The sequence below is a fragment of the Amblyraja radiata genome, chromosome 10 (genome assembly GCF_010909765.2).
Source record: "Amblyraja radiata isolate CabotCenter1 chromosome 10, sAmbRad1.1.pri, whole genome shotgun sequence".
In the NCBI taxonomy this organism is placed as follows: Eukaryota; Metazoa; Chordata; class Chondrichthyes; order Rajiformes; family Rajidae; genus Amblyraja; species Amblyraja radiata.
The window spans coordinates 14,381,762-14,525,203 of NC_045965.1; the positions used below are offsets into that span (position 1 = coordinate 14,381,762).

Here is a 143,442-nt window from a genome sequence, read left to right on the forward strand (position 1 = left end):
GGGTTTGTAATAGACGTGAGATTAAGAAAGGGGAGGGATACAAAACTGGACCCAGACACAAAATTAATAATACTTGGAATATCAGAACAAAGCTTAACACTCACAACAAACCAAAGAAATTTCCTCAATTACAGTATAATAACCGGAAAAAAATTAATATTAAAATTTTGGAAAGGCCCTACAACCCCCACAATTAAAATGTGGATTACAGAAATGTCGGAGACCCTATACTTAGAAAGAATTAGACTTGTCTTAATGGGCAAACAAGATCTCTTCCATAAAATTTGGGCTCCATTCATTAACTATCTGAAGGGATAGATTGGCACAGCACGAGGACCCAGCTGAAACTTGAACTCAGGAATAGATGAAAAACTATACTTTATAACCTACGAACCTATCTCCATTGATGTATTACAGGTAACCCATTCCACCTCCCTTGTTTTTCTGTTGTGTTTTTTTTTGCTTTCTTTTTTATTTGTAACTTTCTACCCTCTCTTTTTCCCTTTCTATAAAAAATAAAAACACTAGAAGCAGAAGTAATTGATAATGGAAAATTTTAATAATGTATGACTGATGTATATGAAAAGTTTTTTTACTATAATATGTAACTACATTTTATAATATGTCTACTTCTAATTAATAAATTTAAAAAAAAAATAAATAAAAAAAGAAAAAAAAAGAAAGGGGAGGGAGATGTTGGAGATGGTCCAAGTAAATTTGAGTGCAGTCGAAAATTGGTGGTGAAGTGGATGAAGTCCATGAGTTCTGCATGGGTGCAGGAGGTAGCAGGAGGTAGGGATTGTTCAACGTACCCTACAAAGAGGCAAGCATAGCTGGAGCACATGCTGGTGCCCATAGCTACGCCTTGGACTTCGGGGAAGTGGGAGCAGTCAAAGGAGAAGTTGTTGAGGGTGAGGACCAGCTCTGCTAGGTGGAGTAGAGTGTTAGTAGAGGGAAATTGGATGGTTCTGCGGTCAAGGAAGAAACGGGGGGCGTTAAGGTCTTCCTGGTGGGGGATGGAGGTGTAGAATGACTGAACGTCCATAGTAACGAAGAGGGAGTGGGGGCGAGGGAAGCGCAAGTCAAGTCAAGTCAAGTCAAGTCAAGTCAAGTCACTTTTATTTCTATAGAACATTTAAAAAACAACTCTCATTGACCAAAGTGGGTGGAGGTACTTACATTATACAACAGCGGGCCAGGCAACATCTCTGGAGAACAGGGTCAAGCGACATTTCCGGGTTGGGACCCTTCTTCAGACTCAGCGAGTTATTTTGGGCAGGAGATGCGGATGGTGATTCTGACTTACGTAAAATCTAACTTAAGTAAGGTTCACGAAAAATAACACTTACGCCAGTTGGGGCGGTGCCTGTATACCGACCAATCACTAAAACTGCATTTAGTTCAGCAAGTCCATGAAAAGAAGCAAGCCTAGCATTAGGATTTAAATTTGGAGGAATAGAACCAAAAGTTGGGAGGTGAGGCTGACGTTGTAACAACTCAGTTAGAAAAGGCATTGGTGCACAGTGTGCAGTGCAGGTCACCATATTATGCTGGCAGCACACTACAGAGGATGCTGAGAAGATTTACAAGGATGACAACAGAAATGGGAGTAACATATTTTAGGATAGAATTAGGATGGGGTCTATTTTCTCTTGGGGGGGGGAAACTGAGATGACCAATTTGCGGTCCTTGAGATTCAGATGGAGTGGATGGAGAGAACCCATTCATTTGTTGAGAAGGTCATTACCGGACACCAACAACATAAAATTGCTACCAGGAAAACTAATCCAAGACCATTCCCACAAGGAATGCCTGAAGAGATAATATGAATGAGCCGCAGGGAAAAGCTGACCGCATCGTGTCTTTCAGTCTTTTTCCCAGGACAGGGAAATCAAGAACTAAAGGGAATAGGTTTAAGGTGAGAGAGAAAAGATTTTATAGGATCTTGAGGGGTAACATTTTTCACATAGAGGGTGGTTTCCATGTTAAACATAAGTTAAACTAATCTTCTCTGCCTACATGTGGTCCGTATCTCTCCATTATTTCAAGGAGTGGTATAAGGAATGAGCTGCCAGAGGAAGTACTTGAGGCATGTACAATAACAACATATAAAAGACATTTGAACTGGCAATGGATAGAAAAGATATAAAAGGATATGGGATAAATGAGGGCAAATGGGACTAGTTTAGAATGGACACCTTGATCGGCATTGACGAGTTAGGCTGAAGGGCCTGTTTCCATGCTGTATGACTACATAAGTATCATGGGGAAACATAAGCTGTGACGAAAAGATCACAGTCGATAGGAAACGATGCATCTACAGATAAAATATTACGCAACCAAATGACCAAGTCAAAATACAGTTTCTCTTTCATTAATTTCATTAATTAAGAATTAAGGGACAGAAGTTTAGGGGTAACATGAGGGGAGAACTTCTTTACTCAGAGAGTGGTAGCTGTGTGGAATGAGCTTCCAGTGAAGGTGGTGGAGGCAGGTTCGATTTTACCATTTAAAAATAAATTGGATAGTTATATGGACGGGAAAGGAATGGAGGGTTATGGTCTGAGTGCAGGTAGATGGGACTAGGGGAGAATACGTGTTCGGCACGGACTAGAAGGGCCGAGATGGCCTGTTTCCGTGCTGTAATTGTTATATGGTTATATGGTTATATGGTTAATTCATTTTTAAGGATATGGTTATCACTGTCAAGGGAGCAGCCAGCATTTGTTATCCATCCAAACTGCTACATAAGGTCATAAGGTCATAAGTGATAGGAACAGAATGAGGCCAAGTTTACTCTGCCAATCAATCATGGCTGATCCATATCTCCCTCCTTATCCCATTCTCCTGCCTTCTCCTCGCACCCCCTTACACCATTGTCTATCAATGTTATTGTGGACGGCGTTCCAGGATTTAAACACAGCAATAATGGAGGAATGGCAAGCTATTTCTTCCTCAGGACAATGTGTGACACTGAGGGGAACCTGCAGGAGGTGGCGTTTCCACATCTACCGCTCTTAAAAACAAAACTGGTCGAAATAAGTCAGACAGTATTGTGGAAAGAGAATGTTTGTTAGGATGATTCTGACAACGGAAATTGAATCTGAAACATTAACTGTGTTTCTCTTTCTACAGATGCAGACTGACATGTTGACTATTTGCAGTTTTTTTCTGTTTTATTTAATATTTTCAACATCTGTAATTGTTTTGATTTTCACAACTGCTGCACATGTATTCCCTATCTTCCAACCTGCCTCGTTGCAGACATTGGTCTTTTTCTCTGGAACTGGAACGCTACAATGCTTATATTCTGCACTCTGGTGTTCTTCTCTTTGTGTTACCTGTTATATTTGTGTAAGACTTGATTGAAATCATTCAATATGATACGATACAACTTTATTTATCCCAGAGATAAATTGGTCTGCCAACAGTCAAAAGCTACAGTTACAAGGCATTGAAAATATCATCACTATAATAATAATACAATTTAAGAGACCAGTTATTGCACAGCCCATATGTAACAAACATGGAATTAAATTATTGAGGAAAATTCCAGGATGAGGGATGTGCAAAGATGGGGTGCGGGGGGTGTAGGGGGGTGGGAGAGGGGGGGTGAGTCTTCCCATGACAGAAGGGACAGGAGTTGTACAGTTTGACAGCCACAGGGAAGAAGGATCTCCTGTGGCGTTCTGTTTTACATTTTGGTGGGACCTGTCTGTTGCTGAAGGTGCTCCTCAGGTTGACCACTGTGTCATGGAGGGAGTGAGCTGTATTGTCCAAGATGCTCTGCAGTTTGAGGAGCATCCTCCCCTCCAAGACCACCTCCCATGAATCCAACTCTGCCCCCAGGATGAAGCCAGCCTTCCTGACGAGCTTGTTGATTCTGTTGCCGTCCAGGGCCTTCGCCCTGCTGCCCCAGCACACAACAGTGTAGAAGATGGCATTGGCCACCACTGATTGATAGAACATCTGCTTAAGAAAGAATTGCAGATGCTGGAAAAATCAAAGGTAGACAAAAATGCTGGAGAAACTCAGCGGATGTGGCAGCATCTATGGAGCGAAGGAATAGGTGACATTTTGGGTCGAGACCCTTCTTCAGACTGAAATGTCTGATAGAACATCTGCAGCATCTTACTGCAGATGTTGAAAGAGCAGAGACTCCTTAGAAAGAACAGATGGCTCTGTCCTTTCTTGTACAATGCCTCAGCGTGTTATATGTGTAGTATGATCTGATTTAGATAGTACACAAACAAAGCTTTCCACTGTACCTTGGTTCTTGTGACAATGACAGACTAATATCAGTGTAGTTGTTCCAGTTGAATTTACAGTCAGTGCTGACACCATCCATGAATGTGATGGTGACGTCTGGCTGACAGTAATGACATTGACCATTACGACTATTCCGGGCACCACCAGCACTGGCTGGTGTTGGCTAGGTGTTGGCTCCGTCTTTTTCTGAATTTCAGATTATTAACAGATTTTAAATTCCACAGGCACCATGATGTGATGGAACTCATCACTTTGATAGGTCAATTTTCTGGCACACTAGGCAGTGTCTCCCAAACCTGTGACTTCCATCATCAAAGAGGACAAAATGAAGGATGCACACTGCAGATCCATGCCTTGGAAAGATGTATCATCCCTCTGTTGTCAATATCCTCAGACTCACAAGCGAGTTGTGGTATCGGAGGAACTTCATCACCTTGTAAGTTGGTCGCTCCTCACCACTGTAATGACAATAATTACTAACAGCCATTTGATGTGCCAGCCACATTTCTTTCTGAACACGAATAAAACGAGTACAAGTGAACACACTGATGGGAGGATAAATGTCAAAGGTCAAGGACATCTGTCATTCAAACATTTTGCACTAACCTGACGTCTTTTATCGTTTGTTGGTAAAACAGTTGTAACCCTATTTGCGGTACGAACAAAAACATGCTCAGCACTATACCACTCTCAGCATGCTAGTTAATCAGTAAACTACTCACGGTCAAAAACCTATTCAAAATTCTCCGGAGTAAAATAAAGTCTTGCGAGTTGCTGGGAACATACATTACATTTACATTACATTAAAGTGACTTTCAATCCAACCGAGGTTGCGTGGTGACATCTGCATTTTGCAGTGTTGCTCAAGGGTAAGCTGGGCAGATGAGCAGATCTCTCCCAGCAAGAAAGAAAGAACACAATACACAACAGAAATTAAACATAAAATATAAAACATCCACCATGGTGGGACCAGCACTTCCCGCTGAGATGGAAGGCACCAAAGTTCAGTCAGTCTTCCTCGTTCTGTGGATCTAATTAATTTGTAAAACTAGTGTGGTTTAGTGCTGACACTTGATATTGTTAATCCTCCCTCTGGAATGCATATGATCTTCAGGAATTGTCCACTCCCTGCTTTTGTGCTTGACTTGGGCACGTTGACTTTGAAGCCAGTACATATCCCATCATATTCAGCTAACGTATAAACCGTGGATCTCAAAAGCTTGAAACACTGATATCTGAATTGAAGAATGATGCTTTGGAGATGATTTTTAAAACTTTTATTCAAATCGCACTGACTTTAGAAAATATATCTATTACAATCACCAAGAGTTCACCACACCAGCTACTTCCCCTAAGAAAAGTGAGTGGATAAGGACACTTACAGTTCAAGGAGACAGGTCTTTACTTCATTCAGGGTGGGGTTTTCTTTCCACAGCTGCTGCCTGACCTTTTGAGTGGATTTTCAATATTTTTAGCTCTCAGTTAATTAGTCATAGTCACAGTCATACATCATGAAAAGAGACCATTCAGCCCAACTCAGCCCAACTTGCCCATGCAAACCAAAATGCCCCATGTACACTTAGCCTATCTGCCTGCGTTTGGCGCATATCCCTCTAAACTTCTCTTATCTATGTACCTGTGCAACTGTCTTTTAAATGTTTTTTAATGCCTCATTTAATGTCTTTAAATGTCTTTTTAAATGCCTCATTTGGCAGTTATACCCACTACCCTTTATGTAAAAAGGTTACCCCTCAGGTTCCTATTAAATCTTTCCTCTTTCATGTTAAACCTGTGTCCTCTGATTCTTGAGTTCCCTACTCTGGGTAAAACACTGTGCATTTATCCTATATATTCCCCATGATCATACACCTCTGTAAGATTACCTCTCAGTCACTTGTATTCCAAGTAAAAAAGTCCAAGTCTGCCCAACCTCTCCCTATAGCTCAGGCCCTCAAGACCAGGCAACATCTTTGTAAATTTTCTCTGTACTCTTTGTAGCAACATCCACTCTATAGCAGGGTGACCGGAACTGAATACAATACTACAAATCTGGCCTCACTAGCGTCTTGTACGACTATAACATGACAAAGATGCGGCAAAGTAGATTTGATTATTGAGAACATTTTTGTGGGTCGGATTTTATGCAGTGTTGAAGCTAATATAATTAAAGATGATAAATGGTAATTGGCCAGGTATTTGACTCAGGGAAAAAAAGTGCCCCACTTCTTCCAGGATCTAATGAGATAAACTTAATTTGATTTAATGACATGACCTTACTTCAATCTTGTCTTCATCTGAACATTTTCCTGACACAGTGTGTTGGGAATTGCAGTAACCGCCACAGACTTTCAATGTGTGTGGGTGCATTTTGTTGTATGTTCAAAGAAAAGCAAACCTTTGTTTTATTTGCTCCTTAAGTGACAAAGCTTGTTATACAGATGATGCAGATATCACTGTAAACTTACAATCAGCTTTTACACGTGTGCAAATTCAGCATCACCTGCATGGAAAATAGTTTAACAGATTATTATTTATGATCATGATTACATTACACTGAGAAATGTTATTACAGGTCCACAACCGATTTAGAGATAATTAGAGATGTTTACTAGAGTGAGCCTTTTCACCATGACTTGATGCAGTCATCATTGTGGTAAAATCAGCACCATAGCAATATTCAATATAATGAATTATTTTAATGCGTACATAAGAAACCAGCTGCATTGTCATAATTGCGGGGTTGTGGAGAAGAGAGAAGGAAACTAGAGGACATGACTCTCAGTCTGAAGAAGGGTGTCAACCTGAAATGCCACCCATTCCTTCTCTCCAGAGATGCTGCCTGTCCCGCTGAGTTACTCCAGCATTTTGTGTCTATCTTAGAGGACATAAAGTTCTGTTTGTTTTTTAAATTCATTTTCTGGGATCATGGCATTGTTGGCAAGGCCAGCATTCATTAGCCATCCCCAAAGCCCTTGGTGATGCGATGCTTTCTCGAACTGTTGCGGTCCTTCTGATAAAAGTGCTCCATCAGCAATGGTGGGCAGAGTGTTTCACGATTGTATAACCCAGCAACTTTGACTGGCCAACAATCTATTTCCAAGTCGTGATGGAGGGGAACCTGCAAGTGGTGACATTACCAGATGCCTTCTGTCATTGTTGATGTGGTAGAGCCCCTGGGTTTGGGGGGTGCTGTTCAAAGGGCCTTATTAAGTAACTGCAGCGCATTTCACAAAACGTGACACAATGCGGCCAGTTGTTGAGGGATGAATGTTTGGAGTGGTGGATGGAGGGCTTATCAAGCCGGCTGGTTTGACCCAGGTGGTGATGAGTTTCTTTAAAGTTGCCGCTAGGTGGAGAGGAATTTATTACGTTCTTACATGTGTCTTGTAAATGGCTTTGAGAAGCCAGGAGGTGAGTAAGTCACCACAGGATACCCAGCTTCTGACCTGCTTTTGTAGCTACAGTTTATATAGATATATATTACTATTCTGGTTGAGATTCCGATCAATTGCATCCCCATGGAAGTTAATGGAGAAGGAATCTGTGATTGTACTGCCATTGAATGTCAATGAGCGATGGTTAGACTCCCATGTTTGGGGTGATCATTTCCAGGCACTTTTACGGCACTATTTTATTTTCCACTTATTCGTCCACCCTTGGACTTTGATGAAGTCTAGTTGCCCACAGGCACGGATTGCTTAATCTCCTGCATAATTGTAAATGGATAGAACAGTATGTAACCATCTTACCTCCTTTTGATGAAAGAAGGGTCATTGATTAATGATCTGAAGGTCGGGCCTAGGATATGCAATGATGTCAAGGAACTATAGTGGTGGTCCTCCAATAACCAGAGCGATCTGCCTTTGTGTAAGTTATCTAACCAATGGTGTTTCCCCATAGTGCCTATTGACCAGCGAACTCAGATGCCACACTTGGTCAGATGCTATTCCCCATAGTGCCTATTGACCAGCGAACTCAGATGCCACACTTGGTCAGATGCCATCTTGATGCCAATGGAAGTCACTCTTTCCTTATCTCCCAAATTCATTTGTTGGTCCAGGTTTGCACCACGGCTGTGAAGAAGTCTACAGTCAAGTAATGATTCACTTAGGCATTCCCTGCTTCAGTGAGCAGGTTACTGGCAACACTGCTGACGATAGTCTCCATCATTTTGCTGGCTGGTGGCAAATATATTGATTAGCTAGATTTGTTCTGCTTTTTGTAAACTGTACAAACCGGTCATTTGTCGCATGGCCGGAATCGTGTGTATGTATTGGAACAGCTTGTTCTGGGACACAGGATTTAATCACCATGTTGCGTGGACCCGTGTCCAATGCTGTATCCATTGCTTTCAGCTGTTTCATAACATCATTTGGAGTGAATCCAATTGGCTGCAGATAGTGGATTGCAGAGGGAAGTCGAGGTGCACCATCTATTTGGCATTTCTGACTGCACATGGTTGCAAATGCTTTACCCATTTCTTTAGCACTTCCAAACAGGTTCCTATCGTGTCCGAGGTTGGGGATATTTTTGGAGCCATCTCCTCTCGTCACTATGTAGGAAGGAAGCGCAGATGCTGGCTTACACCGAAGATAGACACAAAATGCTGGAGTAACTCAGTGGGCCAGGCAGCATCTCTGGAGAGAAGGAATGGGTGTAGTTTTAGTTTTAGAGATACAGTGCGGAAACAGGCCCTTCAGCCCACCGGGTCCGCGCCGACCAGTGATTCCCGCACACTAACACTATCCGACACCCACTAGGGACAATATATATTTTTTACATTTACACCAAGCCAATTAACCTACAAACCTGTATGTCTTTGGAGTGTGGCAGGAAACCAAAGATCTTGGAGAAAACCCACACAGGTCACGGGGAGATCGTACGAACTCCGTACAGACAGCACCCGTAGTCGGGATCGAACCCGGGTCTCCGGCGTTGCATTTGCTGTAAGGCAGCAACTCTACAGTTGCACCACCATGCCGCCCGTCTTTAGTCTGGAGAAGGGTCTCAACCTGAAATGTCACTCATTCCTTCTCTCCAGAGAAGCTGCCCGTCCCGCTGAGTTACACGAGAATTATATGTCTATCTTCGGTGTAAAGCAGCATCTGCGGTTCCTTGCTCCACACCGACAAACATACTTGCTCCACCTCCTCAGATGCCTGAAAAGCCTTTGTGGTCTTTGTGCTTTGTTTCACCAGCAGCGAGCTCCTTTCACCGGGCAGCATCTGGAAACACAGTTAATTTCTCTACACCATGTTGAAACTGCTGTAGTGATGAAAGGACCGGTAAAACCAATTACCTGCAGGGGTTGGAAACCTGAAATAAGAAAGGAAATGCTCAGCCGATCCGGCAGCATTTATGGGATGTGAACAAAAGTTGGGAGGTCATATAATTGTTGTATAAGGCGTTGGTGAGGCAACATTTAGAAAATTATGTTCAGTTTTGGTCATCATGTCATCGCAAGAATGTTGTCAAGCTGAAAAGGGTGGAGAGAGGATTTATGAGGGTGTTGCCAGGAATCGGGGGCATGAGCAATAGGCCAGTTTAGACCAGCATCTGCTGTTCCTTCCTACACATTTCATCTGAGAAGGAGTGTGAAATCTGATAAGGAGAGTGTTAGCCAAAGATCCTATAGCGGAGAGATCTTTGGTGTTAGCTGCAGTGTGAAACCTGACATTCAGGAGGGACATGAAACATTCCTGCAATAACAATGCTGTCATGGCTACCACAGCTGTTTTGTTTTTGTTCAAATGAAACGCTTGAGGCAACCCAAGTTCTCCTCGTCTCCTCGATGAGTTCTGCCACACCCTCTCTTGTCGTTCCCCCTCTGTAATTCCTCCTGCCGTCCAACCCAACAATCAGCCAACAATGAATCATTCCACGTTTTCCTAGATCATCGTCTGCTTTGATCGGTCCTTTTCACATCTTAAATTCACGTACCCTTTCATATCTCTAGTTTCCCTCTCCCCTGACTCTCAGTCTGAAGAAGGGTCTCGATACAAAATGTCACCCATTCCTTCTCTCCACAGATGCTGCCTGTTCCGCTGAGTTACTCCAGCATTTTGTGTCTATCCACAATTTACTGGAAAGGTTTGAAGTGGTCACTCTGCTGGCACCACTTGGATTTTTGAGCGTAATTTTATTCTGGTTGGTAGAACAAAAAAACAAAATTACATATGTCCCAGATAGAACAATGAAATTATTACTTGCAGCAGCACAACAGAATATGTAAACATAGTACTCTGTAAATAATATAATAAATGATTTAAAAAAGTTTAGTGTGTGCATATACATGAACACACACACACGCACACTCACACATAAATATATGCACACACACACACACACATATATATATGCACACACACATATACTATACAAGCACACACACATATATAAATATATATATATATTTAAAAATATATCTATATCTACACACACACACACACACACACACACACACACACACACACACATACACACACACACACACACACACACACACACACACACACACACATATAAAGATGAACAAACAATTATAGTGCAAAAGACAAAACCAATGCCCTCATGACCATAGTTTGGATCTTATTTGGAGGCTGTAGTGTTTACTAGCCTAATGTAAATGTCAGAGAGGGCATTATCTACTGAGGGGGGAGGTGAAGGGACAGGTCATGTTTGGTACAACTGGGAGATGCTCAGGATTCTAACCCAGACTAACGGACAGAGACTTCTGATTTCTGTGCAGTGATATAATATCATCTAGAGTCATAGAGGTTCAGTTAAGTTCAATTCAGTTCCTAGCAAGTATGTTAGCATGTCATTGGCGTTTACAAATGAGGCCATGACTGCAATCTTCATAATGAAAACGTCATCAACCCAGGCAAATAGGAATAAGTACCAGAAATTCCCATAGTATGCATTTCACCCAAATTTTTATTTACAAACTTTAGCTTAACAAATCTTCTCTTGTAATGCATGCATTTCATCAAGGGCAATCTATTAAAAAAATCAAGATAGCTGGCATGTGGAAAGAGAAAAACGTGTGCTTTTTATACTGTGTTTTGATTAATATTACGGATGTGATGTAGGGCATGGAAGCTCTATGCCGTCAGTGGAGCACCTTAAATGTTAATTATAATAATCTGGTTTCAATGTCCTCTTACTCCCGATGGGTAGAGTTCATTGTAAACCGATGCCCCAAGAACATCAATTCTCCAGAAACCAGCACCCAACATTTGAAAATGTATTGAAAATTCCATACAAAAACACCATTCTATCTTCCTAAGTGCTCCTTGGCAACTAATTTTGTAACATCCAGCAATTCATTTAAACATTGTCAAGAGGTAACACGGCCCACTGATATTTTTTGTGCCACCTTAGAGCGCACGAGGGGAAAACAGTCATTTGCACAAAGTAACTTGTTCTTCATTAACCAAGTCAGCCGGGAATATAAATTAGATGATGAATTCAACTAAAGCATCGCAATACATTAATTAAAATAGCAACAAACAGAGGACTGCCCATTTCCTCTGACTTCTGATTGTTGTTAATGGAAATGCGCACACAGAATCTTAACAATATCGGTGTCTCAGGGGGTACTGAACGAGCCTGTGCTGTAGTGAAATCTAAATGTTCAATAGACTATTTGTTGACAATGACCATCATGGGAAACATATACCCTTAAACTGTCATCCTCTGTCAATTAATTTTGTTTCGATAACATAGACAATGAAGAAATAAAGGTCACCTACATCTAACTTTACTACATGGCTCATAATGACACTCGACTGGGGAAATCAGTTGTTGACATCCTGTCTCCTCTGCTTCCACATTCCCTATGTCGACAGAACTTCCACTTCAAAAGTTGCCTAGTTGGATCGTTGGACAGTGATTGACAAATGAAATTGGACAAGCTCACTGACCTTCACCTCAAGTGGGCATACCAAGGACAGGGAGAGCGTTCTTTCTGTTGTCGGAGCAAGATCAGCTCGAGGCTTATTTATGTTCATAAGTGATAGGAGCACAATTAGGCCATTCGGCCCATTAAGTCTACTCCACCATTCAATCATGGCTGATCCATCTTTCCCTCTTAACCCCATTCTCCTGCCTTCTCCCCATAACCCCAAACCCTCGTACTAATCAAGAATCAATCTATCTCTGCTTTAAAAATATCCATAGCCTTCTGTGGCAATGAATTCCACAGATTTACCACCTTCTGACTAAAGAAATTCCTCCTCATTTCCTTCCTAAAGGAACGTCCTTTAATTCTGAAGCTATGACCTCTGGTCTTGGACTCTCCCTCTAGTGGAAACATCCTCTCCACATCCACTATATTAAGGTCTTTCACTATTTGGTAAGTTTCAATGAGGTCCTTCCTCATCCTTCTAAACTCCAGCGAGTACAGGCTCAGTGTCGTGAAACACTCATCATAGTAAACCCACTCATTCCTGGGAAGTATGCTGATGTTGAACCATGCAGATTGAAGGATCCAAAGTAAATATTGCCATCCCTTGGCATTAGCAACGGGTGTAGACCTCATATGCACTGACAATAATACTCTGCCAGGGTCTTGTGCAAGAGCAATGATCCTTGCTGGATGTTGGACAAGGTCTGAATCAGGCTCACCAGCCCAAACTAATAACTATACACAAGGAATGGCCATTTGAGTTGGGTACCAGAGAACACACTGTGTGTACAGTATTTAATTCTCACAATTCTGCTGGGCATTTTAAAAAGCGATTTATATGTTTGCCAATAATGGCTGTCCCATTGGCTCAATAATTGTCGACCACAATCGAACAAGATCAAATAAGGAGATATTAAGGGAGGTGCTTGGCCATAGTGAGGTTTAAAGACTCATATTTCACAAGTAAATTATAACTAAGATTTATTTGAACTGTGTAGAAAGGAACTGCAGATGCTGGTTTAAACCGAAGATAGACATCAAATTCTGGAGTAGTGGTGGACTAGTCTAGTCTGAAGAATGGGCCTTGTTCCAAAAACGTCACCTCTCCACACATGCTGCCTGTCCCGCTGAGTTACTCCAGCATTTTGTGTCTATTTGTACTGATATCCTTTTGCTGTCTTCTCAGACAATTTGAATGAAAATGAATAGTTCAGTCACGTGAAAAAAATTCCAAAGATTTTCAATGTTAAGCTAATACACTAGGTATTTCAGAAAAGTGGGGAAAAAATGCATTTGCAAGCAATCACTTTGAATTGTAATGACTTGTTCTATGAACGTTTTTTTTTTAAATCAATCATTCTTAATTACATTACAAATATTACCTATCAGTCAAATGCTTCAGTCATCTCCTGTTCGAGTGCAAATACTTCAATTACAAAGTGCCTAAGGGAGGAACAGATGCAGAACTGTGTGCTGCTTATGTGAGTGATGTGAAGTGCATCAATACACTTTACATCAAATCCATTGTATGTTTGCAACAAATGTAGAAGAGTTTGCAAATGCCTATTGGAATCACCATTATGCATTTATCAGCATTGCATTTCAAGGAACATTTATTTGATTTGACTTTAGGATTCACTGGCACTTACAGTCTATTGAAGCTGAAGACATTATTTTAATCAGTTACCTTTTCAATCTACACTCTTCATCTGGAATAGGAGAAATCCAATTTAAGACGAGGATTATAAAGCAGGGATGAAAGCTAAAATGCATAGCAATGAAGAGACGCAAATAAAGATTGAGACATTTAGAAGCACGTAATGGGAAAAGGCAACGTTTTTTTCTGCACAATGCAACATATTAATGCAACCAGGAAAGATCATTAAAGTGTGCTTTACAAATGGGCTCAGAGGGGAACTTGATGCGATTCTGTAATTATATGGACTGATTTTATGTTAATGAAGTTCCAGCAGAAGTGTGGCCAGCTGGCACTGCCTATTCAGAAACTATGGATACGTCACACATGAATCCCAGCAGACCGATGAATACCAAATGTGTGGCCAGTGTGTGCTTCAGTATAACTGGGTATTAGGGGTGATAAGTGAGGAGGCAGTTACATGCACCAGAAATCTAAAACAAATATAAATGTTAGACCAGATACTTTCCAGTCATAAAAATCCTTGTGATTTTATTCAGACTCAAAAGCAGGCAAATGTTCCCCATCAGTGATGGTGTCAACCCACTTTCAAAATGCATTTAACTGCCTGGTTACATTAGGGACACTTGCTACAAATAATGCTTGGATTTAATATTTTTAGTCACTCCCCCTTAACTTTGTTTAATAATTTCTAAGATCTGAGGCATGCCTCTATTGCCCATTATTTGATTAAGTGGTAGTATTAACCAATAGTTTTAGTTGAGCTTATAGGACTTGAAATTACAATCCCCACTATAATTGGCACCTTCTTACTATCTTGAGTGGGGGTCGGGGTAAAGGCTTCATTGGGGTCATCAGGTGGGCACCATCCTTTCTTGGTGTTTCGTTGATAGGCCCACGACACCTCCAGGTGCGCTCCCCTCCGTTATGCCCTCTTGCTGGTCATTTTGCTGCCCAGTTGGTGTCCTTCCTCTTCAGCCACAGCCAGTTTCTGGTTCGCTCGGCAGCCTCTGACAGCGACCTGACGGATTGCCGGAAGGCCTGTCCTCGAACTCCATTCCCCTCAGGAGTCTGGTTGTTTAATATAAAGCAAAGGTCAAAGTGTTTCATAACCTCAGAAGATCTCAATGAAGTGACTGGATTATCATTGCCACAAATGTGGTGCACACAGGAAGTCCCCCCCCCCCCCCCACACACACACACACATAACATATAGAAAAACCAACTTCCATGACATTAACTCAGGGCAAATATTGGCCTGATCACTGTACAAAAATCTCTGGTTTCCATATTGGACCATGCAATCTCTAATCTTCATCGGAGATAGATGACAGAAGGAATCAGATCAGCTATAAAATGAAAGTCCACTCAGAACACATCTAATCTAAACCAGACCAAGCGCTTGAACTCATGATCCATCAACATTCCGTCAGATATGGAAGAGTCTCCTTGGCATCCAGTCGGGTGGGCAAGCTCCAGTTTGATCTTTGAAACTCTAGACCCGAGTTTGATGTTTCTCCAGAAAGTTGGTATCTCAGCAATGCATGGAAGTGAAGCATAGCTGATGTGTTAAGCCCTGTGGTTGGGCGTAAATCCACAACGTACTGCGTAGACAGGAACTGCAGATGCTGGTTTACATCGAAGCTAGAGTCAAAATGCTGGATTAACTCAGCAGGACAGGCAGCATCTCTGGATAGAAGGAATGGGTGAGGTTTCGGGTCGAGATCCTTCTTCAGATAATTCGCTGAATCCGCAACGTACTGCGGATTACTGCTATTGCGGAGCGGGCGATGCCTTTCCTGGGTCGCCGCGCTGGGACTCCAGTATAGAAACATAGAAATTAGGTGCAGGAGTAGGCCATTCGGCCCTTCGAGCCTGCACCGCCATTCAATATGATCATGGCTGATCATCCAACTCAGTATCCCGTACCTGCCTTCTCTCCATACCCTCTGATCCCCTTAGCCACAAGGGCCACATCTAACTCCCTCTTAAATATAGCCAATGAACTGGCCTCGACTACCCTCTGTGGCAGGGAGTTCCAGAGATTCACCACTCTCTGTGTGAAAAAAGTTCTTCTCATCTCGGTTTTAAAGGATTTCCCCCTTATCCTTAAGCTGTGACCCCTTGTCCTGGACTTCCCCAACATCGGGAGCAATCTTCCTGCATCTAGCCTGTCCAACCCCTTAAGAATTTTGTAAGTTTCTATAAGATCCCCTCTCAATCTCCTAAATTCTAGAGAGTATAAACCAAGTCTATCCAGTCTTTCTTCATAAGACAGTCCTGACATCCCAGGAATCAGTCTGGTGAACCTTCTCTGCACTCCCTCTATGGCAATAATGTCCTTCCTCAGATTTGGAGACCAAAACTGTACGCAATACTCCAGGTGTGGTCTCACCAAGACCCTGTACAACTGCAGTAGAACCTCCCTGCTCCTATACTCAAATCCTTTTGCTATGAAAGCTAACATACCATTCGCTTTCTTCACTGCCTGCTGCACCTGCATGCCCACTTTCAATGACTGGTGTACCATGACACCCAGGTCTCGCTGCATCTCCCCTTTTCCTAGTCGGCCACCATTTAGATAATAGTCTGCTTTCATGTTTTTGCCACCAAAATGGATAACCTCACATTTATGCTTGGTACCGCTGAGGAAAACATCGTGGAGCCGCGGTTCTGCGGAGCGGCCAGCTGCGACGTTGAACTTACATCTCGCCGAGATCACCAGTGTGCGGAGCTCCGTCTGGCGCGGTCTGTTGGCTTAGAAGCCGCAGGCTCCGGTGGGAAGGCGGCCGTTCCTGGCACCCCAAGCCGCTGGGGGTTCTCCCGACGCCGGAGTACCATCACCAGGCAAGAACATCGGGCGCTGTGGCGGCGACTGTGGAGGCCTCAATAGGCCCGACTATGGGTGGACAAGAGGATGGGGACTGGACTTTGTGCCTTCCCCCACAGTGGGAATCACTGTGGGGGGATGTTTTGGTGTTGAATTTCTTTATGAATACTGTGTTGTATTTTTATTAGTGTGCTGCAAGGACATCAGAATTTCCCCTGAATAAGGGGATTAATAAAGTATTTATCTATCTATCTATTTATCTATTTACCCCGAGAGCTGAGTGTAGTGATCGTCACGGCTGTTTACATCCCTCCCGATGCTAATATCAGTATTGCTCTCGGCTACTTACTAGCCATTGTAAACAAACAGCAGCGAGCCCATCCTGACGGTGCACCCATCATAGCAGGGGATTTTAACCAAACATGTTTTAAAACAGTATTCCCCAACTTCTACCAGCATGTGAACTGTGCAACAAGGGGAAAAATACTGTGCTTTCTTACATTAAAAGCTGCACTGACAACGTCACAGTCAATAAAGGCATCCATGTGTTTCCCAACCAGAAACTCTGGATGACGAGTGAGGTCCAAACACTCCTCAAAACCGCAACACCGCCTTCAGGTCAGGTGGCCAAGCCCGGTACAGTACCACGAGAGCCGACCTGAAGAGAGGTATAAAGGAGGCCATGGTGGCCCACAAGAGGAGGCTCGAGGACCACCTGTCACCCAACGACTCACGGAGAGTGTGTCAAGGGTTACAGCACTTAACCAACTATAAAGGCAACACCAACAGCACTGTAAATGCCGACGCGGAGGAGCTTAACCATTTCTTTGCCCGGTTTGAGGTTAACAGGCCAGCTACAGACTCACTGCCTCCAGCCGCCTCTAACACCCACACACTCACACTACAGGAACAGGATGTGAGGCGTGTGCTGACCAACTCGCTGGGGTCTTCACAAAGATATTTAACGTCTCCCTGTGACAAGCGATCATACCACCCTGCTTAAAGTCAGCCACTACATTCTTATTCCCAAAAAGCCAGTCCCTGAGGACCTGAATGACTACAGACCGATTGCACTTACACCAGTGAAGTGCTTTGAGAAACTAGTCCTGCATCACATCAGAACCAGCCTACCTCCCTCCTTCGACCCACATCAGTTTACCTACAGAGATCCACTGAGGACGCCATCGCCATAGCAACTCACACCGCACTGACCCACTTGGAACACCGGGAAAACTACGTGAGGATGTTATTCATTGATTATCGCTCAGCATTCAATACTATCATTCCAGACATTTTAATCAGCAAACTGCTTGACCTAGGCTTCTCCTCCCCCATCTGCACATGGATCAAAGACTTTCCCACAAACCGCCCACAGAGAGTTAAAACCGGCCCCGCATCTCCTCCTCCATCACACTAAGCACTGGTGCACCTCAAGGCTGCGTGCCGAGTCCACTCCTTTACTCCTTATACACACATGACTGTACACCCGCCCACCATTATTAGATTTGCTGACGACACAACTGTGGTCGGTCACATCTCAGGGGGGGATGAGTCAGCGTACAGGGACGAGATACAGCCACTGTCAGAGTGGTGGTCAGTAAATAACCTGACATTGAACACCACAAAGACAAAGGAGCTGATACTGGACTTCAGGAGGAAACGGGACAGAGACCCGGCCCCGCTCTGCATAAATGGGGCATGTGTGGGAAGGATGCAGCCGTTCAAATTCCTAGGAGCCCTCATATCCAAGGACCTCACCTGGTCGGCCAACACCACTGCAACGGTCAAGAGAGCACAACAGAGACTCCACTTCCTGAGAGTGCTCAGGAGGAACAACACCAAGAAGAAGCTGCTGGTGGCCCTTCTACCGGGCGACCATTGAGAGTCTACTGTGGTATAGTGTGGTATACAGGCTGCTCTGCTGCAGACAAGAAAGCGCTCCAGAGAGTGGTAAAAACAGCAGAGAGAATCACCGGCTGCCCACTGCCCACTCTGGAGGACATTGCCACCTCACGCTACCTCAGCAGAGCCACTAACATCATCAAAGACTCCACACACCCCGGTTTGAACTGTTGCCCTCTGGCAGGCGTTACAGGTCAGCCAAAACACGCACCTCCAGACTCAGAGACAGTTTCTTCCCCAAAGCAATCTTCACACTCAATATGAAAAAACACTGAGTATTATTCATGCTGCACTCTTCCATGCTGCTACCCACCTCACACTTTACTATCACCATGTGCAATACTGATTATTTATTTATCTTGATACCTAGTTTATAACATTGTTTTTTAATTGTGTCCTGTGTTTTTATGTTTGTATATTATGCACCGATCGAATGGCAATAATAATTTTGTTGTATGCAGTGCTTACAACGACAAATAAAGGCATTCATTCATTCCTGCTCCTATTTTCCTGTGCTTCTTGGGGCAATCAATGTGGTTGATTATACACAAATAAGGTTACGTTAATTACTGAGGGCAGAATAGACAAAGGGCAGTGGTAGAGGAAGCGAGGGAGAGAAACCAACACAAAGGACAATGAAATGATTAAGAAGCAAACATTTCATTAAGGCCCATGTGTAGATAAAGTACTTTTCCTCAGTTAATTAACCAACAAAAGTTTCTGACAGAAACCAATCTATTTTGATAGCAAAAATTATTCTTTAATGATACAATAATATGCTATGTGATCACCAATGTGATTTGTAATTTATAACAAATTATGGAAGGTTACAAATCTGTCCGATGGGAATTCCATCTGATTGCCTACTCAAGACTGATCTGCTCTAAGATAGAGGCTTCTACAGAAGGTACTCAACAGCACCTTGTTCCTTAGCAATATTTTGAATGGCAATAATTTAGTTTTCATGTGAGCTGGTGTTAAATGCTACGTACGTCAGCGTCACAGGGCTTAGTGCTTTTGGTATGCAAACCAAAATTCATCTCAGGCAATGCTAATCCCACAACAAAATACCACACCAGCAGAGTTGTTCTCAAAACCATATCATTTAAGCTCAAAGGCAGTACATTTTTCACAGCACAATCTTTTATTTTAATAAAGCTTTGTAATGGCCATGAATTTGAAGATATTGCAAGTATTAGAATATTCTTAAAGCACATTAGGGTAAAGCAGCATATTGTTTGTTCTACTGTGAGAACTGTACGATTAATTTTATCAGAATTTAAATGGATGGGATTTGCATAATCTTACATGCAAATTCTCTCTTTAAGGCTCTCCGTTATAATGGCACAGAAAGGTACAGCATTCATTTGGTAATAAGCATGACTTCAAAATTAATGTCCATTCTGTTTAAAGCAATGCTGCAGAAATATTGTATAACAAGCTCAGAGACGTGTCTGCAGGAGTCAATATGCTATTTTTGACAGTGCCCTTCAAGCTAAGATATCAGTCTTTGACAATTTTTAACTTTGAGGGAAAATTGAGATACGTCTCCAAATGCAAGGATCTCTAGCTTAGTTCCAAGGGCTGAAAATCTTCTCCAATAAATGGTTTAAAGTAGCAAAGTTGAGGTGTTACAGCTGTTAATAAGTCTCATGGTTGTTTGTTTCCGATTAACGGGTAACTAAGGGAGGTAGTGGTGAATGTACATCAAGGAGTGTGAGAGATGTCACTGTTCATGTGGATTCTCAGCAGTTCCGCTATATCCTTGTGTCCAGCCTGCATAGCGATATCCAGAGCAGTGCTGTCATCCTGCAGGGCAAAGAAGAGAGAAAGATGCGGAGTATGAAACACTGAACGTGATAAGCTAATCATCAACCATGTTTTGTCAAAGGCCACTGTCCGTGCTGAACTAGTCTCTCTCTACCTATGTTGGAAAGATCTGCAGATGCTGGTTTAAATCGAAGGTAGACACAAAATGCTGGAGTAACTCAGCGGGACAGGCAGCATCTCTGGAGAGAAGGAATGGGTGACGTTTCGGGTCGAGACCCCTCTTCACCTACTATCTACCTCTCTGGTGACCCTCAGACTATCCTTGATGGTTCGGCCCGAAACGTCGCCTATTTCCTTCGCTCCATAGATGCTGCTGCACCCGCTGAGTTTCCCCAGCAATTTTGTGTACCTTGATGGAACTTTGCTGGCTTTACCTTGCACTAAACGTAATTCCCTTACCATGCCACGCAAATGGCTCGATTGTAATCATGTATTGTCTTTCTGCTGACTGGTTAGCACGCAACAAAAGCTTTTCACTGTACCTCGGGACACGTGACAATAAATTAAACTGAAACTGATGCTCCAAGGGCTTTAATGTCACAACACAGTGAACAAGTTTCAGATCCACACCGACCATTCTTCCTACATGTGATGTCCACGGCTTCAAACCACACTGCAGCAGATAATTATCAAAAGATGCCAAAGCTTACTTCCAAAGGCAAGAGAAAATACAACTGAGGGAGGGATGGTTTTGTTACCAATTCAATTCAATTTTATTAGCATCATTTTATTTTGATTCCCAAAAAACTGACATCGCTTTCCTTTCAAGACAGATTTTGTATTTCAAATAGAGAATAAAATGCCACTTTGATTACAGAATGTGCAACAAAATAGGGTCTTCCATGGGCCTCAGAGAAGGATGAGGCAGATGGTAAATAGCTCTGCCTGAATCCGGAGAAGCTAATAAGAGTCTCATTGTATGCCACCGACAGCCGTCTCAGAATTAACGGAGATGTTTGCAATAATCTCTATAATTAGTTTAGTCAGCTGCTAACAACCATAACAATCCTCCCCTGGAATAACCTTTCAGTGGCAGTTAACATGATATATTGGAGCATGCTAATTGCCAATCAATGTATTCAAAAGTCACTAGCAAATGTATTGAAAAAATGCAAATTATATTTAAAATGTGCTTATGGCAAATCTTTAAGCAAATCAAGATGAACAATGCAACAGAGCACCACTCTGTTTCGGTGACATTATCAAGTACTCTCAGGTCAATGTACCATTGTTTTCTCTGGACCATCGGAGACTGAGGGGGTGCCTGATAGAACAATATAAAATTACCAGAGCATAGATAGGACAGGCAGTCAAAACCTTGCGCCCAGAATGAGAATATCAAAGACTAGAGGGCATAGTTTTAAGGTGAGAGGGGCAAAGCTCAAAGAAGGCGTGCAGGCAGAGAAAATTACTTTAACTTGGCATCATGTTTGGCACAGACATTGTGGGCCTAAGGGCCTGTTCCTGTGCTGCATTGTTCTAGGTTGACAGCAGAGCAGAAGCTCTCTGCTTGATAATGTAATTCAGCCCAAACCTCAGGTGCACAACTCATGTCACCACTACACCATGTCCCAAGTTCCCACACCAGATGCTTGTGTGGCCTCTTTGAAACAACCAGATTGGCTCACACTGTTAAATAATCATGTACTGTGAGCCTGGACCATGACAGGCTACGGAAATAGGCAGAGTGGGGGACAGATTAATATTGTGCCTTTCAAGAACTGTGAAGTTTCAACTATAGGCACAAAATGCTGGAGTAACTCAGCGGGACAGGCAGCATCGTTCGAGAGAAGGAACGGGACAAATAAGTACTTTTAAAAAGTAGTCACCTCTGTGATGTAGGTGAGCTGGCCATGAGAAATGGATGAAGATGTGGAGAATGGACAAACCAGGAGGTCTAGAACTACGGTGTACTCACTTTATCGGTTAGTGCAGAGTTACATCCAGGCTGAGCCAAAAGGAGTTTAACTATCTCCACATGACCATTCTCACTTGCACACATCAGGGCTGTTGATCCATCAGTATCTTGAATGTTCACGTTGGCCCCGCTGGAGAGGAGAGCTGTGACCATATCTGTCCTTTCGTGACTGACTGCCAGCATTAATGCAGTCTGCCCTGCCTGCAGAAAGTAATCACGTTTGATTGTTATTACTTTTAGAAGTTAAACTTTGAGCATTAATTCAAATGGTTATATTACACCCGTGCTTGAGGCATGTACCTTGAGAAGTCTGTAGGAAGGAACTGCAGATGCCGGCTTAAACCAAAGAAGATAAACACAAAAATCTGGAGTAACTCAGCGGGTCAGGCAGCATCTCTGGAGAAAAGGAATAGGTGACATTTCTGGTCGAGACCCTTCTTCAGAACCGAAACGTCACCTATTCCTTTTCTCCAGAGATGCTGTCTGACCCGCTGAGTTACTCCAGCTTTTTGTGTCTAACCCTTGAGAAGTCTATTGAGTTTCAGCCTGGGATAACAAAGAACATGATGAAGCCAAAGCCATCTACTCTGGAGGGAAAATAATGTGAATTTCTCAGCAGTTCAACCTTTCCATAACATAGCCAATTTAATACACTTATACTGAATGCATCGGCCACTTTTTTATCAACATCATACCCACCGTAATCTCTACATCAATCTATTACAGTCATGTACAGTGAAAAGCTTTTTGATGTGTGCTATCCAGTCAAAAAAAAGACTATATGTGATGATCATCAAGCCACCCATAGTATGCAGGTAAAGGAAAAAAATATATAACATTTATAGCAAGATAAAGTCTGAAAGAGAATTTTCAATTAATTATTCTTTCACCCTTATTCTTTGTGAAACTGAATTGTCATAACTCGAACAGCAAAATCATTGCCATCTGAGAAGATTCCCTAGATGCCTTAAGACGTTATTACGTATATTATTTTGTCGGAGCTATAAAAATAAAAATAAAGGAATGGCCTTTAATGAGAGCCACTAAACACAACTTCTAAACTACGCATAAAACAGAAGGTACAGGAAATACTCAGCAGGTCAGGCAGCATCAGTGAAGATAGCAAAAATGTTAATGCTTCAACTCGGTGACCTTGCATCAGAACTGAAGAGATGAAGGGTCTCGACCTGAAACCTCACCCATTCCTTCTCTCCAGAGATGCTGCCTGTCCCGAAGAGTTACTCCAGCATTTTGTGTCTGCCTTAGATGTAATCTACTTTGTTGCCAAATTTCTACAGGTGTAATGGTTAAACTAAAACCAATAGGATTTTCTAAAAAGGTTTATATTTCTGACTCATCTGCTCAGCTTTCACTCATAACTAGCCTCCCGACTAGAATTGCAGATATTTATATCCCAGAGGGAAGTGATTGAGCCTAATTTGTTTCTGCCATGTTCTATGAAACTTCTCTTTCCAAAACTACAAAGGATTCTGAGCGCATTATTCCATCTGGTCAGACATTTCCGGCACTAACATAACAACTTTAAAAAAGTAAAGACTCCCCTTTATTTGTTTGAAAAGATTTAAAGATTTCTACAATGAATTCCAATGAATTGGCTTGGACTTGAAATGCTACATCTGTTTGTCTCAAATCCATAGATTGTTCTCATTTGCTAGTGTTTCCAACATTTTCTGTTTTTATTTCAGATTTCTAACATCTACAATTTCCGCTGTATGGGAAATGGTTTCCCACTATTTACTTGAAGGCCCAACACTTCCTATCTCCCATTGAAATCAATGTCCTCTCATGTATCATCTTTTGGGCTGAAAATAAAAAGGCCTGTCCCATTTAGGCAATTTTTTCGCCGACTTCTGGTGACCGTCACAGTCGTAGCAGGTCGCCAAAAAAGCGGTGACTGGACCCCCCCCATGACAATGTCTACGATAACCTACCACCTAGTCGACGCCAAGCTAGGGCAAGCTACCGACAAGCGGCAACCCAATTGTCGCAACTTAGGATGTCCACCTACGACTACACCTACAACAACCAACCACCACACAGGCGACAACCTACGACAACTGAAGTCAACCGACGTCCACCCGTGGCAAGCTACGACAAGCAACAACTCTGTCGGCGACAACTGAAGACAATTCAGTCGCCGATACCTGTTGCCGGTTGACGTAAGTACTCGCTAATGGAATTCACCAAAGTCAGCACCCAGCGACAAACAACGTCACCTGGCGTCAACCTGGCGACAACCTACAACAGGAGAAGACAGGCAACGTCAAGCCCACTGTCGTGGAAAAGTTTTGAACATTTCAAAATCCAGCGGCAACAAGAAAAAAGGTACGACACTTGAGGAGACAACTCACGACAATACAGGCGGCACCCGCGACCATGTGGTGACAGCCTATATTCCGGCTATCGCCGAAAAAATCGCCTAAGTGGGACAGGCCCTTAAAGGCACTTTAACAGAGATACTAATTTATTTACCCCAGTAGTGCAAGGGCCATCTGCAGGGTATGCAAGGTGATCTCACTTAAATAAATGTGTACTCTCACTGTAATTTGTCCAGTGCACCAGGAGTATATAGGGCAGGATTTCTTGGTTAGCTGCCAGAAATGTGTATTGGCTTGACTTCACTATTTCACTTTTTGTTGAATTATGTTTTGCTGAACACCTGCGCTCAGTTCGCCTGTGCTTACCTGATCTCCCGTTTGCTAAACACGTTCACTGCCCCTCCCATTCCCATACTGACCTTTCTGACTTGGGACTCCACCACTGCCAGAGTGAGGCCAAACACAAATTGAAGGAACAGCACCTCATATTTTGCAGACTGAAGGGTCTCGACGTCACCTATTCCTTTGCTCCATAGATGCTGCCTCACCCGAGTTTCTCCAGCATTTTTGTCTAGTTTCACTGTCCTAATTAATTTCACTATTTGTAACCTCGTTGTCAACTTCCTTTCATCCAACAATGACACATTCTACATTTCCTTGATCATTGTCTGCTTGATCTTCCTTTCACACCTAACACGGTCTTTGAACCCTTCCATGTCTCATTTCCACTCCCCTGACTTTCAGTCTAAAGATGCTGCCTGTCCCGCTGAGTTACTCCAACATTTTGTGTCTATCTTCACTATTTAAAGTTGGTTGAAAAATCTGAAACGGGTGAATTTTTGACATCAGGGCTGAGATGAGGCAGGGAACTGCTAACATCCAAGGCACGATGTAATCAGCCTGTGACAGCTGGAAGATCTGGAATGGAAGGGTAAGCTAGAAACCAAACCAAAGAGACCAAGTGAGAATTCAGGCTGCAAAAACTGTTGATTAATCGTATTAAAAAGTCAAATTCCCCAACCGACCTCACTGTGACCTTAGCACAACGAGATGGATCTCTTTCTTTCAACTTCACTTCCTCTGTCACTGTAAAACTATATTCTGCATGGTTTGATTGCATTCATGGATGAATGTATACCCCGGATAGAACAAAAAACAAAGTTTTTCACTGTACACGTGACAATAATAAACCAAATTTAAACAACGAGCCTGTTTCAAGGATTTATCACTTGCTCTCTGGAAAGTTATTTTTGTCGATATGCTTCTGACAATTAATTTTGACTTTTCTTCCTTTCAGGCTTCCTGGACAAGCTGAAACTGAACATCATATAGAGGTGTATAAAATCATGAGAGGAATAAACCGGGTAGATGCACAGAGTCTCTTGCCTAGAGTAGGTGAATCGAGGACCAGAGGACATAGGTTTAAGGTAAAGGGGAAAAGATTTAATTGGAATCTGAGGGGTAACTTTTTCACACAAAGGGTGGTGGGTGTATGGAACAAGCTGCCAGATGAGGTAGTTGTGGCAGGGACTATCCCAACATTTAAGAAACAGTTAGACAGGTACATGGATAGGACAGGTTTGGAGGGATATGGGCCAAATGCAGGCAGGTAGGACTAGTGTAGCTGGGACATGTTGGCCTGTGTGGGTAAATTGGGCCGAAGGGCCTGTTCCCATACTGTATCACTCTATGACTCTATAATGATCTAGGAATACCTCACTACTTTTTTTCAATGTTGGCCTTTTAAGATATCCCCAAACGTGGTTTAATTCACCCAGGACAGTTGTAATGGCTACTATAGTTTCTCCGTCACAACCTTTCATGCTAATTACCCAAACCATTATTTTTGGTTTTTGCCTTTCAGTGAAAGGAAGCAAGGGGAAACAGCCAAGGCATATGAAGTGGATGGTGTTTTGATTCATGGCACCACTTCATCCATTACCTGGCTGGCTTGAATGTTGACATTTCCCAAATGAAGCAGCTGCTTAACCACCGCCACCTCTTCATGTGCTTCAGCAGAAGCCAAGGAAGCCAGCATGGACGCAGTGTACCCCGCCTTGTTCTGATGGTCCACGTTGCACACACCTGGTCGGCAACAATAAGATCAAGATATTCACCAACAACTAAAGCACATTCCTCTTTCAAAGCTGCAATCACAATATTTCAAAGTTTCTATCCCCACCTCTAAATGATGTTAGCTTTATTTATTTTTATTATTACAAAAACGCTGGAGAAACTCAGTGGGTGAGGCAGCATCTGGAGCGAAGGAAATAGGCAACGTTTCGGGTCGAGACCCTTCTTTAGAATTGGTAGCCTTGTACCCAGTGAGAATTAAACCAACGAGCCTGTTTCAAGTTGGGATTCTACATAACATGATGCCTTTCCTCATGATTACAAGCTGAAAGTCTCAGCTGGGGCTGACTGTTGGAACTACCAATTGAACGTTATCCTTATGTGAAATCAAAATATTCCAATGTTATATACATGGCCAAGAAAGAGGTCCTTGATTGATTCAAATCACTGGATCAAGGTTCTTAAATTGCAGCACTTTAGGAATATTAGTACATTTTTTTAACTCTGCACCAAGTTGTCATTTAAGTGGACCATGGATGATCTTAGCTCCATCTATCTACCGTGGTTTCTTAAGCCTTACCTAACAAAAATCTATTAACCTCATTTCCGAATTTCTCCATGGTCCTCACCTCAACGGCACCTTTGGGGAAATGAGTGTTCAAGGTCTCCACCACTATCTCCAAGGAGCCAAATTTTTAGTCATTCTCTAAAAGGTGTTGTTATACTTCAGCCCTTCAAAACAGACGTCTCTTTTGGTACCTGTGTCCAGCAGGAGCCTCACAATGTGGAAGTTGGAGTGTGAGATGCTGTAATGGAGAGCGGTGTTCTGATTGTCATCTGCTAAGTTCACAATGAAGTGAAGTAGTTCTGGTGACACTTCGTGGAGTTTTTCGAGAAAGGCTTGAACTCTGTCAGAAGCTGCAGATTTCTGACTGGAAATCCTAAACCATTCCCACTGAACTGTGGTCAAATTATGCCTCTGCAGAAACAGAGCACAACGAAACATTTATTTAACAAAAAGTAGCTTTCTGTATTATTAAATACTGATCTCATTTTACTGAATTTTCCCCTTCTGTACTAAAGGACTTGATCCATGGCCCACTGGTGAACATTATAAACAGTGGCGGACTGGCCAGGGTGTCAGCTTGACCGATGGCAAGTGGGCCCCTGATGAAGTAGGCCCCCTATATCAAGTGGGCCCCTGACGAAGTGGCCCCTCTTTGTTTCCTGGCAACCAATATTTTTAGACTTAGTCCGCCACTGAATTATAAAGTCTTTCAGTGAGGGTCCTGAGATGGAATGTTTACCTTCATGTCCTGTTGCTGAGACAATGTTCAACATCACATCAGCCTGGTGCTGGGGAAATATTATTATTGCTGGTGATTGCCTTTTTTTTGAAGTGACACTAAATTGAGACCCTATCCCTTCTTTAGGCTTTCCAAAAATCTCCACAACTCTATTTGAAAAAGAGCAAGGTCTTGGCTCGGACTTTACCCATCAAGAATCGAGAGTGGTTTATTGTCATATGCACCGAAATAGAAATTCTTACTTGCAACAGTTTGTAAACACAATACTCGATAATTAATATAATAAACAAACATTAAAAAATATTTAAAAAAAATAAAAACAATATAGTGCACAAACAAAACCCAAAGACCCTAGTGCAACTAAGGCAGTTCTTAGTTCAGAGTTTAATTCGAATTCGTAGTGTTCGGAAGAAGTTGTATCTAAATCTGGATGTGACAGTTTACAGACTCCTTCCTAACTTCTTCCCGATGGCAGGAGTGAAATCAGAACATGGCCAGGGCAGTGATGACCTTTGATGATACTGGCTGGCTTTTTGAGATAGCGTCTCCTATAAATCATTCCCTGGGATCTATCACCTCGATCAGATCTCCTCTCAACCTCTGATGCTTCAAAACCCAATCCAAATTTGTCCAATCTCTCTTAATAGCTAATACCCTCAAATCCAGGCAATATTCTGGTAATCCTCTCTGCACCCTCTCCAAAGCCTCCACATTCTTCCTGTAATGGGGGTGACCTGAACTACCGCAAATGCGGCCTAAACCAAGTTTTATAAAGCTGCAAAACTCCACCTTGACTTCTATACGGTGCCTCAAACACCGAAGGCAAGCATACCATATACCTTCCCTGTCTACTTGCATTGCACTTTCAAGGAGCTTATGGATATAAACCCCAAGATCTTTCTGTACATCAATGGTGTTAAGGGTCTTGCCATTAACATGAATTGTCTTTCCGCTGGCTGGTTAGCACGCAACAAACACTTTTGACTGTACCTCAGTACACGTGACAACAAGCTAAAACTGAACACGAGGCTGGTGTGGGAGAAACGTATCTTGATAACCGTACGATTTACACGATTACAGAAACAGGAAGGGAAAGAAACTGGAGAGATTTATAAAACATTTAAACGCATGGCCATGCTTAAGCAGGAGTCAATATCGGTTAGCGGGCACAGGGGAAGGGGTGAATAGTGTAAGGTGGACCACAGGCCAGGAGGTTTACAGAGAACAACATTACAAGCCAGGGGGAAGAGAATAGTCAGGTTTAAAGACACAAAAGACATTAACAGCTGTAATATAGCAACTTTGCCTAATTCTGTTGGTGGAGTTACCTCCCATGTGGATCATGTGGGGCCTGCAGTAATACCAAGATACATTTGTTGGCAGCCTGGGAAAGCAGATTTACTTCATCTGACAAGTTCCCATTGGAGTTGTCACATACACATATATCAGGAAGTGACGGCTTTCAAATCTCTTCAAAATTCAGTATGAATGCAGCCCCCCCCCCCCCCCCCCCCACACACAATCAAATGATTAAATCATCGTCTTCAACAACCAAGCTCAACCATTTGTAAAACATTTACAGCATCCACCTTTGAACTCTGTGCAAGGTTTTGATTCCAGCTGCTAAAGTTAAACAGGAAAAGTACCATACCATGCCTTTGTCATTTGTGGCTTCCAGCTCACTGAGATGACCCTTCAGGTTTTGACAAGCCAAAATGAGACTAGGGTTCCATTCAAGGCTGCAAGGAACACATAAACTAAATTGTATTAATTATATTTGAATAGGCTCATGATCTGGTAATTTTACATAAAGTAGTGTGCTGGTCTGTCATTCAATGCACCTAATATAAAAGGTTTATCTCGTAACACAATGGACCGGATGAGATACACACAAGTCATTCTGTATAGAATAGAAGGGGCCATTCTGTTGCAAACTCCAGAACCAATTAGTTTAGTTTAGAGGTACAACGCAGAAACAGGCCCCTCGGCCCACCGGGTCTGCACTGACCAGCAATCCCCGCACATTAACACTACCTTACACACTAGGGACAATTTTACATTTACACCAAGCCAATTAATCTACAAACCTGTACGTCTTTGGAGTGTGTGAGGAAACCGAAGATCTTGGAGAAAACCCACGCAGTTCATGGGGAGAACATACAAACTCCATACAGACAGCACCCGTAGTCGGGATCGAACCCGGGTCTCTGGTACTGTAAGGCAATAGCTCTACCACTGTGTCACCCAGTTCAGGTCAGCTATTTCTTTAATGGATTACCATATCATAATTTCCCTAAATTTGTTCTGAACATGCTCAAATCCTCCATTTTGGGAAAATTAAATGTTTATCATTTCCAAGTAAAAGTGTGAGGGTGAGGCAATGGAAGGCATCACACCCTTCGTCAGACTGATTGTAGCAGTGGGCGAGAAAGCTGGGAGAGAGGTAGGAGTGGGTCAAAGCCTGGAAAGTGATCGGCCGATATGGGTAAGGAGGGTAAGGAGGGTGGGGAAGGGGGGGGCGGTTCACCTGATAACAAAAATATCTTGATGTTAGCCTTTAAGATGTTAGTTGAGGTGGCCCGACAGCTTTTGGGGGAGTTAATCATTGTTGCAGACTCTCTCAAACTTTTCAAGTTACCAGTGACACATTCATCACTGACCACCCTCTGGGCAGGAGTTTATGACTCCTTTAGTACTATTATTATTTTATCACTAATAATCCATCTCCCATGGTCTATAACTGGTATGATGTATCACTTCAACTTGGTTATGGCCTGGCTGATAATGTGGAATTTGCAATCAGGACCAGAATGCTGTTCTGGGAAGAGTCATATCAGCATTAAACTAGATTGATTCCAGTAGTGCAGAAACAAGAAACTGCTGACACTGGCTTACAAAAAAAAATAAAAAAGTTCTGGAGTAACTTAGCAGGTCAGGCAACATCTTTGGAGAATATGGATAGGTGATGTTTTGGGTTGGGACCCTTCAGGCAGATTGTGTGTGTGTGTGTGTGTGTAGGGGGGGTAGGTGCGGATGCAGTAGATGAGATTAGAGCAGATGCACACGAACCTCTGTCTCACCTGGATGAAAGTAAGGAACAAGGTACAGAGCCAGGCAGTATGGGAATGGAAAAAGGAGTTAAAATGATGAGCAACTGGGAGATGCAGTATGTGAATGGGAAGGGGAGTCACTATGGGAATGGGAAGAGAAGTCATGCCCTTTATTCTATTTCTTCCCACGTTTACAGGAAACTAGATGGCTTTCATTGTTGGAATGTATACTAGCTACCCACTAGTTGGGAGACTAGTACCCTCACCCTGTGATCATTCGAGTTAATGGATGAAATAAGATGTTGAGATTCAACATGCATCAGATGGACTTAACGTTGGACTAGTACCCGGATTCCAGCCCTATGTCCGTTGCATTTGTCCGTTGCATTTGATTGTTTTCCTCAAATGTTTATTGTTCACACTATCAACAGTCACTGTACCTTTTTGTGCAGTCTTGCATACTTGTGGCTGCAGCATCGCTTGCTGTTGGCTGGATCTCTTCAGGTCCTGCTCGCTCTGATTCTGGACATAGTGCTGCTTTGTTGTCAGCATGTTGCCCTTGGTCTCTTGCGTTGACACCTTCCTTCTCCGATTCGCTCTCTGAGCTTCCTTCCGAGTTGGAATTTTCACTTGATGTGGTTTCGTAACTTAAAAAAATATATATATTTGTTCAACGAACCAGTGCAAATGACATCATTCAGATACATGATCAATTCTGTGCACATCACAGGTTGTCAAAGACCAGAACCTCTTACTTAATGCTTACCCGCCATTCACACCAATGAACTGAAGATTTTTTTTGGCTGGTGAACCATCTGATTTGTTATTTCCACTGCTTTTTTTCATAATAGATTTAAGAGATGTGGATTGAAACGTAGCTATAGATAAAATAAAGAAAACGACAATCACTTGATAATGGCCGCAGTTATGTTTCTCAAACAAATGAATCATTTTACTTGGTCTTCAGGGAGTTAGACCTGCATCACTGATGCACATTTGCAGCTGGCGGTGGGTCCTGTAGTCCAGAGGTTCAGAGGATGATGGTGACGTCTCCACATAATGCACAGTTTCAGTTTCTGAAATACAATACAAACTACTTCAAGATAAATTCAATGGATCCAAAGCCTTTGAGATGCACCAGTCATATTTTTGAACTGCATGCAGACTTTATGAACTGCAGACTTAAGTCCCTGTCCCACTTTCCTGAGTTACTCACGAACTCTCCCGAGTTTTCCCCTTGATTCGAACTCGGAGAATTACGGTAATAGCCGTTCGTAGGTACTCGGGGCTATTTTTTTAAACTTGTGGACATTTTTCAACATGTTGAAAAAACGCCCCGACTTACCTGATGCCCCGAGTTCCCACGGCTGGCATTATGAGCCGCAACGAAACATCTACGGACTCGCTACCGACATTCCCCGAGTTCAAATTAAGGAGAAAACTAAGGAGAGTTCGAGAGTAACTCGGGAAAGTGGGACAGGGCCTTTACCATGTCTGCATTCTAAACTAGTCAAAGATAGAAACAAAATGCTGCAGTAACTCAGCGGGACAGGCACAATCTCTGGCGAGAAGGTGCAGGTGACGTTTTGAGTGGAGACCCTTCCTCAGAGTTCCTTCCCACACTTTCCAGACTTGTCAGCCGGGTAGGAAAATTGCTCTTAAACTACATCGGATCGACAATTTTAAAAAAACATTTTCTTCTTCCTTAGAGACAAGAAGAATGGGTGCAATGACAAGCTTGTATGTTCCTTTGTTCAGGTTCTCACTTTAACTACCCCCTTTAAAGCATTGACCGGATAACTTCATCCGCACTCCTATGTCCTGTTTATCCCTGCTCCACACTCTCTGCAATGTTTTCCTTCTTGGCAGCTCTAAAGTGCTTTTGACCCAAATGGTAACTTGTTTTCACTTTCCACCTTTCTTGCTAATTGTTTCCAGCATTTTCAACTTTTAACTCTCAAGATGAAGTCTATGTTAGTGACGGTTCATAACCAATGGTTTACTCTCACGTGAATCCAAACATTCTTCTCCCCCACGATTAGGAAATCAAGAACGGAAGATATAAGTTTAAGGTGAGAGGAGAAATATTTAATAGGAACCTGAGGGGCAACTTATTCACCCAGAGGGTGGTGGGTATGTGAAATAGGCTGTGAGAGGAGGTATTTGAGGCAGGTACAATAACAACACTTAAAAAACATTTGGGCGTGTACCTGGATAAGTAAGGTTTAGAGAGATATGGGTCAACGGGGCTAGCATAGATGGGCATTTTAGACGGCATGGACAAGTTTGACTGAAGAGCGTGTTTCCCCATGACATGGACCCTATGACATCCCCTTGGAGTATGGGTAAATCAACTGGATTGATTTCATGTTAGACAGATTCAGAATTTGTTGGGAAGGAACTACAGATGCTGGTTTAAACTGAAGTTGACACAAAATGCTGTAGTAACTCAGTGGGACAGGCAGCATCTCTGGAGAGAAGGAATGGGTGACGTTTCGGGTCGAGACCCTTCTACAGTTTGAAGAGGGGTCTTGACCCGAAACGTCACCCATTCCTTCTCTCCAGAGATGCTGCCGGTCCTGCTGAGTTACTCCAGCACTTTGTGTCTAACTTCAGTATTTGTTAGACGGAAACAGTCTGCAACCTCAGCAAATATCAAAAAACATTGGCTGTTTCCATTAGACGATACTTATGGGCCAGATATGAGTTGAATTATGAAACAATATTGCAGGATCCTGAAACATAGACTTTTTCCATTAAATGATGAATCGGGAACACAGATGGAAATTTAAAGCTGTGATATTTGGAACAGAGAGCAGGAGAAAGAAGTTACACAGCGGAATACAGAAAGGCCAGTTGGAATTACTGAAGGAAGCATTTAATAGCTTAAAATCCCTTCCCTCATCCAACTGTCTGAGGGGAAATGAGTACAGAGCACTACATCTGTTAATGTTAGTGGACCTGCCTGCCTATTGCTACTGATCATGACGAGTTTAATCCTTGAACTGATCCCGTCCCTCTGTTGCGATGTCTATATCATGTCATTTTAATCTAGCCTGGATTTAAATCATGTTTTGAGAGGTGGAGGATTATTAAGCTAATTTATCTGTTCTCCATCTGGGAGCAAGTCTGCTGCCCTTCGCATTGTTCTAGATTTGTTTCTCTGCCATAGCAAATAATTTTGCCATTTATATTGCCAGCAAGTATACCAGATAGTTAAACTTACGATAATTAAAGCAAATGTATGATAAATATACTCCTTGCTGGAAGCCTATGCAATTTTTAAGCATGGCTCTACAAAATTTTAACTATTGTTAATCTATTGCAAAGATGTTGCTTTGTTTCACTGGAAAGTCACAGGTGGAGACGCTGGAACAAGCAATAGATGTAATATGCATGATATCTCTGGTGAACAAAAAGCAAAAAAAAAAAAATCTGCAAGTGTTAGAAGTTTGAAATTAAAACAAAGTGCCGGAAACACTCAACAGGTCACTCAGCTGCATGGTGGCGCAGTGGTAGAGTTGCTGCCTTACAGCGCCAGAGACCCGGGTACGATCCTGACAATGGGTTCCATCTGCGTGTAGTTTGTACGTTCTCCCCGTGACCGTGTGGGTTTTCTACGGTTGCTACAGTTTCCTCCCACACTCCAAAGAAATACGGGTTTGTAGGTTAATTGGCTTTGGTAAAATTGTAAATTGTCCTTAGTGTGTAGGATAATGCTAGTGTACGGGGTAATTGTTGGTCGGAGTGGACTCAGTGGACCGAAGAGCTTGTTTCTGTGCTGTATCTCTAAAAGTAAAGGCTAAAGTCAGGCAGCACCTATTGGGAGCGATTCAGAGTTAACGTTTCAAGTTGGTGATATTTCATCAGAATTAGGTGATTATAAACAGTGCACGAATAGTTCTGCCAAAATCAACAACAAAAGTGATTAAAAGGATGCTATCTATCGTGATCGGGTGATGAGATATCTCCTGATAGCATCTTTTTCATCACTTTTGACACAGATTTCTGGATAAATATTCATGCATTGTGTCTTCAGGTTCATATTACACAAATGAAACAATGATTAACAAAACTATACCACGGTAATCTAATAAAGATCATCTGTATCGAACACACAGTTTTAAAATAACTATGGAAAAGGATAGGACTGGCCCAAAAGATGAACTCCTAAATTGGACCAAGGCCAATTTTGATGGCATGAGACGTGAGCTATCAAATGTTTAACGAGGAGGCAAAGAGATGTCTGGCAAGTGGGAGGCTTTTAAAAGTAAGATAAGGAGAGTTCAAGGCCAGCATGTTCCTGTTAGAATAAAGGGCAAGGCTGAGAGAAATAGGATGACAAGCAATGTTAAGTATCTGGTCAGCGAAATAAGCTGTGCCAGGTATAGGCAGCTGGGACGAAGCGATTCATTTAATGATTCCCTTAAGGAGTAGACTTAAAAGGGAAATCAGGAGGGCAAAAAGGGAACAAAAGATAGCTCTGGCACAGAGGGTAAAGCAAAATCCATAGATATTCTCCAAGTATATTCAGGATAGAGTAACTATGGCTCCTTAAAGATCAACAAGACTGTCTGTGTGTGTATGAAGCCATAGGAAGATGAATAACATGGATGGTAGGAAACTCAGGCAGGTTAAAAATGATATCTTGGAGAGAGTCCACATTACAGAAAAAGAGGCGTTGGAGGTCCTAAAACACAAAGGTGGATAAATCCACTGGGTGGGATCAAGTTTATCCTGGGGCATCATGAAAAGCTAATGAGGAATTTGCAAGACATCTTATAACCATATAACCATATAACAATTACAGCATGGAAACAGGCCATCTCGGCCCTACAAGTCCATGCCGAACAACTTTTTACCCTTAGTCCCACCTGCCTGCACTCATACCATAACCCTCCATTCCCTTCTCATCCATATGCCTATCCAATTTATTTTTAAATGATACCAACGAACCTGCCTCCACCACTTCCACTGGAAGCTCATTCCACACCGCTACCACTCTCTGAGTAAAGAAGTTCCCCCTCGTGTTACCCCTAAACTTCTGTCCCATAATTCTGAAGTCATGTCCTCTTGTTTGAATCTTCCCTATTCTCAAAGGGAAAAGCTGGTCCACATCAACTCTGTCTATCCCTCTCATCATTTTAAAGACCTCTATCAAGTCCCCCCTTAACCTTCTGCGCTCCAGAGAATAAAGACCTAACTTATTCAACCTTTCTCTGTAACTTAGTTGTTGAAACCCAGGCAACATTCTAGTAAATCTCCTCTGTACTCTCTCTATTTTGTTGACATCCTTCCTATAATTGGGCGACCAAAATTGTACACCTTGCAGAGATATTTGTTTCATTGATAGTCACAGGTGAGATGCTGACAGACTAGGAAAGACTGCAAGAAAAGTCTGGGAATACAGACCAGTGAGCCGAATATTAATGACGGGCATGTTATTGGAGGGGATTCTGGAGAGCAGATGCTGAGAAGTGTGTTCAGCTCTAGCTGGCCAATTTCTAATCTTGTGATGTGGACTCGTTAAGAAGACTACTTCAGACAATGGAACTTCCTCAAGTCCACCCTCATTCTTCCACAAACGAATGAATCCAAATACTCTTGTTATTTGACCTCTGCTAAATTTGGAGAAGGACCATCAATGCGTTTATAGTTAACTCTCTTTTGAACTAGTACATTTGCCCCAAAGCTACCAACATGTCCAAATTCTTTTTTTTAGAATTTAAGATTCTTTAGAATTCCATTTCAGAGTCAATGGAAAGCAAGTGCATTTTCCCTGTGCCCTTGCTGAAGTTAAAGCTGTTCTTTGATGAATTATTGAGTTGCTGAAATTCGCCCTGTGAAAAGAGCAGCCTCATTTCAATGAATACAACCATTGATTTAATGCACCTTTTGATGATGCTGCAAACTTCATCTTTCTCCCAATTACATATGCACACAGATATCTTGAACAAAGCCGTTCAACCTCTTGTGTACAAAGCTGAATGAACATTATCGGAAGGCAGAGATGTCTAGCATCATCTCTATTTCAAAGGAAGGTCGCGAAAGAGATTTCACAGCACAATACACATGCTGCAAAGGCCAAGCAGTTTCTTACTAAATTCAAAACTTGATTGATTTGATTGCTTTTCTGCAAGTGCAAAAACAAATCTCATTAGATTGTTGGTAATTATTATTTCAATCTTTACACCCTTATTACTGTTGCTTCAGCTCTGGGGTCATCGCATAATATAGCAAAGGACCAAGTCCTTTAATCCGAAGATAGACACAAAAAGCTGGAGTAACTCAGCGGGTCAGAAAACATCTCTGGAGAAAAGGAAGAGGTGATGTTTCGGATCGAGACCCTTCTTCAGACGTCTTGACCTGAAACGTCACCTATTCCTTTTCTCCAGAGATGCTGTCTGACCCGCTCCAACTTTTTGTGTCTATCTTCGGTTTAAACCACCATCAGCAGTTCCTTCCGACACATGTCCATTAATGCATTGAGTCTGCACCAACCATCAAGCATCCACTTCCACAAATCCAACACTAATCTTATTTTTATTTTTGCCTCATTGCCATCAACTCCCCTCAGATTCTATTATTTGTCCATACTAAGAGCAATTTCTGATTCGTTTGACCCGAAACATTAACCATCTCCCAAGCCTCCATAGGTGCTGCCTGACCCAGTGATTTCCTTAAAACATTTGTTAGTTGCTCCAGATTACAGCGTTTGCATTCACTAGTGTTAGCAAGTTACAGTGTTTGATTAATCTTCCGACCTGCACATTCTTTGGGGAGGATATTGGAGCTCCCGCGATTACAGGGTGAAGGTGCAAACTCCACACAAACAGAAGCAGGAGTCAGGACCTAACGAGGTTTGTTTGAGTTGTAAGGATGCACCTCTGCTGGTTGTGTCTTTGTGCCATCCACAGCATTACCAGCAATTACCTTTCTTACTTTATAACTTTTCTGCCCTCAGGAATCGTAATGAAGAACCTGTAAGAGCACTATACAAGATTTCCGTACCTTGCTCTTCAAATGCTCTACATATGTACATCTTGCTTTGTCATGTTATTTGATAATGTTCATGGAGTTTTTCCAAAAGTACTTTAATAATTTTTTGTGTAATATGTTTATGATAAAAAAATGGGGCACATAAAGACAAGGATAAGATATCCTGATTGATAATAAATTAACTAAGAAAAATTGGAAAGCAGGAAACAGCCATGAAAGGTACATATTGAAGGAAGGTGGAAGCTACATCCACATAAAAACTGTGCTGTGAATAACTGCACTTAAAATTTCACATGAATGATTTAAACAAGCAATAGTACTGCAGCATCAAACTGCAGGCAGTAGCTAACAATGAGGAAGAATGTTACATAATACAGGATAACATCAGACAATGTGCACGCTTGGCAACTACGCAGCAAATGAATTGTAACTTTGATAAATAAGACATGAGAGATTATGGTAGGTAAAAATGATCCATCTACACTTTAGATAGCAAACTGAATGGTTAGAAATGCAAAGGGATCTCGCCAAATAGAATTATTTAAAAAGAACAGTGCAAGATGGCCAAATCATAAAAATGCTAAAATATTAACAAGTTTATTCTGGGAATATAGAAACCAAAGGTCATGAATCTACATGGACATTACACCCAGGAGCAATGCACACAGACTTGGTGTATGTGTTTTCTAGTTGGATAAAGCATGAAGAATATTTATAAAGCTGGCACTGGAACTGTGTGAAAGATTGTACAGTCCGAACCTTTTTCCATTCGGATTCGGAAAGGGAAGATTAAGAAAATATTTCACTGATAATGGCGAGAGCAGCTGTGGAGAAAACATTACTATATGTGGGAGAAAATAAAACGAAAAGGGTTACAAATAGTAGCTAACAATTAAGGAAATAAGGAGTGATTTCTTTAGACTGATGGCAATGTCAAACTTACAATTAAACAAACAATGATTGTGACAAAAACCTTGGATGTTTTCTAAAGGAAACCAAATGAGCAATGAAGAGACTGTTAGTTGAACTAGGAAGGTTGAGGTATATGAAAGGGTAGGAGTCTCATGTTGAGTACATATACTAACAATGAAGAGCTGGACTGAATGTTACTAACAATAAAAACAGGTATCTCCACATATAGAGTTTGTGCTGTCAAACTGAAAGGTCATCAACCTGAAATGATACTTCATTTTCTACTCTCTCTACGGATGCTGCCCAACCTTATAAGTATTTACAACAATTTCCATATTTATGTCAGATATCTCGCAACTGCAGTCTTTGCCTTGCTATGGCCTGTTTGTGTTGTACATTCACTTCCCACCAATTAGAAAAGACACTTAGCAAGAGATTCATGTCGAATCTTAATTCATGCAGAAGTACTCTCGCAAACTGTGCTCTGTGTATTTGATAGAGTGACGAGTACAAAAGGTGTGAAGAATGCAAAACAGATGGCGCTTTACCGCAACTAAAAGAGCTCCAAAAATTCCATCTAATAATCTGTTATTGTAAAAATGTGGGATTATCTGCAGGTCTTTTAACTGTTGAACAATTACCCCTGCTATTGCTGATTAGATGAGATTTTACATGGATGATTTTAATTATATTTTTATTGACTCGGTTTTTGACAGTTATGCAACATTTTTCACTACTTCCTTTCCTCCCAACCTGCTTTTTTTGGATACATATTTAGCAGATGTAGGCAAGACAATTGTGATGAGACTTATTTGCAATTTATCTGGGCTGAGAATGGTAAAATCAACAATGATCTGAAGAAAGGTCTCGATCCGAAAAGTCACCCATTCCTTCTCTCCAGCGATGCTGCCAGTGCCTGTCCAGCTGAGTAACTCCAGCATTTTGTGCCTATCTTTAGTTGCTATATGATGATTCTTGCAAACAGAGGATCCATGATTCCTCATGATCAAATAACCTGGCTTCTGCATGTTGATTTTACCAATAATGATTTTACAGTACAGTCCCATCAGCAAAACAGGTCCTCATGTTCATGGGAGTGAGCAACAGCGGAAATTGGAGGAACAGCACCTCATATTCCGTCTGGGGACCTTGCGTCCTTATGGCATTAACATTGAATTCTCCCAATTTGGCTAGCCCTTGCTGTCTCCTCCCCTTCCTTAACCCTCTAGCTGTCTCCTCCCACCCTCCCATCCGCCCGCCCTCGGGCTCCTCCTCCTCCTCCCCTTTTCCTTCTTTTTTCCCCCCCCCACCCCCCATCAGTCTGAAGAAGGGTTTCGGCCCGAAACGTCGCCTATTTCCTTCGCTCCATAGATGCTGCTGCACCCGCTGAGTTTCCCCAGCAATTTTGTGTACCCTCATGTTCATGGCTGTGTTAGAATCACTCTTTCCATTACAACTAGGCTCAACATCAGGAGCGGCCAGTTGATACATATGAACAGAGTATCACAGGCTTCCATGAAACAAGAGCACCCTCAAGAAAGATGGGCATTAAGAGAGAAAAATCACTGTTACTTGAACAGTTGATTATGATGAAAATGTAAGTATTAATGATGCCTTTTTGTCAGAATCGGGTCTTACCTGGTTGGCATTCCTTTTTATCAGAGTTCTGTTCTGATGGGTGAAATGTCGGAGGTGATGAGGTTGATGGCTGAAGAGAATTTATCAGTTGAACACTGAGGGTCCCGATACTCGAACAAAGCTTTTTAAAATTCTGGGCCAACTCAGGATAGTTTTGCTCCAAAAACGATTGCTGCTTGCACAAAAGTTCCTCAACCTTTTGAATGCTTTGGGCTAATTCAGGCTTTGTTGAAATTGTCTGGGATTCAGGCTGGGGAAAGGCATGGTAGGAAAGCAGGGTATCGACATCTTTTTCACATACACGATGTGGGCTTCCAACAACTGGATATTCTTCCCCATTGTTTTTCACGGCACTGCCCCCATCAGCAGAACAGGTCTTCATGTTTCTCACTCTGTTAGAATCGCTCTCTGCATTGCTATCACACGCCACAGTGTGTTCTCTGTTCACCTTGGTAAGTTTACTGACTACGTGACACGTGCAGTGCAAGAACGATCCGTGCTCAGTCTCGACAGCCTTGCTGCACATCCTGACTGTAGCATCTGTTGCTTTGTCGCTCGTGACAACAGTTGCCAAAGCTGCTGTATCACGGACAGTGATGCGATCTGTATTGACCCCTAAACTCTGCGTCTCTATTACAATTGTGTCCCTCACGTCTGCACCACAATCCCCGCAATTCACCGACTGGGTGACAGGTCGGAGATCTGGCTTGATTTCATGTTTGCACATTGGTTTTGACTCAGTTAGTTCTAGGAGCTCACGTTCTTGTTCAGTGGCTCCCAGATGAATAATTATTGGCTGATTTCTTGTATCGTGTGCCTTTGTTTGGTCTTGAAGGTGTTTCTTTTCAAAATGCCTAGATGAGTCTTCTTCCAGTTTATTTGAGGAGGGAAAAATCCCATTATCTTTAGGGACCATACCTTCTTGTTCTACATTGGGTTCCTGAGTTCCCCCTTTAAGTTGATTCTCTGGTATAATATTTGGTTCTTTATTAGAAAGTTTGACTGCATTGGGGTGCGCTACAGGTAACAAACCTAAGTCTTCTATGTTAACTTGAGTACCGACCTCACTCACTCTGTGTTCAGTGTCTTCTATAGCACGAGGGATCTGAAATATTTCTTTATGGGTACTGAAATCAAAGTTTGTGTCACCACTTACAGTAACATTTGAAGCCAACTCACTTTGAAATTTTTCGTCTGACTCAGAGAATTCAGAGGTTTCACTTTTGCTTGGAAATAATTTTAGTCCTCCTACTGTTTCAGCCCCAAGTGGGGTGTCTGAAGAACTACATTGAATTCTTGTAGTGACATCGTTGGTGTTATCCCCATTGGCATCAAGTTTCCCCTCTAGAACAGAATTTGAAGTTGGCAACGCATTCTGCTGATTTTTCAACTGAATATGGAGTTGTTTTTTTTCTTCCTGTAACACAAGAACTTGTTGTTTAAGTTCAGAAATAGTTTTTACTTGCTCTTCCGTGTCTTTGCTTGCATCTTGAGCAATCCTGATTTGTCTCTGTAATTGATGAACCTGGGTCGATGTCACATTCAACTCTGGTGCATCATCATTGGGGGTGGAGCCGTCCTGCATTACTGCTTTGCCTGGTGTACCGAAGCCAGAATTTTCCGATAATTTTAATTTCTGCTGGGATATAGACAAGATTTGATGTTGCTCTTCTAAACTCAACTCCTTGAAATCAACTGGCATGCTGGAAGCCCGAAGAAAGGGAGGTTTCAGACAGCTTTGTGGAGATAGCCCATTCTCCTCCAAATTACTCCTGGCATCAGGTGGAGTTTTTTTCGATCTGCATTCATACATGTTGGGTTGTGACGAAGCTGGATCATAGCTACATGGAGAACTTCTCAATAGTTCCTGGCTACTGGCCCCTTTATATCTGTTCATGGGTACCTGTGAAGGAGTTGTCATCCAGTTGTCCCCATACTTCCTACAGGACCGAGACTCAGACGTGGACAACCGGGTGTCTGGGACACTGAAATTCCTTGGCAATGTGCTGTATTTTGGTTGCCTTGCTTTCTTATGTATGTGAACCTTCCTGATGGTATTTCCTTTCTCTATGTCATCGACGTACTTCAGAAAATCCAGATCCAGGCGGAATCCATACGGAGTTTCCACTGAATATGGGGATTGCGTCTTATTGTCTGCAGTGGCACACATCTCAGGCAACTTAATGTTGGCTTTAAAAAAAATGAAGAAAATTACTTTTTAAATACCATAGATTTGCACTTTATAATACAAGCCTGCCAAACCCAACTAGTTAATTTCATAATTTACAATAAAAACCAATAGATAAGCTTTCAACATAAAGTTATGCTCAATAACACACCGTCCTTTGTAACAATTGTCAATGATTCCATAAAATTAGCGAACACAAAATAAACAACATACTAAGACTGTTATTTAATTCACATGAATCCAACTACTTTAGATAATATTTCATAAACTCTACAGAGCAGATATTCAGAGAGAAATATCACACCCAATCTCAGCCTTGTAAATAAAGTTCAGTAGGAAATCATTGGAAAGCAAGTAAAAGGAGGAAAGAGGCTAAGAGATTCATTTTTCCCTTGCAAACCATGGTTTGATGCCGTTTGTTAACCAAGTGTTAGTGACGGAGGAACTCCCAAGAGCAGAATGCACAGAATTAAAAAAGGCAACGAGGATGTAAAAAAATCATTATCATCCTATCCTGTCACGTATGTAGATTGGTTATTCCCGAACTAGCCAATTGTAGTGCTTGTCAGTAGTTGCTCCACCAAATATGCGTTTTATATCAGCAAGAGTTTGCCTACGCCATTTAGCATGAGTAGCTGCTAGGAACTGTTATGTTCTGAAGACTGATTCTGTAAGTACATTTAATAAACATGTGTTGTATCCTGATATGTGTTTGACTCTATTCATTACATGGTGTCAGAAGTGGGATGCATATCGATCATTGGTCACCACCAATGAGTATCTCACCACCCCACCCCGTCGGGTCCCCGGTTACGTCTCCCGTTCCCTCCCCGGTATCTTCTCTGGCGAAAGGAGGTGAAGCGGATTCGTACCGCACACGTGCTGGACGGGTTAGCAGGCCGCCCATTAGATACGGTGATTTTGTGTAACTATATAAACTTCCCCATATGCGTTATTAGCGTTCTGCTACCTGTATTGCTTAGCCACCCTTTGTTCCTATGTCCCGATGTTTTCTTTTTGTTTCTACAAGGAAAGATGTAGATTGGTTATTCCCTACTAGCCAAATATAGTGCTTGTTAGTAGTTGCTCCACCAAATATGCGTTTTATATCAGCAAGGGTTTGCCTACGCCATTCAGTGTGAGTAGCTGCTAGGAACTGTTATGTTCTGCAGACTGATTCTGTAAGTTCATTTAATAAACATGTGTTGTATCCTGAGGTACACGAAAATACTGGAGAAACTCAGCGGGTGCAGCAGTATCTATGGAGCGAAGGAAATAGGCAAAGTTTCGGGCCTAAACCCTTCTTCAGACTGATGGGGGGCGGGGAGAAGAAAGGAAAAAGGAGGAGGAGGAGCCCGAGGGCTGAGGGAGAGATAGGAAGGGGAGGAGACAGCAAGGGCTAACAGAATTGGGAGAATTCAATGTTCATGCCCCCAGGATGCAGACTCTCCAAGCGGAATATGAGGTGCTGTTCCTTCAATTTCCGGTGGTGCTCACTCTGGTCATGGAGGAGGCCCAGGACAGAGAGGTCGGATACGGAATGGGAGGGGGAGTTGAAGTGCTGAGCCACTGGGAGGTCAGGTTGGTTAATGCGGACCGAGCGGAGGTGTTCGGCGAAACGATCGCCAAGCCTCCGCTTGGCCTCACCGATGTAGATCAGCTGACATCTAGAGCAGCGGATGCAATAGATGAGGTTGGAGGAGATGCAGGTGAACCTCTGTCGCACCTGGAACGACTGCTTGGGTCCTTGAATGGAGTCGAGGGGGGAGGTAAAGTGATATGTGTTTGACTTGACTCATTACAATGTACCTCCATTCACCACAAGATCTTAAGGGCCTGTCCCACTTGGCGATTTTTTCGGCGACTGCTGGCATCATCAAATGTCGTATCAGGTCACCGAAAAATACGCGGCTTGATGACGCGGCGGTGACGCGGCGTGATGATGTGTGACGCGGCGTGATGACGTATGACGCGCGGTGTTTTTTTAAGTGTCGCAACATTTGTTTTGTCGACGCTGAATTTGGAAATGTTCAAAATCTTTTGGCGACACTGATATGATGCCGTCAAAATCGCCAAGTGGTTCAGGCCCTTTATGCTATTCTCCCAACCGCTTTCTGATTCAGATTAGTTTTTGTCATATACGCCAGGGTGAACTGAAATTCCATGCTTCCACAAAGCTCACAGAGTAAATAGAACACATGGTAATGATGAATGCAACTAATAATACAATTAATGATGAATAAATCTGAAGTAATGAAAAAAATAACTAAAGTGCAATATCAGAATAACTGAATGAGAGAGAACACGGCAACACCTCTGGGATGATGGGTGTGAAAGAGACGGTCCGACAGCACCCAGCATTTCCGGGGGGGGGGGGGTCTCTGAAATCACTGCAGATACCATGGGAGACACATGATAATGCCATTTCTCCAAGAATTTAGCCACCTTTTATTGAACAGTGGATATCATGAAATTCAGCATAAATCTTCCCTCCATTAATTTGTAATGGAATTTACCTGCAAATTTTAATAGATTTTGCTGGTTACTTGTACTTTATATTCATCGATGTGACAATGGATTTTCTCAGATTTTCTCATGTCATAAGGAATAGGAGTAGAATTAGGCCATTCGGTCCATCAAGTCTACTTCGCCATTCAATCATGGCTGATCTATCTTTCCCCCTAACAGCATTCTCCTGCCTTCTCCCCATAACCTCTGACACCTGTACTAATGAAGAATTTATCTATCTCTGCCTTCAAGATATCCACAGCCTTCTGTGACAAAGAAATGTCTTCGCCTCAAACATCAGCTGATTTATGCTATGTGCTGCGAATCTGGCCTCATTGTCCAAATTAACCATTTACCACTTACATGATTATTTGTACTTGTGGCACTTTAAAGATCGGAGTCATGAGCTGTCCAACGGTGTAGCAGGTAAAGGCACCATCTTGTATTGTATAAAGTGACATCCCAGTTAATGTCCCAATTTCAAAGTGACTTCATTTTTGATGACTCAGAAACAATTTTTCTGGTATCGTTTGTCATCTAGACTAACTGCCAAGAAAAGGTGTAAGACAAACTGAGGTAAACAAAGAAGCTGGAGAAACTCAGCGAGTGAGGCAGCATCTAAGGAGCGAAGGAATAGGCGAAGTTTTGGGTTGAGACCCTTCTTCAGACTCTCCAAAGACAATCTGACGTAGTTTGCCTGTTAACAGAAATGTGCAGGGTGGTACCATCTGACTAAGGACTGTTGAACAAATCTCAACAGGGTTAGACAATATACAATAGACAATAGGTGCAGGAGTAGGCCATTCGGCCCTTCGAGCCAGCACCGCCATTCAATGTGATCATCATGGCTGATCATCCCCAATCAGTACCCCGTTCCTGCCTTCTCACCATATCCCTTGACTCCGCTATCTTTAAGAGCCCTATCTAGCTCTCTCTTGAAAGTATCCAGAAAACCAGCCTCCACCGCCCTCTGAGGCAGAGAATTCCACACTCACAACTCGCTGTGAGAAAAGGTTTTTCCTCTACTCCGTTTTAAACGGCTTACCCCCTATTCTTAAACTGTGGCCGCTGGTTCTGGACTCCCCCAACATCGGGAACATGTTTCCTGCCTCTAGCGTGTCCAAACCCTTAACAATCTTATATGTTTCCATAAGATCCCTCTCATCCTTCTAAACTCCAGAGTGTACAAGCCCAGCCGCTCCATTCTCTCAGCATTTGACAGTCCCGCCATCCTGGGAATTAACCTTGTAAACCTACGCTGCACTCCCTCAATAGCAAGAATGTCCTTCCTCAAATTAGGGGAGCAAGACTGCACACAATACTCCAGGTGTGGTCTCACTAGGGCTCTGTACAACTGCAGAAGGACCTCTTTGCTCCTATACTCAACTCCTCTTGTTATAAAGGCCAACATGCCATTCACTTTAACAGAAGGGTTATTCATCCACACTCTCTTTCCAATACTGACTTACCAAATCTTAGCTGGTAACATTAGTCATCAGTAACCCTGGATTAAAATGGCACTTAGCAACACCAGGGAGGAGGAGAGAATCTGAATTATCTGCAGTATCTTCCTTAATCAAAAAACTCATCAACATGTGATGCCTACTAGCTAAAAGGTTGTGCGAGTGGAGGGCTGGCATTTCAAACAACCGTACACACCAACAACATGAGGAAGTGGACGAAGAGAAATGCAGCAGAAAGTAAAGATTAAAATGATGGCCTCCCACCCCTAACCCCTCTTTCTGGTTCGTGACGTTTATGCATTTATTTACTCCTGAACTAACAGACACTCTCGAAATTGATTGTCACCAAATACTAAAAAATAATTATTCGTACCTGAATGATCTGGTGACTGAAGAACTTCCGACATTCTGTCGTAGCAAAATACAGCTCAATAAATAAATAAATGAAACTGGCTGAGCTGCAATCAAAAAGGGGGAAAATTGAGCTCTTAAATAAGGTACTTATCTACTTAAGTCAGGAGAATATTGCTTAATATTTTGAATTTCACCAATAACATATTCACATTATTCATTCATTATTGATTCAAAAAAGTGTTCACATTTAATATTCTAACTTCACATCTTAATATTAAATATTAATGGTTAACACTTACTCTTCCCAATTCGGATGAAGGATCTTTGACCTGAAACGTTAGCTGTGTGTCATTTTCCACAGAAGTTATCTGATCTGCAGAGAGTTTCCAGAAGTTCTTATTTTTATTTCAGATTTGCAGCATCTGCAGATTGTTGAACTGTAGGAGGCACAGAGTTCAATATCATTTACATCGGAGAATCATTTAGCATGGAGAAACAGAAACCTGGTAGTTATTCATTAAATAAAATGTATTTTTCAAAGAAGCAATCTTTAAAAAAGCTGAACGTTCCTTCCCCACACCGCACCCCTCGGCCAAGTGTGAATCATGGCATCGATCCCTCCATGTTCCCTCTTAACTCATTCATAAGCAGGATTTACAATAGTGTGACAAAAAAATACATTTGTCTGCTGTAAACTTTCTACTATCTGAATAACCCTGTTGAAATTTGTTCAACAATCCTTATTCATATTGTACAACCCTGCACATTTTTGTTAACAGGCAAACAATGTAAGATCATCTTATACCTTGTCTCAGCAGTTAGTCTGGATTATATATGATAGCAGAAAAAATGCTTCTGAATCATCAGAAATGAATGCAATTTGAAATTACATGTGGGACATTAACTAGGATGCTACTTACATTACTAGTCTTGCTTTGTATTTGGCGTGAGTTGCAATGACAATAGTTTTTTTTGTTTAATTAATGGACTAGCATTTTAACGGAATATGCTTTTGGCTCGGTTTATGCATGCTTAATTTCATGCAATTTCAAGTGGTACTTATATTAACCAGCAAACAATGATCAAAAACAACTTGCACTTTTCCAACACAAGGTGGTGTAATTTATGTTTCTGGTCCCACCAATAATATATCTTGTGAAGATAAGACAAAATGCTGGAGTAACTCAGTGGGACAAGCAGCATCTCTGGAGAGAAGTAACGTTTTGGGTCGAAACCCTTCAGACTGAGAGTCAGGGAATAGGGTAGGTGATACGGAAGGGTAAGTTGTGAAAACGAAAGATCAAAGGAGATGAAGTTCAAGGAAAATGTAGAAAGGATCATTGTTAGCTGAGGGGAAGTTGACAATGAGGCATACAATCAGTAAAATGTAATCAGGAGGACAGCGAAACTGGTCGGAGAACTAGATTGGGGGAAGGGACAGAGAGAGAGAGAGAGAGAGAGAATGCAAGGGTTACTTGAAGTTAGAGAAGTCAATATTCACAATATATTGTGAAACAGGGCAAATGGTAGCCAATATAAGCCAACACGATCAGCAGTGATGGCATGAGGGACTTATTGTTGGAAAGCAGGATTTTGGATGAATTTGTGCAACAAGAGAGCTTGGCTGAAAGAAAACATAAATAATTGGATCCGGAAAGATAGAAATGCCTTGTGTTTTAGAGGTAGAGCTAGCTCTTCCTTTTGTGGAACACTAACGTTGATAGCTTGGTTTGAAGCTAAATATGCAGTGGTCTGAACGGCCTTGTGCAGTATGAGACATGGTTGTATCTATTGGTATAGGCATGAAGTTTGTGCCGTGAATCATAAACTTTGTCTTTGCAGTGCACTGTTTGAAAGTGACGACTTATAAAAATTGCACATCAGACATAAGGGGCTGTCCCACTTGGGCGACCTAATTGGCGAGTTTAGAAGAGTTTAGGAGAGTTTGAAAAAATGTCATGTTGAAGACCTCCTTCGACTATGTAGAAGACCTCCTTCGACCTCCTTCGACAATGTTGAAGACTAGTTTCGACTAGCTTCGGGGAAATTGGTCACCGAATAGTGAAGAGTGAAGATGACCTCCTTCGACCTCCCTTCTACTATGTTGAAGACTATCTACGACTACTCTCGATTACCTACGACTAACATGCCGACCTACTACGACCTACTTCGACTAAACCTACGAGTAAAAAAAGTATCGATTTTTTCTATGGCAACCTTTTTTTACTCGTGGGCGTTTCTCAACATGTTGAAAAATACGCGTGACCTAGCTGAGGCCTCGAGTACGCGGGGACTACTCTCGAGCATGAAGGAGAGTTACAAAGACCTCCTAGGACCTCGTGTCGACCATGTTCCAAGTACGAGTCGAGGGCAAACTCTTCTGAACTCGCGGATTAGGTCGCCGCAGTGGGACAGCCCCTATACATTCTGACAGCACAGAGCAGAGGCAGCAAAGGCTCTGGGAAAATGGTGTGGAGATTCAGTGTCGCCAGCCTATGATGACCCCTGCAACTGAGTATTGCCTTACCAAGAAATTGCATGAAGAGGAAGATCTATTAAGGATAAATGCTAAAAGGCAAATCCCCTGATTGTTGTGGCATTTGGCATTTCCAATTTACCATTTTCAACCTCGGAACTCATCAGACAGATCAGTACAGGTCTGAAGAAGGGTCTCGACCCGAAAAATCACCCATTCCTTCTCTCCAGAGTCCCTTCTACGTGACTCTCCCACAGTGAAAAGATCTCAAGAGGGCGGCACAGTGGCGCAGAGGTAGAGTTGCTGCTTTACAGCTCTTGCAGCACCAGAGACCCGGGTTCGATCCTGACTATGGGTGGTGTGTATACGGAGTTTGTACGTTCTCCCCGTGACTGCGTCCGTTTTCTCCGAGATCTTTGGCTTCCTCTCACACTCCAAAAAGTAGGTTAATTGGCTTGGTATAAGTGTAAATTGTCCCTAGTGTGCGTAGTATAGTGTTAATGTGCTGGGATCGCTGGTCGGTGCAGACTCGGTGGGCCAAAGAGCCTGTTTCCGTCCTGTATCTCTAAACTAAATCCTACCAGTCAAGCCCCCCTTAGGATCTTATGTAACTTGTAATTCTTCTATACTCCCAGGAATACAGACCTAACTGCTTAGCCTCTCTTAATAGGATAACCCTGTCATTCCAGAAGTAAATCAAGTCAGAGGCGTTTTATTTGATCTATAGATTGAAATGCTGTTTCAGCTCAATTGTGGTTCATTTACTCTGATTTTATAGACTCACAGAGCATTAACTTCACAGTAATGGGATGTTTCTGTTGTAATTCAACCTTGTTATCAACGATAAGTTCAATTATTTCTCTGTATGAATGCTGTGGCTATGAAACTGTAAATTAATATGAACTTTGTTCACCACCGGAACAAATTGTAGAACATTATTATGAGCAGTTTTGGGCCTCATATCTGAGGAAGATATGTGCTGGCGCTGGAGAGGGTCCAGAGGAGGTTTCCGAGAATGATCCCAGGAATGGGTGGGTTCACATATGATGAGCGTTTGACGGCACTGGCCCGCAACTCGCTGGAGTTTAGAAGGAAGAGGGGGGGGGGCCCTGAAACTTACAGAATAGTGAAAGGCCCGGATAGAGTGGATGTGGAGAGGATGTTTCCACTAGTGGGAGAGCCTAGGACCAGAGACCATACCTTCTGAGCCTTTTGAATTTTGTAGTCGGCAGGGCAGTACTCTGCATATCGCCAACTTGGACAATTTTACATTTTTATCAAGCCAATTAACCTACAAACCTGTACGTCTTTGGAGTGTGGGAGGAAACCGAAGATCTTGGAGAAAACCCACGCAGGACACGGGGAGAACGTACAAACTCCATACAGACAGCACCCGTAGTCGGGGTCGAACCCGGGTCTCTGGCGCTGCATTTAGCCTCAGTATTAAAGGATGTTCCTTTAGGAGATGGGGTGGAATTTCTTTAGTCAAAGGGTGGTGAATCAGTGGAATTCATTGTCACAGAAGGCTGTGGAGGCCAAACCAATGGATATTTTTAAGGCAGAGATATATAGATTATTGATCAGTACCTGTGTCAGGGCTTATGGGGAGAAAGCAGGAGAATGGAGTGAAGAGGGAAAGATAGATCAGCCATGACTGAATGGCGGAGTAGACTTGATGGGCCGAATGGCGTATTCTGCTCATATCACTGATGAACCTATGACCTTATTGAGAAATCTGGATCATGAGGCTCAATTGTTGGGGAACGAAGAGTACTCTTAAATCCCAAATTCCATCTGTGGTACGTGTACACAGTTATGGGCCAAGTAACACCAGAAAAATATTGTTCAGAACAGTCGTTTGTGTGTACTGAACTTCTTTTGGATGAGAGTAGAGTAGGTAGATCATGATATCAATCAGCACAGCACTGATCTAATGCCAGTTCTGTTATTTTAAAGCTCAGTGCCAACTAACAATTTATTTTAGCCTCCCATCGTGAACACATGGAATATTGAATAATTTGGTTACTGATTGATTTCCTCTGGTTGTTGCTGAGAATCTAGAAGAGCACAAACTGGATGGTCCAAGACAAGGGTGTATGGTATACACTATCCATAGGGTACAGGATCTCTGGGAGAATAAGCAGAAAAAGAAGGAAGGGATGGGCAAGGGCACTAGATAATAATAATAATAATGGATGGGATTTATATAGCGCCTTTCTAATACTCAAGGCGCTTTACATCACATTATTCATTCACTCCTCAGTCACACTCGGTGGTGGTAAGCTACTTCTGTAGCCACAGCTGCCCTGGGGCAGACTGACGGAAGCGTGGCTGCCAATCTGCGCCTACGGCCCCTCCGACCACCACCAATCACTCACACACATTTACACACATTCACACACAGGCAAACGTGGGTGAAGTGTCTTGCCCAAGGACACAACGACAGTATGCACTCCAAGCGGGATTCGAACCGGCTACCTTCCGGTTGCCAGCCGAACACTTAGCCCATTGTGCCATCTGTCGTCCCAAATAGGAGGCAACATCTACGTAGGTTTTTCGTGGTGAAGTTCTCCTATCTAAAACTCAGTGGGGAACAATCGACAGGATACATTTGCAAAAAAGGACATGCTAATTGAAACGTGCCACTCGTAGTAACTGCAGCAGACAACTGAGTTTCTCCAGCAATTTTGTCTACCGTCGATTCTCCAGCATCTGCAGTTCCTTTCAGGGTGGAATTGCCTCCAATATGCCTTTTATCAATCTTTCTAAATTACCACCTTTGCAATATATCCATTTCCAACAGCTGAAGAAATTCTCACATAGAAAAATACATTGAGATGCATTATAGTTCCTAATCTTCACCTCAATCTTTCTGGTCAGCCTTGACATTCTTCAGCCCAGTACACTCTTTTCACCAGTGTCAGTATTTCCTAAGTGTCCGGTAGTTATGTGACTTAACAGAAAGCTCCACTGGGTGCAGGCAGCGTGTTTGGTATAAATCACCAAGGAAAATTCCTGTTTTAAATCTGGGTGTATCATGTACAGAATGGAAATTGCATTTTTGGAATGCTGCATCTTAATCGGGCAATAAAACCCCCCACAAAGTGCTGGAGTATCTCAGCAGGTCAGACAGCATCAGGAGAACTTGGACAGGCGATGTTTCAGGTCAGGACACATTGTTTTGCTATAGTGATTCAAGATTCAATTTAATTAAGGTACAGCGAAATTTGAGTTACCATACCAAGTAAAAAGCAAAAATATGCACAGCACATAAAATAAAATTTAACATAAACATCCACCACAGAGGAATCGACATTCCTCACTGTGATGGAAGGCAATAAAGTTCAGTCATCTTCCTCTTTTGTTCACCCGTGGTCGGGGCCTTTGAACAGGGCCGTTGCCGACGGTCCGCTGTTCAAGTCCTCTCGTCGGGATGATCGAAACTCCGGCGTCGGGACAGATCGGAACATGGAGCTCCCGAGTCGGCCGCTTCTTACCGGAGACCGCGGCTTCAGTGTTGAAGTCCACAGGCCCCGCTGTCAGAGCTCCACCACTGGCGATCCTCGGCAAAAGATCTCAGGCTCCGCGATGGTAAGTCCGCACCGCACCCGCGGCTTGAAGCTCCGGGCCAGCCTCCAGGTCTGTTTGGAAAACTCTAAACACCTCACTCTTCACCTAGTTCTGAGCGAGGGTCCTTGACCTGAAACGTTAACCGATTTATTTTTCCACAGATGCTTCGTGACTGGTTGAGTTCTACCAGCTTTTCTGTTTTGTTTCATATTCTGTAGTTTCGTTTGTTTCCTACTTCATGGTACATCGCCTCCTCTGTTTTGTGACAGTAACGTTGCCAAAACTGCCTGCAATCAACCATCAATACAATGCAAACTAACAGCAAGTTTGGGATTTCTGAACACAATGTGGAAATGTTTCAATGAGGAAGGGTTTCGGCCCGAAACGTCGCCTATTTCCTTCGCTCCATAGATGCTGCTGCACCCGCTGAGTTTCCCCAGCAATTTTGTGTACCGTGGAAATGTTAACGTTGTCTTCAGCACCTTCACTGGCTGCGTCATGTGCAAACTTCACCACTGCAATCTGGGAACAATCAGTGAATTGACTACCGGATCTGGCATTTTCAAAGTAACCTTGAAGTAAAAATCCAGGAAATTGTATTCTTTATTGTATATGATATGAGTTTAATCAAGTCAAGTCAAGTCACTTTTATTTCTATAGCACATTTAAAAAACAACTCTCGTTGACCAAAGTGCTTTACATTGGTGGAGGTACTAATGTTATACAACATTGGTTCATAGATTAAGTACATACATAAATACATATAGCCCTCCCTCAGAGGACATCAAGAAAGGCTTGAGAGTAAAGATGAGTTTTAAGTCTCGACTTAAAGGAGTCGATGGAGGGGGCAGTTCTGATGGGAAGAGGGATGCTGTTCCACAGTCTAGGAGCTGCAACCGCAAAGGAGCGGTCGCCCCTGAGCTTATGCCTAGACCGCGGGATGTTCAGTAACCCCAAGTCGGTCGATCTGAGAGACCTGGAGGTGGTGTGGTGGGTAAGCAGTCTTTTGATGTAGGTGGGGGCAAGCCCGTTAAGGGCTTTGTAAACATCAAGAAGGATCTTGAAATTTATTCAGAACTGCACAGGGAGCCAGTGGAGAGAGGCCAGGATCGGGGTGATGTGGTCTCTTTTTCGGATGCCGTTAGGAGTCTCGCTATGGCGTTTTGGACCAGTTGCAGGCGGGACAGGGAAGATTGGCTGATGCCAGTGTAAAGGGAGTTGCAGTAATCGAGACGGGAGGAGATAAATGTGTGGATGATCTTTTCGAGGTCATCAAACTGGAGGAATTGTTTTATTTTAGCTATCGTCCGAAGCTGGAAGAAGCTAGCTTTTACCACGGCATTGACTTGTTTGTCAAATTTCAATGCTGAGTCAAATATCACGCCAAGGTTTTTGATGTGAGGTTTGAGTAATGGGGTAAGGCTTCCAAGGCTGCCTGCTATCGTTTTGATCGATTCCGAGGGGCCGAGAAGGATGACCTCAGACTTACTCTCGTTTAGTTGGAGGAAGTTCTGGGCCATCCAACACTTTATATCCTCGAGGCAGCGGGTAAGGTTAAGTAGATTTGATCGGTTGTTGGGCTTCAGGGGGAGATAGAGATGTGTATCATCTGCATAGCAATGGAAGGAAATGCCTAATGATTTATTAGGTCGTATTTACTGCTCAGCCTTTTTTGTGCTGTCCCTAAAAAATAGCACGTGGACTTTAAGTCTCATGGTTAAGTATTTCAAACAATGATGAATTTTAAAAGAAGTAACATTTTAGAACAAGGGACTTAGAAACAAAATTCAATAAATTCAAGTTACTCCTGCAAAAAGTGAAGTTTTCTCTGTGTTAATCTCTACACGTTAGCAATTAATAATTAAGAGCCTTTATTTCCCAGAGTGCTCAAAAAGCTCTCCTCCCATTCTTCTAAACTCCCCAGAGAACACTTTGTTTACTTCATTTCTCATCAATTAAGAAATCCGCCATCCATTAAACTTTATTAATTATGTATTTCTTTGAAAGCTTCTGTTCATACAAATGCAAACACACATAAACACAGAGATTATATTCAATCATTCTTTCAAAAACAAATCAGTATATCTACTGACCAGGACACCAGATGGAGCTGTAGAATCAGCTCTAGTGGTACCTCTCTCCCTCACCATCCACATGGGCAATGCTGAAGAAACAGGGGAGGATGGAATCAGAAAGCATCCGAAACCAGGCCTACTGTCTGACGTCTATTGCTGGAACTTACATTGGTCAGGTGAAGTTTGTGATCCCTTCATTGTCAAATAGCCTGACATTGTACTCTAGACTTGGCTTGGACAGAGTGAATGAGGAGAGGATGTATCCACTAGTGTGAGAATCTAGGACTAGAGGTCATGGACGTTCCTTTAGGAAGGAGATGAGGAGGAATTTCTTTAATCAGAGGGTGGTGAATTTGTGGAATTCATTGCCACAGAAGGCTGTGGAGGCCGTCAATGGATATGTTTAAGGCAGAGACAGGGGAGAATGGGGTTTGGAGGGAGAGATAGATCAGCCATGATTGAATGATGGAGTAGGCTTGATGGGCCAAATGGCCCAATTCTACTCCTATCACTTATGACCATCAGGTGAATTAATTCAGTTGATGCTGTGGAAAAGTCTTCCCTTTATAGGATCAACTTCTGAATAGCTGTGAAGAAACTCCTACGGGGAGAAGATGGAATGGGGTGAAAGAGGAGCGTTACACCATGATGGAAATAGTTTCTCATCAAACTGCCATTGGAAGTAAATGAATAACTGAAATTAACTACAATCTTGTTTAACAGTTCAATAACCTTCTTTGCATCCTTGAACTCAGCCTTCAGTTAGATTGTCTCAGCACACTTTCACGGACAATTTATCGACTATGCCAATTCTCAAGGCCTCACAGATGCCAATCACAGAAAAACCATCAGAGAAACATAGAAGCATAGAAAATAGGTGCAGGAGTAGGTCATTCGGCCCTTCGAGCCAGCACCGCCATTCAATATGATCATGGCTGATCATCCAAAATTAGTACCCTGTTCCTGCTTTCTCCCCATATCCCTTGATTCCGTTAGCCCTAAGAGCTAAATCTAACTCTCTCTTGAATATATCCAGTGAATATATCCACTGCCTTCTGTGGCAGAGAATTCCACAGATTTATCTCTCCACCTTTCAAACGCATCTCCATACTCTAGGACCCAGGATTCTGCACCCTCTCTGCAACATGATCCCTGACTTCCTGAACCATAGACCGCAATCAACAAGGATAAGCACCAAAACATCCTCCATAGTAATTCTAAACACAGGCGTGTCCCACAAGGCGGTATCCTCAGCCCTTACTCTACTCCATTTACACTCGTAATTATGCGGCTAAATTCTGCTTTAACTCATTAATACATTTGTAGTTGACACCACTGCAGTGGGCCAGATCTTGAATAATGACGAGTCAGAGTACAGGAACGAGAAGGAGAGCTCAGTAGCACCATGGAAAGACGACAAGCTCTTGCTCAGTGCAGGTAAATGATGGAGCTGGTCATGAAATTCAGGAAGTGGAGTGGACTACATACCGCAGACTGTATCACTGGTGCTGGTCGACAGCTTCAAGTTCTTAGGTGTAAATATTACCAACTATTTGACCTGATTCAACCAAATTGATGATACGGTCACGAAAACATACCAACACCTTCATTTCCTCAGACGACCAAGGAAATTTGGCATGTCTCCAATGACTCTCACCAATTTCTACAGCTTTGCCAGTATTATGGCTTAGAACGGCAAGTGCTCCGCCCAAGACTGCAAGAAACTGTAGAGCTATGGATGCAGCCCAGTACATCAGGTAAACAAAGCTCTCCCCCACCCGAACAATTCTGTCTCTGCTTCACGCTGCCTGGGGAAAGCAGCCAGCATAATCACGGACCACTCACACCCCAGGAGGTGGGAACTGTATACCGTATACGGTGAGCTTCATGTCAACAATTAAACTGCATTGCGCTGCTGTACATGACAATCAAGTAATCTGAATTTTATTTAAAAAGTCCAACTCTCATCCTACATTTGATCTGCTCCCCAAACCCTTGTAACCTCCACATCAGCTAATTGCTCTGCATTGCCAGTCAGCCTCCTACCATTCTTCCAAAACTCAGCTGCCATTATCTGAACATACAGCAACCTCTACTCACTCATCACCTTTCGCTTGCTGATGTACCTTAGGTCCCGGTTGAGCAATACCCCAATCTTAAAATTCTCTCCCTGGCATCTAAATCCCTTAGTAATCTCCCTTCCCTTTCTGAGTAATCTTCCCCAATTCTCTTGAGCATCTGCACGAGACCAGTTCTGGGTGCCCGTGATTCCTTGGTTTTAATCACATCTACAATGGGAGCACGACTTTTAGATTAGAAATAAATTTGCTCTGAGTTTCCCAAACTCAAACCATCTTTAATCTAAAACTTTGAATCATCTTCCCTAATATCTCTTGATGCGGATAGTGTTAACTATTATTTGTCAACATAATAAAATTAGCAAGTTAAAACACGTGGCATTCCTTCCACCTGACCCGTAGGTCTTCAACCCACTGATGTAAACAATGACGGTAGTTTTTTGTACTGCCGCTGTAAACAAACATCCACCTTGTGAACTGACCGATGATCAACTCGATCAATTATCGCTGGCCTTGAGTTCTGAACACACATGTAGTTTGAAGGGGGGAGCTACATTTTAAACTATGGATGGCCAATGTGTGCTTTGGAAAACAAAATAAACCCTTAACAAAATAGCCTTTCGCAAGCTGAAATAGAACAAATAGAACAAGCTGTCCTACAACTTTAGGCTGTGCACGCCATACGCAAGAAGAAGAAGATTGATCGATCTGATCATCAGTCAGTTCACAAGGTAGCTGTTTGTTTACGGCTGTGGTACAAACTTGTTTACATCAGTGGGTTGAAGATCTGTGGGTCAGGTGGAAGGAATGCGACTTGTGCTTTAACTTGCTTATTTTATTATGTTTACAAATGCAGGGGAAAGTACACAACTAATGGCAAGACCCTTAATGAAAAGATGTCTGGAGAGATCGTGACGTCCTAGTCTACATCTCCCTGAATGTTGTAAAACAAGTTGGCCACTTATGGAGCACTGTGTGCAGTTGTGGTTGCCTCATTACAAGAAGGATGTGGAAGCACTGGAGAGAGTGCAGAAGAGGTTTAACAAAATGCCGCCTGATTCAGAAGGTATTAGCTATAAGGAGAGGTTGATTGTTTTCTCTGGGGCTTCAGAGGCTTAGGGAAGAACTGATTTCCCCCCCATCACAATCAGTCTGAAGAAATATCCTGATTCAAAACGCTTCCTATCCATGTTCTCCAGGGTTGCTGTCTGACCTGTTGAGTTACTCCAGCACTTTGTGTCTATCTTCATTGTAAACCAGCATCTGCTATTCAACAGTAAGGTTCATTATTCACCCATCAGTCAATGACTATTGACCTATACTGACTTTCAGTTTGATAAAGGGGTGGGAGATTGCAACCTTCACGTGGTCCACCCTGTTTCGACGAATGCAATCAACTTTAGGTTGTGCACGCCATACGCAAGAAGAGGTTTGATAAAACCTCAACTTTAAACTTATTGTCCTTGCTTATCAGTCCTTCCACGGACTCATCACCTCCTTCCCACATGTGCTGTGATGCTACAAGCCTTCAATATCTTGCTTCTCCGAACTGAATGTCCACCTCAGGTGAAGGTGCTTTCAGCTGAATTGATCCTAAACCCCGGGGATCCCTTTTCTCGGGATTTGGAGTCTGATGTCACCAACGATCCCGCAGAACAAGGTCACTACTTCCCAGAAGTGCAGAAAGCTCCCAGCACACACAGACTCAATCTGTAAGAGACCTTATTTCCAGAGGAGTTTGAAAGTAGGAAAAAAGGTAAAACTTCATATTCAACCAATTTGTTCAAATGCTGAAAAAAACATTTAAAATGTGTATACCTAAGACCCAGGTTAATACATAAACAATGCTGTCAAAATGTCTTCATATCAATGACAGTTGAGGTACTAGGAATGAATTTAAAGTATGCTCTTGAACTGATCAAATCTTTGTCTTGTCAGACTAACAGATGAAATGACTAAGTGAAAAATAACAACAGTCTGAAAAGATTTTCAACACCCCCATCAGTGAATGACAATTGTAGACAGCCACTTATCTTCTCATCTGTCCCATGCATGAGGTAATCTATTTTTACTGCTAATTTGCATCCAGTATAGCATGCTGTGAGTCACTTCCATAACAAACACTCGTTCAATGCAGACTGTTCATCAATGGGATTCTTAGTGTCTTGGCATGAGAATGAACTAAAGAGGACATGGGTGGGCTGGAAGCCTATCTATTCACATTGCACATGGCGCAGTTGAATGTCACCTCAGAGGCCCCAATAGTAAGGGTTATATGGGGTCGAAAGAGAGTGATGAATACTGTGCCTTACACTGTGCCAATGCATTGCACTGAGACCCAAACTTTCACTGGAGTACACATTCTCCAGAAAACAAAAGATATTTCAACTCACTTTTACATTGTGTTCTTAGCTAGATGGATGTTAAGAAAATTATCCTCTGCAACATGAGGATTAAAGGAAGCATTTATGGTATAAAAAGTTCAAAAACAATTTCACCGTATTTCCTGCAAAAAAGGAATTAATTGTATAAGTGCAGCTGGGCGTATCTTTTTCCCACAAGCATTTGGCCTGACTTTTTCCTGATTTATATAGAGCCAGTCTTCAAAAGCAAAGCAGATTTCAATTTCTCACTCATTGCACCACAAGCAAGCATCCAAAAAAAAATTCCATTACCACCCTTTACTGGTTTACAACTGCTATCCAAAACAACTTAATTCATCCCAGGTACACACATTCTGGCTGCACATTTGTTAGCTAAGTGATGAGAGTCACATTTAGCAAAACGTATGCTGCAAGGACTGCCCCCCCCCCCCCCCCTCATGACAAAGTTATGTCAGACTTTATCAATGGAAGCAGTTTAAAAATCTTGGTTAAGTTTCTCTCCTCTGGCGGCTGCGTATCATTGTCCACTGGGTGTGTAACTTGGAAATCTCCCTGAAAACCTGAACATTATTGACCTCAAAACAAAATCACCAACTATTTTGGTATTCTTAATCTCCAAATTCTTTTCCTAAATGGGACATCAATTTGCAACTAACATCCACTTTAAGAGGCCTCGCAAAGTGCTGTTGCACTCAGCTTTACCAATTCAAGGGCATTTCCCACGTTTTAGAATTTGACTCATTCATTGTAGAAATTATTAAGTCAACTAAACAAGTCTGCATTCAGAAGTTTGCCACCTGAGACTTGGAACTGAGGCCAGATTTGGGAAGATAGACACAAAATGATGGAGTAACTCAGCGATGCAGACAGCATCTCTGTAAAGATGGGTTGAGACCCTTCTTCAGACGAAGGAGGGTCTCGACCTGAAATGCCACCCATTCCTTCTCTCCAGAGATGCTGCCTGCCCCGCTGAGCTACTCCAGCATTTTGTGTCCATCTTCAGTGTAAACCAGCATCTGCAGTTCCTTCCTGCAGATTTGGGAAGTTGGCTGGAGTTTGGGCAGCCAACAGACTTGGGCACAATAAGAGTCTGTGCCAAACTGGGGCGGAGACTAGCGGCAGGAATGGAATTATGGTTGAGAATGGAATAAATTGGGTAGATAATGGGAAGAGGGTTGGAGGCTGGAAACATCGTCAGGCATCAGATTGTGCAGATGCAGGGCTTGGAAGGTTGTGAAGACTAGGGGTGATTGAAAGGATCATTGGGGAGATGGGATAGTGAAACGTGAGGAAAGATCGGAAGGATCTTACAGGGGCCCCTATCCAACACCGTACCAAAACCTTCTTGTATCAGGAAGGCGTGATTAAAAACAGGATAACATAATGTGATAGGAGTATAATTAGCCCATTCGGCCAAATGTCTACTCCACCATTCAATCATGGCCGATCTATCTCTCCCTCCTGACCCCATTCTCCTGCTTTATCCCCATAACCTCTGACACTTGTGCTAATCAAGAATGTATCTCTCTGCTTTAAATATATCCACTGACGTGGCCTCCACAGCCTTCTGTGGCAAAGAATTCCACAGATTCACAGCCCTCTGACTAAAGAAATGCCTCCTCATCTCCTTCCTAAAATAATGTCCTTTACTTCTGAGGCTATGGCCTCTAGTCCTAGACTTTCCCGCTAGTGGAAACAGCCGCTCCACATCCGCTCTATCCAAGCCAATGATCTAAGTTCTCTGCTCCAAATGAAGCACTGCATTGAGAATGACTTCAACCAATGCATCCCTGCTGCAGAAATCCCATCAGGGTTGCAAGGGTGACTAATTCCAATAAATGTTTGTTACATTTAAGGGATGATGCATAACAACAAGTTTTATTGTGGAGGGAAATATTGTTTTTTGATTGAAACGATGAAAAAATATAAAGAACAAAACATAGTTTTAACCTAACTCACAGCAAAGTCCAACATGAGGAAAAGTGTTCCATGCACGACACACCCAGTTTAAACCCATTGAACAGCAAAGCAGATACTTGAATGAATTTTTTGAACAATAATGTTAGAAGATCAAAGCTCGGTCATCTTCGTCGATGACCACCAGGGGCGCCGGAGGAGATGGCAGCCCTGCCAGCAGTCTGTTCGTCTTTTCACATTTTTTGTTATTTTTTAGTTTGTTAAAAGTTTTGTTTTAATGTTCTTCGGTTTGTTTCGTGTGGGGGGAGGGGGGAAGGGATCGGGGGAAACTTTTTTTCAGGTTCTTACCTTCCCCGAGATGTGATTATTTTTCGGATCACATTCTCAGGGCTCTGCGGCCCACCACCGATGGAGCTGGAAGCCTCCTCGGACTGTCGTGAGCCCCGCCGCGGGGTGTGGACTTAACATCGGAGCTGATCCCTTGCCTGGGATCGTTCCCACCACAAAATCAACACCAAGGTCTCGCAGTCTCAGGTGAGGCCGAGTCGGGAGCTCCAACGTCGCGGAAGGTTCAGCCCCGACGCAAGGTTCGATAGTCCAGCGCGGGGGAGCTGACATCCCTCCCGATGCGGGAGCTGATCGCCTCGACCCGGGAGCTGATCGCCTCGACGCGGATGGCCCGAACTCCGCCGGCTACGGGAGTCAAGATCGTCCCGTCAACGGGGGCTTGAGGCCCACGACCGAGGAAGAACTAAGGGAAGGACTTGAACTTTATTTTCGCCTTCCATCACAGTGAGGAATGTGTAGGAGTCACTGTGGTGGATGTTCATGTTAAAATGTGTTTTTGAAGTGATCTGTTACTTTTAATTGTATGACTGACCTGGCCAATGAAATTCCTCGTATGTTGCAAAACATACTTGGCGAATAAAGTGTGATTCCGATTCTGAACGTTCCAGAGAAGATCGTTGCGAAGAGGGTTTGGATTAGTTGATTAGTTGTTCAAATCAGGGCAAGCTGCACCATTCAGAGGTCAATTTTGATTCAAGAGGAAAAATAGATAAGAAACACAAGGATGGACTAGATCAAAGGACGGCTGACTAAAATAGCGATAATTACTTCAAACAAGATACAGTGAAGATAGACACAAAAAGCTGGAGTAATTCAGCGGATCAGACAGCATCTCCGGAGAAAAAGAATAGGCGATTTTTCGGGTCGAGTCAAGGGAAAGGGAAACGAGATATAGACAATGATATAGAACAAATGAAATATGCAAAAAAAGTAGCGACGATAAAGGAAACAGGCTATTGTTAGCAGCAGATTGGTATACAGAGTGACATGGTTTTCAATATTTTGGCTATAAAGACCGGTACTAAATTAAGTTGAAAGTTCACCACAAATATTACTTCCAGCTTTGTGAAATGGTGCATTTTTTTGAATAAATGGAGAAGAGTGCACATGGGTACATATACGATTAGTTACCTGGTTTATTTAATCAGTTTTAATTGCAACATAACCTTAGTTCATGCTCTTATTTGCCTGGTTATTAGAAGGAAAGGTCATTAATGGACCTCTATTAATGGAACTATTATTTTCATGCATAAGAGGCAAGAGGTTTAGACTGGAGCTGAGGGAGAATTTTTCCACCCACCTGGAACACGTTGCCTGGAATGATGGTGGAGGCTGGGCCTCTCACAACATGCACGGTACAAGCACTTGAATTACCGAAGCACAGAAGGCTTTGGTTTTGGTGTTGGAAAATCAACACTTTCATCACCAAATGTTCTCACTTTGTTAAATCATCTTCCCATTTCTGCATTCCATACACCTGGCTGAAATCTCCAGTTTCTATCCTGTCAAATTCCATTGCACTTTAGAAAATCTTGCTGACCCAGAAACCCTCCACTAATCTGTACACTGTGCTAGATCATCAGCCCTTCACAATCAGCCTGAGAATGTTTCAAAGGAGACACAAGAGGTACAAATTAGGGTTCAAATCACATCAGGAGATTACAATCGGCATGTAAGAAAGGCAATGTAACAGCGGCATGGGGGATTTTAATATGCAGGTAGACCTGGAAAATCAGGTTGGTACAGGATCCCAAGAGAGGGAATTTGTAGAGTGCCTACAAGATGGCTTCTTAGAGCAGCTTGTAATCGCACCTACTAGGAAAAAGGCGATTCTGGATTTGGTGAACCAAATTTGATTAGGGAGCTGAAGGTGAAGGAACCACCAAGGAGGTAGTGACCATAATGATAAAATTCAACCTGCAGTTTGAGAGGGAGATGAAATCAGATGTGTTGGTCTTCCTGGTGAGTAAGGGTAACTTCAGAGGCATGAGCGGGGAGCTGGATAAAGTTGATAGAAAAGGGACCCGAGCAGCAATGGCAGGAGTTTATGTGAGTAATTTGGAAGATGCAGGATTTTTTCATTCCAAAGAGGAAGATTCTACAGGGAGAATAAAGTAACTGTGGCTGACAAAGGAAGTCAAAGAGAGCATCAAAATAAAAGAGAAGGCATATAATATTACAAAGATTAGCGGGAAGCAAAAGGATCGGGAAGCTTTTAAAAACCAACGGAAGGCAACTAAAAAGGCAATAAGGGAATGAAAGATAAAAGATGAAGGTAGCAAATAATACAAAAGATGATACCAAAAGTTCAGGTATATAAAGAGTAAAAGAGAGGCAAGAGTTGACATCAGATCGTGGGAAAATGATGCTGGAGAAATCTTGAAATTTGCATTCAAGGTCTTCCTTTTGGAAAACACAATGAAAAGAAAGTGCTAAATGCTAAATAAAATTATTTAACAGTTCATTAATTGAACGGCACTGACCTACCCCCAGCTGCAGGCACAATCATAATTCTGACCACGTCCACGTTCAGGAACAGCTTCTTTCCAACAACCATCAGGCTATTGAATAGCACGAACTCCAATGAAACTCCAAACTATGAACTGCCTGCCTTGCATTCGGGACTTTGATTTGTTTTTGCACTACATTGGCTTTTTTCATTTATTGAACTTCTTTTGTTTACGAACCTGTTGCACTGCTGCTGCAAGTAAGAATGACCATTATTCTGTTGCGGGACATACGACAATAAAACACTCTTCACTCTCTTAGATTGACACAAAATGCTGAGAGAACTCAGAGGGTCAGGAAGCATCTCTGGAGAAAAGGAATAGGTGACGTTTCAGGTCGAGACCCTTCCTCAGACCTATCCTATCCCCCCCTGATCCAATCCCTCCTGACCTATATCCAAGACACCTTGCATGCCCTTCATCAATTCAATGACTTTTGTTTTCCAGGCCCCCATTCCCTCATCTTTACTATGGAGGTTCGGAGCTAGCCCGCCCCTTGACTCTCTTAACTGTTAACTACATTGCAGGCTCACACAAAAATGTCAAGTTCAGGCACAAGCTATGAAAGGCGCTGAGGTACTATCAGAAAAAGCTTCCTGAAAATACTCAAAGGTTGTAAATAACAATTCGATGAATAAATGTAAACTTGTTTTTGTGAATGTTTATAGATGTTTACATTTTATATTATAGAGTCATAGTCAGAGTCTTACAGCATGGGAAAAGGCCCTTCGGCCCAACTGGCCAACATGTCCCATCTGCACTAGTCCCATCTGCCTGCTTTTGGCCCATATCCCTCCAAACCTGTCCTATCCATGTACCTGTCAAACTGTTTCTTAAATGTTGCGATAGTCCCTGCCTCAACTACCTCCTCTGGCAGCAACTTCCATATACCCACCACCCTTTGTGTGAAAAATAACCCCTCAGATTTTTATTAAATCTTTCCCCCCTCACTTACGTCCTTTGGTTCTCGATATTCCTACTCTGAGCAAGAGACTCTATGCGTCTACCCCATCTATTCCTCAATGATTGTATACACCTCTATTGCCTGGAAGAAATTTCTGTTGCTGAGAGAAAAAAAAAATCTGTTATCATTTTTTTGTGGGGACAAGACACATACTGTATATGAATACACTGCAGGGCATTCACTCAATCAGTAGGTATATTATGGTAGTTGCTCAGTGATAGGATGAAAACTGAAAGTCCTGTCATAGCACCACCTAGGGGTGGAGGGGGGGGTTCAAACAATTGCACGAAATCTGGATTTTCTATGGAATTCTTTATAATACCATTCCCAAATGAATTTCTAATGAAACACATGCCCCACATAACAATTTCATGTAGTTTCTATTGAGCATAAATAATTCAACAAAATATGCACAACTGTATATTCCACAGAATAAAACAAGTCCTATATATAAACATAAAAACAAAATAATAAGGTCATAATTTGCAGAAGCAAACAACTGCAGATGTTGGTTAATACACAAAGTGCTGGAGTAACTCAGCAGGTCAGGCAGCATCTCTGGAGAACATCGATAGGGGACGTTTTGAGTCGAGACCCTCGATAATAATTTTATTGACAAGTCTACTACATAAATCAACTCAAATTTAAATGTTTTAAAAAAATTACATTTTTAAACTCCCCCTGATTACTTTTTCTCAAATTGCCCTGAGGGAGAATGACATCCTCATGTCACTATCTTGTTTCTTCTTTAGAGCAGTGTTTGAAGATAGTTTTCCCCCTGGCCATCCTAACCTACTCTAGTTCTACACAAGCCCATCTTTTGCATCTTCATTTCAACTCTCCCTTTACCCACGTGTTTGATTGTTACTTGTGTTCCCTCACAGCTTGTTCTAACGGTTTTGTTTAATTTGAAAATAAAATTATTTCTCTCCTGTCCTTCCCATTAATGCAAACTTCTTGCTTAGTAGAATATCTGGTTTATTCTCTCATGTTCTTAATTTGATTATTTGAATGTCGGCCTCTTCAGTTAATTGTAAACTCACACAAACTTGCCTCGAATTACCAATTCGGAAATGAATTATGTTTGTGGAGCTAACTAATCTTGACCCTCGATACTTGATAGCAAGTTATAAACCCAGACATTTCGCAATAAATGTGCACCCCACTTACGTTGCACGTTGCTAAATGGCGCCACGTGCTGATTGCTACCTTCCTTCAGGTTAACCTGTCAGAGTTGCTTTCTTTCAATTTCAACACTTCCTATTGTGGAGTTCTCCCCCAGAAATTTACCATTGCTCAGGACTGGTCTTTAGTATGCAAGACTAGTATGCGGAGATGCTGACAAACGCAAAGTGCAGCTTTGTAGGTGCCAACTTCCAGTCACTATCCTTTGCAAGTTCATAGATGCAGGAAACATCAAACAGATTAAAACCTTAAGTTACCAGCCAAAAGGAGCTAGTGATGAAAGGGAATCAATTATACTATTGCACACTTTAGTACTTGAGGATGAATTGCTCAACTTATTTTAAGAACTCAAAAGATTTTTATTTTACATTTTGGCCCATTCAATGTACTCCCTGGAGAGGGTGCTGTTTTGCCACATGCACCATTCTTTTTATAAACTGGAGCATCGGAATGTTAGAGTTTACTGAAAGTTATTTGTCAAAGTGCCCTAAACGTTACTGCAATCATTAATTCCAGTGTATCCAATTTACACAAAATTGCTTTGCAATGAAAGTCACCGTTTACTCAACCCCATCATTTTTTTACCCAGATTGCTCTCAGATCATTCGTGTTCAAGAAGGAACTGCAGATGCTGGAAGATAATGGATGCTGGACCCGCTGAGTTTCTCCAGCAATTTTGTGTACCTTTGCTCTCAGATCAGATTAGTTTATTGTCATAAATGACAAATGAGTGCAAACCAGGGAACGGCAAGCCCAAACTTAAGATCCTAGCTGGAAATATCTTTCTCACAATGTCGAAAATTAGAACTATACAATTGAGAACAGGCTTGACTTGTAGCAGACAAAACGTACATTCATATCAAGACCTCCTTGCAACCGGCAGGAAATTCAACACTGAAGCTTGGTACGTAGTTTTTACTTGAATAAAGTTTAATTTGAGTTAAATAAAAGAAAATTCAACTCCTGATTTACCATTGGGATTTTCATTATTAACATAATCAATGTTCCAGCAAATGATGTCAACAATAGTGCAGAATAGTGCATTGCCCAGTGGCCATATATAACTTGATTTTCAATTTCACTGTCCTCAAAAATGCCAGTTGCTTATAAAACAACCACGTTTTCCTAATCTAATTACCCTGAAATTATGCTAAAGTCAAATTATAATTATAATTTGATTTTGGCATTGCATCACTGCATTCTGCCACCTCAAAGCTTACCCTAACCATTGCTCAGATTCAAGACAGTCTAACTTGCATCTTCAAATACTGTTCTGAACTCGATTCTATCTGATCCCCCCTTGTTCGATGCCCTCACACTGAAGCTAGTCACAAAATGCTGGAGAAACTCAGCGGGACAGGCAGCATCTCTGGATAGAAGGAATGGGTGACGTTTCGGGTCGAGACCCTTCTTTAGACTGAGAGACAGGGGAGATGGACACAGAGATATGGAAGGGTAAGGTGTGAAAACGAGACATCAAAGGGGACGAAGTTCAAGGAAAATGTAGAATATATCATTGTTGGCTAGGGGAAGGTGACAACGAAGCGTACAAAGATAACATTTAATCAGGCAGACAGTCAGACTGGTCGGAGAACTAGGAAGGGGGAGGGATGGAAAGAAAGGGAAAGCAAAGGTTACTTGAAGTTGGAGAAGTCAATGTTCAAACCGCTGGGGTGTAAGCTGCCCAAGCGAAATATGAGGCGCTCTTCCTCCAATTTGCGTTGGGCCTCACTCTGGCAGTGGAAGAGGCCGAGGACAGAAAATTCAGTGAAGGAATGGAAGGGGGAGTTAAAGTGTTTAGCAATGTTGGTTTAGGCGGGCTGAGCGGAGATGTTCAGCGAAAGGATCGCCGAGCCTTCACTTGGTCTCGCCGATATATAGGAGTCCGCACCTGGAACAGGAGATACAGTAAATGAGGTTGGAGGAGATGCAAGTGAACATCTGCCTCGCCTGAAAGGACTGTCCGGCTCCTTGGACGGAGTTGAGGGAGGAGATATAGGGTCTGGTGTTGCATCTCCTGCAGTTGCTGGGGAAGGTATCTGGGGGGGGGGGGGGATGGTTTGGTGGGAAGGGATGAGTTACGGAGGGAACAGTCTCTGCGGAAGGCGGAAAGGGGTGGAGATGGGAAGATGAGGCTAGTGGTAGGATTCTGCTGGAGGTGGTGAAAATGTTGGAGGATTATGTGCTGTATGCGACGGCTGATGGGGTGAAAGGTGAAGACAAGGGGGACTCTGTCCCCTATGTTGCAACTGGGGGAAGAGAGAGCAACCTCAAAGCTTACCCGAAACACTGCTCAGATTCAAGACAACGTTTCTACCTCTTATGCTCAATGCCTCAAACGATAAAGGTAAGCAGACCATGTGCTTTCTTTACCACTCTATCTATTTGTGTTGCCACTCTCAGGGAGCTCTGGATTTGGACTCCAAAATCTCCCTATACAACAACAATGATGTTGACCTTGCCATTAACAGCATATTTGCCCTTTAGATTCAATCTCCAAAAGTGCAACATCTCACACGTGCTCGGATTAAACTCCACCCATCATTTCTCCACACATATCTGTAACTGGTTTAAATCCAGCAGTATCCTTTGACAGCAAGTCTCACTGCCCCCATCTACATCAATGTTGGTGTGTATCTACATATATATCACAGACCTGCAACCAGAACAACATCCTACAAGCCCAAAGAAGGGTTTCGGCCCGAAACGTCGCCTAAGAAGGGTTTCGGCCCGAAACGTCGCCTATTTCCTTCGCTCCATAGATGCTGCTGCACCCGCTGAGTTCCTCCAGCAATTTTGTGTACCATCCTACATTGACTTCCATTTGCCTTCTATGTATAAGCCAGTTCTGAATCTAAACGACTTTGTCACCGGGATCTGGCACTGTTTTGTGCATCAGAAAGCATGGATGTACAACAAGGCCAGAAGGGCATTGCTCAGCATCAAAGGACATACCAAGGCCATGATTTGGTGATGATTTGGCAGATAATACTAAAGCAAAGATGATGAACATTATACCTCTAAGTAGGAAGAACAAGAAGAAGAAATATCATGTCCAAGATTATGAAGGTTCTTGGTACAAGGATCTCAATCACTGGTGGATGAATTGAGAAACAGAGGTACCAGATTTTAAGTGGTTGGAAAATGAATAAAAATATACGCGAGGGGAGAGTTATGGATTTGGAATGCACATTTTCAACGGAAATGAAAGTAGATTCAATCCAGGCTTTAAAAAGGACTGAGGAAGTGCAGGACTGCAAACGAAAAACAACAAGGCCATAGAGAAAGAGCTGGGAAATGCAGCTAATTTCATCTACCCTTATAAAGCATGGGGTTTTATAGACTGAATAGCCTTGTTCTGTACTCTAATGGATCCAGGAACAGCTTTCCCCCCACTATTATCAGCCTATTGCACAGTCCATCCATAATCTAGGTGTGATCCTAATCTTCCAACCAACCTCACTGTGAACCTTGCCTTTTCTCTCTGCAACTCTAATGCTATAACAATATATTCTGCACGCTGGAATTTTTCTCTTTGCATGACCTGAAGTACTTTTGTATGGCTTGATTGTACTCATGTACAGCATGAATTGACTGGATAGCACGTAAACTATTTTTTCTCTCAGTAATAAACTAATACTAATACCTCTTTGATGACCAGAAGATTTGGGTTGAAAAGTGCAAAAGGATTAAGCAAGCTCAGATGTGACTGCAATACCATCATGGAAAATAGGTTGCAACCCAGATTTGCACTTGAAGAATAATGGGTGATCATGGTCTGGGAGGACTTGCTGGGCTGAAGGGCCTGTTTCCATGCTGTATCACTAAACTAAACTCCAACAGTCCTTCAGGTGAGGCAGAGATTCACTTGCATCCCCTCCAACCTCATCCACTGCATCCATTGGACTCCTGTATATCCACCTTCGCTCAGTCCACCTTAGCCTATGCGATCTCCTGGTTGCCAAACATTCTCTAACTCTCCTTCCCATTCCCATACTGACCTTTTTGTCCTGGGCCTCCTCCACTGTCCGAGTGAGGGCGCGCACAAATTGGGGGAACAGCACCTCATATTTCGCTTGGGCAGCTTATAACTCAGCAGTATGAATATTAATTTCTCTAATTTCAAGTAACTCCTGAATTCCCTCTCTCTCCGCCACTCCCCCACCCTAGACATCTTGCCAGTTCCACTGTTTGTTATCCCGTCGTTATCAGAAGTGTCGTGACTGAAACGTCATCCATTCCTTTTCTCCAGAGATGCTGCCTGACCTGCTGAGTTACTCCAGCATTTTGTGTCTCTCTTCGATCTAAACTAAACTAATGGTCTATTGGACAGGGCATCAAAAATTACAGATGTTTACACTGTTTACAGATGTTGGGCCCTTCCGACAAAAACTAAAATGTCTTCAAGCTTACATGGCGTCTTAAACTCAAGGACAAAGATTAATGGTGAGAGGGAAAAGATTTAAAAGGGGATTTGAGGGGCAAGCTTGAGGTGGTGGATACATGAGTTGAGTTGGCAGAGGAGGTGGTAGGGGTGGGGGATTGCAACCTTCACGTGGTCCGCCCTGTTTCGACGAATGCAATCAACCTGGCGTGCACAATCAAAGTAAGATGAAATAGAACAAGTTGTCCTACAACCTTAGGCTGTGCAGGACATACACAAGAAGAAGAAGGAGGTGGTAGATTCAGGTCCAATTACAATGTTTAAAAGATATTTGGACAAGTACTGGGATAGGAAAGCTTTAGAATGGTATTGCTGAACACAGGCATTTGGACTGGCTTAGAACGTCACCCTGGTCATCATGGACAAATTAGATCGAAGGACATTTCCATGCCATATAATTATGTGTAGAAAAATAGTTATAGTCACTCCTATATCACACGCATGGAGACACTGAATCTTCAGCTCAGTTAACAAATATTTGGTATATTAATAGCCAGCAATAAACCATTGTATATTTCATAGATCATCGTCTGCTTTGATCTGTCCTTTTCACACCTTACACTCTCTTTGTACTCTTCCATATCTCTAGTTTACCTCTCCCCTGACTCTCAGTTTGAAGAAGGGTCTCGACCCGAAACCATTCCTTCTCTCCAGAGAGTCTCCAGCATTTTGTGTACCTTTTGGTGTAAACCAGCATCTGTAGTTCCTTCCTACATATACACCTATTTTAACTGTCTCAGTTTACAAGTAAATCTCATTTTGTCAGTAGTTTCATGCACAGAGAATAGTCTAAGGGACAGGACAGAGCGAGGTTAGAGTCTACACTCTAATTGGCCCTTCAGGACAAGAGAGAAGCCGTGAGATTATGCTCAGTATTATGTGTGGCGGTGGACAGAGGAGGTAAAGTTATCATACCGACTTCTGGTCATGTATTTTTTATTCAAGTAAAGAAAATATGATATTCATATCGTTTCATTTCATCATTAAGAACCCAAGAGTGGAGCACAGGTGGACAAATGATGACAAATAACCACAATTCCAAAACCTAACAAGACAATTCAATGGAATTAGTCAAAGCACACACTTAACAGCCATAAATAAACATTGAACAGCAAGACACTTTACATTCCAAGCAACAGTTTAAACAACTATGGCAGAGGTTACGGGGAGAAGGTAGAATGGGGTAGAGGGGGTAAAATAGATTAGCCATGATGGTGGAGCAGACTTGCTGTGCTGGTTGGACAAATTCTGCTCCCGTGCCCAATCCTGCTCCTATCCCTTATGACACTGACATTCACATGGAGAACAAGGCTGTGATGTTGTTATTTGATGAATGCAAGCTTTTGTCATGAATATTCTTGTGCTTTCACTAACCTTGTCTTGTTCAATGCACCATATACTGAGGCGGAATCAGGCAAGTGAGCAGAGGGAAAGGGAGCAAGAGGGCAAATACTTAACCTTTATTCAACAATTACAAAACAATTCAGTTACTGTTACAATGACGTTGCTCTTGGTGGGAGTTGGCTCGACACAAAAATGGCTGCTGCTTTGTGTTCAGAACATCAGTGACTAGACTTTATAAGTACCTCTTTTGCTGAGCGCTTTTTGCAATATGCTGAAGGAAACCTGATAGAATTTATTGAAATCAAAGTGTTTTACTTTCAAACCTGGTGCCCATGAAGAGACAGGGCCACTAGCTTGGGAAATTATACTCTGGAAATATATGGCGTTGAACCCTATGGAGTTAAGGCATGTTAATGAGTTAATGCCACACTTCAGGCATGTTAACTATGCAGTAACAATGATGTAAACATGAATACACAAGTTGAATGACAATTATTAACCAAAACAGCCTTGGCTTTTAAAAAAGAACTGCACATTGTAAGAGTGAGATTGTAAAGTATGGGCATGGTAAAAATGTGAACAGATCTGAGAAAGAATGGCAATTCAGACAAAGCTGGCCCTTGGTTTCAAACAGTCTTAAGAAATAAAATCATCCCACAAAAAAAAAGGCAAAATATTGCAAATGTAAGAAATTCAAAATCAGAACAAATGCTGGTGATAACCAGCTTGCCATGCAGCATCTATGGAAGAAAAATAGAGGAGATCTTTCATTAGAACTGGGTACATTTAAGATGCAGGGAAAATAAGATGGGGGCACAGAATGCATGGAAAGATTCGTAAAAGAGTGGAAGGGAGGACAGATTAAATGATGGGGTGTTAAATCAGGATGAAAGGGAGCACTGCAGGGAAAAGTGAATAGATAAAAGGGTGGCCACACAGATTGTGATGATTTTAAACAGTGAGTTGTCTCCACGGACTGGGTGGAAACTGGACAAAATGGGGATGGATGACAGGTTAGACAAGTAATTCAGCGGGAGTTAAAATCTTTCCAGGTAGGCACAAAAATCTTTCAAACTGAGCAACTATTTCAACATTGAAAGGGATGCACAATTCTGGGGTGACTCAGTGGAAGAGGCAGCACCTCTGGAGAGAAGGAATGGGTGATGTTTTTGGTCAAGACCCTTCTGAAGAAGAGACTTTAAACAAAGGTCTCAACCAGAAACTTCACCCATTCCTTCTCTCCGGAGATGAGTTACTTCAGCATTTTGTGTCTATCTTTGGTATAAACCAGTATCTGCAGTTTCTTCCTCAACATTGAAAGTGAAATGGGATCTGGATTTAACATGCCATCAATATGAAGCTCTCAATTAAATGTGCTTTAAAGAACAGATGTTAACTCGGACTGATTTCATTTAAACCCATCTGCCAACTATTGTTCATAGATCTTCAACATTCTTGTAGTAATCTATTCTTTTGATATTGAAACCACAAATAAAGCGACTCGCTCTGCCTAATGAGCTGTAACCAGCTCTCAAATTGCAGTTAGCGTGAAATTAACTTCAAATCCAGTTTGGTCACACTTCTGAACACTTGACTTCATGTCAAATACTTCATAGATAAATGTGCCTTCTTTAATTAACCACGGCCTTGTATTTAACAACTTTGAAAGCGTAATCTCAAACCGATCATTCTCTCTGGACCTACACAGAAAAGCTTTGGCTGGCAGCAATCTACAGCAATCTACAGGTGGTTTCACTGAGAATCCAACACCTTTTGTCAAACTGCAGATACTCCCACACACTGGGTAGATTGGGAGATGGAGTAATGGGTCTGAATCACCAAAAAGTGGGGATTAATGAAAGAGGAAGAGCACTCTTGTACTTAGTATGATTGTGCCTAACCTAGGCTGTATGCAAAAAAATAATTTCACTGTACCTGGGTACTCTTGACGATAACGTACCATTGAACCATTGCAATCATGTTTTTGAAGCCTGGGCGAATGGATGAAGTAGATTTCAGAAGAGCAAAAACCAGTGGTGTTCAAGAGCTAGAGCTGAGAGAAAAAGGTTTTATTTTGCCTTAAAAAATGTAATTATAAAATAGGTCTTAACCCAGATTAAAAAATTCCAATCTATATATTAAATAGCAAAATATAATCAACCCTCAAAAATCAGAGGCAGGTAATGTCGCAAATGAAATTAGTTGGCAATCTGAAAAAATAATTAAACTGGTCTTCACAGAATGACAATTAAATGAGAATCTGCCCGATGTACCCAGAAAATGGGTAATGATTCAAACAGAATTCATTAGCTAATGTAATCAATGAAAGGTAATTGTTCTAAAGCTGACAAATCCACAAGATTTGATGGTTTCCAGCTCAAATTGTGATGAAGATGCAGATATTTGAGACATCATCTTCTAAAGGTATCTGAAGACAGGAATTGTCAATTCACAGTGGATGAGAATTTAGTATTAAGCAGATGAAAAAGTAGTTATTACTTAAGTAAGCTGACAAAGTGCCAATAGTAAATTTTAGATCTTTTAGTGAAAAGCTAGGAATAGTGTGGTTTTAACTTCTGTGTGGGAAAGATATCGGGCTCTATATTTAAAGATTGAGTAGCATTGTAAAATGTAACTCGTATCTAATTTATTTATTTTTTGATGAAGTAGGTGGTGCAGCAGTAGAGTTGCTGCCTTACAGCGCCAGAGACTTGGGTCCTGGGTTCAATCCTGACTGCGGGTGCTGTCTGTATGGAGTTTGTACGTTCTCCCCGTGACCTGCGTGGGTTTTCTCTGAGAACTTCGGTTTCCTCCCACACTCCAAAGACGTACGGGTTTGTAGGTTAATTGGCTTGGCATAAATGTAAATTGTTCCTAGTGTGTGTAGGATAATGTTAGTGTGTGGGGGTCGCTGGTCGGTGCAGACTCGGTGGGCAGAAGGGCCTGTTTCCGTGCCGTATCATTAAACTAAACTAAGTACAGGTAGTTTATATATAGTCAGTTGTCTATATATGCAGTTTAGATGTCGCTCCCCCTACAACAAGAAAAAACAAGGATAGAGTTCTTCTGGTCGTTACCAATCACCCCACCCCACCAGCCCCCACATCCAACACCTCATTCTCGAACATTAGCACCATCTTCAACCTGATCTCAGCACCAGCCACATCTTCCCATCAGCACCCCTTTCCTGTATCCACAGACTGCAACCTCGGCAAATGCTTGATTAACCCATCCCATCCCATGCAAACCACCCACTCCCCAGGTACTTCACATGTCCCTAAACCTCCTCCCTCACATCCATCCAGGGACGCCAGCAGCTCTTCCTGCTGAGACAGAGGTTCACCTCCTCTAACCTCATCTAATGCATTCAGTGCTCCTGATGTGGAATGCTTTACATTGGTGAGACCAAGCATAGACTAGGTAACTGTTTTGTCAAATGCCTGCTAATCATTTCAACTCCCCTTCCCATTCCCAGACTGACCTTTCTGTCATGGGCCTCCTCCATTCTCAGAGTGAAGCCACATGTAGACAGGAGGAACAGTATTATTATATTGGGTAGCCGACAACTCAATAGTATGAACACGGAATTCTCCAATTTTAGGTAATTGCCCGACCAATACTACCCCCCCCCCTCCCCCCCCCCCTTATTTCCCCGTCACTTCCCCACCTGGATGCACACATAATCCTCCCCTTCCGTTCCCCCCTTCCACCTGTATTCCTTCCTCAGGCTTCCCATTTCATGTCTCTTCTCTCCTTATCTCACACTTTGTCTTTTCATCTCTGGCCTTTACCCCACAACCTGCCAATCAAACTCCCCTCGCTTGTATCCACCTATCACTTGCCAGGCTTTGTCCCGCCCCCACCTCTCTTCCATCTTTCCCTCCCCTACTGCAATGTAGGGTCCCAACCTGAAATATCGGCCATCTATGTTCTCCAGAGATGCTGCCTGACCAGCTGAGTTACTCTAGCACTTTGTGTCTATTTTTGTAAACCAGTGTCTGCAGTTTCTTGTATGCAAAGGAATTAAACATGGTTTCATACAAATAATTCAAAATTATAGCTCATGGCATTGAAGAAAAACTATTGACCTGGCTTGATAAAGAAGGCCGTTTGATGGTTGATGCTGGAAGTGGAAGAAAATAACTGATGTTGCCATACAAGGTTTTATTCTAGGACATCAACCATTATCGATAACATAATAATATAATTTTGAGCTATTTCTCCAAGTTTGCCAGTTATACAAAGGTTTGTGGCACAGTAATTAATGTAGACAGGAGCATAACATTGCTTGAGATATTTACTAGTTTGACAAATAGCGAAACTGTGGTAGCTTTAATACAAAGACGGACAAATGTGAGATCATATATTTGAGGACAGGATTTTAAACATAAATGTTTAAAAACTAGAAATAGTTGTAGCCCAAAGAAATTTAAGGTCCATAAGTACAACGCTGTTGTATAATAGTTAGAGTATAAAATATAATTCTAATAGCTTGAGGGTTAGAATACAAAGGATCTTGTTTATGGACACAAAAAGCTGGAGTAACTTAGCAGGACAGGCAGCATCTCTGGACAGAAGGAATGGGTGATGTTTCGGGTCGAGACCCTTCGTCAGACTTCTTCAGAAAGGATCTTGTTCAGTTTTGCGAAAGCTAGACCAGGCCTGTTTGGAACACAAGTGGGATGACTAGGGTGGGGAAGGGACAGAGGGAGGGAATGCAAGGGCTACTTGAAATTAGAGAAATCAATATTCATTCTGCTGGGTTGTTACAAGTTGTCCTACTTGTTTCACAGTTCGTATCTCTTCGGTATCACCACCTCCACAGCCAACAATGGATCATTGTGGGCTCCTGGGTCATTGGTGTAGGCTCTGATTTGTTCTGTACATTTTTGGGAGAAGGCAGGAGAATGGGGTTAGGAGGAAGAGACAGATCAGCCATGATTGAATGACGGAGTAGACTTGATGGGCCGAATGGCCTAATTCTGGTCCTCTCACATGTATTTATCGCACCTCTAGTTCCCCTCTCCTCTGACTCTCTGAAGGAGGGTCAAAACCTTTTCTCCACAGATGCAGTCTGACCCACTGATTTATTCCAGCATATTATATCTATCTTTGGTGTAAACCAACATCTGCAGTTCCTTCCTACACTAAGAATACTTTAATGTGAGAATACACTACTTGTGTAGTGATCTAAACATTTCCTGGGTTCCAAGTATTAGATTGAGGAGAAAAGATTGCATCAATTATTTCTGACATGTTAATACAATTATTTTCACGGCTCTTAGAAATATGACGAGAATTGTTAGGTTGTCCAAAGAGAAAAACTCCTATTGGGTATGTCTAAGCCAAAGCATTGGTGCATATAAATAATTTAGGAGAGAAATTAGAAAACAATCTTCTTCACACACAAGATGTTAAAATGAGGGAACATCCGTTTAGATTACATGTATTAACAATTATGGAATTAAGATGAGTAGTTACACTGCATATATATGAGCTTTAATCTAACCAAAATGTCTAAACTGTCTAAACTGCCTCGTGGGATGGAATGATCTACCAGTAATCCCACAGTATTTTGGGTGATATCACAGCAGAGAGAACAAGCGTTCAGCAATTTTGCAACAAGCGACCAATATGAATGGATTCCATGTAGACAACAATCCATTCCATGAATTGCCATGAATAATGACTATATGCATTCACTATTTATCACACTGATAAATACCATAAAGGAACTTTTTTAAAGTACATTTTTCTTTTGTGTTTCCTTGAGGATGCCACCTTGCTGGAGACCCTATGGCCGAGGAGAAAATCAAATGAAGTCTTGACGAACATCCATCAGGAACACTGATGCATTAAACATGCCAAGGCACCAAAGACCATATGAAGCAGTTCAATTGTAATTGGTACCTTGGTTTTAATTGGCAGGGATTGGAATGAGGAAATAAGTGTAATCCTTTCAGCATATCTTTAAAATTTCATCTCTCAATCATCCTATGTCATTCACAGATCCCTGTTCTTCAAGTAAATTCATGGAAATAACTGCAGGCTCTCACCTGCAAAGTCGTGAGAAAGAAGACCTACTGCACCTGAACTCATGCGGAACCGCAAGGAGAAGTCTGACATTTACCATTCCCGCCATTGGGTTGATCTGGAGGGAATCTCTCTGTTCTCATTTGTTCAACGGCTGTCGGAATGGCATCATTAGATTCTGATGTGCTAGTGGTGGTGGGCAAGATTCTTCCGGGAAGTGAAGGATCAAGGGGATTTTAACCTGCCAACTGCCCAGCTTCAATCTGGCAGGAAGCGTTGAAATCATCCACCCAGGTAAAATTACTGAGACACAGTGATCAAGCCCAGGATATGAAATAATAATATGTGCAGGGAGGACCTACAGATGCTGGTTTACACCGAAGAGAGACACAAAATGCTGGAGTAACTCAGCAGGACAGGCAGCATCCCTGGAGAGAAGGAATGGGTGACGTTTGGGGTCGAGAACCTTCTTCAGACTGATGTCACGGGAGAGGGAGATACATAGATAAGGAAGTGTAAGGTTTGAAAATAGGACAAAGGGAATGGAGATCAAGGAAATTGGAGAATAGATCGGTTCAAAACGTTACCCATTCCTTCTGTCCCGAGATGCTGCCTGTCCCGCTGAGTTACTCCAGCATTTCGTGTCTATAAAATAATATTATTCTTCACCTTTATGGATGGGAATGCTCTTTCAAAACTCTTGGCCTCACAGCACAGAAGACAATGTTAAAAGCAATGTATAAAAGATGCATGCATTCCAGCAGTTCAAATGCACACTGGGGATAGTGTAATCTAATATATGGAAGCACAGTATAATGGTATTTGTTCAGTAAAAGCAGTGGAAAACAATCATCTGAAGACCACAAATCCATCTCCTGCATTTAGCATTACTTTTTCCAACGCTGTGGTGAAAATAACGTTCAGCGGGGTTTGCAAAGTCAGCAAGTATGTGGAAAAGTTTATTCCTTTCATACTTTTCTCTCCACACAGAACTGTTCAGCTATGAACCATTTTTGCCATTTAACTAAAATGCCACTGCACATGTTTTAAAAAAGCTGCATTCTTCTGTCAAACCATCTTTGCAGCAATCAGATGGAAAGGAAGATAAAAGAAAATGCAAAACAGAAATATTATCATCTGAATCCTGCAATCACCCTTGACAAGAGTGTTCTACTCTGCTGCCCTAGGCCTCTTCTAGCCAGTGGGGAATTCAAACCATCTGCGTCCAAAGTCAGAGATTAAGATATACCGCAGATGAAATGCCATGGATTTAGTACATTTTCTTAAAACTGTATTGGATGCCTATTCAAGATTGCATGCAATTAAAAACAAAATTATCTTTACATTGCTGTCCATAATTGAAAAATCTATTTTTGAAGAAATGAAAAAGCATTTTAAAATGCAAGTTAGTTTCAGCAGTTTTATGGTGTAATGTTTTCAGCAAAATCTCTAAAGTGCTGAACAAAGACACACCCATAGTTCCCGTTCCCAAACCATTATTCCCTTTCTGACTCTCACCCACAATGAAGTTTGCATTTATAGTTTGACAGGATCTTGCTATTGTTTATCTTAAAAATGCAACAGACAGTCAGAAATAAAAATAGTAAGAAAAATCAAAGGCTTTGCAAAGTAAAATCTCGGAGTTCACATTTTGAGTGCAGATATGATATTTTAATGTATCATTCTCTTAATATTGCATTGTCCTGCTTAGAAGCATCTTCCCCAATTAGTGCGTTAATTGAAGAATGTAATGATATGTGGGTCGTGCAGCTACCTGCTCTCATTTAAACATTATACCTACAATGTGGTTAAGCCATACGGGAAAATACACAGGAAACCTGGCACCTTTACTGGATTGAATTTGTTGAGAGGGGCCCATTTGGATTCAAAGTAATTCCGCCAGGATATAAAGAGTAATGCATGCTAGAAATGTTTAATCAGTAGAGTGCTTTTGCTTTTCTTTCCCTCCCAGCTCTACCGAAACTGTTGATTTCTCTGTCACACTTTCACAGGTGTCTCCACATGGACATTCTTCACACGCTGACTACCCAGTGAACTTCAGTAGGTCACTGCAGCTGCTGCCCATTCTGTGGCATCTACTGTGCAAATTCACAGCAGGAGTTGAGGGAAAGTGACCTTCCTGAGGCGATGTTTTCCCCTTCCTTATCTGTGCACCTGAAGAGAAAACAGTTGTTGGGCCTCCGTCACCTGTATGTTTTGACAACATCCAGATAAGAAGTTGAAAAAGCTGAAAGGAATTTCTAATTATTAATTTTATCCCACTGCAAATTTACACACGAGCTGTTAAAGGGCTTTCTCACGGTGCGACCTGACGCAAGACTTAACAAGAGTTTAACATCGTGGGAACCTCCTGCGATAACAGTACGGCATTCGTGGACCACCGAGGACCTCCGTGGCGCTAACGGCAGGTAGTCGTGTAACTTTGTAAGGTCGGGAGAAAATTCAAACATTTTTGAATTTCTCCAAGAGTGACTTGAGCACTTTTTGGTGAGCGTTGCAACATTGTATGAACGCAGATGCCAGTGCGATATTCGTGCGATATCCGTAATGACTCTTGCGGGTACCGTGGGAACTCCTGCGAACGGTAAACCTGGAAGCTTGACAGAGGGGACATAAGGTGAGTAAAAAAGGTGGTCTCAATATCGCCAATGGACCATGTGTCCATCGAGGACGTCCCACCTAATTGTCATTGTTTGAGAATCTTTTTCACAGTAAGACTTGCAGAGATGCCTCTCAGAAAAGCACAAAGAAAGGGGTCAAAGAAAGTCAGAAAGTTTTTAGCCATGCAGGTAAATGAGGAGGAGACTCAGCAAGAGAGACAGGTGGAGAGGCAAGAGGAGATGCCAGAGATACCACTGCCTGTGGGCTCCTTGGAGCAGGGAGAGGGTGATCAAGGTGGATTTGAGATAGCCTCCCCAGTAGCTGTTGCCTCCCCAATAGCCTCAGCAGACGATAACATAAAGGGAAGATGGCAGAAGGTAAGGCCATATAACTTCAACAGGGAACAAGAACTGGTGGAGTGGTACCAATGCAATGAGATTCTATATAACATGCAGTAGTGTTCCTGTGGTCGGCTACCCATCAATATAGCTGTCCTGCCACGGCACACTCCCCAATTGTGAATTGTAGTAAGCGCAGAGATGGTCTCTTTGCTCTTTCACACTGGATGTGCCCGAGTTACCTTTCAAACGCTGCAGTGAGACCATTTTCAACTTGTTCGCACCACTTCTCCAAGCACCTAGTGTTACTTCCCCTGTGTCACTGTCCACTATGTCACCGTCCTGGATGGATGTTGCTGATCCAGCAGCTGCACCTCTCATTCGGATCAGGTTGTACAGAACACATGCTGCATATACTATACTCTCCACATTCTTGGGCCTCTGCTCCATTGTCTTGAGCAAGCATCTAAATCTGTTTGCCATGATGCCAAAATAATTTTCTACTACCCTCCTGGCCCTTGACAGCCTGTAATTGAAGATCCTCTGTTCCCTAGTTAGATTCCTCTGTGGATATGGCTTCATAATCCAGGGCCGTAGTGCAAAGGCTTCATCAGCAACCATCGCATATGGGATGTCCGGGATGTCTTCTCCTGACAGAGGTTCTGGATCAGGCATGCCTGCTGTTCCACCTTCCATTTTCTTTCCAAGCCAGGTTTCTTTCCAAATCCGGCCATCACCAACACTTCCAGGTGTGCCCACATCCACATACAGGAAGTTGTAGTTATAATCAACCACCGCCATGAGTACAATTGAGTGGAATTTCTTGTAATTGAAATAATTTGAGCCACCTCCGGGTGGTTTACGAATTGCCACATGCTTGCCATCCAAAGCCCCACATGTGTGAGCAAAGTTCCACCTGTTTTCAAACCCCAGTGCAACTCTCTTCCACGCATCTGGTGTACTGGGGCATTCCATCACTTCAGCTGAATTAAATTGGATGATCGCCTCACAGGTTTCTCGGACAATACCACAGATGCTGTTGGTGGCGACAAGAAAGTTGTAAGATAGACTTTTATAAGAATCGCCTGAGGCCAAGTAGCGGAGGGTGATTACTATGCGCAACCCTGGTTCCAGTGCCTTTCTCATTACAGTGTCAGTCTTCTTCAGCAGAGGTCCCAAATTATTCTTTAACTCATTAAAGAGCTCGGGTGAAATTCTGACAAAGTTTTTGAATGCACTTTTATCCTCTTCGCACAGCACATTAAGCAGTTGCTCATATTGTCCAAATTGAGGTCTCCGTTGAAACATGGGCTTAACCCAGTGAGACTTCCTCTTAATTCTCTTTTTAATTAATCTCACCCTTCTGCCTTCACGCAAGCGTTTTCGATGCACATGTTGCGCTAATGCATACGGCGCGTCAATGAAAATAACAACCAGCCTGTACTCGAACCAACTTTGTATAGGCATGTCTGCAAATGAGCCAATTCTACGAACGGAGGATATTTATATGGTGTGTGAAAAAAAGTTACATCATTTGTGCCACGTGATTAACTACACTACAGTCCACGATGTTCATTCACGATTAACGGGAAAGATCGGGAGACGGACAAGTCACTCGCACAAATGACAGAATTGCCGAGTACCGTGGGAACTCTTTATCTACCCCCCGTTATATCGTGCGGAACTCGTGCTGGACCACGACCACTTCACTCTGGTGACATCTTGCGTCAGGTCGCACCGTGAGAACCGGCCATTAGTTTGGTGATTATTAAATTGTAATAAGGGTTAAGTTGGACTCTATTCTTGTTTGTTTTTTGCCCAAGATTCCGGCATCTGCAGTCTCTTGTGTCTCTATTCTTATATCGACTTTAATTTTCAAACCAGTTGCTAGCTCAGTTTCTGGGCTGGGTTCAACAAATCGATGGGGAAATGTAGAACTGCAGGGTAGGTTGTAATACAAATGACTGTGGGTGGCTACAGCTGAAAAAACAACCAAATGGCCTTGATGTTGTTCCCATCTGAACTTCACAAAAATTTCATCTGCTGTGTATGGGTGACACCATTTTCAATTTAGAACGATGACAAGTGATTCCATCTTTGATACTTTGATCTGCCGTGCTAAGATTTAAGAGGATCTGGAGTTAGAAAGGAGGCATTTTCTACTAATGTTAGAGGTCCCACATGAAGAGCAGCCTAACATCATCACATTGAAGTCTGCACAAGGTCAACGGCTGCAAAAAAAAACCCCAAAGAGTGGGGGGGTTTGGAAGATTAGGGAAATTGTTTTTTTTTAAAGTACAAAGCATTTTGCCACTTCCATTTATTAGAGCCTTTTTTCCTGAAGATGTCTTTTTTCACTCTTGATCTCTGGCAATTGTTGAAAGAGAACACAATCTCACTGTGTGCACGCTTGCAAGAGCGCATGAAAAATGTGAAACTAGCAACTTTTACTTCTGCTTCAGCATATTCATTTCTGAAATAAATAATGTAGATAATTATAGCAGGAATAACACTGATCCTGTTTTTCCATCATGTTTTCACTGCACAAACCACTGGAGACCCGGAACTCCCACACAAAACATTATCCAGGCTTGGCTGCCAAAACATCAAAACTGAGACTGATAGATTATTGCATAAATGCATTAAGGAATATCAATCAAAGGTGGGTAAAAAGAATCGAGACACATAAAAGATAGGAAGAGGACATCAAAGGCCCCTCGAGCCATTGAATAAGATTACAGCTGAACTCTTTGGTCTCAGCTGCGTTTTTCTGGTGATTCCCACAACCTGGATTCCAAAAATCCATCACACTTATCTTTGATTGTACTTCATGACTCAGCATGCACAATCCTCTGTGGTAGCGGATTTATTAGGTGCTGCTGTGTACTCAGAAATGCTCAGCCATTTGACTCACATTGTAAGTGGACTTTTCCCTAAATCTGTGACATTTTCTCTGCAGTCATTTCACGTTCATGGATACTGAGAGTCAAAGAGTCACAGAGCGAAACAATATGGAAACACGCCCTTCGGCCCAACTTGCCCACACAGGCCGACATGCCCCAGCTACACTAGTCCTACCTGCCAGCGTTTGGCCCATATCGATTGACAATAGATGCAGGAGTAGGCCATTCGGCCCTTCGAGACAGCACTGCCATTCACTGTGATCATGGCTGATCATCCAAATCTGTCCTCTCCATGTTCCTGTCTAACTGTTTCTTAAATGTTGCGATAGTCCCTGCCTCAACGACCTCCTCTGGCAGCTTGCTCCATGCACCCATTACCCTTTGTGTGAAAAGGTTACCCCTCAGATTCCTATTAATTTTTTTTCCCTTCACCTTAAACTTATGTCCTCTGGTCCTTGATTCACCTACTCTGGCTAAGAGACTCTGTGCATCTACCCAATCTATTCTACTCATGATTTTATACACCTCAATATGATGTTCTGTTTCAGCTTGTCCAGGAAGCAAAGTCAAATCTTTGATATTCTCTGGAATAACTGCCTGGGAGATACCGATTAAGGCGACTCTCCAGAACCCTCTTGTGAGGGAACATACAGATCCCTGATATGTTCTAAGGATTCACACCCTGAGCCTGGGCACCGATCCTTGATGTTCTCACTGGGTCGACTCCCTTAAAATCACATTGTTCGCGTCAACAGCTGCAACACTGACAACACAAAACATTGGCGCTTGATTTATCATGTTTGAGAGTTGGCAGGAAGGACATTTTGCTGCAAGAGATTTTCTGAACTCTGTAGCAAAGGTTATCCAAAATAAAGATCCAGGATTAATCCGATCCCAGTGGCGAGCCAAAGCGCGGGCTTGGCGATCGTTTTGCTGAACAAATCTTTCCTCAGTCCGCCTGGACTTACCTGATCTCCCGGCTGCTAAATACTTTAATTCCCCTCCCCATTCCCACACTAACCTTTCTGTCCTAGGCCTCCTCCAATGTTAGATTGAGGCCAGACGCAATTGGAGGAACAGCATGTCATATTTCGCTTGGGCAGCTTACAACCCAGGGGTATGAATATTGAATTTTCTAACTTCAAGTAAACCTTGCATCCCCTATTCTCTGTCCCTCCCCACCCGAGTCATCGTACTAGTTTCGCTGTTGTGCTACTGAGTTTCATTGTTTGTATCACTCGTCACCTACCCCACAGCCCACAATGGACCAACTTGGGCTCCACCTTTCCTTGGTCATCGGTACACAAAAATGCTGGAGAAACTCAGCGGGTGCAGCAGCATCTATGGAGCAAAGGAAATAGGCGACGTTTCGGGCCGAAACCCTTCTTCAGCCTCCCCTGACTCTCAGTCTGAAGAAGAATCTGCAACTGAAACGTCACCTATTCCTTTTCTCCAGAGATGCTGCCTGACCTGCTGAGTTACTCCAGCTTTTTTGTCTATCCCAAATTGGAGCCTCATTTTGCAAGAGATCTCTAGAAGGACAGGGAACTACTTCATGGATGCCACCAAAGTTTCGAGAAAAATTGGTAGCAAGCGCAAAAATTCATGAAAAACGATGTCTTGTTCAAAATGGAGGAGCTTCCAGGAAAGTATTGAGCACAGACTCTGCACAATAGGAACATATGGAGTAGATTAAAGTTTTGTGTGCCATCCAATTGAAGGTGTGAAGGGGATACAATATCCCAAACAATCCTTCCACCCAGAAGCGTGAGAGCCTGCAGAGTTATTGGTCACCACAGAACCCATAGAGCTGGGGTGGAAGAAAGCAATCCTTGACACTGAGGGACTGCATGAGATTCCAACACCTTATTTTTATCCCCGACACTAAATCTCCTTTGAAACAAAATATTCCTTCCCTAACTCGTGGAGAGAATGATGTTGCTCTTTTGAAACAAAGAGGGCCATGAAAGAGTTCTTTTCAGTTTATGAGGAGTTTTGGATTTAACTCAGAGAATAACAGGTCTGGATTGCCAGGATCCAAATTTAAAACCTTATCTTTGTATTGGTCTACATTCAAGACTCAGCAAGAAGAAACACAGAAACACTTGATTGCCAATGATGCAGATACAATACAAGATGTTGTCTGAGTTTAGCAACTCTGGAATTTATACTGAAGTACACTGTCCAAGTCCAAATTAAGCTTAATAGTCGAATGTAAATTCTCATCTAGCCACACAGCATAAAAATAAATTATTTGTACCCAGATTGACGTAATTGAGGTTTACTTTCCTTCTTCACTACATACAGTAGTGTATATATGGATTTCATCCAAAGCAGCCACGTTGTATACAAGGCTATTCACAGAAATATTCCCCATAGGTTACAACTCTCTATATTTCTTTACAAGCATCCTCTTGTAAAAGTGGACAAATCTACTTTAAGAATATTTGATTGGTAATGTATTCTACTTCTGAGCCAATGGATCCTGCTTTGAACAGGGAAACAGTGAGAATCGGGTTAAACTACTTAATCATATGTTTAAAAATTGCATAATAATTAAATGTATCCACTATTGTTCAATAATATTTGCTAATTGTTGTGGCAGTGGCCATTGCATTTTGTTTTTATGCATGAATGAAACATGTAAAAAAAAAATCAGTCCTTCCTCGACAGTTACATTAAAACACACACATTTCAAGTTTCAACAATAACCTTGACCAGACATCGTAAAATAAATCCAATGAAAAAAGTCTCCACGCCTATAAACACATGAAGCACTAACTCGCCTTACCTTCAAAACTTTCAGTGGATATTTCCTACACCGGAGACGTCAGTTATGTGAAAATACAAGAAGTAAAATGTTCTTAATCCAAACAGTATAGTTTCAATTATTCTACTGATGCAATCAGGATGTTGGATGCCACTCCATAAGGGTCTGTTCATATATGCCAAAGTCAACAGGATAAGTCTGGTTAGTTTGCAAGTATTTGTCCATGAAAAATGGTTTTAAGAACACACCCCCAGTGAACACTGACACTGCATGCCTGTTTTAACATTCATCCGAGAACATTTGCTGCTTAACTATTCAGATACCAGGCAGTGTGCAATGGTGTTGATTAACAGCACATTCTTTATTCCAGTTCTTTACAGAATAATTAGTTTACAGAATAATTATTTTTATTATTCCCCCATTGCTCAAAACAAAATCCACTAAAACAAAGCAAAGGTTGGCTTTGTTGTATACAATGGAAAGCTGCTTGCATTTTCCTTAACAGCACCTCGATGTGCATGACACATACATTATATCATTTATTATATATGTTGAAGAATATATGTTTAAGACTGCAGATGCTGGAAAAATCAAAGGTAGACAAAAATGCTGGAGAAACTCAGTGGGTGAGGCAGCATCTATGGAGTGAAGGAATAGGTGATGTTTCTGGTCGAGAACCTTCTTCAGACTGATGTGGGGGTGGGGGGGGGGGGGGGGGAGGGGGCAGGAAGAAGAAAGGAAGAGGCGGAGACAGTGGGCTGTGGGAGAGCTGGGAAGGAGATGTACAATGAACATTATCAAGTATTGATGTTTGAAGTAATATGATTACCACACACTAGTGGTATTTTGGAATCTTGCCAGCAGTATTCTGACCAGTGGTTAACTGGATAGAAAAGGAAGCTTCTGCATTTATTCAGTGTTGTTCTTGCCCCTTTCAGCATGCCCCGCGGCACTTTGGAGTCAAGTGAGTGCTTTTAAAATAAAAACCTTGAAGCATTCAGAAATGTGGTAATCAATTTGCACATAGTTAGACAACACTTCATAGAATTAAATAGTATATCTCAAATTATTGTTTTAAATTCCCACATGGCATCTGCACTTCTTGTTCATAAATTTCCCTGTTCTCACAATATCTGAGCATACTCTTTCTTTGCTAATATTAGGCTTAAACTCTACTGCAGTTACTTTTCACTTTTCTTTTACTAGCTGTCATTTTGCAGTGGCAGGTTCCGAGTGATTTTCCTGACTCTTACTAATCATTTCACTTTAGTTCAAGTCCAGGGTGTTTCATAAAAAACATCTTTGAATAGATTTCTTATTGTTTCCAAAAAGAAAATGCTAACCTGGCCAAGATATGGTTCATTTAACCCATTGCACCATTCTGGGAATATGAGGTATCATTTCACACCCCAGGAACCAGACCAAGGAGTTACCCTACTTGTGGGTCTCACACTGTCACATGGCTGTTTCTGTATTAACAAAACTTACATGGAATCATGAACCTATATTTACTTCTTGGAAGGTATCCACAGGCAGAATGTCCGCACATTGGAAGAATGGAATGGTCCAACAGTAGAATGCTGAAGGCAAGTTACAATTAGTAACAGTCTCTGCCCTGCTTTTGTTAGCACAGCATTAATATCTCCGGCCTAGTTGAGATTCTGGTCTGTAGTGACCCCTAGATATTAAAAATGGGGAAATGAGTGATGATGATGGCTCTCATTTGTTGGATTAGTCACCGTCAGGCACTTGCGTTGAAGGAATGTTATTTGTCGCTTAACAGCCCCTGTCTGTATGTGGTCTTGGTTTTGTTGCAAGCTTAATTCTACACACTGCACCATCATTGGTAAACATCCCCACTTTTTGACATTCTAACAGAATAAGATTGAAATTTACGAAAGCTTCACAACACGGCGCGGGACAAAATTAGCCGAGGATCACAAATGAATTGTGATGAAGTAGTTGTGATTGTTATTGGAGGTTTGAAGGTCAAACGTGTACCCTGACACTAAAAAGGATATGAGGTAATTGAGAATACTAGCAATAGGCTGAAGGACAGGGAATGGTGAAAGATGCAGTAGTGATGTTAACTCAACTGAATCGATTACCTGAGCTCTCGTCTTAAACTCAAAGGTAACAGAGATAGCACCCAGAAATATTATGTCTTAAATGGATAGAGCCACAGTCATACACAACAGAAACACGCCCTTCAGCCAAGGCCTACTGGATCTCCCCTTTGTTAACTATTTTAAGTCCCCTTTACATTCCCACACTGACATTTGTGTCTTAAGCCTCCTCCATTGCCACCCTCCTCCTGTCTTCAAGCACCTCCCGTGTATTTAATGACGACTCATATATCTCAGTTAGGGCACCTGCAATTTCTTCATCAGCTTCCAACATTGTTCTCGCATATACCTGATCATGCCAGGGAGATTTGTCTACCTTCGTAAGCATTGGGACTTTCAGCAGCTCCTCAACTGTAATACTGACTGCCCTCAAAACATTTCCATTGACCGCCCCAAGTTCCCCAGTCTTCATGTCTGTATCCACTGTAAAAACAGAGGAGAAATACTCATTGACCACCTTGCCCATCTCCTGTGGTTCCACGCAGAGATGACTACTTTGATTCCTGAGGGGGCTTGTTCTTTCTCTTGCTAGCCCTTTCCCTTTAATATACATATAAAATCTCTTTGGATTATCCTTCTTCCCTTTTTGCCTTATTGATTTCCTTCTGTAGCATGTTCCTCAGATCCTTTCTGAAGAAGGGTCTCGACCAGAAACGCCACCCATTCCTTCTCTCCAGAGATGCTGCCTGTCCCGCTGAGTTACTCCAACATGTTGTTTCCACTTTCTGGATGTTCCTTTCCCTACCACCAACCTACTCCAATTAATTTGAGCGAGTTCCTGTCATAATACCATCAAAGTTGGCCTTGGCCAATTTAGAATTTTAACTCGCAGTTCTGCCCTGTCTTTATCCATACCATAATTGATCATTTCTTCCTGTTACAGGAAAAAAATCAAACTGTGCTCATAAAGAAATAGAAGGCATTAATGCGAATCAGTTGTTATCTTGTAGTCCAGCAATATGGAATTTAAACTATTGGTCTGATTGACTTAAGTGAAAAACATGTTTGATAACCTGCCATGCTTTGTCCTGCCCCTACTATCTTCCAGCTTTCTTCCCCCCACTACAATCATTCTGAAGAAGGGTCCAGACCTGAAACATTACCTATCCATATTCTCCATGGATGTTGCCTGACTCGCTGAGTTTCTTCAGCACTCTGTGTCCTTCAACGTTAACGCTGTTTTTTCTCCACCACTATGGAGTATTCCCAAATTCTGCAGACTTTTGTTTTCCAGTTGCATGCGACTGCTTGTACAATGCAGCATCAACGGGGTTGACGAGGTGACAAACAGCAGCACCATTTGGAGTAGAATTTCTGCCAATTCTGCCTTACTCACCTTTGAGTGATTCATTGACTTTGAGGAAATAGCCTTGTAATAGTACCTTGTAAATAGAAGCACAGTGTGTGTATGCATTGAATGAGGATTAACAAATCATCATGCAATCTTAACTAACTAATGTAATTAAATATTAAGGAGAAAGAGGTGAACATTGTGTGTTGGCTTAGTGTCAACTCTGTGTTTACATACATCTCCTGTTCATTCATTTGAGATTAAGTTTTCCTGTGTGAATACTGGTCCCTTGTGCCTGCAACAAACATGTGGTTTGGGGGGCACCAGTGATGGAAATGGGTTTTAGGAACTCTAAGGCCCGTGAGGCTGGGGTTGGGAAGGAAGGGGGGGGGGGGGGGATTTTTTATGTGCGATCATACCCATGTAAGAGTACAAGAATGCATAACCTGTTTATTGTGTATATATAATGTCGTTTATTGTGTATTATATGTCATAGCAGCTTTCTTGCATCTCTCTCTCTCTCTCTCTCTCTCTCAGACGGACAAAAGCAATGATCATAGAGTGGAATAGTTGACATTTCGGGCGGAGACCCTTCTTCAGACTGACAGTCAAGGGAAAGGGAAACGGGAGATATAGGCAAATCTTCCATTCATTTGTCCTTAGTACCGTCTATATCTCTTGTTCCTCTTTCCCCTGACTCAGTCTGAAGAATGGTCTCGACCCGAAATGTCATCTATTCCACTCTATGATCGTTGCTTTCGTCCGTCTGTCCGCTCGTTCGCTCGCCCTTGGGTTAAGTAGTGCAGGATAAAGCTGTGAATTCATGCCATTACTCTCCCATTCCCAATCTGACCTTTCTGTCCTGGGCCTCCTCCATTGTCAGAGTGAGGCCCAGCGCAAATTGGAGGCCAGTTCATTGGCTATATTTAAGAGGGAGTTAGATGTGGCCCTTGTGGCTAAAGGGATCAGGGGGTATGGAGAGAAGGCAGGTACAGGATACTGAGTGGATGATCAGCCATGATCATATTGAATGGCGGTGCAGGCTCGAAGGGCCGGATGGCCTACTCCTGCACCTATTTTCTATGTTTCTATGTTCTCCCACCAGTCTTACTGTCTCCGACTGCATTCTATCTCTGTCACACTCATCCCTGACATCAGTATGAAAAAGGGTCTCAATCCAAAACGTCACCCATTCCTTCTCTCCAGAGATGCTGCCTGTTCCGATGAGTTATTCCAGCATTTTACATAGATACATAGAAAATAGGTGAAGGAGTAGGCCATTCGGTCCTTCGAGCCATTCAATGTGATCATGGCTGATCATCCACAATCAGTACCCCATTCCTGCCTTCTCCCCACGTCTCTTGATTCCACTAACCCTAAGAGCTCTATCTAACTCTCTTTTGAATGCATCCAATGAGTCGTCCTCCACTGCCTTCTGAGGCAGATAATTCCACAAAATCACAACACTCTGGGTGAAAAGGTTTTTCCTCATCTCAGTTCTAAATGGCCTACCCCGTAGTCTTAAACTGTGGTCCTTGGTTCTGGACTCCTCCAACATCGGGAACATGTTTCCCGCATCTAGCGTTTCCAACTCCTCTCATCCTTCTAAATTCCAGTGGATACAAGCCCAGTCGATCCATTCTTTCATCATATGACATTTCTGCCATCCCGGGAATTAACCTTGTGCACCTATGTTGCACTCCCTCAATAGCAAGAATGTCCTTCCTCAAATTAGGAGACCAAAACTGCACACAATATTCCAGGTGTGGTCTCACCAGGGCCCTGTCCAACTACATCTTTGATCCTATACTCAAATCCTATCATTATGAAAGCCAACATGCCATTAGTTTTCTTCACTGCCTGTTGTTTATTGCATGCTTACTTTCAGTAACTGATGTACAAGTACATCCAGGTCTCGTTGTACTTCCCCTTTTCCTAATCTGACACCATACAGAAGGGTCTCGACCCGAAACGTCACCCATTCCTTTGCTCCAGAGATGCTGCCTGACCCGCTGAGTTACTCCAGCATTTTGTGTCTACCTGCCATTCAGATGATAATCTGCCTCTTGTTCTTGCCACTAAAGTGGATAACCTCACATGTATCCACATTACACTGCATCTGCCATGCATCTTCCCACTTACCCAACCTATCCAAGTCACCCTGCATCCTCATAGCATCCTCTTCACAGTTCACACTGCCATCCAGCTTTGTGTCGTCTGCAAATTTGCTAATGTTACTTTTAATTCCATCTAAATCATTAATATATATTGTGAATAGCTGCAGTCCCAGCACCGAGCCTTGAGGCACCCCACTAGTCACTACCTGCCATTCTGGAAGGGAACTGTTAATTCCTACACTTTGTTTCCTGTCTGCCAACCAATTTTCTATCCATGTCAATACCCTACCCCCAATACCATATGCTCCGATTTTGCCCACTAATCTCCTGTGTGGGAGCTTATGAAAGGCTTTCTGACAGTCCAGGTACACTACATCCACTGGCTCTCCCTTGTCCATGTTACTGTCTACCTGAACTTAGTTGTTAGGGATAACATTCATTTATTTTCATTCATTTTTGAATGACAAATAATTTCAATTCAATTCAAAATGTACAGGTCTATTACCAAGAGGATCTTGGAACATTTCACATTGTTTGTCAATGCTCTGCATAGTCTACTCTTCTGCCTCACTTTCACAAAGTTTACTTAAATTTAGAGCCTTGTTTTCTGACTCATCCTTCTCCCTCTTAACTAGTTTATCGAATACCATTCAATGCTGACTGCTAGTCAAGCGTTACTGCACCATTAACTAATTGACTAACTCAGACTAATTATTCATTATATTTGTTAGCTGAACGACATATCATTCCAGAAAAATTGAACACAATATTCTAACTATGGCACAATCAACGATTAATACAAGTTTTCTATTAGGTTCTTAAGCATTATTTCCTATTTGAAAATGTAGCATATCATTTGTTTTTGAAGGTTTGTATATCTGAACCCTGATTTTTTAAATGGGCACATTTTATGCATCTCCTTTCTCCAAAATACATCCCAAAATATATCATCGAGTTTTGGAGAGCGGGGGAGAGCAGGAGAGAGCGGCGGGGAGCACGGAGCACGGAGAGCGGGGAGCGGCGGAGAGGGGAGAGTGGCGGAGAGGGGAGAGCGGCGGAGAGGGAGAGCGGCGGAGAGGGGAGAGAGGCACGGAGGCAGAGAGGCAAATAAAACAATGTGGAATTATAAAATAACGTGACTTTACATGAGCCCGTGCTCGCGGTCCGGTAGCCCTGACCGTGAGTTTAAGAAATTCTCCCTTGAATTTTATTCAAAGGAACCCGGTGTTAAAACACAATTACATTTACTGAGGAACATGGATCGATGTACTGATGACACATTGTATAACTACTGTTAACTACCGGCTGTTAACAAGTGCTAACAGTGGCAGTTAACAAATCGTTTTCGTCTGAGTTGAATAAAGTGAGAAACGGCTCGAATCTTTCTGCAATACTCATTAAACCCGAGCATTAAAATTTGAAAACTAGGGGAATGCCGTACCCCTGCGTACCCCCCCCATTTCCATCACTGGGGAGCACCCAGGTCAACAACTAAGGTCCTGTTTTTTGCACCAGGCCCTACTGGAGAGCAGGCAATCTGGAGTGAACCCAGACCATGCAGTAGGTGTACAACTGAGAAGCTGCGCAGAGTTTAGAGAAACAGCGTGAAAACAGGTCCTTCGGCCCACCGAGTCTGTGCCGACCAACGATTACTGTACACTAGTTCTACCTTACATCCGAGGGACAATTTACGGAAGGCAATTAACCTGCAAACCAGCATGTTTTTGGATTTGAACCATCTTGAATGGTTGACTTCCGAGGATGCGTGCTGGCATCACTGCCGGCTGGGAATGTCACGGGTGCGCCCGTGCTCGGTAGATTGAGAACACTGCCCAGAGGGCGGTGATGTGGGACTTGTGTGGGACTCTGCCGGGACACAGTTAGGGTGATGTACCAGGTTCAAAGTTAGGTAGTAAATTACTTACTCTGTTGTTGTTGTTGTTATTGTTCCGGGCAATATATCTCAGGATTGTGGGAGGAAACCAAAGCACCCGGAGGAAACAAGACACAACAAGAACGTACAAACTACGTAGACAGCATCAAATCCATTTATTCTTTCCAGACGCTGCCGAGCCCGCTGAGTTACTCCAGTTTTTTGTGTCTATAAATCTTCGGTATAAACCAGCATCTGCAGTTCCTTCCTACACATCAACGTAGTCTCTGGCTCCGTAAGGCAGCAACTCTACCCCTGCGCCATCGTGCCAGAGTTTTTCACTCAAGAATACTTGTAGCTGTACAATGCCTTTTATGACTTTTGTATGTAGCAAATCACCTCACAACTAATTAATTGTTCATGTCGAGAAATATTGCAGCTAGTTTGTGGGCAGCAAGTTCCCTCAAACAGAATCATCACAAAGAGCAAGTAAACTTGAGCCACACGTTTACAATGTTTTCAGAATTTACTTCAATAGATGTTTACCAGGATTAAGTTAGCTGAACATGGACACGAGTTCTATGACAGGATTACCCCACATCTGTTCAACGTGTTGCAGGCTTTATGTTAATTTGCTGTTCCCTGCTGTTTTAAATGATAGCTGCAAACAGCCGCCAAGGTTCATTGGTTGCAGGCAATTCAGCAGGAGCCCCCAAAAAAATCACAAAATGCCAGTGTTACTTAAAAGTGGCCTGCGGCTCTTAAAAGGGGAGGGGTTTCGTTCCAACAAAAAGCGGCAAGATTTTTCCAATGTGAAATTCTTTTCTGAAACTTTTGCAGTCTAGCTGATAATGCAGTTAGTTCAAGACACAGAGAAGACAAGAAACTCTGTATCCATAGGCAACAGAGGCCTTCTTGGCATAAGCTCAGAAGTCTGAGATAAAGTAGTGGTTGAGGTCCATGCCAGGAGTGCTGCTCCACAAACATGGATGCAGTGTATAAAATGATTTAGCACCATTAGCATCACAGCACTTAATTCATTGCCTGACCCTCACACAGTCAAGCTTTGCAAAGCTGCGTTTACAGTTCACAGCTTGCATAGGCCGGTAGCTACTTAATTGTGGCAGTTCACCATCCAAACACAATACGGGACACAAGCTGGAACATTTCCCATTTTCTTGCAGACATTGACAATTCAGGTGGCAGCGTGAAGAGGCGAGGTGCAGCTAAATGGTTTAATCTCTCGGCAGGAGAAGGTGCTGCGTTTACGGGGAAGTGCACCGCTGGTAACGGTATCTACATCCCCACTCTCCTCTTTCATCATACTTGCCTCCCACTCTATGATTTTGTTCTGATACAGGATGCAGTTAGCTCAAGTACATTGAATGGCAGAGTAGACTTGATGGGCCGAATGGCCTAATTCTACTCCTATCACCTATGACCTTATGCCAGTGGCTCCCGGGAGCACAAATGATCCATCCTCTCCCGGAATTGACATGGTCCCTGCTCCCAACACTGATCATGCCCAAAGTGCAGAGAAGGTTCACCAGACTGATTCCTGGGATGTCAGGACTGTCTTATGAAGAAAGACTGGATAGACTTGGTTTATACTCTCTAGAATTTAGGAGATTGAGAGGGGATCTTATAGAAACTTATAAAATTCTTAAGGGGTTGGACAGGCTAGATGCAGGAAGATTGCTCCCGATGTTGGGGAAGTCCAGGACAAGGGGTCACAGCTTAAGGATAAGGGGGAAATCCTTTAAAACCGAGATGAGAAGAACTTTTTTCACACAGAGAGTGGTGAATCTCTGGAACTCTCTGCCACAGAGGGTAGTCGAGGCCAGTTCATTGGCTATATTTAAGAGGGAGTTAGATGTGGCCCTTGTGGCTAAGGGGATCAGAGGGTATGGAGAGAAGGCAGGTACGGGATACTGAGTTGGATGATCAGCCATGATCATATTGAATGGCGGTGCAGGCTCGAAGGGCCGAATGGCCTACTCCTGCACCTAATTTCTATGTTTCTATGTTTCTATGTCTTTGCCATTGCCAACCGAGCAGGCCAATTTGGAAGATTATCCGATGTCTTGTTCATTGCATTAATCCGCCTTCCACCACCCATGTTACAGCCACTGTAGAAGTTCCTCTGAGGAGTAGATTGATAGCAAAAGTATTTGATCACTGAGCCAGGCAGCGTATGTTGCAAAACCACCCCCTCTTCTTGTGCCACTTCTTCTTTTCCTCCAGTTCCCTGTGCTGCTGCCCCTCAGCATTTTGCATTCGAGTTGGCATAGCGACATGAGAGGGACATCCATTATATGGATGATGGTACAGTTTACTTTATTGTCACGTGAACCGAGGTACAGTGTAAAGCTTCTGTTGGGTGCTATCCAGTCAGCAGAAAGACAGTGCATGATTACAATCGATCCATTTACAGTGTATAGATACATGATAAGGGAATAACGTTTAGTGCAAGGTAAAGCCAGCAAAGTCCGATCAAGGATAGTCCAGGGTCACCAATGATGTAGATAGTAGTTCAGGAATGCTCCCTGGTTGCCATCGGATGATTCAGTTGCCTGATAACAGCTGGGAAGAAGCTGGCCCTGAATATGGTGGTGTGCGTTTTCACACTTGTATACCTTTTGTCTGATGGGAGAGGGGAGAAGAGGGAGTGGCCAGGGTGCGACCCGTCCTTGATTATGCTGCTGGCCTTGCCGAGGCAGCGTGACATATAAATGAAGTCAATGGAAGGGAGGTTGACTTCTGTTTTGGTCTGGGCTGCGTCCACAATTTGCTGCAATTTCTTGCGGTCTTGGACGGAGCTGATCCCAAACCAAGCTGTGATGCATCCCAATAAAACGCTTTCTATGATGAAGGGTGGGAGGTGTACGGGATATGCCAAACATCCTAAGCCTTCTGAGGTAGTAGAGGTGTTGGTGTGCTTTCTTGGTCGTTGCTTCAATATGGGTGTTCCAGGAGAAGTTGTTGGTGATATTGGCTCCTAGATAGACACAAAATACTGGAGTAACTCAGCGGGGCAGGTAGCATCTCTGGAGAGAAGGAATGGGTGACGTTTTGGATCAAGACCCTTCTTCAGACATGCCTTGTAATGATAGATGTGCAGTGCACATCATTCTACTACCAATCAGGATATCCAACCAGCGAGGTTATCTTGCTTAATTTCAAGTTGAAGCTTTGCAGGGCCACCCATAAAGGAAGTTGCTTCTACAGAATCTTTCAAATTAGCAAAAATAAAAATTCCAGACTAAACACAACAACGCTCCCAATAAGTGCAATAGCACAAGCAGGCAAACAAAATACCCCAGCAATGGTAAATATTCCAGAAATAGTAAATATTCCAGCAAATGTAAATAGTTCATGATCTTTTCAAATAGGATAGCTGTCTGGTTTTTGCCTGGGCGGGAGGATTTCCATTAATACATATTTATATATTATTCAATACATATGCATAATCTGTATCCTGAGATGGGTAGAATTGGAAATGGATTGTTGATCCCGTTAAATCTTTTACTCAGATTGTATCATCATCTCGCCAAGACCAGAAAACCCCACAAGTCAACATCAGCACAAATTGTCCAAGCCTGTTAGTAGGCTACAAACAAATTTTAACTGTCAACTCACTACGACTGCCATAGGTATTGCACTAAGCCTGACATGCAAAAGAGAGAATATGTACACTTTCCTCATCCTGGGAAACCAGCATTACATGGCAACTGGTTTTTACCTGGGCAGTAGGATTTCCATTAATCCATATTTTGATATTGTTCAATTCATAATCTGCATCCTGAAAATTGCAGTGAGATGAATAGAATTGTTGATCCATTAAATCTTTTATTCAGATTGTATCATCATCTCACTGAGACCATAAAACCCCACAAGTAACGTGTGATAATCACATCAACATCAGGTAGGAATAACACAAATTGTCCGTGCCTGGTGGTGGGCTACAAACAAATACTGATAGCTACCATTAAATGTCTATTTCCAAGTAGCCACCAAGTTCTTCTATATTTTTATATAATTCCAAACTAGAGCTATAGATATTTTAAGCACATTTCACCGTGGCAACTAAGAGATATTACGCAGCTGGTATTATACAGACCCGCTTGGACCAGAAATGTCCCAGGATCAGTAACATCAGCCGTGGAGTATGTTTTAAGATCGCCCATAGGAGTTGGACATTGATCAGGAGATCAACATTGCTGAGGAATTTTTATTTGCTAAACTTCTGCCGTCTGGGTAGTGTCTGTGCCTCTAGAGCTGATGGATAGGGTGTCCTTGGAATCTGAGCAATATATTTTAAGCTAATTCTGTAACAAAATCTTGGGCTACCTCTCAGTTTAGGCATGTTCCCCATTTTTTGTGCAGCACAAAAAGGAGTGCTCAAACCATCTTCGATGCCCTGGGCTCGTGTGATGCCCTGAGCATGGTGTGAGAGTACAGTGGAGAGGGAATAATGCAAACTGGTTTCTCCATTTTGATCATTACTGACAGTAAGACTGAAGAAAAAAACTGTGACGCCAAGTATCATTTTTAAAGGTGAATACCCACAAATGTAATCTGTATCACATAACAGGACCTTCAAATTAACTTGAATAATTTTGCTTGCAATTGTGAGTCAAGAAACTATTTATTGAATGCCTAAACTAAGGTGAGTTTTGAGAGCGGCTGCTGATAGTTTATTGCTAGCTCCAAGGCACTTCATGAACAAAGGCAGAACGCATTTTACAAATTTGAGATGCACTGAAAGACATTACTAATGAAGTCGACCTGACACTGTGTCACAGTTCATCGTGTGCCGCATGCATTTCCTCACAGTACTACCAAAAAAGCATTTTCCTGCTTTTGAACTAGTTTGATTTCTCCAAAGATCTTATTAAAGCTTTGAAAAAAAATCCTGCATTCTGCCATGAAAAAAAAAATCCTGCATTCTGCCATGAAAATAAAATGAACAAGGTTTATTTTTAACAACAAAGCTCATCAATGCATGACAACATTTACGATGGGGGGGGGGGGGGGGGGGAGGGGGGGGGAGGGGGGGGGGAGGGGGGGGGCGCTCATTACAATCTCTAATGATGTGGCTAAATGTAGAATTCTGATACTGTCGAGTTTCACAGAAAATGAGTTACCAAAGGGATATTTCTAGAAACAAAAATGCATAATTCTAGCTGTCAACTCACTACGTCTGCCATAGGTATTGCACCAAGCCCGACATGTCAAAATGAGAATATGTACAGTTTCCTCATCCTGGGAAACAAGCATTACATGGCTACAAAAACAACAATGTTTACTCACACTCAATCTGAACCAATGTTTCTGCAAAAGAAGAACTTTATGCCTTTATGTAGCACCGAGTGAAGACCAAGTCAGAGTTGTTCAAGTTGTGTGATCCCGACCTGTATAATAAGTTGGCATGATCTTCCCAAAGCCATAAGGAATGCCAAGAGACAAATCCTGGCCAACCTAGTCCCAAACCAACCACACAGAAACCTGCAGATAAGGGCAAGGCTTGCATGCTATAACTGGCTACAAAGTGAAGTCAGGCAGTCACATTGGCAACAACGCATCTCTCTGATGAGCTTAATAATAATAATAATAATAAATTTTATTTAATGGGCGCCTTTCAAACATCTCAAGGACACCTTACATAGTATATCGGAATAACATATAATCGGAATATAACTAGTAATAAAGACATCACAGAGACACAAATTAAAAACAGGATTCAATCCAAAAACAGAAAATCAAAAACACAGTGTGAAGAGGGAGCAGCGGCAACCAAATCGTGCCAGCGTCCACTCTCTCTTCACGGCAGCCATCTTGGACACAGACCTACAAGACTACAATTAGACAAAAAAATCATCCCCCCACAGTGGATAGCACTGTGGAGGAAGGCACAATGTCCAGTCCCCACCCCATGTTCACCCCAAAGTCAGGCCTATTGAGGCCACCGCAATTGCCTCTACGGAGGCCCGATGTTCCTGGCCGTTCTCACCGGGTGGTCTTGCCCCGGCGTCAGGAGAGTCCTTTCGGCGGCTGGGCCACTTGGAACGGCCGCTTCTTGGTTGGAGCCCGCGGCTGCCGAAGCCGACAAGGCCGCGCCGGTTTGGAGCACCCAGGCTCCCGTTGATAAAGTTGGCGCCCGCTCTCCGCACTGCCGCCTCTCCGCACTGCCACCTCGCCGCACGCCGCCTCTCCGCACGCCGCCTCTACGCTCCGCAGACCCGCAGCCCGGAGTTGTTGCTCTCGGCGGTCCAGCTCGCCAGAGCTCCAGCGCGTCGCTCCAGCGCGGCGACCCAGGCAAGGCATCGCCCGCTCCGCTCCAGCGCTCCAATGCTGTGCCGCCGCCGAGGCCGAGGTGCTGGGCGGTTCCCGCCAGGAAACGGCACTCCAAGCCCACAGGTAGGCCACGAGGACGGGTCAACGGGCAGCCCGGAGAAAAGGCTGCCACACCGACCAGGTAGGGACCTAGAAATTAAGTTTACACCTACCCCCCACATTAAAAAGACCATATCCCCTACAAACAAAAAACAGGACTCACTAAAAACTATTAAAAAAACGGATTTAAAACGGACGGCTGCTGGCTAGCAGCCGTTCACCAAGATGGCTCCTCCTCCTCCTCACATGAACATAAAATGCATTTTATGTTCATATTGATCAGAAGGTCAGTGGAAGAACGTAGCCTGTCCTGACAGCCTTGGGTGCACTAGTACCCATGGTCACCGCTGTTGACATCAGATCAGCCTTCCTCAGAGTGAATCCGCAGAAAGCGACTGGCCCGGATGGACTCCCTGACCGTGTGCTCAGAATCTGCGGGGACCAGCTGGCAGGATAATTCACGGACATCTTTAATCTCTCCCTACTCCAATATGATTCCCACCTGCTTTAAGATGACCAATATCACCAAAGGTAAATAAGGTAGTCTGCCTGACTAATTAAGGGGGGAGGAGGGTGTTGTAGATCAGTGTCACTCATGTTATAAGTCATGCTTTTATAGTTACTGTAGATTGGTTTATGCATGACAACCAATTATAATAGGCTAGCATCACTAACCCCACCTTATTGTATCATTTATATTAACACCCACTTCCTACACTGCTCAGTTCTGGAAGCAGTCAGGATGCTCTGACAACTAACAATCTACTGTACTGCTATAGTTTGCGTAACGATTAAAGATGATCTTGGATTACACCGTGTGAATCTCTTGTTTACAGTTACGCCCATTGAATCTTTGACCCCCTGATCCATTGACCACGATTAGTAAGGATTGGGTCCCAGTCACACGGGAGGCCTGGTCCCCCAACGCAATAGTCCACCACTCACCCGTTCCCCCACCATTCACCCGTTCCCCCAACGCAACCCATTCCCCAACGCAATATTCCACCACTCACCCGTTCCCCCAACGCAACCCATTCCCCAACGCAATATTCCACCACTCACTCGTTCCCCCAATGCAACCTGTTCCCCGAACGCAATATTCCACCACTCACCCATAGCCCCTAACTGCACATACACGGCTCATTTTCCCTCATCCCCGAGCACTCCCTCTCCCTCCTCTTCATGTGTGGGACGGGAGATGGGGAGGGAAGTGTGGGGTGTGTGTGGCGGGGGGGTTGTGGGGTGGGAGGGGGAGGTGGGTATGTGGGCGGGAGGGGTGTGGGAGGGGGGGAGGAGGGGTGTGGGAGGGTGTTGTAGACCAGTGTCACTCATGTTATGAGTCATGGTTTTGGAGTTACGCCCATTGAATCCTTGACCCCCTGATCTATTGACCACGATTAGTAAGGATTGACGCCAAAACAGCCTCCTCAATAATTCTCAACACTGCAAGGCCGTGTCCTCAGCCCTGAACTATACTCCCTCTACATTCACCACCATGTGGATAAATCCTGATCTAGCTCCATTTCCAAGCTTGTAGACATCACCTCCGTACAGGGCTGGATCTCACACAATGCTGGGATGGAGTGCAGGAAGGAGATCGAGAGCTTAGTGGCACGATGTCAAGCCAATAACCTCCCCCTCAATGTCAGCTGAATGAAGTAGCTGGTCATTGATTTGAGGAGGTGGTGTCGAGGACTTGTCCCAGTCTGTGGAAGGTCATCCCAAATTGTGCCTTGAGTAACATATCATACTCTGTCGGCAAGGTAATTGAGGAATATTATTTATGTGCTGGAAGTCCAGAAGGAATAGTCACGTAAATCAACGATTTGGGTGAAACTTCCCAATCCTCTAGCTTCTGGATGGGCTGAATGGCCCACAAAGTTGAATCTACCAATGTCTAACTGCGTTATAAACTCATCCAATTTGTTCCCTATGCCGCTTGCATTCAAAGATGCCATTAGTACATTGGATAAAATACAGAAAAGATTTACAAGGATGTTCCCATGACTCGCTGAACTGAGTTCCAGGGAGGTTTGGGCAGGCTAGGACTTTATTCCTTGGAGCAAATGACACTGAGTGGTGATGTTATAGATGTGCATAAATTAATGAGCATAGATAAAGTTAATACACACAGTCTTCATCTCAGTGTTGGGGAATCAAGAACTACAGCCACTGGTTTCTTGTGACCAACGCAATATTTACTTGGAACTTGAAGGGCAACCTATTCACACAGAGGGTGCTACACACATGGAATGAACCAGAGGAGGTGGTTGACACAAAGCAATACTTCGAAGATATTTGGACAGATACATAGGTTAAAGTTTATTATTGTCACATGTACTGAGGTACAATGAAAAGCTTTGTTCGTGTGCTATCCAATCGAAAATGATAAGGATGTTGGGCCAAAGGGGCCTGTTTCCATGCTGTATGCATGAGGCTGCACAAAACTGCGAGATTCATATATTTAAATTTTATGGGATGGAAATAGCTCAGAGAACACAGGAGTATTATTAAAACAAAGACCAGGGATGCCAGAGGCAGAAGATGTGTAATTAGACACACATTTACATCCATAAACTACACAAGTTAACAATAGTTTAAGTTCAGCACTAACTCCATGCATAACACAGTGAATTCATTTCACAGTCAATTTCCTTATTTTCCTCGGGCAGCAGGTGAGGGATATGTTAAATGTTTCTTCATATACAGAGCCACTGGCAAATAAATAATTCCTGTAGATAGACCAGTTTATTTGGAAACATAGAAAAATAGGTGCAGGAGTAGGCCATTCGGCCCTTTGAGCCAGCACCGCCATTCAATAGGATCATGGCTGATCATCTAAAATCAGTACCCCGTTCCTGCTTTTTCCCCATATCCCTTGATTCCTTTAGCCCTAAGAGCTAAATCTAACTCTCTTGAAAACATCCAGTGAATTGGCCTCCACTGCCTTCTGTGGCAGAGAATTCTACAGATTCACTACTTTCTGGGTGAAAACCTATAAGTAAATAGCTTACTTATGGGTAAATAGCTATTTCTAAAATCCAGTATTTTAAATAGGACTATTTGCATAAAATTAATCACTCGTTGCTTTGTGCTTTGTAAGATGGAAGACTTATTTTCAATCACACTGCATTGCCAGGCCACCATAATTACTCTTTATTTGCAAAATGAAACACTACATTTCAAGACTTCAGCAACAATTCAGCTATTGTGAGAGGCTTTTAAAAAAATGGTTCTGTAGGATGTCGAAAAGCGCGAGGCATTCTGGCAGAGGATCATCATAGTTTCTTTTCCAGAAGAAATCAGCTGAAGACGCCTTTGTTAACCCACAGTATTTAACATTTTAAACTTGTTGGGAACTGCAGCATGAATCCTGAATATTGTGGTCCTATAGTCAACTGCAAGGGTGAAAGAAATTAGGACTTGGTCTTTGCTTTGTGGTTATTTGGTGCACTGTGGTGCCCATGCTGGGCATGGTACAACACAGTGGGATCGCACCATTGACACACTGGCGTGGAAGTTAGTGTGAAGCATGGACCAACTATGGACAAAAGGGAGGACTTGGCAGAGAAAGAATTATACTTGTTCATAAACCTCCAAATAGTCAATTGCACCTAAATAACTTCTTGTGTGGCGTTGCATTGCATTGCACAAGGAGAGACAACATTTTTTTTTTTTTTTTTTAAAAGGTCATACTTTACAAAAACTGGAAGAATATAATGGTGTCTGTTTTAAAAAAACAAAACATCCCTCCCACGCTCAGTTCCCATTAGTTTGAGGGCCAACAGATGCAGAGAAGGGAGAACTCCAATCCCCCAGATGAAGCTGAACATTTTTTCCAAATGCCACCCACCATCCTAAAATCATAATTGATTTCAAAGATAACCATTTTTGATTAACCTTTCACTGAAGTTGAGCAGATTCTTAAACAAGACAGTTTTCCTAAAGTTAAATTTGAATGTTAATAAATTCTTCTGAACTACTAGAATTATCTGCGCACAGATAACAAATGACACCCAGAATGAAAAACAGAGACATGTCAAACGGGGTGTTTGAGCAGTCTCAGAAATAAAAGCAAGTGATCTACCAGAGACAGGGTATAATCAAGCTATCCAGTAATTGCTGGAAAACATGCAAACACCTTACCAGAGATTGAAGAAACTGAGATAGACACAAAATGCTGGAATAACTCAGCGGACAGTCAGCATCTCCGGAGAGGAGGAATGGGTGACGTTTCGGGTCGAGACCCTTCTTCAGAACAGAAACTGGGGAAAGTTCGAGAGCATTAAAAACTATTAAATGTAGGAACTGCTGGTTTTACATTTAAATGTAAATATGTCTTTACTTAAAATGCAGATAGTTCCTAAACCTGAACAAGTCCCAAATACCTCCGAAATACTTTTCAAATCAGAACAAGAGAATAGTTCAGATATTTTGAAGGGTTGGGGAGTGAATGTATTTCTAACCCAATGATGGCCATTTTAATTCAACTATAACTTATTTTTAATGAAAATATGAGGTAAATTGACCAGTGGAGGGTGGGGGTGATGAATCAGGGGAAGATTGTAGATAGTTGTAGAATAATTTCTGGGATCTGACTGCATGGAGTTAAGCTTTCTAGGTCTAAGGGAACTCCGAAGAAGGGACTCGACACAAAATGTCACCAATTTCTTCTGTCCAGAGATGCTGCCCAAAGATCCTATAGCGGAGATCTTTGATGCTGCCTGCCCCGCTGAGTTACTCCAGCATTGTGTGTCTATTCCCGACAATAAGGAAGTTTCCATTATGGATTCTGCCCTTATTGGCACCAGAGCAGTTTGTTGGCTTCTGAATTTGTGCTGAGACCAGTACTCGTATTTCAACAGGCATAGCACTGCACCTCCAATATAGGTACAGAGTTGCCTCAGTAAATGTGAGCACTGGTCTCAATCTATCATAGGACACCATGCCTTCCTTCTAGGCTGAGGAAGCAAAAACTCATGAGGTTTTTATGTATTTTCTAACCACACCAAGAATGTGTGCAAGGAAATCTTTGTCTTTAAACTGCTGACTTTTCCCATCTGGTTTCTATGAAGGCTTAGGCTGCCAATATTTGTGGCACTTCAGCCAGAAAGTGAGCAGTTTCAGGAAACAAGGAAGAAAATATATCTCATTTGGGTTGTCGAAAAGTTACGCCCTCTTTTTAAAAAAAAGTTAAATACATTTACAAACATTCAAAGTTGCAGCTGACATAAAGTGACGCCCCTAAATTCAGCCAAATTATCGTTATGCAAGCGGGCAAGATCATCTCTGACCCCTCTCACCCTGGCCACAAACTCTTTGAATCACTTCCCTCTGGAAGGCGACTCTGGACTGTCAAAGCTGTCACAGCCAGACATAAAAACAGTTTTTATCCACGAGTAGTTACATCCAAAAATCTGTAGCCTTCCTTTGATCTTTGATCTGGTATTTTGTTGGTTCACATGCTTGATCAATGGTGTTTTATCATTAATGTTTTATTATTATTAATGTTTAGTGTTTTCGGAGTCATTCGTAACTGTCACTGTATGTCATGTTGTTACTTGTGGGCGGAGCACCAAGGCCAATTCCTTGTATGTGAATACTTGGCCAATAAACTTACTTACTTCACCTTTCTGCCTACAGATGTAGATGTAGGAAAACACACGGGGTGATTCTGAACAATTTGGAGCATTAATAGGAAAAAGGCATTCCAGAATTGGCTTCCACGCTGAAACCCAAGTTATACAGTACATCCTAGATTTTTAATAGCCCACAATTATGTATTCCAGTAGCTCATCAGGAGGAATTAAGTCATTGTTGTAGTACCAAAGCTAAGGAAGATGCAGCACACAGCTATCATTGTACAGAAATACAACATTTCAGTTAAACCGTGAAGGGAGAATCGGGATTTGCCCAAGTTTGGTTTACCTGCCAAGCAGAAACATGGTTGTTAATAGCATAGACATTCTATTCACTCAATTCAATTACTAAATCCAGTTACTGGGGCAACTCCACCCTGGGGACTCTGTGGTTTACACTTAGCACAGCAGCAACTCAGAAATAATGAAGGGTCGTTGGATTTCTGTCAAAACTTATTTCTTTAATAAAGCTGAAATCCTTGCAGGGGACATAATAGAAAATATTTTGCCAGTTTGGACCTCAGCTGACCAAGCACAATATATTTTCCAATATTTCTCTGACATTGGATTGACTCAACAGGCGCAAAACATTTTCAATACATTCCAATGTATTACATGGATGTGCAAGTGAGAAGAAAATTAATAATGAAAAATTCCCACTTTCAAAATCTACCAGGGAATCCAAGATTAAATTATTGTATCTAAATATTGTATCGAGGGTGGCAATGTGTGAATTTATTGCATCATATTGTTAATGGGAAAAGGGAAACCTAATATAAAAGCAGTCCCTTGACATATGGTTTCAAAAATACAACCTTCGCTCTCAGCTCTAGAAATCTCCTGTTGTTTGATCAAATTCTCAACCTAAGTTCATCTTCAACAATCGTGAAGTGTGGTTGTACAACCAAAAGGCAAGGTTCTGGGATGAGCGTGAGGGGAGCGGCACTTTCATCTATCTACCTCACGGTGGAAATCCACCATAGAGAAACAGAGCCTTCAGTCCATGATTGGACCGAGTGCACTGTAGTTGTGGACATTCTTACTGATGGCATTTGGCCAAAGGGTCAAGACCAGCATCGGGGGGGGGGGGGGGGGAGCCCACGTCTGGGTTCAGTGAGAGAGTGGAGCCCCTCATACTGGTCCCAATCCTAATAGCAGTCATTTTGTTATCACTAAGATTTCAGGGATCACTAAGCTTTTGATGTTCGGGGATAGATGTGGGGTTACTGGTTCACTCTGACAGGTTATGCTGCATCCTCATCCTGGTCCTCTCTGGGCTTGCGGGATTGTTCTGCAGTAGATGGATACATTTCCTCATGGAATTTGGGATCAAGACTATGTGCAATAAAATCACAAAACGGTCACAACATGGAAAGAGACCATTTGGCCCGTCAAGCCCATAACAGTTCCATGTAAGAACAATCCAGCATACTCACCAAATCTCTGCAAGATCTTTCCTTTAAGATACACATCGTCTCCATTCTGAATGCTACAAATGAATCTGCGTCCACTCTAACCAAACTAAACTAAACCAAACCACATAAGTATATTTCAGACATTCTACATCCACTGATTTTTAACATTTCCACCATTGGGAACAATTTATCGCCATCCATTCTGCCTATACACTTCATAACTTTAACTACCTCCATCAGATCCACGTACAGAGAATATATGATTGTTCCTTCCTCTTTGTTTACATCAGACATATTTGTACTAAATAAGAAAAGACATTTGTGCATGCCTAAATCCACATAAAATAGACCTTGCAACATCCCACAAGTAAAGCGTACTTTACTAAATATCTTTCTAGTCCCTAAAGAGACTCAAAATATCTGCTTAACAACATCAAGCCAAAGCAAATATTGCAATCTCCATCAAACAATAATAGTTCACATATCCATGTAGACAAGACTGTCTGAAGAAGGGTCTCGACCCGAAATGTCAACCATTCCTTCTCTCCAGAGATGCTACCTGTCCCGCTGAGTTACTCCGGCATTTTGTGTCCATCTTTGGTCCCAATCCTAATGGCAGTAATTTTGTTATCACTAAGATTTAAAAGCAGTGGTCCGATGAAAGGCCAGAGCCTGCAGCTTTTGGTGTTCGGGGATAGATGTGCAGTTACTGGACACCTACGTGTACAGCTTTCTGACTGTTCGGGCGGACAGGAACAACTCTGGTCATATAAGGTGAAGGAGCGTGTGTGGCCCGGACATTGAACTGATGGCTGTGGTTCTCAGCTTATGCTGTGTGCCCTGGGGATTCTCACACGCCACTGTGGTAGCTGTTTATGTTTACAATTTTATGTAGTTTTGTATCTTGTTGCTTTTTTAGTATGACTGTACGGTAAATCAAATTTCTCTGTACCTCGGTACACGTGACAATAAAGGACCATTGAACCATTGAAGATGTGCGGATTGTAAGTAAATTAGCTTCTGTAAATAGCCCCCAGTGTGTAGGATAGAACGAATGTACAGGTGATTGCTGGTCAGTGTGGACTCGGTGGACCCAAGGGCCTGGTCCCATGCTGAATGTCTAAAAAAACTAAAACCAGAAGGTTAAAGCTTTATTTATGGATAGGATAGGGTTTGGAGCGATATGGGCAGGTGGGACTAGTGTAGGTGGGACATGTTGGTTAGCGTTGGATTGATGATCCTGTTTCTACGCTGCATGACTCTATGAGCAGATGGAGGAGCATTGGATAAAACATAAAATACATAAAAGCTGTAAATTTCAGTGCTCTAGATAATGTCCAGCAAGGCAAACAGTGCTTAGAGAACAGGGAGCTGTACAGCACCGGAACAGTCCCTTTGGCCCACAATGTTTGTGCCAAAAAATATGCACCCGCCTCCAAAGCTGTATCATGAATTCCTGACTCTTACACTCAATACCCAACTAATTTTGATTGATTAATTTGATTATTTGATTTTGATTTGATTTGATTTGATTATTCCTTTAATAATCCTTTTCAGGAAATTACAGTGCCACGACAGCTTCAAGACAAACATAACACCACGCTTTCATACATAACAAGTTAAAATACGTTAAAATACAAGTTAAAATACAATTAATTTAAAAAAAAAAGTGCAGTTATTTATGCTCATTATAAAGTCTTATAGCAGCTGGTAAACAGGACTTCCTGTATCTCTCCGTTTTGCACATTGGTGCAATCAGCCTCTGACTGAAGATGCTGCTCTTGATCACCTTCAGGGCATGGAGTGGGTGAGTGGGGTTTGTCATTATAGAACCTAGTTTATTTAGAGTTCTGGCCTCTGCCACCTGCTGGACCGTTCGTTGCTCAGCCCCGACCACTGAGCCGGCCTTCCTGATTAGTTTGTCCAGTCTGTTTTTATCCGCTATACGGGCGCCATCTCCCCAACAGGCCACAGCAAAAAACAGAGCACTGGCCACCACTGAATTGTAGACACTGCACAGTAGGGGTTGGCAGATATTAAAAGACCTCAGCCTCCTTAAAAAATACAGTCGGCTTTGTCCCTTCCTGTACACCGCCTCCATATGACACTTCCAGTTCAGCTCACTGTCAAGCTGCACCCCAAGGTACCTGTGATTAGCAACCACCTCCACCTCAGTGCCCTTAATGGTGATCGGCGTTGCTTGAGTCCTCCTCCTCCCCCTCCTGAAGTCCACCACTATCTCCTTTGTTTTTTTGGTGTTAAGATGGAGGTTATTGTGTGCGCTCCACTCCACAAAGTTACTTATAATGAAAGCAAGCATACCATATGTCCTCTGCACCACTCTATGTACTTGTGTTGTCACTTTCAGGGAGTGATGGACCCCAAGATTTCGGTACATCAATGCTGTTAAGGGTCTTGCCATTAACGCATATTTTCCCCTTACATTTGACTGCCCAAAGTGCAACACTCACAGATGCATGGATCTGCCTTTTCTCCACCCATTGCTGTAGATGACCTATATCCAGCTGTATACTTTGACAGTCTCCCTCATAAGGTCAAAAGTGATAGGATCAGAATTAGGCCATTCAGCCCATCAACTATACTTTGCCAATCAATCATAGCTGATCTATCTCTCCCTCCTAACCCCATTCTCCTGCCTTTCCCCCCATAACCCCTGACGCCTGTATCTATCTATCTTTGCCTGTAAAATATCCATTGACGGCCTCCACAACCTTCTGTGGCAAAGAATTCCACAGATTCACCAACCTCTGACTAAAGAAATGTCTCATCTCCTTCCTAAAGGAACATCCTTTAATTCTGAGGCTATGACTTCTGGTCCTAGACTCTCCCACTAGTGGAAACATTCTCTCCCCACTACTCTATCCAAGCCTTTCACTATTCGGTAATTTTCAATTAGGTCCCCCCCTCATTCTTTTAAACCTCAGCGAGTACAGGCCCAGTGCCGTCAAATGCTCATAGCCTGTGACCTCAGCAATTGGGGCTATGTTTACAGGGGTCTCTGCGGTGACAGGCACAAATCCAAGATGAGTGAGTGTGGCTTCCTTGCACCAGGATTAACCATGTCAGGGCAGGGCATTCTACAGGGGCAAGATAAACAGTCGCTGGTTGTGATCTACATTAGTACTGATGACATAGGTAGAAAGTGGGGCGCATTTCTGTAATATAAATTTACAAAGCTAGATTGCAGATTAAAGAGCAGAAATTCTAATGTGTCCTGACCCTCGGTCTGAAGAAGGGTCTCGACCCAGAACGCCACCTATTCCTTTTCTCCAGAGATGCTGTCTGACCCGCTGAGTTTATCCAAGCTTTTTGTGTCTATCTAAGGTGCAATTGCTGGATCACTTCCTGTCCATTTGCAGTGAGCATCAGAATAGGGGAAGAAAGTTTGGGAAAAGGGATGGTGTAGAAAGGAGACTTTAGATTTCTTGATGACTGGAACAGTTTCTTGTCAAGGTGGGACCTGAACAAGCTGGATGGGTTGTGTCCCAAACTGGAATATGTCCCAATCCATTACAGGGAGGTTTACCAGGGATAAAATAATCTGCCTGGGGAATTTGTCACAGGGTGGATTTACATTTTGACAGGAGAGATTGGGTGAGAGATGCTGTCAAATATAGAAAGAAAATGTAGTCAACTTGACAGACAGAGCAGTTACGGATGTAATAATGCGAGGAATGAGAGGTTAGATTAAAGTGCTAGATTAAAATTTTAATGCAGAGTCTATAAGGCAGATGAATGTTTATCAGCATATGGGAATATGATATCGTTGCTAATGCAAAGGAGGGCAGGATTAGGAGCTTGGTATTCCAGGGAATAGAATCTTCAGATGTGATGGAGTGAGTGTTCAGTTTAGTTTAGAATTACTGTACAGCTTAGAAACAGACTGCAGAGACCACCGAGTCTGCGCTGGCCAGCGATCTCACCCGTACATACTGGGAGTGTCGCGGACCGATGACGGAGACGGAGGATCCTTTCGGAAGGTCCGGCCCACCTGCCCGCCGCAGCCAGGGGACCGATGACGGATGACCCGCCGGCAGGCCCGGCTTGCCCCTCGTGGACTCCAGACTGGTCCCGAGCCACCAGTATCGACGGGACCCTCACTGCCAAGAGCGAGGAGGGACCCACCAGTGAGGTGGACCATTGAGAAGGGGAGCTACCTGACGGGGTCTGCCGAGAACGAAGGGCGGAGACGGTGGGGGTGGGGGGGTCACCGGGAGGCCACTTGCTGCCACGTGTGGCGGGGCCTGGTTCACCGCTGCCAGCAGAAGATGAAACTGTTCCATGCACTTGTTGTAACTTTGTAGGCGCCAGAAAGCTGACCACTCTTGTGTACTGTCTAGGTGAGGTCTGCTGTATGATTTTACAGGGTTGAATAACAAAATAAAGCATTTCACTGTATCTAGGTACATGTGACAATAAAGTATCATAGAATTAAATTATTGAACTAGTTCTATCCATCACACTAGGGACAATCAGATGATGATACGGTAATGTAGGATGGTTCATCGTCACCTTCCCCTCAACTGACAATGAACCATTCTACATTTCCTTATCACCTTCTGCTTTGATCTCTCGTTTTCACCCCTTACCCCTCCATATCTCTAGACTACCTCTCCCCTAACTCTGTCTGATGAAGGGTCTCGACCGAAACATCACCCATTTCTTCTCTCCAGAGGTGATGCCAGTCTCGCTGAGTTACTCCAGCATTTTGTGTCTATCTTCGGTGTAAACCAGCATCTGCAGTTCCTTCCTCCCAATATTGACTGAGATTGCTTTACCGTGAAGGTAGTGGAACGTCTAAAGTACATCCATGAGAACTTTGTTGCCAGTACATTGAGAGTCTCACCCGAGCCAGAACAGTGGTTGAAGTGTTAGTGGAAGAGCATTTTGGAGGTAGTGATCATAACTCTGTAAGTTTGAAGGTAATTTACAGGGGAAAAATGAGATACCGGAAAGGGCAACTCCAGTCAACAGTCATTGAACAAAAGCACAGCGGGTAGAACCACTACCTCACTGTCCCAGAGACCTGGCTTCAATCTCAACCACTGGAGCTGTCTGGGTGTAGAGTTTTCACATTATTCCCGGGAGCCGTGTGGATTTTACCCATCTGTTCCCGTTTCCTTCCAGATCCCAAAGACATAGAAACTGAGGAGCGATGAGAATGTGGTGAAAATAACATGGGATCAGCGTAGACTGATGCTTGGCCCTGACTCGGTGGCTGAAGGGCCTTTTTTCAGTGTTGTATGACTCAAAAATGTTAAATTATGGGAGTTCAAAATCAACATGTTCCAAAAATAGCGAGAGATATGAACAGCAAGTCCAAGGAACTCTGGATGTAAGTGGGAAGGGAGTGGACCAGGGGAGAAGGATGGAGTCAAGGAAGGTAGAGGAAAATTTGGTGGGAGAAGAGCAGGCTGAAAGAATGGGTCTGTCTTGATGGCCCTTTGTGTGAACCTTGGTGGAAGGTTGGGAAACTATGTGGCTGGAAACTGTGAAGGGAAGATTTCCTGAGGAAATTACATTTCTAACTGTCCGGGAGATAATGGCCTGATGCTCAGTGGTGGAGTCAAACTCACGAAGGAGGTATCAGGAAGCGCCTGAAGGCTGATGTTTGGGTCCCACAATAGTTCACCCAACCAGAATTGCACCATTGACAACGATATTGTCAAGAGTGAAGACAAGTGTGTTTAATTGTCATATGTACTGACAATAAAACAATTGCAGCAGCATAACAGGTCTGTAATACAATATAGATATATAATTAATAAAATCTCAATAAACGAATAACCCTGATACTGGTGCAAAAAATAAATTTGGATTAATTCTTAATCAATGGAGTGTCTACAAGTTGGGAAGTGGGCTAGCGAGGTTGGGTAAGGGGAGTGAAAAATCAGAATCCTCAATGACCCATCTGCAGAAAGAAAGAAATGGATCTAGGTAGGTCCGAGGCCAAAGGGCTCCAGGTGGATAGGGAATTCTGCAACAGAAACAGTCCGTAGTTTACAGCTCTGCCACAATTTTCACTTCAGCCCTGAGTTTGCATCTATTTTCACACATTTATCATGCTCAAGGTGATTTAATCCGCATCATATTATGATAGCAATCATTACTAGCTGAAATCACACACTTCAGTAAATTGCCCTGGTACTTCAATGTATTGTCCACCCAAGTGCATCTGGGTGTCAGTCAGGCACCTTATTCTGTCGTTCATTGCAGAAGGCACATTTGCAATTATCCACCAGCATAAACTGGAGTACTCGAATAATCACAAAACATATCTAGGCGTAGATAATGCTGAAATTGCCAATGATAATGGTTCCCATTCTGATCTCGATGTCGTGCACACTGCATCTGCCAGGCTTGGTTTTCATTGCTGAGGATATAGAAACCTCATTGCCGGTTGTTCTGTCACTGACGGCATGGGATTCAGTCCGGAAGAAACATCACATCAGAGGCCGCAACGTCACCCCTGCTGAACGTAGCCCTTTCTGCAGCTGTCATGCAGAAATATCCTAACGTTTTTCAGAGTGATCAGCATGTTCAGGAACCCCACAGATCCTATTTTAGCGAATGATGCTGGGACAAAACACCACAACATTATTATTAATCGAGGGATCCAACTGGGAACTCCTGTTGGATGTAGCACTTGTTCCTAGAGCAAGATGGAGTCTCTGGGCATTTATAGCTTGAAATAGTCTCATTAATGAAACAATCATTCAGCTGCAAAAAAAAAGAATCTATCCAAAAGGTGCCATCTGCTCACTCTGGGATATGAAACCCACAATTTGACCTGAGGAGGTTTAAACAGACAATGGACAAGATTTGTTTTGAAACAAAATCATCTTGCCTGGGAATTTTGTTTTGTTCGATTCAATTTCAGCGGAAGATCTTGCCAAAAGAAACAATGGTGGACGTGAAGTGAGACCCACAATATCAGTGGCTTTGCTTTAGGGATGTCTGGGTATCTGAACTGTCTGGGCACAATCACTGGCATCCAGTGGTAAGAGGTGTAGACACCAACAACTGTGGATATTAGCAACGTGCAGACTGGTGACATGGGCAGGTGGAAATGAATGAAGAGAAGGGTGAAACAATACCTTTACGTAGGAAACAGGAAGTGAGGTCATGTAAACAAATTTTAAACAAGCTACAAGAATAAAAAGACCCAAAGATTCACATCCCATTAAGTCTTAGAAGGTGGCAAAACAAGAAGAGGATGCTGGGAGCAGAAAGGGCAATGGGATTCAAGATAAGGGAATGTAACTGTAAATAAAGCTGTGCAGAAGACTAGCTGCTCTACCAAGGAACTGACGCATGCCATGATGTGATCCACTCCAGCAACAGCCTGAACTCAGTACTGCCAACCAAACCTTATTTTTGAGTTATAAGGTGAAATTGGTGTGTTTGATTATTGTCAGTTGCTATTGCCGTTCTCCCAACACTATGTACACGCAATGAATGGGGTCATTGAAAGGTTTTTGTGGATTTAGTTTTAAATAGCCTCAGAGATCACAGAGCAACTGTGGGAGACATAGCCACAGGAAATGGTTATTTCAAGATAACATGCACTGGAATTTACTTATTCCTTCAGTGGTAATGACCATGCCAGGTACAACTCCTATGCAAGTAGATTATCCACCAATACTTGTCAACTCCGCAATATTTTCCTGCTCTTGGCAGCTTGAACTATTGGTTAGCATAAACCGTGTGTATGTGTGCTGTATCAACACTATCACAGCATAGAGGGCCAATTACCACCCCCAGTGTAATAATATTTAGCACCAAGGAGAAATAATTGACGTCAACAAGCTTATGGGCTTTTGAACATTTCAACCTCACGAATCAGTGCATCTCAGGCAGAGATTTGGTAAAGAAATGGATGCTGGAGAAGATGGCTGTGTTCGGGAACTTTAATGCATTTTAATGTGCCAAATGGAGGCTTGAATGCCAGAAGTGGCATAAAGGGACACTCAGAGGTGCAGACTGCTTGAAAACAAAAGAAATTGAAGCACAGAAGGCCATTTGACTCCTTGTGCTAGTCAGCAAGATTGCAGCCAACCTTACCATTATTTTTCTGCATTAACCCTTGATTTCCTTAATATCCAAAAATCTTTTGAGTGGTGATGATTTTCAGATTTATAAGTGATGCTATCCAGGTCAAATAAGAAAGAGTGGCAATTGACTGGAACTTAATGTGGAAAAGGACATGAGCAGTGGAATTTGTAATCAACTGGAGATTATGGATAGAGGCAGAAATCTGGTGAGGCATTCAGTAATTGAATCATAATGTTCAATTTAATATTCTCTGAACCAGGAGGATAGACGGTTTCTATAATGAATTATCTTTGAAAATTGTCACATATAGTACTGGGTAAAAAAAAAAATTCCCAAGAGAGGTTTGAAGAACGCTAATTGACAAGTGGAATAACACTCCTGCATGCAGCAAAATCATAAATGTAACATATATCCTATTTTGTTCTGCTTCAAGCAACATTGTGAAATGAAGCAAGCTGGAAATTCCTGCGAAAGGAATCCTATATAATAGAGTAATCGAAAATCCTAGATAGGAAAAAGGCAGCTTCGATCCCTGGAAGAAGCTTAAGTGGCCAAACTCACCCAGAAAAGCAATGGATTTCAGAGAACAGTAGAATTAATGTTAGTGTCAGATGTCAAGAGACTCACATAAATGAGGGACGACTTGGGTAAGCCACACTGAGGGAGACAAAATTGAATATTTTTCAATCAGTGATGAATAGCAATGCATCCTTGCATATGCAAAGCTAAGAAAGGAGAATTCAAGGTAAAGTGAAAGCTAAGTTGTTAAATAGTGATAGCCAGAGAGAGACTAATCACTATACAGAGAAAGACCACGGGAAACATATCTGGACAATTATCAGAAGATCACTGAAGATGGTGTGGGCAGTACAGAAAATGCAATTAGACAGAAGAACAGTGAATAATTGCAAGAGAAAGCACAAGGCTCTTTTTCAATAATGCTAAGTATCACTTTGGTCTTTCGTGAGATTTCTCCAGAAAGATCATACTTAGCTAATATCGGAAACACTTATCATCCCTGAAATTTAACCACACATCCAATGTCATGCAAAGGTTGTGCAGCTCACATTGGTTTATTCAAAGTAACTTCTGATATTTTTCACGTACACTTCACACTATGAGCACTGGTGGATCAGATGCAACTTCTCCCACAAGTTCAAGGAGATTTGCATTAGCCACAAGCTCATGTGTTCAAAAGTTTATCGAGGTCCAGTTTAGCCCAATAAATTGGAAAACAAATCCCTTTGTCACTGTGCAAAAGAAAACAAAGTGCTGGAGGACCTCCGCAGGTCAGGCAGCATCTGTGGAGGAAATTGGACCGATGATGTCGTGGGTCAGGACCCATCTGCAGCTTGACCCGAAATCTCACCTGTCCATTGCCATCCACAGGTGCTGCAATGACCCACTGAGTTTGTCCAGCACTTTGTTTTTGCCCAATATTCCAGCATCTGGGCACTCTTGTCTTTCCATGTAATCACTTGCGCAGATTGTCAATTATTTGGGAAGCGCAGAATGTTTTTTAAACAAATTCATTCCGTTTTCATTTTCCCCATAGAAATTGCTTGCACAGTCATCTTCATGAAGAATCTTTACGTATTATAAGATGATTCCCTGATCTTGAGTGATTTGTCAATAACGTTGCTATTAAAAAAAAATGAAACAAAAGGTAATTATAGCAGAGAACTTGATTGGTTACAAATAAAAACATAATTGATGCAGAACATCTCTAGTTATTAAATTATATCTCAATGTGTTCTTGGACTATATCGGTAAACTTAAGAACATAAGGACTAGACATAGAGTGATATAGCGTGGAATCAGGCCATTCGGCCCACACTGGCCAACATGTCCCAGCTACACTAGTCCAAACTGCCCGCTTTTGGTCCTTATCCCTCTGCGAGATCAGGAGGCAAGGAATGCCATTTAACCCATTAAATCCTGTCCCACTGATCAACAGAACTACATTTCTTTATATTCACCACAACCTTCAGCTCCCCTTTATGCCAAGGATTTCCAACCCAATTTGTAGGGCAGGATACAGAACCATAGGATATGACAAACATCTTGAAGAATATCAATCAGAGCTGGATATATAATTGACCATTGGTGCAGCAGAATTACCTTTCAGTGTCACATCACAATGTATATTGATGACTGAATGTTGCACAGCCAGGAATCCCCTGGGGCTCTGGGAAGCTCTCCGTGAACGGCACTTAACAGGAACCAGACATTAACCCATTCATTTTTACGCATTGACTGTGCTTATAAGCCGCCGCCCCACCAAACCTGCAGCACAAAATTACAAAAACACATTTGTTCACGATGTCTCCATGTTGCATTTTGCAGCAATCACGTGAGAGCAATCCGGAGTTCGCCGGGTCCTGTAGTCCACCGGCTCAAACGCTTTAACTCCACTGCACCACACAGATGTTTAATTTCTTTATTTTATCCCAGCAGTCACGAATTGTGCCCTTCTTTGAAATAATGGAATGTCAGTCAATGATTATTGAAGCACTTGCATTAACTGCGTTCATGAAAAAAATATGTAAATAGACAAAATTAAAAATCGGACACAAGAAACTGCAGGTGCTGGAATCATGAACAAAATTTAAATGGTTTTGCTCCAGCTGTAGCAATGTTACAAAATTTTGAGATGTAAAAAATCAAGTCTGTAATTTATCCCATCAGATAAAGCATAAAAATAAGTTTAATTTGACACCTAATTCACTTTCATATCTCATGTATTTAAAAAGTTATGGCCATTTTCATACTCGGAAATTAGCATCTTGTTCCCTATTGATTTTCTATGGACGTAACAAAAAAGCTGTGATCATGGACAGTCAAAAGCCCATAACCTTCTTAAAAATTAAGAGAAATGAATGAAATTTTCAGTTATCATAGATTGAACCATTCTGAAACAAATATAAAATAATCTTACTTGGATGACCTGAAATTAAAGCATATAATTAGTTAGTTACCCACGTGTAGCTAATTTCAAACTTCAATTACTAGATCTAAACATCTATCCATTTCTTAATAAATGATTAACATTTTTAAATAGCCTAAGTGTGCAAATAATATTCATAAATAATTCACAATAAAACATGATTTTTAAATCTCATTTACATTAATTTACAGGCCAAATGGAAGGAATTTAGTGTTCAATTGCTGTAAATTAAAATCCATTTTAAATCAGCTTTCTAGTGGGATCCTGTGGAACGCGCTGGTTTAGAACGTTCACATTGCGGTAGATTTGTGCCCTCAAATGCCCAGAAAAATACTGCGGGATATAATGGGGCCAAAATGAGCTACTCGCAATATTAAACTTTGTATAAAGGGATCTTAAGAAGCCCTTTTAAATGTAAAAATAAGCTACATACCTTCTGTGGTTTGCTCTATGCGACCCTGACGGCTGTCGGTGGTCGCGGGTTTAGAGATTGATTTTTAAACTACTATAACTATTATCCAAGGCCTTTAAAACTAATAATAGCTTTTGCGACGGGGTCTTCCAGCGATTTTTCGTTAATAATTAACAAGGCTGAACATCTTCGATTTGAACAGCCTAGAGAAAATTGCGTTTTAAACCCGCCCCCCTCTAAACGGTGCCAAAATTGCGCACACCCGCAGCGACAGATTTTCAGCGACGCTTCAGGTAGGCTTTGCAACATACCTACTAGCTGTTGCTTAGTTGTGTTGGAAGAGAGCCATGCTCTGCAACAGGTGGTTTCAGTGTTAGCTTAGTTTCTGACCATCTCCTTCAAAAGACAGATACAACAGGGCTGCCAACATTGGGTGAGAGTTGGGAGTGAGAAATTGCTAGAGACCAAGCCCGAGGGAGCGTAGCGACCGGGGGGCGGGGTGTCCCTCCTCTCCCATTGGTACGGAGCTTTTGCATTTTTCAGCTTGAAGTTGTGCAATCTGGTGCATACTGTAGCGCGTCTTTTAATTTACACTTGAATGCAATATTTATGCTTTAAATTGCATTACCTATGAATAAGGTCAGGCTAAATTACATTCCCAATTACATTGCACAGTAGAGCCAGGCTCCGATCAACAGGTGCAGCACATGAATGATCTTAGTGTATTCAAGTATGGAAATCAGATTATAATGAAGCACTTGGCCCATGTTGACCAACCTGGGTCTCACTGCACGCCTGGTACTCCAGTTGTTTACCTTCTCTCATTCCTGACCATGAGTCCAGCCTTACACCTGGCCACCTATTGTACCCTGATCATAGCTGCTTACCTGCTTAGGTTCCCAGTGCTGAACACTTCAATTGTCCCAGCTTTGACTGCACACCTTGTACTATTCCAGACCTTGACTGGATGCACACTTGGCCTTGCTCCTAGCCCCTCTGCCAATACATCTGGCCAACACATAAAGCCCCATATCTGACCCCCTAGACTTAACCTATTACGTTCAAGTCCACAGGTGCTTATCTAATGTGGTAATCTTTTATGGGGCACTTCACAGACCAAATTTTGTGTAACAAAATTTGCTACACCCATTGGCTTCCTTGTTATCTAACATGCTAGTTACTTTGTCAAAGAAGTCATCAATTGGTTGAACACAATTTCTCATCCATAAAATTATACACACTCAGCTGTATAAGTATTCTGTTACCATTTCCTTCATTTTCCTAACAAACTGTCCTGAAGTCATTTTCATCCCCAATATTTTCACCCCCCAATATTTTCAGTATTCAGTCTTCCTCTCAGCTGGCTCTTTTCTGAAATGCAAAGTCCAATAACTATATATTTAAGCAATATTGTTCTATTAAATGTGAGCTTGAGAGTACATAATATTTTCTGTGGTATTCATAACACAATGATAAAAAGATCTTTGTTTTGATTGCATCTACCAACATGCATACATTATTATATTACAGTTAATATGTGCCGAGGGCAAATTTTTGTTCCAATGCTCCCCATTCCCAATTACTTTTACATTGAAGTGATTGAAATCCAAGTGAAGTTTAAATGGCATTAGAAAAATAAAAACTCCGGAATGGATGATATTCATTACGTGGTTGGCTGGAGGCAGTATCAGCACAATTGTTATATTAAACTTTGAATCTTCAGATGTCCTAGTTCAAGCTAAAACTAAAGACAAGCAATAACCTCCTCACACATTTCCCTGCAAGTATCTCTGACACACCTTTAAAATATGCCCCTTCTTTGAATAAGCTGTTAAACATCGCATCTGAATCAGTTTCCATCTGATTACACTATTTGAGGATGTTCATCTGCATTTTCAATTAATAAAACTACGAGATTTGGGACATTTCTATTCAAACTTACTCCTTATTCTTAAACTGTGGTCTCTGGTTCTGGACTCCACCAACATCGGGAACAAGAGTGTCCAAATCTTTAATAATCTTATATGTTTCAATAAGAACCCCTCTCATCCTTCTAAACTACAGAGTATACAATCCCAGCCACTCCATTCTCTCAGCATATGACAATCCCGCCATCCCAGGAATTAACCTTGTAAATCTATGCTGCAGTCCCTCAGTAGCAAGAATGTCCTTCCTCAAATTAAGGGACCATAGTATCCTCACAGTTCACACTTCCACCCAGCATTGTGTCATAGATTTACAAGGTTAATTCTAGGGATGGCAGGACTGTCATATGCTGAGTGAATGGAGCGGCTGGACTTGTATACTCTGGAGTTTAGAAGGATGAGAGGGTATCTTATTGAAACATATAAGATGATTAAAGTTTGGACATGCTGGAACCAGGAAAAATGTTCCCAATGTTGGGGGTGGGGGGGGGGTGGGGGGGGGGGGAGGTGTACATAGTGCCGTCCGTAGCGGCCATTTCCAGGAAAACGGAAGAATATATCTATCTGGAATATATATAGGTATAATAATATATTATATGCCTGACCCGCTGAGTTACTCCAGAACTTTGTGTCTAATGTCCACAAATGAATCTTCTTTACTCTTCATGCTCTCCAATGCAGTCATATATTTCTTATAGTGCAGTGACCAGAACTGCACACAATGTTCCAAGTGTTATTTATATCATGTTTTTTAAATAATATATTATATTATTATATTATTAAATCTATATTACCATCTGGAATATATATAGGTATAATAATATATTACATATTATTATACCTAAATATAATATTATTATACCTATATTACTATCTGGAATATATATAGGTATAATGATATATAGTTTAAATGGACTGCAACATGGAAATAGGCTGCCCATCGTGCAATATGGGCATTGGCCACTAGATGGCGCTTACTTTCCCGATCTCATTGTCTAATTAGTTTAATTAATTAATGTGCAACTTTCGGCAATGACGAGTTATGACTTCCTTCTCAATTATATTTCATCTAAATCTGTGGAAAATTTCATGTAGTTTGGTGACTTGGGTCACGAAAACTGATTTCTAGACACATTTTTGATGCTCGGCCCACAGCCTATCTTCCCGTGCTTACCTGCCTTTAGCGAGTCTTCCCGAGTACCTGCCGTTAGCGCTAAGAGACGTCTCGGAGCTCCAACATACCCGCTACGTTCATTCTCCGTGCTTACCACGAGTTTGATTTTTTTAAACTCGGGAGAGCTCTTGGAATGAACTCGCACCGTGGGACAGGGCTATTAGCTTTCTATATGTGTGGAAGGTAGGAATTGAAAGAAATCGATGTTAGGATTAATGACATAGTGCTTGGAGATTATGGCGATAGAAGCAGGGAATCTCTGAAGTTTGGTGATCTACTTCCAGTGGACTAAAGGAATTTGATGTGATAAATTATTTGGATGCAGGAACAAACTGAAACACCACCAATAATCTATATTCTATTCTATGGGGAGAAGGCAGGAACGGGATACTGATTGTGGATGATCAACCATGATCACAGTGAATGGTGGTGCAGGCTCAAAGGGCCAAATGACCTGCTCCTGCACCATTCAGGTAATTGTCATATGACATTGTCTATTGTCTATAAAATGGAATTTAGAAAATTAAAAACAATGAATTGTTGCCAAGAGATGGTCTGTAATGTTCCGTTGCTGTGGTAGCATTAGGTCAGTTAAAGAATCTGATGGGACAGTTGCTTTTTTTGAACTGGGAGTGTGGAACGTTACACTTCTGTGTCTTCTGTCCGATGGTAACAGTGAGAAGACAGCACGGCCTATCCCATTTTAGCTATTAGTTGAGCAAACATAACCTGAACAACTTGTTATTCTTAACATCTCTATATTCTGAGACCTTTCCTGTAAAAGATCTTTCAGGGGAAGTGTTGCGAATATCCGCAGAAAGTAAAACGTAATCTGCGGCCTTTGTAATCAATTCCCCTCGCAGTAGACAATAGCCTTCTTTGTGTTTTTCCTATTACTTGCTCTACCTTGTGCAAGTACGTGACTATCAGGAGGCTAAATTCAATCTGGAAATCGTCCGCTTGGGGAAAGATCATCAAATATTTTTAATATATTGTGACATTTGGATTGATACAGGTATTGTAATTTTCTTTTCCACTTACCTTGTATAGTGCTGATAATTTACATAAGATGTTCAGTCCTGTATATCTGTATGAGTGTGGGAAGCCAAATGTTTCAGGGCATTTTATAGTGGAGATTTGTGTGCACAAAATTACATATGTTTTCCAAGTGATTTCCATCACATAAGCAAAGAAATTAAGGAATTTCACAAGCTCTTGGTTTGAAGCGATTTTAATATAGTTTAGAGATACAACATGAATCAGCCGCTTCGGACCAGTGATTCTATGGTGACCATTGATCACCCGTTTTAGATTAGTTGTTCATTGTCATATGAAAAGCTTGAATTTGCATGCTATCCAGCTAAAGGAAGGCCTATACATGATTGCAATCAAACCATCCACAATGTACAGGTGAAGGGTAAATAAAGATTTAAGAGTGGAATGATTGTAATGGATGTCAGCAGACCTTTTACAGTCTGCACGCAGATGCAGACCAGCACGCAAAGGATCGCCTTGCTCAGGCGCCAGTTGGTCTCGACATTCATACTGGTTCAAGAGTGTTTTATTGTCAAGCATGTTTTACTGTCTTGTCCCAAAACAGGCTATGTTGGCGAATCGGAGACGGTAAGTTGGTTTGAATTGTTTTATTTTAACGAAACAACGAGGCAACGAGAGTGGATAAGACAACCAAATTTACAATGTGGCTTCCACAAGTGTGGGCGCTAGACTGACAGTTACTGACAGTTACAGCAAAAAAACTGCCAATAGAACACCCGCGCTCAGTGACTCTTCCAGTCAATCACGAGGGTTCTATTACCCAGAGCCACCACCGGGTGTCGCTACACTGTTATTCCCCTTTTTCAAACACTCCCTACACATTAGTGGCAATTTTATGGAGGCCATTTACAGTAACCTAAAAAGCTGCATGTGTTTGGGATGTGGGAGGAAACTGGAACACCCGGAGGAAACCCACACAGTCACTCAAACTCCACAGCACCCTATGTCCGTATGGAACCAAGGTCTCTGGTGCTGTGAGGTAGTAGCTCTACCGGCTCCCCCATTGTGTTGCTCATTTTATGAGTGCAAATTCCATTGATTGCTTTGTTTTGAATTTTAGTTACTTTGAGAATATTGAATCAGTTTATGGACACATATCCTGCGAGAACGTCATCAAAGTGAAACCATGTACATGTTCAATGACCAAAAGTCAAGTGAAATTTGACCCTGCTTCCAAAACAATTGAGGTCCCAAGTTCCACGTATCCACTGTCGCAGAAATATTTTGTGTATTGCATTGCATCATAATTTGTCCATTATTGCAACTCCCCATTATTGAGCATTATTGGGGCATCTTTGAGCCCTTAATCCTGCTCTGCTTATTGGTTGTAAGTAATTTAGATGTATGATCATTTAACACATTGGAACTACCTGAATTTTAGAGCCCAGCTGCCTTCATACTTGTTGCCTTCTCCCCCATTACCCCTGACACCCACACTAATCAAAACTCTTATCAATCTCCGCCATAAAATATCCATTGACTTGGCCTCCACATCCATCTGTGGCAATGAATTAGACAGATTCACCACCCTCTGATTAAAGAAATTCCTCCTCTCCATTCACTTTAATGTCTCTTTATTATCTGCCACTGATCTGCTTTGCATTGGTGTCACTTTCTTCAATTGGGCCCCTCCGGCATTTGCTATCTCATCATTCGCATTATTAGTACTGAACTATTATCTACTGCTTTGATGACCCTTGGACTATCCTTGATCAGACTTTGCTGGGTTTACCTTGCGCTGTAAATGGGTCGATTGCAATCGTGTATTGTCCTTCTGCTGACTGGTCAGCACGCAACAAAAGTTTTACACTGTATCTCGGCACACGTGACAACAAACTAAATGTAAACTCAAGCTCATAGGCCATAGAACAGTACAGTACAGCACAGGAACAGGCCCTTTGGCCCACAATGTCCGTGCCAAGGATGATGCCCGGTTAAACTAATCTCTGCTCTGTACCAATTCTATTTAATTATTATTTTGGTTATTTTGCAGCCACATTAAAATTAAAAGCATGTGGAGGTGCATTTGTGCAAATGAAAAATCCCTGCATCGGCGGGAGTAAGTATTTTTGTAATTTCCTGTTGTTGCATTTGCATTTACAAAATTTGTATTTGTATTCATGATATATCTTAGAATTTTGTTTTTCGTTGTATAAAATAATGTGTGGACTACAATCACTTGCTTGTGATTTCAATTGCAAAAATATTTCATGAAAATGCTTTTCCTGTGCTTAACTTAATTTGTCTGTTATATTTTGCCTCTGGTAAATGTTAGTCGTTTAAAATTGAATTTCTCATGTTTTATTAATTGTTATTGGCATGACTAATATTTATTAGATGGGTTGTGCATATTGAGGCTGAGAAATGTTTATTTGTGTAATGTGACTGGTTCACTACTTGAAAAAATACATTCTCCTCTAAGTAAACGTGGGACGTTTATGACATTCATGATTTTCTTCCTGTCCTGTGCAGTGATGAGCAATGGTGGGCCACTAATGTAAAAGCAACCCTGGGAAAGATGGGCATCCTGTTTGTTCCAAGATAAAGGGGATTGGTCTGAGCAGGACCCAAGCTCCTGGTACTAGGAGTCAGCTGCTCATCATAACACCTTACCTTGTGGGCAGCATTGACCACCAATTCTAAACTCCTCTGCTCCAACGTATCACTACTCACCCACAGTCATCAGAGAGCTATTGGCCCTCACTGAAGCCTGAATTGACCCTTGGTTTTCACTTACGATACGACACAATAAAACTTTCTTCATCCCCGGAGGGAAATTGATTTGCCAACAGTCACAACACACAAGGTGCACGAAAACTTGAAATTAAAAGTGCAAATAAAAAGAAAAAGACATGCGACTGTTGGCTGGCTGCCGTGTGCACAACGCCTTAAACGGAACGAACGAACGAACAAACAAACAAACAAACGCAGGCATATCCCCTGGGTAGAGAATTATAAAAGTAGAGTACTCCCCCACACCGGGACCCACGTTGTTCTACCACCGTCCCACACGACAGTCCCCCATCACCGGATCCCCATTGTTCTTCACGGCAGTCCCCCCACGCCCGGTCCCCGTTGTCTTCTCCTTCCCCCCCCCCCCCACTCTCATTGAACGCTGATTGCGGGTCGATCGTGAGGCCCCACTTCCGCTGAGGCTCCCGCCACCACCGAAGCTCCCGTTGCTGCTGAGGCTTCCTTCACCGCTACTGCTGAGGCTTCCTTCACCGCTACTGCTGAGGCTTCCTTCACCACCGCTGCTGAGGCTTCCATCACCGCCGCTGCTGAGGCTCCCTCAGCCCAGGCAGACCTCGCCATCCGACTTCACCTCGGTCCCCTGGGAGGCATGTGGGACGAGTCTAGCCACGTTCCGGTCGGCGGCGCGGTTGTTTGGTGGGTGGATTGGGCCCGCGCGGCTCCTAGGGTCACTCCCACCTCGCGTGTGCGGCTCTCCAGGACACTTTCCCTTTTCCCAGTATTACTAGCAAATCAGACTTGCATCCCAGACACAAAGAAATGCAGATGCTGGTTTATATCAAAAATGGACACACTGCTGGAGTAATGGTGGTGCAGCGGAAGAGTTTCTGCCTTAACAGTGCCAGGGAACTGGGTTCGATCCGGACTACAGGTGCTTGTCTGTACAGAGTTTGTACCTTCTCCCCGTGACCTGCATGGATTTTCTCCGGCATCTCGGGTGTCCTCCCACACTCCAAATACGCACTGGTTTGTAGGTTAATTGGCTAGGTATAATTGTAAATTGTCACTAGTGTGTAGGGTAGTGTTAATGCACAGGGCTGGCAGGTTGGTGTGGACTGGGTGGGCCAAAGTGGTGTATATCTAAACTAAACTGAACTAAGCTAAACTAACTCAGTGGCTTGGGTGAAAAAGGATGGGTGAAGTTTCAGGTTGGGACCCTTCTTTAGACTGGTTGTAGGGGATGGATCTGGAAGCAAGAAAAGACCACGACAAATTTGAAAAAGGGTCCTGACCCGAAACATCAACCATCCTTTTATTCCACAGATACCACCTGACCTGCTGAGTTAATCCAGCACATTGTCTCTGTCTATCCTATTTTTCCCCCTCAATATGAGAATTCATTGTGGGAAAGCCTTTGAGCATGTTAAAATACACGAGGCCAATTACGTTAGGTCTTCAGAGTGACTGAATTTTGCAGCAGTGGCCTTGCAATAAAAAAAATGCATTGGCCTCCATGCTTTCCTCATTAATGCACTTATCAAGTCACTGAATATTTCAATACTGTTTTCTCTGAAGTCTGATTCAGTATGATGCAGTTATTAATGGTGACCAATCATTCTGCAGGCACAGTGCTGCCACAGGTAAGTATACGGTGGCTGATTTAACTGAGCAGCTGGCTCAGCAAGAACAGCTAGTAGCGCAGCTCAAAGACGACATTCAGGACAAGGAGACCCAGCTTCACGTGAGAGATCAACAGCTTAAGGTAACACCAATTCCAGTTGAATATTTGTTACCCTCACTGAGTGAGCTATTACAGTGATCTGTGTACTTTGTGTTTGCATTTCTGCAGTTGGATTTCACTTGAAAGCCTGAAAATTCAGTCCCAAATATTGCAAGTTTTCTTTTTAACAATAACAATTAACAATGCCTCTTATTTTCTAAAGCAAAGACTATTGTTAAACCGTTTCATGTCGTGTGTCGGATCTTTTTCAAGGAAATTGAAAGGATGCCTTCACACTTGGTTTAGAAGGTTGTACTTCAAAATAGACTACAAAATGTTATTTAAAAGTCCTACTCAAATGATTTAAGCAGAAAGTTACGCCTGATGCTTCCAGTACAATACGGAGAGAATGCTGCACCTGAAGTGCCAACTTTCAAATGAAATGTTGAATTAAATCATGTTTGGTGTCTCAGGTGGATGTGAAATATTTTATTTTGGCATATTTTAGAGAAAGAAATGTGTTTTCCAGGGTGACATTTCCAGTCTTTACCCCAAAAGTAAAACCCTTCAAGTAGATAATTCACCACATTAGTACATTATCACATATTTGCTATTTTCAAATTAGTTACATGGTTTGTGACATTCCATTGTTAATTGAACAATAAAGGTCCCTTATAAGCAACGTTGGCTGCAAACAAATTTTAGACACTCTGAGGAAGTAATTGTTTTCTGTTTAAATCCAGTAATGATTCCTCGGACCTTGACCATGAGAGAGTTTGTTTTGCCGCTGAATCATTTTGGGGCTTGATTCCAAATACAGGCTGTGAGGTTTGCTAAATTTGCAGTGCAGTTGCAGCCATGTCTGGATTACTGCATTAATTTAGTGAAGTTGGCATCTCCGAAGGTGGACAGATCATCAGGTCCGGCAGAAATGTTTCCCAGCCAGTTAAAGGAAGCAAGGGTGGGAACAGCTGAGGTTCTGACTAAATGTTTTCAGTCAGAAAATTGTACAGGAGATGATGCAGATGGGATTTTAGTTTAATTAATTGTCACATGTATCGAGTAAGCTATTAAAGAATACAAGTTTCTGACAAATTTTGAGAGGTTGGGTGAGGAGGCATTGTGTTGGGTGGCACGCTGGCGCAGCGGTAGAGTTGCAGCACTTGCAGTGCCAGTGGAGCTGGAGGTAGCTTTGTTAGGGATCAATGTCAGGAGCTCGAACTGCAGGAGCTTTGATCGCCAACTGCGGGAGCTTCGATCGCCTCGACTGCGGGTGTTTCGATTGCCCCGACCGTGGGAGAAAAGGAGGAAGATAGTAAAAGTTATTCGCCTTCCATCACAGTGGGGAATATGTGGTCGCCGAAAAACATGATGGATGAGCTGCCTGCCCTGGTGGGGAGTCGGAGGGATTGCCGTGAGTGTAGTGATCCTGGAGTCTGGTGCGAGTGTGGACGGCTTTCTGACTTTGGGCGGACAGGGACTGCAGAGAGAGGACAGCGGTTGATGAAGGAGCGTGAAGGACATTGAACTGATGGCTGTGGGTCTCCGCTTATGCTGGGTGTCCTAGTGATTCTCACACGACGCTGTGGTGGCTGTTTATGTTTAATCATTATGTAGTTTTGTGTCTTGTTGCTTTTTTGGTATGATTGTGTGGTAAATCAAATTTCACTGTACTTCAGTACACGTGACAATAAAGGACCATTAAACCATTGAATGCAAATTAATGATTTCATCCCGTGATTTCATTAATTATAATTTTAATTTAATGTCTTAATACCAAGGAGGAATTGAGGACCTAACTATTGGTGCACTTGAATTACAAATGTTGTGCATGTGTGATTTCCATTCTATGTTGCCCAGTTTTTATCACTGTTAGGAGGTATTAATCACTTGTTACCTTCCTCAGTTGCTGGATGACTTGAAGGAAAAACTTCGTGAAAAGGTAGAGGCACTGCTGGAAACGACTCAACATGCGGAAGTGCTGCAGATAAAGCTCGATGAGAAGAATCTGGAGCTAGCGGTAAGGACATCATTGTTTGCTGCTGTGTGAAGCTCAATTACAGGGAAAGATCTCTGCAACCAGCTAAGGGATTCTGTGGTAACTGCCAGTGAAATAAAAATAGCAGGGAGCCTCTTGGACATAAATCTGTAAATATGAAAAAAATAGAAGATTTTCTTTTATATGAATCTTCCCATTCTTTTTTTCTAAATCAGTTCATTAACCCTTTTATGATCTGTTATAGTGCAGAATCTCAGTTTATGTCGAGCCTTGCAACATTGTCATTCTGGTTATGACAGGTTGTTGGCATTGCTGATCTGTGCCACCAATTTTTTTCAGCCGTGACCAAGATCCGAAGAGATCTGATATTTAAGATGCCAACAACACATGAACTCTTGATTATAATGCAACAGTGTCACTATTGATTATATCGTTCTTCATTATCCCATCCACTAGTGGGAGAGTCTAGGACTAGAGGTCATAGCCACAGAATTAAAGGATGTTCCTTTGGGAAGGAGATGAGGAGGAGTTTCTTTAGTCAGAGGATGGTGAATCTGTGCTTTAGCCGCCAACCTTCCTGTTCATCGCGGTGTGTGTCTATCACCTTGGCTTTGCATCATGTGAATTTCACTCAGCCAGTTACTCCCCCGTTTGTGTGTGTGTGTGTGTGTGTGTGTGTGTGTGTGTGTGTGTGTGTGTGTGTGTGTGTGTGTGTGTGTGTTCATGTCTGTGTGTGTGTGTGTGTGTTTGTGTGTATGTGTGTGTGTGTGTGTGTGTGTGTGTGTGTTCATGTCTGTGTGTGTGTGGGCGTGTTCCTGTGTGTGTGCGTGTGTTCGTGTGTGCGCGCGTGTTCGTGTTCCACTCTGACAGTCGCCGTTCTAGTTGTCGGTTTTTCAGGCAACTGCCGGCAACGTGAGATCGAAAATGAAAATGGCAAGGACAAGCTTTTGTCAGAAAAGCACGCCATGCGAACCAAGGTTAGAGATCTGACGGCAAGTCACAAGGCATATTTTAAAAATCTCAAAACAAAACACAGCGCTCAGCTCCGTAAAATCAGGGAGAAACATGCCCAAGAAACATCACAAAAAGATCAGTGCTGTTTACAACTTCACAAAGATCTCCAACTTTTAAGACCTCATGCCAAGTTCTGTGCACCACTTGCAGAACAGGCAATTGGTTCGTTAAATTATTTCACCGAACGGAAGATTAAAGAACTGGAAGGTAATTACTCAAAGTTGACCTGTTAATATTTTTGGCCATAAGCGTTCCTACCGCAGATTTGTACATCTGTCGGCTCGTGGTAGGGAGTAGGTTTGCCTTAAAATATTCTAGCATTAGAGGAATGGAGTGGATTTTATGACAAAACATCACTTCGTTTTTGTTTTGCCGTGTAATTATCTCGTCCCTGTAACCTCGTGAGATTTTGTGTATGCAAATTGGTTGCTGCAATTCCCATATTTTATCACTGGTCACACTTAAAAATATACTTCATTGGTTGGTAAATGGGTTGGTACATTCAGTGATCAGGGAATGTAGCGTGTAATCTAAGTTATTTTTACTCGGGTATCCTGGTAGGATTCCTTGATCAGAAGATAGTGATGTTTAAAGGATTCAAGAAAATAATTCTTTGAGAGGCTGCCAAATGGCTGACAGGAACACACAGTAGTCATTTGGACAGATTTGTACAGATGCTTTTAAAAACATTCTCTTCTTGATTCCTTTAAACATCGCTATCACTGAATTTTAATTTTGAGAGGATGCTGATATTGTGAAGTGCGGCCTGGTGGCACAGCGGTGGAGTTGCTGCCTTTCAGCGCCAGAGACCTGGGTTTGATCCTGACTGTGGTGCTTGTCTGTACGGAGTTTGTATGTTGTGGGTTTTCGTCCAGGTACTTCGGTATCCTCACACTCCAAAGACGTACAGGTTTGTAGGTTAATTGACTTGGGTTAATGGTAAATTACACCTAGTGTGTGTAGGATAGTGTTAGTGTGCAAGGATCATTGGTTAGCACAGACATGGTGGGTCGAAGGGCCTGTTTCCACGCTGTATCTCTAAATAAAATAATTTGAAGACATTTTACCATTCACAATGCCCTTGCCGGGAATGGTACATCAACATATTTTAATTTCAAATAGCTTTTAATGAGAAGACCACAGAGCAACCAGGACACTTCATTAACTCCATGAATGTCTTATCTCTGTGAGTCTTGAGCTGTGTTTGCATGACAGTTTACAGAAGAGAAGGTGAAACCAGGGACAAGGTAGACTGTATTCAGCAGCAGAAGAGGATATTTATTTGGAGTAATTTAAAATAAATAAGGGTTTTAATGGAGCCAGTTGAGAATGATCATTTTGTTTGTTTTGGGATTAAGTAACTTTATACCTTAATTTCCAAAATGTTGAGGGTGCACATTTTCTGTGGAGCTTTTTTCAAGCATCTAATCTTTTCTCACTAGTGATAGTTAAGGAATTTATCGTTGGATAAATATGTAAATGGGATTATCATTTTGCCTTACAAATCTTCAAGCTTAATGAATTGTAGTATTTCAAGGATATTTGATGATTTCAAATGCTGGTATTTAGTAGAACATATGATTTACACTGATTGCCATTAACTGCTGTGGAAACAATTGCAAATTGTGGAGGTATTGCTTTTTTTGCAACAAATATCAGATCATTATGGGTGTTTTTCCTTTCTCTTTCTAAAAGAACAAGTGAGGCTTATGAAGCAAGAGGCTGGAAGATCAGAGGACAGGTTCGTGTCAACGGAAGCTTCATACATGGTGAAAATCGAACAGATTCAAGAGGAGCTGGACAATGTACAGGTACCCCAAATAAAAATCCCTTGCACCTGGTGACGATTAACTGAATATTCATCTGTTTGCCATTTACCTGGAATGAAATGACTTCATCTTATCGAAAAAGGAAAATTGATGGTATGATATACCGTGAGTTGTTGAAGCATTGTAGGAACCAAATTATTTTTTTTTTACACAGTTAGTTACGTACATTGTAGATTTTTAATCTGGGCTCAACTGTATGAAGGAATGCTTCCCTACATTTCACTGCTCACTCCATTCCGTGTAGAACCCCTTTCTGAAGAGTAAGTTACATGGGATAGATGTGCGCCTGCAGGAAAATTCAATAATAAAATAGTTGTGGTAGAATGGAGCTGTCGGCAGTGGCACATTAAAAGTATAATGCATGCTAAAATTATTTAGAGAGTCATACTGTTCATAAACAGGCCCTTCAGCCCAACTTGCCCACACTGCCCAACATGCCCCATCTACACTAGTCTTACCTGCATGTAGAGTCATATAGCAAAATATTTAATCTAGAATTTGAATGGTGACTATTTCACAGACCACTAGAAATCCTTTGGCTTTAATTGACACTAAACTTATTTCTACCCAGCTTGTACCTTCTCAAAAGCTGCTGCTGGAGTTCAAAGATGTAGCAGTTGACTTTGAAGAGGAGAATGAACAGTTACACCGGAAAGTGAACTGGCTACGACGTGTCGAGGCACAAAATGGTGTGCGTATAGTATGACTTTAATTGGGTAAGAAGGAACTGTGGATGCTGGTTTACACCAAAGATAGACACAAAATGCTGGAGTCAGCGGGTCAGGCAGCATCTCTGGAGAAAAGAATAGGTGATGTTTCGGATCAAGACCCTTCATCAGACAGGGAGGGGGAAATTAGAGGTATGGGGATGTACAGAATAAAGCAGAGCCTGCTTCGATGACTCAGGTAGGTTGGAGCTGACAAGGGTCCATTGTTGGCTGGGGATGAGGTGATGATGAAGGAATACAAATGGTGAAATTAGCAAGAGGACTCGGGTGGGGAAGAGACGGGGAGAGAGAGGAAATGGAAGTGTTATTTGGTTAGAGATCCTTCATTCTCTTGTGTAAAAAGGAACTGCAGTTGCTGGTTTAAACCGAAGATAGACACATAAACCTGGAATAGGTCAGCGGGACAGGCAGCATCTGTGGAGAGAAAGAATGGGTGACGTTTCGGGTCAGGACACTTCCTCGTTCTCTTTATTTAAATGGTGATACGTGTTTTCTTACAGAGAATCTTCAAGCAATATTGGAGCAATATGAAGATCAACAACACAAAATGCAGGCAAAATTAGAACAAGTTACCAAGGGAGCAACTTCCCAGGTTGGGAGAATTTGTGATGCATTTAATTTCTCCACATACAATCTTAATTCCAAGTGTGCGCATTCTGCACAAATTCAACAGTCTCAGGTATCCTGATATTTAATATTACATTGCATTTTATGTTGCTTATTCATGTCTATTATCATCCTTACCTTTTGGCTTGATGCTTGCATCTGAGGGGTGCTATTTGCTTCCACACCAGATGGTTTCTGTATGCCATACCTAGCAATGTTACAACATTTTGAGATTTTAAAAATCAAGTGCAATTTATCCCATCAGATAAAGCATAAAAAGAAGTTTAATTTGACACCTAATTCACTTTCATATATTCAATATTAAAAACGTTATGGCCATTTTCATACTCTGAAATTAGCATCTTGTTCCCTATTGCTTTTCCATTGACTTAACTCAATAGCTGTGATCGAGGACAGTCAAAAGCCCGTAACTTTCTTAAAAATTAAGAGAACTGAATGAGATTTTCAGTTATTATGGATTGAAGCATTCTGAAACAAATATGAAACAATCTTACTTGGATGACCTGAAATTAAAGCATATAATTAGTTAGTTACCTAATTGTAGCTAATTACAAAATTCAATTACTAGATCTAAACATCTATCCATTTCTTAAGAAAAGGTTAACATTTTTAAATAGCCTAAGTATCCAAATAACACAAGAATTCACAATATAACATGATTTTTAAATCTCATTGTCATGAATTTATAGGCCAAATGGAAGGAATTTAATGTTTAATTCCCGTAAATGAATGGCCATTTCAATCATCTTGCGAGTGGGTTTTTGTGGAACGCGATCGATTGGAACGTTGCGATTGCAGTGAATTTGAACCCCATATTGGCAGGAAAAACATTGCCGGTTCGTATGGGGCCAAAATCACATTATCGCCAAGGACATTTTGATTAAAGTCATCCTAAGAAGCAAGTTTATATGTAAAATAGACGATTTACAATTTGTTTTGTCCCCCACGTGAGATCCGTCCCGTTGTAAGCATCGACAGTGTTGTAAGGAGCTTTATATTTTACTCCAGGGATTAAATTGTCCCCCGATTTATAAAAAAACTTCCGAGAACGGAAGTCGGAACAATTTTTCAGCAGCAACTTAACAGCCTGAGGAAGTTCGACTCCAACAGGCAGGAGAAAACGGCATTTTAATCCCACGCCCCCCTCCCTCCCCCAAGGCGCCAAAGTCGCGCACATGGCCAATGGCAGAACTGCAGCGCCGCTGAAGGTAAGTATTGTAACATCGCTACAATACCACACACCTTGGACATGGAGAAAGTCCACTGAATTAACTAGTGTGGTTTGGGAAGCAACAGAGTATTTCCAGACTTTTTAATCTAGTTTGGGTAATTTTACCTATTAACTAGACTAAGTGGGACCCGTTGGGTCCCAGCATCACACAGGAGGGCTGGTCATCCAACGCAATATTCCACCTCTCCACCAATTCTAATATTGGTGGCCAGTTGGGGGGGGGGGCTTTCTGGAGCGCTAGTATGGGTGTTGTGGGCTGAAGGGACTGGTTTCCAGAGGGCTAGTATGCAAATTGTGCGCCAAATGGATTCTTGGGCTGGCGTCTCAGTCAATCAAGCCTGTTATGCTGGCAAATCACTCACTCACGGCTGGTGGGCTGGTAGTTGACTCACGGCTAATCCTTGAAATTCTATTTCAAGCAGGGTATAAGGCCACCAAATTCAAGTGCAGTTTCTTACCACTTCTAGCAGGGTGCAAGGCCACCAAATAGTAAGATTAAACGAGAACTTACCAGTTTGAAGTTTGATCTGTATTTTATGAGGAGTTACGATGAGGGATTACGTGAAGAACCCGCTCAGTGCGCAGGCGCGGCATACTTCCAAGCAGCGGTGTGGAATCACAGATAGACACAGTTATTTGAAGTAAACATAGTAAAGATAAGGAGACATCAATTTATTAGTTTGATCCATATAATGAGGGTGGGAGCGGAGGGCACGTAATCCCTCATCGTAACTCCTCATAAAATACAGATCAAACTTCAAACTGGTAAGTTCTCGTTTAATCTTACTATTTTACTTCGGAGTCACGTGAGTGACTACGTGAAGATTTCAAAGCTCTGTGATTTCAAACCGTGTAACAGTTTCATTTCACTCACTGCCGAAGTTCTTGAGGGAGAAAGTGTTATCGTAATCAACCAATGAGTCTATTTGTAGAAAAACACAATGGTATTTTTTAAACAATAACAACAAAGAATTAAGTTGCTCCCCTGGGCTTAAATTAAATATTTGCAGTTCGTAAATCTTTACTGCAAATAAACCAGGTTTTGCCAACGGCTTATTATAACATTTCTGAACGGTCTTTTCCCCCCCACCATCCTGCTGTAGCCAGGATGTGGTCTATAGGCATGTCCATTCTTTAGCCGTCGACATGGATGCTGTCCTGGTGGAATAAAATTTGTACGTTAGTGTTTATCCCAGCAGTTTCTAGCACCTGCTTGAGCCATCTCGCAATGGTTTGGCTCGTCACCCGACCATAAGGTTTTTGTGACTGACCCACAAGGCTTTTCATCTCCCTCGTATATTTTGGTTGTGTCTATGTAGGATAGTAGGTGAGTCATGGCACATAACCGTGGTTCTGGTGGGTAAGCCACGACTGGATTAGGTGTTCCTGGTCTGCTCTGTTTGATCAGTCGCTGGATAACGACAGATCTGGTCTGGAGCTGTGATCATGTTGTCCAGTCGCAATAGGTGTAGTGACTGGACCCTCTGAGCGGATACAAGTGCCATCAACATGAGCGTCTTTAGTGTAGCTTGCTCGAGGCCGGGGGATCTGGCTGGTGGCCATTCCCTGAGATATGTCAGGACCACACTGATATCCCAAATATGGGTATACCTGGGCTTAGGGCTTGATATTGTAAATGCCCTTCATCAGTTTTACCACCAGTGGATGGGATCCCATCGCCTGTTGTCCTGGCGCTGGTTGTTGATGGCACTGTAGCTGATCCCTACATCGTGGTGTAGATAGGCCAGGAACTCCAGTATGTTGGTGGCTGTAGCTGTTGCGTATGTCGTCCCTGTTTCCTGGCAGTACTTCTCCCTTTTTTGATGCTGGTTAAGTACTGCCTCTGGTGGATGTTCGAAGGGATGCCGACATGGTGATGGTTTGTTTGGACAATCCCAGTTCCAGGTAAGGTCTGTTCAAACTTGCAACCCAGGCGTTTAATTTTCTCATGGCATGGGTGTTTAGCTTACCTGGTAGGTAAGTAGCTGATAGCCAAATATGTCTTTCGACACACCATTGCCAAATCATGTTGACCAATTTGTCGCATGACAATGATTTTATGCCACCCATATGGTTAATATAAGCCATCACCGTAGTATTTATCAATTTGTAACCGAACATGCAAGTGCTGCATATTAGATACATATGCTTTTAAACCATAAAAGGCGCCCAACATCTCTAGATAGTTAATGCCCAATGTAAGTAGTAATGATGACTATAGGTTAGTCCATCTACCACCTGTGCTGGATATGGAGTTAGTCGCTCCCCAGCCTTGAGCACTGGCATCTGTTTTAGTAACTAAAGTAGGGTTAGTGATAAAGATAGGGCTGAAACTATGCCAAACGTTTTCTGCCCACCACTGTAGCTCTGATATTGCTTCAGTGGGTAAGTTCATGACACGATCATAGTGACCTGTATGTCGTTTTATTGCCTGTACCTTTGCTCTCTGTAAATTTTTTGATAGTGCAAAGGTCTGAATTGAGTAGCCGGAAATGCTGCTACCATATTCCCAATTACTCTTGCTACTTGTCGAATATCCTTTGGAATTCAGTTGTTTGGCAGTAACATATGTCTCCATTTTGAAATGTATATACTTAACAAATTTGTTTAGTGATGTTAAGTCAATGATGATGCGACAGCCACCATCTTTTTTGGTTTTAGTGAATATATTCGATACAAATTCCGAAGGTTCATGTTTGGTCTTTTCGATGACCCCCTTTGTGATAAGTCTCACCAGTTCAGCTTGTCCCTCACGTTTCTCTTTGACGGTGGGAGAAATACCCTTTGGGGCCATTGTTGAACTGGCGGCGTTTTTTCTGACATGAATTGTATTTTATATCCACTATGTTTCAAACCGGTGCAATCTACCTCCTGTTAGTATTAAGCCTCCACCTCCCAAAAGGTGATAGGAACCAGACCCACCTACCTCCATGGTTACGGGTATTTCCTCTGATTCCCTTTGGTCGGCTTGCGAGGTGTCTGATGTGGCGTGTTTGTTGGGGGTTGGCGCATTTTCCATGGGGTCCGCTCTGGGCCCTGGTCTAAAAAAGACTTACGGTGAAAGTAAGCGGACCCCGAGCTTTCACCAGTGTTGAATGGCAGATGTTTACTGGTGGATGCGGCGGGGTGCTGCCACTTGGTGGTGTGTGTTTTCAGTTTGCTCGTTTTATACCCTGCCTTCCCGAAGAGCAGCCTGTCTGGCTTATTGGCTGGTGTTTTACACAGCCCCGCAAATCGAGGACTGATGGCAGGTTTGATGATTTCTTTCCGCAGATTATTAATTTCAAACTGCGTGTTACACAACAACGCGAGTGTATCCTGTTGATTGGTGGTCATCTCGGTGTTGTTTATAGAACGAGCAAACGAAGTGATGCCTGCTGTCAATAGTCGGAGTATCCGCTGCAGCTTTAGCTCGTGGTGCCGGATGGTTGCCCCAATGTGTCCCCAGATTTGGCCTCTAGCGGTTCCCCTGCATGGGGTTTTGACACGTAGCGGCCCACTACACCAAGCAGCTGTTCCTGCTCCTGCACCCCCTGCATACTCCCGAAATCTTCAGCCATAACCCCTTGTTCTGGACCAGCCCAGTCCTGGTCCCCAAAGCTATCCTCTGGAAAGGAGGATGCAATGGACAGTGCAGGAGGCACTGTAGAGGGAGTGCCTGACCTCCCTCTGCAAGAGCTCCCCTCCCGGGGTGCACCTTGCTGGAGCACCTGCTCCAAGAGCCGCTCCATGCGGCTCAGGCGGCTGTCCCTCCCCCTCCTGGGTGGAGAGACGTCCCCGTCCGACGAGTCGGATGCCACCGGCCGGTTGCTCTTCCGTTTGGCTTTGCCTCCAGCCCGCTGTTCAGACATTAGCGGAGCTGGACTCGGCTCGGTGTCGGGGATAGCGGGGCGCCCGGATAGCGCTCCTACCGCCTGTTGCTGCCCCCCCTTCTCCTCTTGCGGAGTTGGACGGGGGCAGATTTCGAAAGTCTTGTTTTTTCTTTTCGCGAGAGCGCTCTTTCTGCGCATCTCGCTGGAGCTGCTCCAATTGCTGTTGGATGCAGCTCAGGTGGCTGTCTCTCCTCCATTTTAGGTAGAGACATTTCCCCGTCCGACGAATCGGACGCCACCGGCCGGATGCCTGTTCGGATGGCTAGATATCCAGCCCGCAGTTCAGGCACTAGCGGGACTGGGCTCGGCGCGGTGATGGGAATAGCGGAGCGCCCGGTTCCTACCGCCTTCTTCTGGAGCTTTTGCCTTGTAGATGCGAGAGCGCCCCTCAAGCAGCGCGTCTCGCAGGCTCCTGTTCCGTGAGCCGCTCCAGCGGCTCAGGCGGCTCTCTCTCCCCCCGTGCGGATGGAGAGACGTCCCGTCCCAATCGGGAACACCTGCCGGTTGCCTCTCGAGTGGCTATACATCCAGCCAGCTGCTCAGGTACTAGCGGGCTGGCCTCGGCACGGTGTCGGGGAATAGAGGAACACCGGGTCGCTCCTACCGCCTGTTGCTGCCCCCTCCCCCCCGACGGGAAACCGTTCCTCCTTGAACGGGGGACAGTTTTGTTCCAGAGCCTTTTTCTCTGCCTGTAAAAAACACAAGCAGAAAAAAGGCTCACCTGTAAAAGAAACCCTGACCTCAGGGTACTCACCTGACGGTCCGGTTCATCCTGTAACGAGAGAGCCTAACTCCCGTTGCGGCCGCTGTTGCACTGCTGGCGTAATGCCGCGCCTGCGCACTGAGCGGGTTCTTCACGTAGTCACTCACGTGACTCCGAAGTAAAATTCAAGAGCAGTTTCATACCATTTGAAGTAGGGTACAAAGCCACTAAAGACAGCGAGTCGTGACCTCTCCCTCCTCCATCTTGCAGAGACTGAGAGACTGCACACCCACATTTCCGGGTTTTATAACCCCTCCCCCCCCCCCACCGGAAAAGGTGTGGCTTTCTCTGGATGAGGGAATTGAAGGCAATATCTCCAAGTTTGCGGATGACACTAAGCTGGGGGGCAGTGTTAGCTGTGAGGAGGATGCTAGGAGACTGCAAGGTGACTTGGATAGGCTGGGTGAGTGGGCAAATGTTTGGCAGATGCAGTATAATGTGGATAAATGTGAGGTTATCCATTTTGGTGGCAAAAACAGGAAAGCAGACTATTATCTAAATGGTGGCCGACTAGGAAAAGGGGAGATGCAGCGAGACCTAGGTGTCATGGTACACCAGTCATTGAAAGTGGGCTTGAGGTGCAGCAGGCAGTGAAGAAAGCGAATGGTATGTTAGCTTTCATAGCAAAAGGATTTGAGTATAGGAGCAGGGAGGTTCTACTGCAGTTGTACAGGGTCTTGGTGAGACCACACCTGAAGTATTGCGTACAGTTTTGGTCTCCAAATCTGAGGAAGGACATTATTGCCATAGAGGGAGTGCAGAGAAGGTTCACCAGACTGATTCCTGGGATGTCAGGACTGTCTTATGAAGAAAGACTGGATAGACTTGGTTTATACTCTCTAGAATTTAGGAGATTGAGAGGGGATCTTATAGAAACGTACAAAATTCTTAAGGGGTTGGACAGGCTAGATGCAGGAAGATTGCTCCCGATGTTGGGGAAGTCCAGGACAAGGGGTCACAGCTTAAGGATAAGGGGGAAATCCTTTAAAACCGAGATGAGAAGAACTTTTTTCACACAGAGAGTGGTGAATCTCTGGAACTCCCTGCCACAGAGGGTAGTCAAGGCCAGTTCATTGGCTATATTTAAGAGGGAGTTAGATGTGGCCCTTGTGGCTAAGGGGATCAGAGGGTATGGAGAGAAGGCAGGTACGGGATACTGAGTTGGATGATCAGCCATGATCATATTGAATGGCGGTGCAGGCTCGAAGGGCCGAATGGCCTACTCCTGCACCTAATTTCTATGTTTCTATGTTTCTATGTTTCATGGAGTGATTGACAGGAGAGAGATTTTCAACATTTAAAAAAAAACTAGTAACACTTTTATTTTTCATTGATGGGAAGAATTCTCTGCATCTGCTCAGCGGAGGGGGACTGAGTAAGATGGCCAAAAATCACAGCCGTAAGTGGTAGCGTTTTATCTAAAATCAATATACATTGCAAACAGGAAGTGCATTTACAGTAGTGCCTTTTAACTTCAAGCCAAAGCACCCAAGCCACCATTTGCAGTTAGTAGTGCCTTTCAACTTCAAACCACACCCAAGCCACACCCAAGCCACCATTTGCAGTAAGAGGTGCCTTTCAACTTCAAGTCAAAGCTCCCAAGCCACCATTTGCAGTAAGTAGTGCCTTTCAACTTCAAGCCAAAGCACCCAAGCCACCATTTGCAGTAAGTAGTGCCTTTTCTACTGCAAGCCAAAGCTCCCAAGCCGCCATTTGCAGTAAGTAGTGCCTTTCAACTTCAAGCCAAAGCAACCAAGCCACCATTTGCAGTAAGTGGTGTCTTTCAACTTCATGCCACCATTTGCAGTAAGTGGTGTCTTTCAACTTCAAGCCACACCCAAGCCACACCCAAGCCATCATTTGCAGTAAGTCGTGCCTTTCATCTTCAAAGCTCCCAAGCCACCATTTGCAGTGTGGTGTCTTTCAACTTCAAGCCAAAGCTCCCAAGCCACCATTTGCAGTAAGTAGTGCCTTTCAACTTCGTCAAAGCAACCAAGCCACCATTTGCAGTAATAGTGCCTTTCAACTTCAAGTCAAAGCTCCCAAGCCACCATTTGCAGTAAGTAGTGCCTTTCAACTTCAAGCCAAAGCAACCAATCGACCATTTGCAGTAAGTGCCTTTCAACTTCATGCCACCATTTGCAGTGTGGTGTCTTTCAACTTCAAGCCACACCCAAGCCACCATTTGCAGTAAGTAGTGCCTTTCGACTTCAAGCCAAAGCAACCAAGCCACCATTTGCAGTAAGTAGTGCCTTTCAACTTCAAGCCAAAGCAACCAAGCCACCATTTGCAGTAATAGTGCCTTTCAACTTCAAGCCAAAGCTCCCAAGCCACCATTTGCAGTAAGTAGTGCCTTTCAACTTCAAGCCAAAGCAACCAAGCCACCATTTGCAGTAAGTAGTGCCTTTCAACTTCAAGCCAAAGCAACCAAGCCACCATTTGCAGTAATAGTGCCTTTCAACTTCAAGCCAAAGCTCCCAAGCCACCATTTGCAGTAAGTAGTGCCTTTCAACTTCAAGCCACCATTTGCAGTAAGTAGTGCCTTTCAACTTCAAGCCAAAGCAACCAAGCCACCATTTGCAGTAATAGTGCCTTTCAACTTCAAGCCAAAGCTCCCAAGCCACCATTTGCAGTAAGTAGTGCCTTTCAACCTCATGCCACCATTTGCAGTAAGTAGTGCCTTTCAATTTCAAGACACACCCAAGCCAAGCCAACCAGGGGAGGGGGGGGGGGGGGAGGCGGCGGCGCTTACTGGAGTGCTAGTATGAACCATTTTAGAACCAATAGACATATTTTTTGCAAGCTTTAGAACCAATAAAGACACCTTTTGCAAGCTTTAGAACCAATAGACATTTTTTGCAAGCTTTAGAACCAATAGACATTTTTTGCAAGCTTTAGAACCAATAGACACTTTTTGCAAGCTTTAGAACCAATAGACACTTTTTTTGCAAGCTTTAGAACCAATAGACACTTTTTTTGCAAGCTTTAGAACCAATAGAGACACTTTTTGCAAGCTTTAGAACCAATAGACATTTTTTGCAAGCTTTAGAACCAATAGAGACACTTTTTGCAAGCTTTAGAACCAATAGACACTTTTTTTGCAAGCTTTAGAACCAATAGACACTTTTTTTGCAAGCTTTAGAACCAATAGAGACACTTTTTGCAAGCTTTAGAACCAATAGACATTTTTTGCAAGCTTTAGAACCAATAGACATTTTTTTGCAAGCTTTAGAACCAATAGACATTTATTTTGCAAGCTTTAGAACCAATAGACATATTTTTGCCAGCTTTAGAACCAATAGACATATTTTTGCCAGCTTTAGAACCAATAGACATATTTTGCCAGCTTTAGAACCAATAGACATATTTTGCCAGCTTTAGAACCAATAGACATATTTTGCCAGCTTTAGAACC

The 143,442-nt window shown here is 42.6% G+C and overlaps 1 protein-coding gene and 2 long non-coding RNA genes across 6 annotated transcripts; 1 reads left to right on the forward strand and 2 right to left on the reverse strand.

The window, feature by feature from the left end:
* Positions 1 to 19,692: 19,692 nt before the first annotated feature.
* Positions 19,693 to 87,338, reverse strand: LOC116977576 (KN motif and ankyrin repeat domain-containing protein 4-like). 4 transcript variants are annotated; one of them, XM_033028126.1, is made up of 12 exons: positions 87,126 to 87,333; positions 47,446 to 47,583; positions 47,166 to 47,250; positions 40,634 to 42,823; positions 32,062 to 32,160; positions 31,851 to 31,962; positions 31,525 to 31,731; positions 29,686 to 29,773; positions 27,487 to 27,706; positions 26,597 to 26,739; positions 22,316 to 22,516; positions 19,693 to 20,376 (listed from the first exon to the last, which is right to left on the reverse strand). In XM_033028126.1, the coding sequence occupies exons 3-12, from the start codon at positions 47,197 to 47,199 to the stop codon at positions 20,275 to 20,277; spliced, it is 3,396 nt and encodes a 1,131-aa protein (XP_032884017.1). In that variant the 5' UTR covers positions 47,200 to 47,250; positions 47,446 to 47,583; positions 87,126 to 87,333; the 3' UTR covers positions 19,693 to 20,274. The 4 variants fall into 4 exon arrangements, with proteins under 4 accessions (XP_032884017.1, XP_032884018.1, XP_032884019.1 ...); XM_033028127.1 differs by lacking the exon at positions 87,126 to 87,333 and adding an exon at positions 64,482 to 64,646; XM_033028128.1 differs by lacking the exons at positions 26,597 to 26,739; positions 27,487 to 27,706 and having other exon boundaries at positions 87,126 to 87,335.
* LOC116977577 lies at positions 57,982 to 78,928 on the forward strand. Its single transcript, XR_004413251.1, has 3 exons — positions 57,982 to 58,076; positions 59,284 to 59,402; positions 78,448 to 78,928. It is a non-coding gene; the product is annotated as an uncharacterized LOC116977577 (long non-coding RNA).
* A 28,920-nt stretch (positions 87,339 to 116,258) lies between the features above and the next one.
* Positions 116,259 to 118,410, reverse strand: LOC116977578. Its single transcript, XR_004413252.1, has 2 exons — positions 118,159 to 118,410; positions 116,259 to 117,678 (listed from the first exon to the last, which is right to left on the reverse strand). It is a non-coding gene; the product is annotated as an uncharacterized LOC116977578 (long non-coding RNA).
* Between the last annotated feature and the right edge of the window lie 25,032 nt (positions 118,411 to 143,442).

Excerpts from the sequence above, each read along its gene's own strand:
- LOC116977576 (XM_033028126.1), bottom strand. The coding sequence starts at position 47,199 with ATGTCGGAAGTTCTTCAGTCACCAGATCATTCAG. Across the intron at positions 31,732-31,850 it reads TTCATTGGTGTGAATGGCGG|TTACGAAACCACATCAAGTG; the intron begins GTAAGCATTAAG and ends TATTTTTTTAAG. Across the intron at positions 26,740-27,486 it reads GAGGCTCCTGCTGGACACAG|GTGTGTGCAACGTGGACCAT; the intron begins GTACCAAAAGAG and ends GTTGCCGACCAG.